Source organism: Fukomys damarensis, unplaced genomic scaffold, assembly GCF_012274545.1.
Source record: "Fukomys damarensis isolate Sample0158 unplaced genomic scaffold, DMR_v1.0_HiC HiC_scaffold_36, whole genome shotgun sequence".
Taxonomy (NCBI): domain Eukaryota; kingdom Metazoa; phylum Chordata; class Mammalia; order Rodentia; family Bathyergidae; genus Fukomys; species Fukomys damarensis.
The window spans coordinates 39,980,536-40,124,714 of NW_022900948.1; the positions used below are offsets into that span (position 1 = coordinate 39,980,536).

A 144,179-nucleotide genomic window follows, 5' to 3' on the forward strand; every position below is an offset into this window, starting at 1 on the left:
GCAGCATGGGAACAGCTGACCTTAACTCAAAAGCACCCGCTGTGTGTGGGGTCCACTAGGAACCACTCCTCTCCTTTGGTCAGTCTCAAGCCCTCTCCAGAATCCCAGGATAGGAGGAGTAGTCTTCCCTCACCCCCATGAGTAGCATTTGAGAGATGAGGACTAGAGCCCAAAGCCAAGGGGTGATGGGCTCAGTGTTCGAATCCGGGCAGTGGGACCCCTGAGCCTGGGCCTGCAGGCTCAGAGTGCAGAGTCCTAGGTGGCCTGTCCATTTGTCCTTTCCTTCAAAGTCCAGTCCCAGGTGGTCCCAGGCCATGAGACCCACCAGGAAGACAAGGGGTGTAGTCCTGCCATGGACTCCCTCCACCCTAGACAAACAAAGCCCAGGATCTCTGTCCTGAGCAGGGACTTCCCCAAAGTGCCAGGCTTATTTCCTGGAGGTAATAAAGGACAAATAAATCCAAGACCCAGAAACTGAAACTGAGGGGAGAGGAACAGAATTATTGGGCTGTACTAGGGGGACGGTGTAGAGAGACAGCCAGAAAGGAGAAGCTATAGAAAGACTGAATCAGAAAAAGAGAAAGAGAAGGAAGACGCATTGATAGCAAAACAGACCCACAGATGGGCAAGGAGGGGGCATGAGAGAGATTCAGCAGGACAGAGACACAGAGAGGAGCAGCAGAGAATAAGGAGAGGGGCAGGGGCTCTCGGAGCTGGAGGCAGGGTGGGGAGGTAGGGGGTGGATGCAGAGACCCTGCTCCCCATCCCGGGCAGTGGAGGGGAGGGCCTGCTGGCAGCAGCAGAGGCTGTTTCCGCTGCACCCCTTATCAGCCTGCTGCCAGATGTTCAGATCCGATGCCAATGTCAGAGAAGTCCATAGTGCTGGGTCAAGGCCGTGGCCGGTGGGAGCCTCAGCTGCAGTGTGGGGAGGGGGGCTGGAGGCTTGCACTAGACCTGCACACTCTTCCCCCTCTGCCTGTGGCTGTCCTGGTTGGACCACCTGGTGGGGGGGTGGGAGAGGCCAGGTGCCCCTGGGGGTCACTTCTCTAGACTGAGTAGGGACACTTGTGAAGGCAGAACGGGGCTCCTGGGAACATGTGGGCACATACATCTCTGGTGAAAGGACTAAGGGTGAGGCAGGGGAACCAGCAGGCGGGAGGGTACAGAGAGGTGCCGTGGTGAGCTGTCCCCCGTGTGGCATTGCGCACTCCTGTGTGCACGTGTCCATGTGCTTCCTCAGATGTGGGGGGCGGTGTGCAGAGCTGAGACTGCAGCCAGAGCTGGTGGCGCCCGAGAAGAGCCTCAAAAGGCAGGACTGGTGCCCCGAGACCTTCTAGACGAGGCCTGACCGAGGCCCCCCGAGTGAGGCAGGTGCTGGCAGCTGGGGGGTCTCCAGCCTTGGGCCCAGGCCTCTCCTAGCTCCTGGAGCAGGCAGAGCAGCTGGAAGCCCTTCCTGGGTAGCTTATCTCACGGTGCACACGCTTGGCCCTCAAGGGGTGACCCAGCCTTGCTCCCCACATTCCTCTTCAGCCATACAGCCGCTGGGCCCCCCACAGCCCTGAGACAGGCCTGCATTTGGGGAGTGGTCAGGAGCCACTGCTAAGAGTCCTCTCCCTGCTTTTTCAGCCCCCTTCTGCTGCAGCCATGGCTGGTGTCTCTGAATGCTCTCTCTGCTTTCTCTCTGGGCATCTAATTGTGCTTCTGCCATGATGGATCCGTCACTGTTTACTCCTGTATCTTTTGGATTGTCCCAATTGAATTCTCTGCTACTTTATTCCCCACCCCACACCCCCATCTTTCATGGGATGGAACCTGGGGAAATCTCTGCTCTTCTTTCTGGCTCATAGTGACCAGCTTCTGAGGATACAACTCAGGCCATGGTGAGGGACAAAGGGTCCAGGACAATGGAGCACTGGCATGGAAGAATTGGGGCAGCAGCAAAAGTTCAGGCCCCCTTTCACCCACCTGCCAGGAGTCAGCCTGGATAGGACAAGGATCAGGGTCTGGAGCTACGGGCTCCCCTATGTACTAGAGAAGACTAGGGGGGCAGGGGAGGAAGCTGGGGCTGGAGGTCTTGGCCTGAGGGCCTCCTTCCTGTTTGCAGGGAAGTGACTGCCTCAGAGAGCTGCTCAGGGGAGAGGAGGGAGGCCATGGTGACTTCCGGGAAGCTGGCCAAGGGCCTGAGGCCACCCTCCCTATGCCCACATGGGGCCCTTTGGCCCTGGCTTAAAATAGTGCAGCTCCTCCACTGCTGCTGGGCCCAGCCCAGGCCTCAAGGGCCACAGGCTACCACTGGTGCTGGCAGCAGAGATCTAAGGTAGAGCGGGGGTCCACCCAACTATCCAGCCCTCCCGACATGGCAGCTGCAGGCTGTCCTGGCCACAGTGGGGAGGGGGCAGATGCAGTCAGAAGTCCTGAACCCACATTTCTGCTCCAGCTCTGACCAGTTGTGAGACTGTGGTATGGTCCTTGCTACCTTCAAACCTCGTTTTTCATTCTCGGAAAATGGGGTGGGTGTCTGGCTATCTACCTAAACCTAGGCAGGCAGAAAGTGAACACTCAGAACACCGAGCTCCCCTTGCTGTTGCTGGGATGTGCCTTGAACTCCTCACCCTGTGCAACTGCTTCCCTAATGTGCCCCAGTGCCTACAACTGCTCCTAGGACCAGGCTGTGAACAGATGTTTGTGGAGATGGAGCTTGCTAGGAGGGCAAGGATGGGGCTGTGGTCTCCATGGTGAGACTTGTTGCCAAGGGAACAAGACTCCAAGAGCCCTGGGTCTGGCAGTTGGGCACTTTTGCCACAGGCTTGGAGAGGCTGCCGCCACCGTGGACACGAAACCCTGACGGGCAGCCAGGCCGAGGCCAAGCTGAGCCTGAGAGGTGGCTCCTGGCTCTGCTGAGTGTCTGTTGTTGAGGTGCAGGGGCAGTGGCTCCCCACACAGTTTCACTGAGCCCTCTGAGCCAGCCACAATCCTCTGGAAGCCCTTGCGCCATTGGGCATATTAGCTCTTCTTCCTGACAGGGAAAGTGAGGCTCAGAGGAGTCCCCTGAAACAAAGTGGCACCAAGTGGGAAGGGGAAAGATGGAATCAGTGTGAGACCTCGGGCAACATGCCTGGTCTCACAGGCTGCCTGGCCAGGTAGGACCCTGCGTGTAAGACCCAACCTCGGCCCAGCACCTTCTGCCATCCACTAGCTGCAGACCCTTTGGTGATAAAGATATAATCCGAGTTGTCCTAGATTGGCCTAAGGAGGCTCTTAGCACTCCTAGGAGTGTTAGGAATAGGTACTCCATGCCAGTTTTTGCTAGCTCCTGAGCTCTCACTAGTTCCATAACCTCAGGCAAATTACTTCCCCTCTCTGAGCCTTGATTTCCTCATCTGTAAAATGGGATCACCATAGTATCATTACTTATCATTTTGCTCTGGGCAAACAGTAATTTAACCCACAATAAAATGACCACAGAGCCTTACTCTACATTATTTCAGTGATGGGGACAGAACCCAGAGCCTTGTGTATATTAAGCACCCACTGAACTGCACCATTAGGCTGACTTTATAGTTCTTTATTTCTGGATTATTGCTGGGCACTCCCAAGAAGCCAAGAGCTGTGTTACTTAAGTAGCAATTTCTACATGGGCAGCAGTGTCCTAAATTTTATTCCATGGACTATCATCTCAATAGAATCTGAACACCAGGGGAAAATGTCCAGTGCTCAAATACTTTTGGTAGAACCTGGGCTAAACAAAGTGAGTTCTCAGGTAGGACTCTGCAGTCTTATATATGCCAAGAGCGGAGATCAGTGGGAGGACAATAGAGCGCAGCATTTCCTACATTTTTGGCAGCTGAACTTTTTTTTTTTTTTTTTTTTTTTGATGAAACATTGGATGCTACATTCTGAGAATTATAGACTTAGTATCTGGCATTCTACACGTTTGGGACAGAACTTCTCAGTTCAACTTGGCTGAGTCTGTTCATCTACTTTTTATATAGAATTAACTCTTTATTACTTTCATAGAGTTTTGTTTGAATATACAAGGTTCAACCAAAGGCCACTCTTGTGCTTTGTTACAAACTCCAGACATACATATTCACTACTGAACTGTAAGGCTGAACAGGGAGGAGGCTGTTGTAACTTTGGTATCAGATAGACCTGGATTCAAAAGCTAATTCTGCTCCTCTTTCGTGCATCCCAGCAAATGGCTTCATTGTCCCGAGCCTGTTTGCTTCATTGTAAACTGGAGCTGGGGTCTAAAGCCTGCGAGGTTGTTCTGAGGACTACGAGAGACACCACCAGGGGAGAGTGGGTGTGGGCGGTAACCAGCACATCCTTTTCCTCACCTCTGTGCGTGTTGTCCCTCTTGCAGGGTGGTGAAGACAGCCCGTCGCTCCTTCTGTAGCAGCTCCTTTATTCAAAACCACCTCTTTCAAGACTCAAGGGCTCTCTGGTGCTGTGTGCTGGGGGCTGAGGCGTGGTGAGGCAGCTGGGCACCCCCACCCCCGTCTCACAGTCATGCCCTCGTCAGCCTTTATCTTCCCGACGGCACAGCCACTGTGTCCTGCCAGTCTTCGTCCAGCCCTCAACCCAACTATACCACTTGAGTGTATGAGCAGTCATAGGACAGTGCGCTTTTAAGTTAGGCTGATCTGTGGCCAGGGATTCAGCTCAGTGGCGCTGCATCTACCTCCAAAGCAGGTCCCGAGTGTGACCCCCAGTACAAAAAACCCCAACAAAACAAAAAACAAAAACAGGTTGATCTGGAGTCAAGGTCCAATTCTGACACTGTGTGACTCTGGCCATGTCCCTCAATGCCACCATTTCATCAGCTCTAGAAGAGCTAGTCAGAGACATCATGTACTTTCTAGAAAGCAGGTGAGACCACAGACCACACAAGGCAGACCATGCCCCAGCACACCGTGGTCAGGGCGGTACAGCTCTCGTGAGTCCCAGCAAGAGCTCTCTGGGAGCTGCCACTCTCCAGCCCAATTTTTTTTTTTGTATCAGGGATTGAACTCGCACCTTGTGCTTGTGAGGCAGGTGGCAGAACCGAGCTAAATCACCGGCCCTTCCAGCTTCTACTCTTCCTACTCCCTACCATTCTTACAGTCCGGCCAGCACAGCCCTGCACTCTGAACATTCCTTACCTTTCTCATTCACTGAGAGGCCTCTGAACATGCTGTTGATCTTGCTACCTGGTCTGTCCTCCTCTTGGCCTGCAGACCTGCTTCCAAGGCTGCCTTTAATACCACTCTCCTGGGAAGCTCCTTCGGACTCCAGCACAAGCTGCTCTCTCCCTAGGCCTTTCTTCTGGCATGGCTAAGGTCCATGTGCCTCTCCGAACAGACTCAGCTCCTCAGGTGTACCACCTGGTGGCTGGCTGGTCTTGGATGAGTCGCTTTACCCTTTGCAGCCTTTGCTTATGAAAAAGAAGACATCATCCTCAAAGTTGAGGAAGACTCAGGTTCACAAAAAGACCCAACATTGTGCCTGGCTCAAAGAGCAAGGACTGCAGTCACTGCTGCCTCACTGGGTCACACAGTTCTGAGAACTGTTATCTTCTGCCAGGACCTTAGCCATGGAAATCAACATGGGCCTCAGCATGAGCAGGGGCACCTCAGCATATCCCACTTCCCACCGCAGAGCTCCAGAGAAGCTTCACAACCAGATGCGTGTGCAGGATTCACATTTATTGGTTCAAATACAGTACCTATTACTTGCTAAACATGCATTTCACACTAACTGGTCACATTTCCACAGGTAGTCAATTCACAGGACAGGGCCCATCCCTTGCCGGCAGGCAGGTGTGGGAGGTAGCAGAGGGCCTGAGTAGCCTGCAGAGCCCGCCAACTACCATTTGGTCATGCAGGGCAGATGGAGCCAGGCTGCAGGCAGCCCTTGGCCGGCCCTTTGGGAACAAGGGCTCAGAGACATCCTGTTCACCCGATTCCTCCCCAGGACTGTGGGTGAAGATGGACCCAGGTGGGCAGCCCAGGGCAGGTTCACAATGCAGGCGCCATCAGAGACCCCAAGGATGGTGCTGTAGGAGGTGGTGTTCCCCATGCCTGGAGCTCAGGAGGGAGATGGAGGCCTCTTCAAGGGGGCGACTTGTCCCTCGCTGGGCAGGTGGGAAGGACTCCCGAGACACAGCCAGACATTACAATGCAGCCACAAGCCCCTATCGCAGGCCTGGGATGGCAACACAGACAAAAACACCAACACCCCAGGGCAGGCAGGGTTTCTTTCCCGACAGAAACATGTAAACAGCGCGGGAGCTGCAGTATTCTTTTCCCACAGGATTCCTCTGAGAGGAATCGACCAGGATGTTACTCGAGAGGTAGTTTTTTTTGTTTTTCTTGTTTTTTTTTCATGGAAATTTGAGTCAACAACATTATCACCTATAAGAAGATATTTCAGCAAAGAAAACAACAGTCACCAACAGGCAAAGAGGATCCTTTGGCTGGCAGGCCTGGCTCCAGGATTTGGAAGACTAGCCTCTGCCAGGATCTCAGCATTTTTCTTGGGCTTGGAGCAGGCTCTGGCCTTCCTCCCAGCTTCCTTTCAAGCCTTCAGCTGATTCCTGAGCAAGCCCTGGCCCACTTAGAGCTGCAGGCCCAGAAGAGGGAGGTCAGATGGAGAACAAACTGGGCAGAGGGGCCAGGATTATGAGCTGGCAGAGGCAGGGCCACCAAGGCTCGTGTTGCAAGACAGTCAGATGTCTTCAAGTCTCAAGGTGGCCCAGGAAGGCCAAGGAGAAAGGCAGCAGGCTCTCTGGGTCTCCTGCCTCTGAAGGAAAACAATCTGGGTCTGGCTCCCAAGCCCAGAAAAGGAGATGTTGCTTATAGCAGCCAAGAGAGGGGTTTCTGGGGACCCTGTAGTTAAATACACATCCCTGAGCTGTGGCCCTAGAAACCCTCACCTCAAGGCTAGCCAGTTTCCAGCACCTGGAGGGATGATTGCCATTTTTCATCCTGAGACACAGATGAAACATCATTTCACAGATACTGGACAGTGATGCTTCCAGCTGAGGAAAAAGGGAGGACGATCAACCACAGAGGCAAAAGGGAGTGGTGGGGGCCTCTCATGGATCAAGGTATGGGGAGAAAGAGGAGTGGGGGTCTTGTTTAGGTTTTCTTGTTGTTGTTATTTTTTTAACCATCAATAAAGAAAAATTTAATAAAAAGGACTAGTCTGAAGACTAAAATTTCTTAAAAGCAAAAATTTAAAAAGCAACAAGGAAAAACACATAGATCAGGCACCCAAAGCTAAGAATTTGGAACCACTGCTCAAATTTCTGCCCCGCTGGGAAGCTAGGGTCTCTTTATTCTGGCCAGCCTTAGTCATGGCTTAGATGTTGCCTACACTAATTTGTCTGTCTCTCTCCATTCCATTCCCCAGAAAACTAAGAACTAGCAAATGTAGGGAGGGAATGGGTAGCAGAGCAGGGCAGCTAGCCCAGAGGGGCCAGGGTTTTAAAGATCTGATGACATTGACATGGCAGATCACTTCCCTGAGAAGTGGGGCAGGGCAGAGGCAGGCTGGTGTGAAGTGGGGTGGCTTTCAGTGTAGCCATAAAGATTTCTAGGCTTCCCCTGTGCCTGCTTTGGTTCTGGGATCAGGACAGGAAAGTTCCTGCCTATTTCCTTCTACCCCTGGAGGCTGAACCACCTCTCTTACAGGCTAGGCACAGAGTGGATGTCCTGTGAGCTAGGTGAAGCACTTTAGACAGGTTCTGGGCAATTTCTCCAGAAAGGGCAAGAGCACCACACCTTGCAAAGGACTCCACAGTGTACAAAGGGAGCCAGAGAGAATGAATTAGCGATGAAGCTCCAGGAATCCAAACTATCGTCTTGGGTTAAGAAAGTGTCCAAGAGTAAAGGAAGGGAAAAGCTTGCATGTTTCAATGTAGTGCAAGGAGGTGGGGAATCTCCTTTTCCACACAGCTTTCAGGGTCATATTTTTATGGTGGAAAACTCACTCAAAGTGAGTGCTTTTGGTGGCTAGGATCAGAGAGAGGACAGAGGAATTTGAGACAACACATACAACTTTTTTCTTCTTCCACCAGCAAAAAGGCTGCCTGTTAACCAAACACTATGGCAAAAAACAAACAAGCCAAACCTTCCCCTCCAACCTTTCTCTGTGTCCTTCAAACCAAATTCACAAATACATCTAGTGGCTGACCTAATGTCTCCACACTGCTAGCTACACTCCTACCTTCTCCTCATAATACCTGAGTTTGCAATGCAACACATTCACTTTACCCTGTTTAAAAGAAGCCCACGTCATAAAAGGGCTGGGTGCAGAAGACATTAAAGGAGGTCCAACAGGTCAGGCTCCGGCTTGGAACACACAGCCACTTGGCTCAGATATTCTGCAGGGCTCTCGGCAATGAATGGGATCTTTGTTCTGTGGAATCTGCTGCAAACATTCGTAAAAATGGATCTGTACAATGGCAACTTGCAGAACCTTTCTCCACTCTACAAATTAACAACTTGCTCTGTTTAATACTGTATGATCGGAATATTGCTTCATCGGAGAGCTTAACGTTCTCTTAATGTTCTTGCTTAATCAGAGAGCAATTTCCTTTGACACCCAACACAATGGGTAAAATGCTTAATTTGAAACGTAATTTCAAAAAGTAAAAATTTCATAAGTAGAGGTTAAGCAAGGAAAGATGCTGCACACAGGCGCTGTCTTAGAGAAGGGGTCTCTAATATATGTGTTTTCCCCTATTTAAGGAAAGCAGCTCGGAAACTGACCTGTAGCCACAGAATATGATCTAATTGGTTAAATAAAAAATTCAGAAAAACAAGAAAGATACTATGAACTTACAAATAAACAGACACATATGAACACATAAATCTTCCCACTGCCATATGAAAAATGTGCTAGTTGGAGCTTTTCCTGAAGAACATATCTCTTCTTTCTTTCTTATAACAGTTGGGGAAATGGCATTGAAGAGTAACATTTTGAGTTCTAGATCCAGCAAAGGACAAACATCACTCCTTTGCTGGTTGGTACCCGTAACATTTCACTAAAAAGAAAAATTATAAACAGAAGTAGACTACCCAGTATGCTCACACTGTGGTGGTCACCTGGATAGGTTAACAAGGCTGAATCAGAGCCAGGGGAGAGCAAACAGTCTTTGACCAAACAGCCACAGGAAGTACCGTGGGCCCCTAAAGCCCTCCCAAGGACACACCCACTGCATGGTCTAGATGGAGCACTGGCTGCCAGAGGTGCCTGAGTGTGGGCGGGAACAAACGCTGCATTAAGGCAGAGAAGGGAAAAGCACCTGAAAGAACTCCGATACAGCATGGTATGGCCCTTGCCAAAGTCCAGAGGGGCAGGAACACTTCCCAGGATGAGGTGGGGCAGGCAGTGAAAGAAAAGGGGTGTAGGCTGAACATGTAGAGGTAGCAGACAGGCCCTTAGGAATATGAGGTAGTTTTAGAATCCCCCTTCCCTTCCAGGTGCTTTAGGCCCCAGCCCTCCAGGCCTTGGTTGGCCAGGCACTGATTCACAAAAGTAGCTGGGCTACTCTAGGCTTTCTGTTCAGGGGCCCTGAGAAAACCTAGTCCTATTCTGGAGAGATTAGGAGAACCTGGAGTAGGATTTAGGAGCAACATTTCTGGGCCAGAAGCAGGACTAGTCCTTTCCATTATTTACAAAAGAGACCAGTTTTTAGATTGAGTCCTCTTGGTGGGGTGGTGGTAAGTGGGGCAAGTTATTCTTTCAGCAGCTTGGCCTTCATCTTACTAGACTTTGAAGCAAAGAAGTGAGAGACTAAATGAGTGGCATCAGGATTCAGAACATAGCATTTTGCTCAGTTTTTCAAAGGGTTGAGAGGAAGTCAAACTTATAAAGGAGAGGGAAGGAGTCTGAGAAGGGCAGGTCTTAGAAGATCAGATAGGAAACTAGGTAGCTGTGAGCCCCCAAGGGAGCTGGTAGGCAAGTCATTTGGATTGACTTATTGCCAGGTTCTTGCTGGATGAACAGTTGACAGTGGCAGAAATGGATAGGGGTGGCAAAGGGAGAGGAGGGCAGCAGGGTGTGAGGACAGAAGGCTTTTTGCCCTTAGGACCGACCTGCTGAGAGGACACCTACTTTACATCTGGTCACTGTGCCCTGCTCTCAATTCTCATGCTTTCCACTGAGACGGCTCAACCCTCATCTCCTGTTCCACACATCTTGCTATCTCGCTTAGTGAATCTCCTGCCACCACTCCACTCCTTTCGTGTACTCTTACTTGACAAATACATGGCTAGAAAAAGGCAGTTTGCTCTCTGACAGACAAATACATAAGTCTGCTGAGAAAAAGTGGAAATTGTAGGGATGATCACACCCCCATTTCCATTGAGGTAGTCATCTTTGTCAACATGGAAATAGTCATCTCAGCCCATCCCACCCTCTCCCTCAAAATACAAAAGAACTATCTCTAAACAATGACAACACTGTAACATTAGACATTTTCACATTCTGTAAACTGCAAGGAAATGCATCTGCTGCATTCACACAAAAGCATGTGCATCATGTTGAAGGCCATACATTCAACTCTGTCGTGAAATAAATATATAGAAAAATGAGGTTAAAAAACAGACAAACAAACAAAAACTCTTCTCGTTATGGAGGCAACTGCTCCATGCCTCCATCTTGGTCTCTGGCTCTCTCCTCCTGAGCCTGTCCTGCCTACTCAAGGCTCTGTGGTGCAGGAACAGGTCACTCCTTGACCACACTTGTCTTGCAGGAATGCAGCACGACCTTAAAGAGGAGGGGCAGCTGCTCCAGGGGGACATTCACCATCTTTCCTGGGAAAAGGTAGAAGAGGAATTATCAGTGGCCACTAGCAGAAGGGTGAGCCTGCTTTCTCTTGACTGGTGAAAGAAGACGTCACCAGGCAGGAAGTGCCAGAGGACTGTAAAGGTCAGATGGGGCTGGTGTCTACTATCTAAGCATTGTGGAGTCCTCAGGAGCCTGTTATCATTCTGCTATCCATGAATGCTTGCTGTGCTAGGTGGTAAATGCATTACCTTTGAGTCTCGTAATTTTCCATGTGATAGATGCTCCTTTTTATCACACTTTATAGATAAGGAATCTGAGACTGAAAGGTAGTCCTACCTAACCCTCTTAAGAGCTAAAATACCAGAATTTTATTTTGTCTTTTTTTTTTCCTAGTAGAATCTCTAGCATTGAAAACAAAACAGTATAACAGAAATTTGTGAAATTCAGGGTTAAAGCAGTCTTATAGGTTTCTTTATTGAAGGGCTTCTCTGATCATTTAGTGTGCTAATATATTTTGTAAATGGCTAAGACTGTGCTGCTTCTCCTTGGGAGTAACTTAGAATCACCTGGGAAAACTTAAAAACCAGCGATGCCCAATTATACTCCTCAGACCAATTATGTCAGTGTGTGAAAGTGCAAAGTGAACATTAATTTTTTTTTAAAAAAGTTTCCAGGTGAGGGCCGGGGATTTAGCTCAGCGGTTCGGTGGCCTGCTTTGCAAGTGCAAGGACCGGAGTTCAATCCCCCCCACGCAAAAAAAAATAGTTTCCAGGTGAGTCAAAGTGCTGTCAGGACCAGTTTGTGCAAGACTGCTCTGTGGCCCAAGAGGTAGGCAAAAAAACTCCTGTCACATTCCAAGTTTTTCATGTGAAAATTATATTTATGAATTCTGCAGGAAGAATCCTGGTCTAGAGGTCACATTTTTAAGCTGCCTCTAGGTATACATTGGACAGCTAGAAACAAGAATCTTTACTAAATGAAGTAAAAAAACAACAACAAAAAGCTAAGATTATGCAGTAAAATGGACGTATTAAATGTCAAGCTCAGAAGGGGTCAAGACCACACACAAAGACACACCCAACACAAAAAATTCTTTTGCAAACACAGGATTTTAAAGATAGCACTTTCCATGATTCCTGAAAACTAAATCCTATTAGTTTTTTAAATTGAGATATAAAACGCATATAAAATTCACTATTTTATAAGGGAAAAGAAAAAATATGAAAAAAAGGAAAAATGGAAACAAAGTCTTTGTAAATAGGGAAGGGTGGAAGGGGTCAAGGGAGGGCAGGAGAATGGGGAAAAAGTAAGAACCAAGATACATCACGTAAAAGTACAAGATCCCAATGATGAACATAACTGTATTGTTTACCTTAAATGTATCAATAAACTTAATGGAAAAATAAATAAATAAAATTCACTATTTTAAAGTACACAATTCATGGGCTGCAGATGGAGTGTAGTGGTAGAATGCTAGCCTAGTGCTGGGTCTCATCTCCAGCACCACAAACACACAAAAGTATGCATTTCAGTACATGAAGTTAATTTGAGATTCTCTGTCTTCCCATCCACAGGATGTTAGTATCACCAAGCATCAGTCTTGCAGAGACTGTTCTGAGACTGCATAAGGCCACAAAGTACCATAGGAGTTTAGGAATTGTGTATTTCTCTTCTCTACAAAGAAAATACAAACTTCCATTATGATGGAAATTGTCTGAGGGCGAGGGCAGTACATTTTTATGCAGGTGGCGATGGGCATGGAATTAGCCTCCTGAAAACACTGTTTCACAAGCTAAGAGAAGGAAAGGATGGAAGACCAGGACACAGAATGTTACCTGCAATGTATCGAATCTCAGGTAAGCACATCATGAGATCAGGAAAGCGGTTGGGCTGATGTGTGTATTTATATTCAGTGAAATCCTGGCAAATGTACCAGTATCGCTTGTTCAACTGTTCCAGCTGTGAGGCACTGGTCAGACCCCTGATATCTGTGAAGAAAATCACACAAGAGAATGGGAGGGGCTTCCTAAGGTAGAAACACACATTACTGAGTACCTGTGTCTTCCAATTAAAAACAGTCACAATAGGGGATTTGGCTCAGTGGTTCTGCTGCCTGCCTCGCAAGCACAAGGGCCAGAGTTTGATTCCCAGTACCAAAAAGAAAAAAAAAAAATCAAGTAAAAACAGTCACAATAGGGATCGTTTATATTTTTGATATGGAGGACCTAAATTCTGGATAAAAGATGAGAAATAAGAGAAAAATATATGTTTAAGGACAGTTACTAGACTTTAAGGCTAGGTAGGGTGTGTCTTTTTCAACTTCACACTCAGTTCCCAGCACAGGGCACAGAACAAAACAGGCAACAGTGAAGGAGTAACATGTGAATGATTAACCTATCTTTTCAAATTTATCTTTCACAGTATCTTTGATTTTGCCTAATGCTGGAGCCAACTAGAATTCTTGCTGATACCAACATGTTCATGCATGTAAAATACATACATAACACCCACCCAAAAGACACACACACACACCACACACAAATACAGACATGATCATTACACTTCTCTGTTCTTACATTCTCTGTGGGCTGTCCCTCTATTTTCCTATATAAATCTTTCTCCATCTATCTATCTATACACATGCATTTTATATGTAAAATATGAAATAAAACATCCTCTATATAAATTTTACCCAGGTTTTGAAGCCCAGCTCAAATTTCTCCTCCCCTGAAGAGGAGCAATGAATGTGTCAAGTGCTATCAGTGAGTGTACTGCTCAAGGGACCTGGGGTCTAATTCCTTTTACTGTTGCTAGTGCTCGGCATAGGGGTTGGTCCTCGGGGAGCCATGTAGACACCAAATAGACACATAAATAGTGCAGAGGCTGGGGGAGGTGGTCTGGCCAGCATGGAGGGGAACGCAGAAGAGGAAGGGAACAAGTCTTTGGACTGGTAAACTGAGCACAGGAAAAAAACACTTTTAGGGCCACAGACACCCACAGTGCCCAGTTCCACTCCAGGAGCAGAGCACTCACATGTCACTATAGAAAAAGAATACAAATTCTTCTTCATCTGCTGGTTACCAGCAGCTACCAAGTGCCACTTTGCAGGTAACACTCCACATAAATTACATCTGGCACTCTTCTAATTAAAAGCCATGCTTGATGCGCGTGTGAGTTTTTGTGTACTGCGATTCTTCCCAAAGGGGTGTCAGAACCACTGCCAGCCTGTCACAGAGGCCTTATCTCCAACAGCTTCATCAGTCACTCTGCTCTTCTTCAATGACTGGCAAACTTGGTACATATTTTAAATGACGCATGTACTGTCCTTGGTGTCTGTGTTTAAATTCATGAAAAGTGACTAAACAAAGTAAATCCTCTTCCTTTGTCTATGAGTTATAGAGATTGTGGCATTTAGGTTTCGAGAAAATATCGAAAGCATTCCTGCCCTGGGCAGGTGATGACAAGGGGGGGTAGGTTCAGGCCTTCTAAGACTGATAGTCATATGGTGTGACTGTGTGTGTGTGGGTATGAAACAGGAGGGGAAATGCTCATTGGTTTAAAAAAAAAAAATATATATATATAACCCTATATATATATCCCTTTCCCCAGCCCCACCCCAGATACTCACCTTGATTTAGGAAGTTAATAGCTTTCATGCACGCATACTCCTCATTGCTGACCTTTAGCTGGTGGAACTTGTGATACAGATAGATGAGCCGCTCGATTACCTCCATCCCTTCATCACTAAATCTGGGGAACAGACACAATTTCAACTGGGGCTCTGATATCAGTGCAGCTCAGGAAGGGCAGACACAGGGCTCCTATAGCTTGCTTCTAAAGGCGACTACAACAGGAAAGAGGCTGACCGTGAGGAAACAGAATCCATAGGCAGATCCATGGTTAGTTTATGGCCAGTACAGCTCTTGCAGGCTGATTGTCTCGAGGTCAGGCAGAGTCAGATTTGGGCTCAATTCTAGCTCCATCCCAAACAGCTGTGAGACCCTGTGAAGGTCATTTGACCTCTCCAAGCTTTGAGGTGCTCCTTGCAAAATAACATAATGCCTGCTTGGGCTAACAAGAACCAAACAAGTGTTGGAATGTCAATGTGGAGACATACTTTTTTGGGGTGCTATTGGGAATGAACCAAGGGCCTTTTGTAATGATCTACATCCCCAGCTCTTTTTTAAAATTTTGAGACAGGGTCTTGCTTAGTTGCCCAGGCTGGGCTTGAACTTAAATTCTGCTTTCCTCAGCCTCCCAGAGTGCTAGGATTATAGGCATGTGCCACAATGCCCACTTTAGGATACAGCTTTTGCTGAAATGTAACTGCCATGGTGATTCTATGTGAGCCTCTGCCACAACACTGAAAAAGGCTACCAGTCATTTTTGTTTTGGTTCACTGTTTCCAGCAGGGCAAAAGTTAATACACAATGAAAAATTTTCCTGACATCCCTGACTTTGGCCAAGGAGGTAAGGAAACACTAAGTCTCCATGCTGTGTTAGCCTCTGGTGGTACTAATGTGCACTATCTCATTTAATTCTCTCAATCCTGCAAGCTGGGTGAGGTAATCACTACCATGGTAAAGATGAGAGGGCTGGGGATGTATCTCAGTGGCAAAGCCCTGAGTTCGATTCTTGGTACCAAAAAAAAAAAGGTAAAGATGAGAAACTCAAATAGAAAGAAGGCAGGGGACCAGCAGAATTAGAACTCGGAACCTGGTCTAACTCCTTAAGGGCTTGGCTTTTCCAACATCTGAGGCTGTGTCCTTGCCTGTCCTGGCAGAGAGGGCTCAAAACTGATGATGTCTGTTTCTTTGGGTAGAAGGCAGCTCCTTAAGACAAGAAGTTTTAGACAGAGGAGCACCAGGCCACTAGGCCCCCCAAGGCCTAATGCTTTGGGTACGCTTTACAGCAGAGATGGAGACAACACCAAACCAAGAAGGTAAGTGCTTAATGGGAAAGCAGTTTATAAACGCTGGGCTCAGGACCCGCCTGAAATGCAGGAGTGAGTTCTACACAGGCCTTAGATGTCAGCTTAGTCACGGGGAAAGGAAGCTTCACAGCTGCTTCCAGGTGACATGTTCAGAGCTGGACACTGCAGCTTTATACCAGGCCAAGTGAGCCCGTCTGGGCAGGGCTCAAAACACCTGAGAATGCCCTCCACTCCACTGGACTCCACTGTTTTCTATGTTAACTCTGCAGTTTGACTTCCTGGGCAAACAGGATACAATATTTTCTCTTCCCTGTGGAAAGCTTTGCTCTGTCTAGGGCCAGAGATGCCTGTATTTCTCAAGCACCAGCAGGGCCACAGTAGCAGGTACCTGTGACCCAGAACACTGAGCCCACCACATGGCATGGAGCCCAATTTGAGCTGGGCTTCTCTCAGTTACTGACTTGAGCTATGATGGCTGACTCAGTTTCTCTCTGTACCTGGCCCAATGGCTTTAACCCCTTTACTGACACTTTCCCAGAATGGCTTACAGATAAATTCATGTTGAATTATGTGCTGAGAGTTTGTAACCTGCTGGGAACTTTATTCTACATACATTATATCTCATTGGATAGTCTCAATAAATAAAAAAGTACATTAATCACAATTTTTTTTGTTCACATGTGGAAACGAAGACTCAGAGAGGCTATTTATTTTGCCCCTATACATTCATTACTTAGGCCCCTTTTTCATGCATTCTTACAATTTACCTTCCTGATAACTAACAACGCAGTGATGAAACCTTTACATTCGGGATGAGGATACAGATAAATAGGTGACTTCTCTAAAGTCACACAATACATAAGTGCTGGAGAGCCCAGGTTCAAACCTAGGCTTCCTAATCCCAACCTGCAGATTTCCCCTGTGCCACATTATCCATGTCTGATCCTGCCATGCTCTGAACTGCCCACTGGGACAGGCTTCTGCATGCCACCACGGGTGGCAACCTCAGGAGCTCTGTGTTCCACACCCAGGGCCCTGCATGGGTGTTGGGTGTCTCCATGATGCTGAGATCTGCAGAAGGCATCAAGAGGGGAGTACAGGTCACGCCAATGTTGTACTTGGCTGGCTCTGTCTACGCTCTTGTGAAGAAAAACAGGGCTTTAGCCCCAATTCTTTTTAGTATCTATGTGGAAGAGTGGAATGGGGCCGAGATGAAGTGGGGCAAGAGGGGAAGCAGTGTCAGCATCTGCCTGGTTGCTGGGTGCACACCAAGCAAAGAAAATGCTGTCCCTCATTCAGCAACCTCTTGCACCAAGAGCACATCCTGGCACTGCAGAGCCTGCAGGTGTGTGGCTGTCAGCCAGATCCCTACCAGCAGTGCCAAACCTGTTCCTGGCTATGTCTTGACCTGGGGGACATAAAGGAACTCTCAAGTGGCTGGCCTATACATCTGTGCCAGTTCTGCTCTTTCTTTTCGGGACAGAAAATCTGTCTTTTCCAAATTTCCTTTAACAGGCAGCTATCCTAGACCCCTGGCATTGGAGGGGGGCTGGCAGCCAGCCAACCAGCCCCCACTCAGTCTCCACAGTTTGACTGCAGAGCTTTCCTCCACACCCACATCCCACCCTTTGATAAACAAAGTTGTTCTCTGTTCCATGGGCCGGCTTTCTGCTGCAGCCGTGCCTCCTCCACATCTGCCCACTCCACAGTTCTGATGCCACTGTAGTCCCTGTCTGTAAGTTATCAGCATTCAAAGCCATAAAGCTGGACAAACACACCCATTCTTCTTCTAGGTTCCTATCACACAAGCATGCTGGGGAAAGGAAAACATTCCTGCCAGGATCCCCCAGACCACTGGACCATTCAGTCAGCAATTGAAGCTGACACTATGTAAGTTATATCCCACGAAGGGGCGAAGAGGTCCAGTTGTCTCTTTTCCATTCATCTAAATGCATCTTGTCTGCAGCAGTCAGCTACAGCCTTAAAGAAACTGCCATCTTGGCACCCACACAGACTCGGACTATAGCTCCGGGACCAACTCCACAAAGTAAAACCTTCTAGGAAGGCTCTGGTGGAGCAAAAGTTCAGTGTAGGGTAACAGTAAAGAGCCTGCACTCTGGAGCACAATAGACCCAGGTGATGGTCTGAACTCCATCTCTTTCTAGCTTTGCAGATTCTCATTTTTGCAACAGGAATAGTATTAACGCCAGCCTCACAGGATAGCAATGAGGACTCAACAAATAAGCTATGCAAAGCACTTACAATGGAATTAGGTGCAATAAATCCTGTATCACTGTTAGTCATTATCAATAGAATTAGTGTCGTTATTACTGCAGCAAAAGAAGACAGTATTTACAGGTTTAGGGTGTAGCTGTTTAGGGTCCATGCTGGGAAGCTGGGAGGCAAATTTCCAGGGCCCTGGCTAAAATGTAGCTGGTGCTCCTAAGTGTAGAAGTGCCCATTAAAGTCTACCTAGCTCAAGGTATCTCCTCCTGGGAGTGAAGGAGTGTTGATTAGGACCAGGAGCAGTCACTGGCTGGTGCTACAATCTGCTTTAAATCAAATTCATCCAACTCAGTGTTTGATAACAGTCTGATTAAGGAATATGGGCACCATAAATTTGACTGAATATTGGAGAAGAGAAAAGGAGGTGGTCATGCATCATCTGGGAAAAGGCTTCCCCGACAGCAGGCACTCACACTCAGGAGTTGTGCACAAGTAAAGGGCACCTGGGGGAGTGTAACACAGGCGCAAGTGGAGCAGGAAAGAGCTATGGTTAATTACTGGCTCCACACCCCAGGTTTCTAGCAGAGGAGAGACTTTCCAGTTACTTAACCTCCCTCCAGAGGCTCCACATCTCCCTAGGCTGTCATTTCCCAGTTCCACAGGCACCTCAGGCTTCCCAGACACCCAAATCAAACTCAGAGCAGCTCATCGCCCACTGTGCTCTCCCCAGGCTCCTTGATCTTGGCTGAATGAATCTGTGCCCATCCTCTGGACTAGTGGGAAGACCCAGCAGTCACCCCCAACTTTTCCCACTCACTGATGGCCAACAACCTCCTTGCCAACGCTTAGCCCTGTGCTGCCCTCTCTATTCCCACATCACTGCTGCCTGGTCCAGGCCTTGTTTTCTTTTAGTTGCCTGTGAACCTCCAACTCAGCTACAGTGCCCTAGTATTGTCCATGCCAATCTACCCTGAACTTTACAGTCATAGAAGTCTTTCTAATTATGGAATTCTTCCACACGAAAACTTCCAAAACATAAAATAACACTATTTATATCATCTAAGTTCTTCAGACTGGCACTTGGAGTCCCTTTCTGAACAGTCTTGACTGTACCGTTCCCTCCTACACATGATATCTTTATACCTTAATCTCTAGGGTTGCTTTTGGATCTCTGCACATATCATTCAGCTAGGACTAACTCCTAAGACATTTGTGCTACTCTCCTGCCTTCCTTCTCTTCCCTACAATGTACCCGGAGACTTCCTACTTCTAGGTGCACCTCCAATGTGTGTTCCTTTATGAAGTCTTCCCTCATTATACTTCCTAGTCTGATTGCATGGTCCTTCACATACCCCTCAATCTCCAGTAACAGGGCACTGCACTGTAGGACTGGATCTACTTCTATTTGCCTCTCAACTTTTTCAACCAAGAATATAGGCTCTCAGAGTCAGAGACCATTATTTACAACATCTGCAATCCCAGCCCCTCCCCACCATGCGCGGATGATCAGTAAACAGCCATGGATCAGAACACACTGAAGTTCGATTCTTTTTTCCATTGATGGGTTCTACAGTAGAGAATCCTAACACCAAATCCCTTTCTAAAAATTCTCAGAACCTACTTGGAGTTCAGCAGAAGCATGTGTTCTAGAGTCAGCATCGTTAAAACTGGAAAAAAGTCTTCTATTTGCTCTATCCAGTATGGCAGCCATAAGCCATACATGGCTATGAGCACTGGAAATGTGGCTAATGCAAATGAGCAAATGGATTTTTAATTTTGAGACTAGTTGCTACTATAGGAACCTTTAAAGAGATTTTTTTTGGGAGGGGAGTGCCAGGGATTGAACTTGAGACCTTGTGCTTGCGAGGCAGGAGGGGAGGCAGCACCACTGAGCTAAATACCTGGCTAGTTCCTCCTTTGTAAGGAGATAGTCTAAGAAGTAAAGGTTTCTACTAGGCAGCCCCAGGCAAGCAGGAGAGCCTGCTGGCAAACTCTTGACAATATCAGAGCAGGAAGACTGCTATCCAAACACCCCCTTAGCCCAGAGTTATGGAGCTGGAGACAGGACTTTGATGGAAATAATGAATTAAGAGGCTCTGGACAAGGGGTTAGGTTATCTACAAAATTAGACAGCTCTGTTTACAGGACAAAGAGTCAACTGGGTTCAAAACTGTCACTTATAGATCATCCCGAAGCCAGTAAGCATCATTAATAAGGAAATATTAGAACAGCAGGGGAGAGGGTCAGCACCCAGACTCCTCCCTCCCTCAGCTGTGCAAAGGGCCTGGAAGGTCTCAGCGCTTTGCTTCTGGCTTGAGCCTTGGCCTTGTTTTTATGCCATGACTGGGGGAAAGGGGATGTACCCCTGTCCTGTGAAGAGAAGTACGAGAGGTGGTACTCCACCCTCTCCAGCTTTCAACCATGTGCATTTTTTCTTCCTCTCTTCTGGGTGCCTTGAAATCCCATGACTTCCATCTTTTTAAAGATGTCCAATAAAGGTGGTTTATCAAACTGTTTATTTAAGTGAGAATTAAGCTATATAAGACATTCTGCATGAATAATACAGTAAACCAGAAAAGCTGTCTTAACAAATCATCTGTCTTGATTTTGGGGGTCAGAAAATAGTCACCACGTTGCCCCAGGCTTTCATAGCAAGTGACTAAAAAGTACTGGGAGAGGCCATGGCTGCCGCAGGTAGGAAGTCAGCCTCTTACCTCTAGGGAGGAAAGTCACTGGGATGACTTTAGGACAAAAAATGGACAAAAGAACCACTCAGCCTCTTAGTTCCATGCTCTTGACATCTCGCCACATCTCAGATGCAATAAAGGAGCCTAAGCTTTGTAGTCAGGCAAATGCAAGCTTGAATCTAGGCTCTGGATTCAAATCCAAGACTGAAGCGGGACTCAATTCTAGTTTTCTTACCCATAAATAGGCATGAAGACCTATAATACTGGACACTATGAGAATGAAATAAGATGATAGAAAATATCTAAGCTAGCGCCTGACATGTAACAGTACCACAAAGACTCCTAGGTGTCTTTCTTGGATTATAAACTCTACTTCAGAGCCTGTCTCTTGTAGGCAGAGTTTAGATTTTTGTTTCTTCTGGATACACTGTCACATCTCACTAATCTAGATGTAATAAAAACAAGAGTTTAGCACTCTGCTAAGTTTGACTGCACAATATTTGTTCCTCACAACCACTTTTTGGGGAAGGTATTGTCATTATCCCATTTTAAAAATTCAGGACCTGAAGATGAGAGATCTGACCAACATCACAAAGCTGTTTAGTGGCATAGTGAGGATCCAAATTCAGGTGTACATGGTTTAATGTCCATCCTGTGGAGGGCAGGCCTGCAGGGTGACAGTGGTTTGGTTGTCTGGGACTCCTCCCCAGCCAACAGCCTCACCTGTGCAGTTCTTCATCAGAGGGTGAGTACTTGGCAGTGACGTCAGCCAGCTCCCCAAAGATCTGCTTGCTGTAAACCGTGAGGGATGACAGCAAGATTAACTCTTGCCATGTAGAGCTCAAGAGGCATGTGTAATCCTTGATTGAGAGCTCACAGAAGAAAGGCAGCTTCTTGATCCAGGCGATCTGCCTAAAAAGCAGCTCGTCGGCCAGGCGGCAAAGCAGGGCAAACAGCTCCGCTTGAGTCACAGCATATCTGGGGATGGGGAAAGTCATTCCCATCAACTGAAGGGTAAGGACAGAGACGCAAGAAGCCACCCCTAAGGACAAAAAGTGTTCCTGGCCATGAGACCCTTCCTCCTTGATCATGGATCTCCAGTTTCATTCAACTCAATTTTATTATATTTTTCAGTACTAGAGGTTGAACCCAGTACCGCACTGAGTTACATTCCCAGCCCATTTTGTTTTCTTTACTTTTTTTTTTTGCAGTGTTGAGAATCAAACCCAGGGCCCTGGCATGCTAGGCAAGCACTTCACCACTGAGCCATGGCCCCAGTCTGCCATTTTTCTCTATTGTTTATTTTGAGTCAGGGTCTCACTAAGTTGCCTAGGCTGGGTTTGAACTTGAGGTCCTTCTGCATCAGCCTCCCAAAGGGCTGGGGTTTTACAGATGCACCACCACTCTGAGCTTTAACTCAGTTTTCTTATAAGAGGGGAAGACTGAGCCCAGGAACAAGCTCATGGAGGCAGAGGTGGGTTTGGTAAGTAAAGGATGCTGAGGGAAAAGGAGACCTACAAATTTGTAGAATTATCAGGAAAAATAACTTTTAATATTGGTGTCCTCTAATGTTCCATGCCTTAGAGAAAATTCCAAGTCACTCCTACCCTAATTTTGGCCACGAGAACTCCAGTGGGGTCAATCTGGTGCCCACACAATACAGGGACCAGCACAAAAAACAAGCAGCAGTGGGCCAAAGAACAGAATGAGTTCAGCAGCTTTTCCTGTTCTCACTGCACCCCCTGGTGGTGAGTTTAGGAATCAGAGTTGCTCTGCCTTCCCCTAAACTTAGAGCTGGATAGAAGAAACACATTTCTCAACTCTGGCCTGAGAGGGGCCTTTGAGGTCACAGACTCAAGGCCCCAGCTGCTTCCTTCTAAGGTTCCTTGGCATCCTTCTTACACCCGTTTCAAGATATGTAAAGGCTCTGTGTGCTTTGTTTCTTTCTTTTTTTTGGTACCGGGGATCGAACTTGGGTCCTTGTGCTTGCAAGGCAGGTGGCAAAACCACTGAGCTAAATCCCCGGCCCATCTGTGTGCTTTCTTGTGGGTAGATATTTGAGTCTCCTCTTCTGAAACTGAAGATTGCTTAAGAAATCTCAGGATACCTTCTGGAAGGTCTAAGGTTGGTAACATTCAAACAGTTTACCCTCTGTGCTCTAGGCTCAAGGGTATGCAATTGGTGGGATTGCCAGCTGAACTATAACCTAGCTCTACCCACTCAGGCCTGCACCCAAGGGTCACATGCCACCAGGCTACCTATGAGGATGCTGGCTACAGCTGCAGACAGATGCATCAGTTAGGGTCCCGGATGCCTTGGTAAGGGGCCTAGATAGGTATACAATTATTTCCAGGACTATAGTTCATCTCTGGCATAGTTCTCAGACCCATCCCAGAGCCTGGGTTACTTAGGCTCAAGCAGAAACAAAAGCCCTTCAACCCCAATTCCAGAGGAAGGAAAGAAATCCCAGCTCGATGAGAAAAGATGATTAAGGGAAAAATGAGGGGACCACTTACTTCACAGATGCACACAGATCTGTCACATGATGCTTGCATCATCACCCATTATCGTCCGACTCATTCCAAAGCCTGGGGTAGATTAGCCGGGGATGGTGGTGGGTACAGGGTAGGGACATTTTGAGGCTGCAAGGAGCCAAGCAGGGCAGAGCTCACTCACCCATCTTCGATCAACATGGGTGTGCCTAGTGGCTCCAGGTCCTCGGCTGACATCAGCTGGTGAATCAGACTGTATGACTGGGGGTCCAGGCTGCGAGCTTGTGGAGGCAGAAGTGGTGAATGGCCGGAATAGCTAAAAAGGTGCGGTATGTACTGATAATGTGGAGGCACGGACATTCCCATGTACTGCTCCCTGAATGTCATGAATCCATTTAGTTCCACAGACCTACTGGAGAGAAAAATCCCATGTCAAGCAAAGGCGTGGCAAGCCTAGTGCCTACTCACAGGAAATGAGCCACTAGGTAGCGTAAGCATTCTTTGGCCAGAAAATCAGTGTCACATCAAGCCAGGGAACATAATCAGTGGCTGCATGCTCATGTCCCCTACTACACTCCCATTTGTGAGACAAGGACTCGTGTGGGTGGCACGAATGTGGGGCTCGCCATGGACACTCAGTGCCTGGCAGAGTAGGTGATGAATAAATATTGGTTGGGTGAGTTCTTTGTATGGAAATTATATCTGAAGGATTTCTGATGGACACTCATAAACTATGATGACAAAAGTGAGTGTCTGTATTATTTTACTGGTAGGAAAACAAAGATACAGACAAGCTAAGAGTCTTGCCAGATCACCTAAAAAATCTAGCACATAGGAATGAAAGTGACATAGAGGCATAATCCCCTAACTATTCAAAGGATCAAACAAACTAAGGAACACCTGAATTGAATAAAAGCAGAAGCAGATTTTTTCCTGTCTCCTGATTCTTGGAGAAATCTAACCACTCTGGTAATGAATTTTAAAAATCCTATAGCTTTTACCTAGATATATTCCTATAACAAAGTTTTACAAACTGCAAAATGCAGGCCAAGGTGAGCATTCAACTCAGGAAAGGTGAACCTTTTAGCGCTTTCAATGATATAAACAGCCCGCTGCAGCATGCGTGCCATACATTTGCCACCACTGCCATAGCCTGTTTTAGTAAATGAAGTTTTATTGAAGCATGGCCAAACTCACTGTTTCTTTTTTGTTGTTGTCCTTGTACTGGGGATCAAACTCAGGACCTTCCACTTGTGAGGCAGGCAGCAGAACCACTGAGCTAAATCCCCAGCCCTACACTTATTGGTCTGCATGTTGTTTGTGGCTATTTTTATTCTCTACCAATGGTAGAGCTGAATAGTTGAGAGCCAGAACATTAGGTCTGAAAAGTCTGAAGTATTTTACTGTATGGACTTTACAGAAAAAGGTTGTCAATCCTTGTCCTTGGAGAAGGTTTCTGGGGTGGAGCCCTTCTTTGGTAGTTAAGGGTTCCATTTTACACCTGACAGCTACCTTAAGATGTCATGTTTGTCACACACTTTCTCTTACATGAGAAACCCAAAGTATAAATAATTTTAAAAGCAAAAAAGCTGGGTATGGTGGCACATGCCTGTGATTCCAGCACTTGGGAGGCTAAGGCAGAAAGATCACATCACAAGTTCAAGGTCAACCTTGAACTCCATGGTGAGACAATGTCTCAAAAACAAACAAACAGACCCCCCCCAAAAAAAACCCCAAATAATGGATAGATAATAGGAAACAGGGAAAGAGATCTTCTGCAAATGGGAAGGTACCAAGAGATGGAGGGAGGGGCCAGGGATTTAGCACCATGCAAGCACAAGGTCCGGAGTTCAATCTGGTACCAAAACAACAACCCACTTTTATTCACTCTATAGGTATCTTAAGCTAAATCTAGGAAATTATACTGGGTTGCCTAATATTCAAAATTGAGTTAAATCTGAGATATCAATACTTTTCCACTTTTTCATTTAGTAGACTTGTAACCTTAACCAACATTAAGTGAATACAGTACAGAAAGATATTTAACTTTCAGAGAGAGAGAGAGACAGAGAGAGAGAGATGAAGGGAGGGAGGGATAAGGGAGGGTCAGGGAAAGGGATATAAAAAGAATTAAGATGTGGTTTTAAAAATGCCACACTGCTGCCTTGCAAGCTCAAGGACCCAAGTTCAATCGCCGGTACCCCCGGCAAAAAGCAATGTTTGTACCACGAATCTTTAAAATTTGTATACCCTTATGGAGCAGCAAATTTGACTGGCTTCAAAAACTTTCACTGTTTCTTAAAATTTTTAAATTGAAAAACTGATTTTTTTCAAGGCAGAGAAATTATAACAATTCAGCATTATTAGTGTGACTTTTATTTTGTTTTATAGTACTGGCATTGAACCCAGGGATGATCTATCACCGAGCTACATACATTACCAGTCCTTTTTATTTTTTATTTTCTGGTACTGGGAATAAAATTCAGGACCTTGGGCTTGCAAGGCAGGCACGCTGCCACTGAGCTAAATCCCCAGCCCAAGTCCTTTTTATTTTAAGACAGAGTATTGTAAATTGCCCAGGCAGCTTCCTGAATATCTGGGACTACAGGCACACACCCCTATGCCTTGCTGTGTGGTTTGTTCTATGGCAATGATAAAACAAATGAGAGATTCATTCCCCAGCACCAATAAATGATGAAAGAAAGAAAAATGCTATATTTTAAACATTCTATTTGATAAAAGCTGTATGTTCATGCATAGTAACTATCATACTTCAACAGTCTGCTGAAGAGACTGTTGATATTTTGAGGTCTCAGCATAAAACAAGCTGAGAAATGTGGCTTTGTGTCACCCTGGCTGCATCCCATCAGGCTGAGGAAGTAAGAGCACAATGGCTGGCACAGCCTGGCAGGAACTCAGCCAGAGGTTTCTTGTGGGTCTGTCTTTGAAGAAACTGGGTTTGCCTTAAAGCTCACCTGGAGGACAATGTGGAGCCTGGTGAGGGCTGGTTGCTCTCTGAAGCCCTGTTCCCAGGGGAACTATGGTCACTGTCGCCATGGTTGCTCCAGTGATTGGCTTCTTCCTCAAACTCCTGCCCAGACATGATCCTCTCGATCTCTTCCTCCGATATCTTTGGCAAGGAATTAATACATGTTAGACTGGGTCAAGAAACCCTCTGATCCTTCTCCGATCTCACAGGATTCCCAGCACTCTCTAGAAAGAGCCTCAGATGCTCTCCTATACCCCTATACTCCAGGTTTCTTCCTAATCTTAGGAGAGTTTGGCTGCTACTCTGCCAGCACCATGGTCATGGCTTTCAGCTTTTACCCCATCCACTCTCATGCCGCAAGGTCTGTACAGCCCTCAATACTCCTATTTGTCCTTAAGTCTACTCTTTCTTAGCCCTGAAATACCATTCCTCAATTATAATCTTCTATATGCCCTTTAAGACCCAATTCAAGCATCATCTTTATGAAACGTTCAGATGGGTGTGGAGGTGCAGGTCTGTTATCCTAGTACTTGGAAGGCTGAGGCAGGAGGATCACCACAAATTCCAGGCCAGCCTGGGCTACATAGCGAATAGAGAATTCAAGGCCAGTTTGAATTACATAGCAAGAGCTTATCTCAAAAAAAAAAAAAAAAAAAAAAAAAAAAAAAAAAAAAAAAAAAAAAAAAAAAAAAAAAAAAAAAAAAAAAAAAAGAAAGAAAGAAAGAAAAAAAACTTTCCACTGCTACTTAAAATTTTAGGCCTTTCTTCTATTCACTCATAATTCTTTGCATTCTGAGACAGGCAGAACTGTGTAGTGGGTGAGTGTATAAATTCTGGAGCCTGACTAAATTTGTTCAAATCCATTTCTAGTTGTATAATACTGGGCAGGTCATTGAACTACTGAACCTAAATTCTTTCCTATGTATGGCAGATAAATTAAGTCTCCATCTCACAGGAAACTTGAGAGGATGATGCAATTAGTTAATATACATCAAATACTTAGAAAAGGACCTGATACATAGAAACAAATATGGAAGGGCTGGTCATACATTCTGTTTGTTTCACTTTGTTTGTGTTTTGAGACAGGGTCTCTATGCTGCATAGGCATATCTTGAACTCCTGGGTTCATCAGATTCCCCCACCTCAGCCTCCCAGGTTGCTGGGACTACAGGTATGTGCCACCATACTGGGTATTGTTACTTTAATGGATTTTTGACAAGGTATCATAAAAATATTTTCTACTAAATTGAAAGCCATGATAGACTCTAGAAAAGAAGAATTACTTAGTAAATGAACACTGAGTAAACAAATTTTTATTAATCACCAGCCATGTACCTTCACATGACTTTTTTTTTAAAGTAAGAAGGACATTCTAAGCTCATGTAAAAGAACTAGCTTGAACAAGGCACTCTGTGTGTCTATGTCTGGGCAAGGGTTCGAGGAAGGAGCTAAAGTATACAAGGTCTCAATCCAGTTATCGAGCTAATACCATTCAGAGAGTGAATAAACTTCAATAGAGTCTCTAACTAGAATTGAGACCTAAATGCCTACCCCCAACAGGAGAGGGACTGCTGAGAAGGAGGGTCCAGATGAATTTTTATTGGGTTTTTGGGGGGACTGCGAATTGAACTAGGGACCTTGCAGTTGTGAGGCAGGCAGCGGCACCCCTGAGCTAAATCCCCAGCCCAAATTTTTATGTATTGCTCCTGCAAAATGTCTGACTCAAAGCTGCATAGTTCATTGCTCCAGCAGCCTCTGAGGGAACCTGGAATGTCTAAGTCATAGATACAGAACATTCAGAACTGGAAGCCAGTCAACACATAGGACTTGGGAGGCTAACAGTGTACTTAAACGGTGTAAAAACTGAGTAGTTGGTTTTAAATGGCTTAGATTACATATTAAATTGGAAGGACTGTTTTTCAGTCATGTGTACCTTCAAAAAAAAGCAACAGCAAAACAAAACACCGACTTTTAGCAGTCCTCAGAATTCTGAAATAATTGTTTGCAGCCTCAGTGATGGTGGTGAGAGCTGGATCAGAGATCGGAAGGCACAATGGTTTAAGGCTGGACGATGGGGCCAGTTCAGCTGACTCCTGCTGGGAGCGGCACTTGTCTTTTCCCCACAAGTCCCCTGGGACACTGGGAAATTGTCAATGAATTGAATAGGGGAACAAAATATGTTGCAAGTGCTTAAACCTGGGTTCAAGTTTCCTTTGTCAAGTCCTAGCTGGGGGCTTTATTGAATGTGTCACTTAAGCTCTCTAAGCCTCAGCATCCTCATCTGTAAAATGGGAAATAATATCACCTTCCTTCTTAGTACTCAGGAGGCCAAGGCAGGAGGATGCTGTGACTTCAAGGCCAGCCTGGGCTACATAGTGAATTCTAAATAAATAAACAAACAAACAAATAAATAAAAATTTAAAATACACATGCCCTGACTGAGTGTATACTGTGGATCAAACTCATGTGATAGGACATCTCCCATATGTCATCAGTGTTTATCTCTGGATTCCTGTCTTTCCTTCATTGCTCATGTTTAACTAGAGAAATCCTATCATTTAGCCTAATTATTTACCATCTTTTGCATCTATTCCCACCTCTCAATCTGCACTGGCACTGCCCTACTTCAAACTATTACCTATACCTCCTGGACTGAACTTCTGCAAACTCTTTTATCTGGTTTTCCCCCTCTCCATTTCACTCTTCACAAACCATTTCCACTGCTAGAATGATTTTTATGAAATGCAAATATGAGCATGGCCCTCTCCCTACCTAAACTTTTTTTTTTTTCAGTACCAAGGATTGAACTCAGGACTTTGTGCTTGTGAGGCACTGAGCTAAATCCCTGGCTCTCTACCTAAAAGTCTTTTAATGGTTGACTCTTGGTACACAACCAAAAACTTTTAAGGCACTTGCTTGTTCCCTAGTGTGCTGAAGGATTCAACTGATGGGCCATAAAATAGATGCCATTCTCAATCATCACAAAGTCCTGCTGGCAGACAAGAACAAGTGGTGTAGGCTGGCCCCACAGAGGCTTGACTTAGCCAGGCACTGTAGTGCCTGCCTGTGATCCCAGCTACTCGAGAAGATGAGACAGGTAAATATAAAATTCAAGACCAGAATGGCATCTTAGAAAGACCGTCTCACAAAACAAAACAAAATAAAACAAAGCAAAACAGCTAGGAATGTATCTCAGTGGTATAGATAGCACTTGCCTAGCATGCACAAGGCCCTGGATTCAATCCCCAGCATTGGGCGGTAGAGCTTTATATAGGGGCTAGAGTCAAAGATATAAAGGTCATTCTTTAGAACACTGATTCCAAATTCAAGGACTCTGTTTCGTCTGCCACTCCACGTACTGAATGTTCCAGACTTAATCTCCTCACTCCTGTCATCCCTTAAAGATTCATTTACAGGCCTCTACACAGTCTGCTCTGTCTAGCATGAATAAAAGGTGTATAGCTTCACATCCCTTCCCAGAACAGCTAATTCTTTCTCCTTCCTCAATACTCAGTTTAAACACTGCCTTCTGAAGGAAACCTCACTGAATGTCTCCAGTTCTCAACTCAGGCTCTAACCCGAAAGAAATAGAAGCCCCTTGCTCTGTCCTCCCGGGGCAACCTCTGTTACTCTCACTTTACTACGATACCTATTTACATGTATCTATCTCTCCCACTGGACAAAGGTCACAGTACAGAACCTGGAAGGGTAGGAGCTAAGTAAATATTTGTGAGATTGAGTCAAGTATTATTATTCCTACTCTACAAGTAAAATAATGAAACTTCTATTGATAAATCTTTAGAAGAAATGAACAACAAAATAGTCTAGTTGATTTCTGCCAGATGAAGTTATGTACAATTTTAAGTAAAGGACAAAAAACCCCAAAATCTTCTGGTTCAGAGCCAGAATTTGGCTCACTGCCTATGAAATACTTAGGGAGCTGAGGGATCACAAGAAAAGCTTTAATAATTAGCTTCCACATTTGAGATTGTAAGAACATTTTCATATCTGGGCTCTAAAAGCAGTTTTCCAGCCGGGGATTTAGCTCAGTGGTTCGGTGGCCTGCCTTGCAAGCGCAAGGACCCAAGATCAATCCCTGGTACCAAAAAAAAAAAAAAAAAAAAAAAAAAAACAAACAAACATATATATGTAAAATAAAATAAAAGCAGTTTTCCAGGAAGGAGAACAAAGGTGGCTTCCCCAGCAAGAGATGAAAGGGTCAAGTGAACAGGCACAGGAATGGGGCCCTGGGCTTCCAGTATGGACAGAGAACTCACCTGGACTGGCCCGATGCTCTTATTCCGGCCACCAGGCATGCCATCTTCTCTGATAGCTGGAAGAAACATAAGACAGTCAGAGGCAAATTCACAAGTCTAAGCACAAAAAGAGAATTTATTTAGCTCAAAGTCTCTGGTAGTAACTGGGGAAGTTGAGATTAGAACACGAGTCTTTCTGGACCCTCAGCACATAACTCTTTCTATTACTACAGGCTTCTCACTGGCAGCAGGTACTCTGGGCCTTGGGCCCCAGGTACATATAACATATACAGAACCCATGTAATATGCTCAACAAAGCCAAGAGTAACCTTGCAAGTCTTTGTACCCTCATGTGCAAAATGAGGAACACAGTCTACTTTACTAGCCTGCTGTGAATTTGTACTGAGAAGCATACATAGCTTATATTAAGCTAGACGTATACTGGCTATTACCTGGTAGCACTCTTTTAACCTAATCTCAAGTTTAAAATATCCTTAAAAATCCCTTCCCTGCTGTTTTGGGATTAGTAAGAATCTTTAGATATTTCCTATCCCAATATTGACATCTCATATGTCTTTGCTCCCAGCTCTCAAGTACAAAACAAAGACCTATCAAAGGCAGATACGACACTAAACATATTTCAGCTGACACCTTTCACTATTCTGGAGGTGAGGAAGAAACTCGACCTGCTTTACTTTTTCTTTTTTTGGGATACTGGGGATCGAACTCGGGACCCTGCGCTCGCGAGGTACGTGGGGGCACCACTGAGTTAAATCCCCGGCCCTTTACTTTTTCTTTTAAGAATCAAAAACCTTTGCCAGGCATGGTGGCATATCCCTGTAATCCCAGTACTCAGGAGGCTGAGGCAGAAGGACTGCTATGAGTTCAAAGCTAACCTAGGCTACACAGTGAGTTCAAGACCAGCCTGGGATACATAGCAAGACCTGGTCTAAACAAAACAAACTAACCACAAAACAATCCCCCAAAACCAAACAAATAAACAGCAACAAAAACCTCAAACAATAAAAAAAAAAAAAACTTGAAGATTTACATCTTATCAGCTTGTTTTGAAACTTAAAAGCTCATGTTGTTTCAACCCCAAAACTAGCATATGGGCCTGGGGATTTAGCTCAGTGGTTCTGCCACCTGCCTTGCAAGTCCAAGGACCAGAGCTCAGTCCCTAGTACCAAAAAAGAAAAAGGAAAAGAAAACTGGCATATGATGGACATGTGCAACGTGCTAGGTATTACTATCCTGGGTAAAAACTCACGACAAAAGTATTAATATCACTCCCATTGAAGAGCTGAACCTAAAGTTCAGGCAAAAAAAGTATTTCACTTAAGGAGACAAAAAACAAACACAAGAATCAGGGTTGGACCTCAGATTATACAACTAAGACCAGCTTTCCTTCCCTCACCCATATTTCCCATACTGTGAATGAGTCTTAGTGGAGAAATGTTTAATATATGTTAATGAATAGATAAACTCTTAATTCTATATTTATTTTAATGTGTATTACAAATACTGATTTTTGGTATGAAGGATCCAACTCTGGACCTTGTGACTGCCAGGCAGGCAAGGTGCCAATGAGCTAAATCTCTGACCTAATACTGATTTTTTTAATCCACTAAGATGATAATTTCCCTTTGAAAATTAACTTGTATTTTGTTTTTTTAAAGTTGATTTAAAGGGGCCAGGGATCTTGCTCAATGGTGCTGCGACCTGCCTCCCAAGAGCAAGGTCCTGAGTTCAATCCCCGCTACAAAAAAAAAAAAAAAAAAAAAAGTTGATTGAAAGAAAATAAGGCAAGTAATAGTACTGATTTAATCAGAGATACAAAAATCTGTCAGGATAGCATGAAATTGCCTGAAGAGTGGAGAAAAACTACACTGTGTCACAGTGCTTCCATCAAAACAAACACCTGCATCATATTTTAAAGCTTATGATGTACTTGCACACAAGTTATTTCATGTGATCTTTTTACAACCTCAAAAGGTATACACTGTTACTACCCTAAGAGATGCGGAGATGGAGCTCAGTGAGGGATAGTTAAGGAGGAACAGACTGTGCTGAGATTTAAACCTAGCTGTGCCAAGCATCTTTCTGGCAATGATTTGATTAACACAAGCAAGTGGTTTCTGGGTGCAGCATTCCAGGAGTGGTTCCGCCACATCTTATCCAAGCTAAGAAAATGGCACCTGCTATGGCTCTTCAATCTGCTCAAAAGCAGCCAAATACTTTTTCTGCTCTGCAATTCATGTGCCTACTGTCTCCACCTGCTTGGTCCTGGGCAGACAGCCACACAGAGAAACCAAAAGCATGAGTAAGATGCAAAGGTGACTACATCAGAGCCCTGCTAAAAACTGTTCTGTCCAGCACTTGAGAGACAGGCAGGATGGCCATAAGTTTGAGTCTAGCCTGGGCTACGTAGTGGGTTCAAGCCCAGTTTGAACTGCATAGCAAGACTATCTCCAAAAAACAAACAAACAAAAAAAACCTGCTCTCTAAAACATGCATCACCACATTCAGCTTTTTAATCCAGATTTATTAGTACATGTTTGCAGTATATAATGATGACATTCCTTGTCAGGAGTTGGTACACGTTCATAACACATCTTAATTCTTTCTTATCCCTTTCTCCTCCCCTCTCACATCTCCTCCCTCTCACATCTCTTGGTCCCCTTCCCTTTTACAAAAGTTCTATCTCTTCTTATAATGATAAGTCTTTTATAAGGAAGAATTATTTTGTTGTCCAAGTTGTTCCAGCTTTGGGCACTGAAAATTCTTCCAGGCTGAGTTCTGTACCCTTTCAATATGCTTCCTTCTAAAATTAATTAATTAGTTATTTAATGAGCAGCATAGGGGATTGAATTCAGGGCTTTGTGCATGCTAAGTAAGCCCTCTACCTCTGTGCACAAACAACCCCTACCTTCTTTATTCTATTTTGAGACAGGGTCTTACTAAATTGCCCAGCCTAATCTTGAACTTGTGTTCCTCCCGCCTTAGAATCCTGAGAAGCTGGGATTACAGGTGTGCATCACCATGCTGGCTTCCAGGCTCATTTATTTTCTCTATCCCAGTCCTAGAATCCATCAGTTCTCCAAGGAGTCCTGACTTCTTTAATTGCTATTTAGAAGCCAAGATATTGGCGCTCGGTGTGTTCACTGCTGCTGGGCATGATCACTTCTCACCCCTCGTAATGGCTGGAGCTTGGAAATATATATAAATGTATCAACTCACGTATCACACACACGTACCTAAACATGAGCCCATACTGACACCACTGATTCCAGTTCAGCACCTAAGGTTTCATTCTAGCCTTCCCCTTTCCTAATTTATAACTTCTTTCTCTGATGTATAAAACCTGACTCTCATTATTTCGTATGCATTTAAAGTAGGGACAGAATTTCCAACATATTACACCCTAAGAGACACAAATTTTATTAACTAGAGTGCTTTGTTTATGTGCAATTCTTTTTGTTTTCACCCTTATGATATACAATCAAAACACTGCTTCCCAAGGTTAGCTCCTTTCTTCCCTGTCCCCTTCAGTGTGGTAAGGTGACTCGCTGTAACACCAGTTACAGTCAATTGTCATAGCATGCATTCCATCTCTCCGTCCCCTGCCATCCTCCTACCACATTCTGGTTGATTAAAACAGGATTTTACATCCAGTAAAATTCATTTTCATTGTGGTGTACAGTTCTATGGATTTTGGGAAATGCCCACATTTATGTATTGGCCACTACAGTTCCATACAGAATATTTCTCATCGCCTAAATATTCCCATGGCAACTGTAATTTTAATCATGCTTTTCCAGCACCAACCAGGAGGTGGCAGTTTCTCTCTGAAGGCAGCCTTTACCAGGCACTCAGCCTGCCTTCTCTGATGCAGACAAACCTTTGCCCCTCAGACCCCATGTGTCATCTTATGGTTATGGTTGCAGGAGTTAGAAGGTTAAGTTTCTTCTTCCCTAAAACAAATGAGTTTGGCTGGAAGTCTCAAAATCTCACACTCCAACTGAAAAAGCAGGCAGATTCCTCAGAGAAAGCAGTCAAGCTGGGGGTTTAGCTCAGTGGTTCCGCCACATGCCTCACAAGAACAAGGTCCAGAGTTCAATCCCCAGTACCAGGGGGAAAAAAAAAAGAAAAAAAAAAGTGATAAAACAGTCAAGAAGGCATCTCACAACTATGTTTTGAACAAAATACTCAGTGAGGGCAACAATGAGAGGACAATAGTGGGGGACAAGATGAAAACAAGGTGAGGGTAGAAAGACAACCAAACTCTCTTTTCAAGGCAGTGCTGGTTTCATAATGGAGGCTAGGAAAGATTTCTGTGGGAGGAAAGTGATAGTGGGGAAGGGAAAGGACTCCGAGTAGAGTGAGGGACCTGAGCACAGACAGAATGGCTAATGCAGCCTCCAGGCTGTGTTCTGGCAAAAGAAAGGTGGAAAAGAGCAGGGGACAAACTTGGCAACACCTCAAATGCTAAGCCATTTTTTAGCATCCAGTAAACACAGGGCACTCTGACATGCAAACAGCTGTGCCACAGGGCAGACATGTGAAGCAGTACAAGTTCTGGTTGACTACTAACAAATTATAATTTTAAAAATATTGTCATCGCAACTACCCTTAAACTAACTACCAGTAAGTGATCTGACCTTCCCAAGCTGCATTTATAAGCTGAGAATAATAGTCAACAGCAGGTTTATTGTGCGTATTCGATGATATGATGTATGGAAAGCACATAAGAGTTTCTGTTACATGTAAGTGCTCAATAAATATAAGTATTATAAAAAATTACAAACCACTTGCATTCATCTAAAAAATGCCCTCCATACCTCTTATCTTTCTCATAACAGGCAAATTTTTCTTTTCTTTTTTTTTTTTTAAATAACAGGCAAGTTTTAAAAAGATCCTTTTCATCCCTCACACAGTAAAATTGGCCTAAAGTACTCTGCAAATCTACATTCATTAATGCAACAAAACCAGTTTGAATAGTTCACAAATCTAACTCCCCAGCCTTGTGTGCTGCTGCTGTGAACCCAAAATACTTTGCTCTATATTTTATGCACTTTATCATTTCACCCCTTAGAAAACTCTGAAAAGTAAGTAATATCATGCTGTTTTTAAAGGTAAGGTCACTGAGTGTCAGGGACATAAAACAAACTTCCCAAGGCCACAGAGCAGTCTCCCTGACTAGATCCTCTATTCTTTCTACCAAATGATACTGCCTACTCCCCTCTCTCCAAGGAACACAGCTCATTCTTCTGTATCCAAGCTTTCTGTGGGGGTGATTCTACCCCCATGCCAGCAGCTTCACAAACTTCAATTTGCAGGCAGGACTCTTCACCCCAGTTCCAATTCTATACATTTAACTTCCTGCTGGCAATCTGTCTGGAGGTTCCTCAACTCAGCACTGCCAATGTCAAGGGTGCACTGTGTGCTGCTCTTTAGCCTTTTCCCCCTGCTTGTCATTACTCTTAACTCAAACCCTCAACTCCAACTTCTGGCACTATCCAAAACTCAGTATGGCTCCAATCTCATCAGGTGAGCTTCTTCCATACCTCTTGCCCATGCCATTTTCCTTCTCCTCCTCCAGATCCTCCACACCTTCCTTCTGGGTTCTTCTAAAACTTTCAAGGTAAGCCAGGCATGGTGGTGCATGACTATAATCCCAGCACTGGGGAAGCTGAGGCAGGAGGATCACCTTGAGTTCGACGAGCCCAGCCTAGGCTACATAGTGAGTTCAAGGCCAGCTTGAACTACAAAGCGAGACTCTGTCTCAAAGAAACAAAAAACAAAACAAAACAAAAAAACCCAAACCAAACAAAACAAACTTCCAGGTGGCTTTTCTGCTTCCCCTAATCCAATCCACCCTTCAAAGCTGCCTTCCATATTCGTCTTATTACAACAATTATCTCAGAAAGTTCCCCCAAAACTATACACCCATGTTTACTTGCAACATAATTCACAACAGCCAAGATGTAGAACAAGCTTAGATTCCCACCATCAGATGAATGGATAAAGAATATGTGGTATAAATACACAAGGGAGAATTATTCAGCTGTAAAGAATAAAGTTACATCATTTGCAGGAAAATGGATGGGACTGGAGATCATTATGTTAAGTGAAATAAGACTCAGGAAGACCAGTACTGCATGTTTTCCCTAACATGCAGAACCCCCACCCTCAAAGGCATGAAAGTAGAAGGGAGACTATTATTAGAGAACAGGAAGGCAGTGGTGGTATAAGGGAGGGTAACAGAGGAGTGGATATAATAAAAATGTTATATGCATGCATGACAATACTATTTTTTTTTTTAGTTTCCAAACAAACCCCAAACTCTTTGTGAACTTGGACACATTTCTGAACGTACCTATCTAAACTCAGAGTACACCATACTTCTAGTGAACAAAATGGTATTGTTCAGAGAATTTCCTGCCTTTCCATCTAAAATTTCTAATTCCTGCTATCATCCCTTAAAAAACTGGTGGTGTACATTAATCCTGGTCAGGACCTGATTTTTTCTTTTCGGTCCCGGGGATTGAACTTGGGTCCTTGCGCTTGCAAGGCAGGCCACCGAACCACTGAGCTAAATCCCCGGCCTGATTTTTTTCTTTTTCTGGTAACAGGAATCAAACTCAGGACCCTGTGCTGCATTGTGAGCTACATTCCCAGCCCTTAGGACCTGACTGTTAACTGACGTCTCACCACATGGGGCCTATGCATTCACTCCCATAGAATCCTTAACATCCTACCAGTCTCTCTCTCCACCTAAATTGGGTTGTGAACACACAGTACAAGGCCTGTAGCACAGTGCCAGCCTGGGAACTGAGTAACTCCAAAGCATAGCAGCTCATGCTAAAGGCAGTGATGGGTGAAGGGTGGGCAGTAAGAGCCTTGAGCACCACTCACCCTTCCGGTTCATCCCCATCTGGAGGCATTTGAGTAAGCGGCAGTACTGGCATCTGTTCCTCTGCTTCCGAGACATGACACAGTTCTTGTCACGACTACACCGATATACCCGTTTGTTGCAAATGCTCCGCTTGAAAAACCCTTTACAGCCCTCACAGGAGATGATTCCATAGTGCAAGCCTGTGGCACGGTCCCCACAAATGAGACAGGTTCGTTGTTCAGCCCGATCATCTGGAACAGAAACTGAACATGTTCAAGTTAGAGCACAGTGGAATAAAATAAGCAACCTTGCTCTGGGATAAGCAGGAATACCACCATCTTCAGCTAACTGGCCGGGGGAGTCAGAGGTATCTCTGGAAACTGTGGCCCAGGAACAGACCCCTGTTATTGACCTGCAGATACCATAAATGTTATTTATCTTTAAAATTAAATAAGCAAACAAACACACACCCTCCCCTGGGTTTCATCGTTACTTGAAGCAGTATCTAAGTCAGAAACTTAGGAAAAATTTGACTCCTCCCTCTCCCTTACTTTTCACATCCACAGCACATAAAGCTACCCTGTAGGAAGGTGGTAAGGATTGCTAAGAACATATAATCATTCAGCACATGGTATACATAGTCTACATCCAATAAATTATAGCTGGAATTATTAACATGTGAAGAAGTTTAAATCATGCTCAGCTAAGCTTGCCAGTAAGCTAGATGACATATTTATTAAGAAAGTATTTCATTCTGGGCACTCTTTTAAGGCATAAATATAGCTGTGAAGAGAAGTGTGTCGCAGGGCTGGGAATGAAGAACAATGGTAGAACACTTGCCTAGTCTGCTTGAGGCCTTAGCCTATATCCTCAGCACTTCAGAGGGAGGGAGGTCAGACCGGCAGGCTAGGGGTCCACCCCTGGTACATTTTACACTCTAGTACAACATCACCAAAATCACCAGTACAAAAATTTACAGGAAAGGTTTTTTTTTGTTTGTTTGTTTTTGGTACCAGGGATCAAACTCGGGTTACAGGAAAGGTTTTGATCAGAGGGTAAGGGAAAGGTGTAATGGTGGAAAATTAATTATCCTAACAGGTCCACACTTAATTTGATAATGACATTCTGGAGAAGAAAAGTATTTAAAGGTAAAGTTAAAGGAGGGCCACAGTGACATAGGTAAGGGGGATGCAGGAAAGGAAGGAAGCTTGCATTTATTTTATTTCTTTCTTTATTTTTTTAGTTTCAGGGATCAAACTCGGGACCTTGCGGATACTGGGTCCTAATCACTAGAAACTGTAAATGCTATGTGATAAACAAAAACAGTCTTTTGAGTTGAGGAGGTTATGCTGGATTATATGAGTGGGATTAAATGCAATAACAAGTGTCTTTATAAAAAATAGGGAGATTTGATAATGATAGTGAAGACATACAGCCACATAGAGGAGAAGATGATATGAAGACAGGGGCAGGAGCTCAAGGAATGCCAACAGCCACCAAAAGTTGGAAAAGGCAAGGAAGAGATTCTCTCTAGAGCTTCTAAAGGAGGTAACATTCTGTCAATATATTCATTTCAGAAATACTGATTTTTTACTTTCCTGCTTCCAGAGCTACAAGAAAATGTATTTCTGTTGCTTTAAGGCACTCAGTTTGTGGGAGTTTATTATAGCTACACAGTTAACAATCACTTTTTGCAAACAGGCAAACATACACGTTAAGACTTGTCCAAAATGGGCATGGTAGCACGCACCTATAATCCCAGCACTCTGGGAGGCTGAGGCAGCAGGATCCCAGCTTGAGCCCAGCTTGGGCACCTCAGCAACTTAGTGAAGCCCTGTTTCTTTCTTTTTCTTTTCTCCCCCCTGCCTCCCAGTAACAGGGATCAAACTCAGGATGTTGTGCTTGCAAGGCAGGCATGGTGCCACTGAGCTAAATCCCTGGCCCTGAGACTCTGTTTCTAAATGAAATAAAATAAAATAAAAAAGGGCTGGGAGTGTGGCTCAGTGTGAAGGCCCTGGGTTTGGTCCCCAGTACAGGGGCACACAATGAAACACTTGTCCCAAGACACACTACAATATATGAGACTATATATGAGACAATATATGAGATATATACAACTCTAAGACTATACAAAAAAGGGAAACAGAGTGACAGATGGGGGAAGAAGGACTGCTTTGGTACTTGACGACTCTACAGTTCCTTGTCACAGACCTTGCTAAGGCACTTCTTAACTGTGAGCAATTAGCAAATTAGTAAGTTGTGACAAGCTGAAATTTCCAAGTTCTTGTAGTACACGCCTTGTTTCTTTCTTAGTAATTTAGATAAGTTTGTTATTTGCTACTAAAAAAAAAAACCCCTATTTTTAAAAACGAAAAGAGAAATAATTTATAAAAATAATCCTGGTATAATAAATATTCCATACTTTTGAAAACACAAAGAAAGCTCAAGGTAAACATTAGAGCAAAACAACAACAATACAATTTTAAAATTAAATCAAGAGAAGTCAAACAGGAAAAATGAATGGCATAAAAACAGGATGCTCTATGTTTAGGATGAGATTTCCTGTAATGCTGGGCTCTGGCTGCTTAAAAGGCTTGGAAATAGCATGGTATAGTGTTAGGAAATCATGATTGGCTACAGAAGAGTTTCAATTTTCTAATTTTAAATTAAAACCAATATTTTAGGTTGTGAGGATGGTTCAGTGGTAGAGCATTTGCTTAGCTTGCAAGAAAGGAGGCCCTGGATGCAAACCCAAGTAACCACAAACAAAACCAAACCCGCTCAATGTTCTATTACATATAGAAAACAAACCAGGACCTGACTAGAACAAACGTGAAATAGTTATAAGGAACCAGTATCTATATGAAGCACACCTTCCTTTCTTCACAATCAGACAGGCTTTACCTCACTGACTCATGTAATCCTCAAAACTCAATGAGTGAGTACAATTGTTATCACCATTTCCTCAGTGATAAGAGGCTCAAAAACAACTTACCCAGCTTACCCACCTAGACATGCTGATACTGGTCACTACATCTCCTCACCCACTTTTGAGACAAGGTCTTGCTAAATTAAAAATTGCTTAGGCTGAGTTTGAACTTGTGATCTTTCTGCTTCAGTATCCCAGAGTTACAGGTGTGTGTCCTGATGCCTGGCACATGTTTTTGTTTTTTTAAACAACACTGGCCTATGCCATAGACCATGGACAAATTCATACCCGTAACTTCTCAAAGTTTTGAAAGAAAGGCTCACTGAAGCATTTGGAAAATTTCTCTTACATCACGTAGAAAAATAGTAATAACAGGGTCAGCTATTGTTAACTGAGTACTTAGGTGCCAGGCTCTGGCCAAATGCTTAATATTATGCTGAATCGCTACAAAAAAATGTCTCATTAGGTGTTATCATTCCCTAATAATCCCTGCTAGTAAGGGAGGGAGCTAGGGTTGGAGCTCCAAAGTCTACATTTTCTTTTCTTTTTTCTTTGTACCGGGGATTGAACTCGGGTCCTTGCACTTGCAAGGCAGGCGGCAGAACCGCTGAGCTAAATCCCCAGCCCTCAAAGTCTACATTATTAACTGATACATTCTTTGGCCACAGCAAGGCAAATCTATCTATTCTATCTCTATGAAGGTGAGTCAGGCTTTCCCTCTCAACTATTCAACTACTCACCCACTTACCCCAAAAAGCCAAGGTCTCCCTTTGCAAATGAACAAACTGATAAAGGAAAATGCCCCCAACAGTACCTGGTCAGATAAAAGAGGTAGATTTCCGGACCTCCTATTCTTGCAAAGGACTTGAAGGGTATTTAAAGCATGTTTACATTCATTATCTCATTTGTACCAGGTCAAGGTAAGGATTATTTTTATCGTATAGATAAGGCAGTGAGCACTGACTGTGTACTATGCAGTGTGCATGAAGTTTTCACATGAACCATTTCTTCTCACAGTAACTGTTAGAGTTATTATTTCTCCCATATTACTGAATCTGGAATCTTAAAAGTTAAAAAGGACCTTTGAGATTACTTTGAACACCCTTCTCTGCAGGCAGGAATTCCAGCTACAATATTCCAAGTCAAGGATTTCCCCTACACTCTTACTTGTACATCTCTACTGGCTCATAAGGCACCCCAGACCCGTTCACCTAGTTTTAGACAGGTCAGGGCCGGGGATTTAGCTCAATGGCACCATGCCTGCCTTGCAAGCATAAAGTCCTGAGTTCCATCCCCAGTACCAAAAGCAACAACATCAATAACAAAAACTCCAGAAGCATAGTTTTAGACAGGTCTAATGGTTCAAAGCTTTCCTTTAAATTTATACTAAGCCAAACTTGAAATTGCCCTGAGTAAAATGTTCATGGCCATAAACAAACACACACACAAACAAACAATAACCAAAACCACACTCTAACAGTTCATATAAAAACCACTCAGAGATTTAAAGATATTAATGAGGTTTCTAATTGTGATTATTTTCTTCTCCCATTTAAAAATTTTTAATCATGTAGTATCAAATCTCTTCAAAGTATCCAAAACTGAATAGCTTGTTTTTTGTTTTTCTTAATATACGACCAAATTAATTCTTATTTTTTGTAGTACTAGCAACAGAAAGCACATAAATTTTATCATTACTGAAAACCTGGGACATGGTACCTGTTTTGTAAAGGGAAAACTGAAGCTCAAAAAAAGAAAACAATTTAATCTTTATTACACAGCCAGTCAGGGTTGAATACAGACTAGAATTCAAGATCTTCCAATTCTGAGATGGTTCTATTTGTATACCACCCTCACATTAATTCACATCTGGTTCACAGACATCTAAAACCTGAAGTCCTTATCACATGTGCCATCTGCCCTTGTCTTTCTTATTCTATTCTTGGGAAGCAGGTAAAGGGTGAACCCAAGGGAGGGATTAAAATTTGTCCTTGATTAATTTTATCTTTACAAATAAATTCTGTATGTTATTCTAGTCCACTGAAATCCTTGGGGGTCTAGTTTCTGCTACCTTGCATATTAGTTATTAGTTATTTCATATTATTTGCATATTAGTTATTTCTTTCTTTTTCTGTTATGTATGGTCAGTGTTACAGAATTTTCATTTCCATCTTTAAATAATACTAAGCTGGGTGTGGTGATGCATGACTGTGACCCCAGCACTCTGGAAGGCTAAGGATCAAAAGTGTAAGCCCAGCCTGGTTAACAAAAGGAGCTCGTCTCAAAAGAAGAAATTTAAGGAGGTAGAGGGTGCTGAGGATGCAGCTCAGTGAGAAGGCCCTGGGTTCACCCCCAGTACCAAAATAACAATGACAACAACAATAAAAAGATGTGACTTTTGGGCAAACCTTTGAAGCTCCTCCAATCTGATTTAATCATCAGTATTTTAGGGATAATTATTTAACTAGATTTGTCTCTTCATTAGGCCAGACACTGTGGTCTGGCCTGTACTTCTATCTTATGCATAAACTTATCATGAAAGACTGTGTTAATGTTTCACTGAAATTCCAGATCTGTGACAACTACTGCATTCCCTGGCTAGTGAGCCTATCTCAAAAGAAATGTTCACAATCATTTCTTTCTTTTTTTTGGTGGTACTGGGGATCGAACTCAGGCCATTGTGTTTGCAAGGCAAGCAGCGGAACCAGTGAGCCAAATCCCCATCCTCACAATCATTTCTAATTCAGTGCTCAGGGTTCTTAATCTATAACAGCTTCCCTTATATGTAATGGGAAAAAAACTGGACAAATAAGCATTCAAAGTAGAGACCAAGGTTCATAGTAACTGCAGATGATCAAGGCCTAGGAATGAATTTATTTATTTATTTATTGGTACTAGGAATTTATTGATTGATTGGTACTAGGAATTTATTTATTTGTTTGTTTGTTTATTGGTACCAGGGATCAAACTCGGGTCCTTGCACTTGCAAGGCAGGTGGCGGAACCACTGAGCTAGACCCCTTGCCCCAAGGCCTAGGAATTTAAACAGCACAGAATTTGAAACTGTAGATGAGGCTATATTTACTAGCTACAAAAACACCAATGGTAAAAAATAATGTAGATAGAATATACCAATCTATCAGTGAAGCAATGTTTGCCTTCATGGGCTCAGGCTGTGAACTTTAAATACCAATTCCTATTAGTAGGGTCTGGAACTCCTTAGCAAAATGGGTGATTCCAAGCGTGAGGAAGAATATAATAAACAAGGTTAGCTTTGTTGTGCTGTCCAAACAAATAACGAGGTCACGTCAAAAGGATACAGGAGGCAACATAAAAAGTATCCTACAAGATGAAGATGGGGCAATCTATACATTAAAAGAATACCAGCAGCAATGGGTTAAGACATTTCAAATACAAAAATCAACAAGTTCATAATATTACATAAGAAAAACCTTACTAGACCTTATTAAAAGTTCATTACCCTAGAAAGTGATGAAATAAAGGAGAGAGAGAGAGAAAAAAAATTAAAAGTAGAAACTACTGGGATTGTCATCTCCTGTTTCTCTCCCTAAAAGTACTAGAAAGAGGTAGGCATGGTGGGGCACACCTTTAATTCCCACAGTTGGGAGGCTGAGGCAGGAGAATCACTGGGAGTTTGAGGTCAGCCTGTGCTACATAATGAGTTCAAGGCCAGCTTGAACTACATAGCAAGACCCTGTTTTAAAAAACCACCACCACCAACAACAAGAATGTACTAGAAGAGACGAAGGTGGAAACCAAGATAATTTCTAAGAAACTTTATTAAACTTTAACCTTAATTGAGGTTTGGATTAGGTGAACAAATACACACAGCAGTCAGGGGAGTAATACTGACTTCAGAGCCCACAGCAAGGTAAACCTTGAGGTAGAGAAAGAGTGGAAAGACTGCTCAAGAGACAGAATTTGGGCTCTGGAATCAGACTTCTTGGGTTCAAATGCAGGCTCTGTCTCTTCCTAGCCAGGTCCCTGTCAAAGTTTCTTAACCTGGAAGTATCTGAGTTTCTACTCTATAAAATGTGGACAATACTACTTTTCTCCAAAAACACTTGTGAGAAATCAGTGAAATTACCTATAAATCACACAATGCTATAGCTTCCTCGTAGTCTGTATTAGAATGAAAGAACTTTGCAAAGTAGTGCTAGACACTATAGTTGACAAAGTATCTGCTCTTTTTTTTTTTTTAACATAAAAAGCTTTTTAAAACTAAACAAGCAATGAGGAGTACTCAGACTGGTGGCAGATTAAGACAATGACAGATTTTTTGCAGAAGGTGAGTTCTAAAGCACAATGGTATAGGACAGCACATAGACAAGTGAAAGCAGGGAGAGGGAATATATAGAAGAAATAATTGGCATATCAGTGTCTTACATTTGGTGCTGGAAATCCCTTTCCAGCTGGGTGTGCTATGAGAAAAGCTGTCAATCCTTCCTGAAAGAGCCAATACAGTTCACTAAGCTTCAGCAAAACTATCAAGAAAAGTTACACAGAGCTGGGCATGGTAGCATATTCCTATAATCCCAGCACCTTGGGAGGCTGAAGCAGGAGGATCAAACATTCAAGCCCAGCCAGGGTAATTAAGGGACTTAGCAAAAACCTGTCTCAAAATAAAAAACATTTTTTTAAAGGTTGGGGATGCAGCTCCTAAGTTTAAGCTCCAGTACCATACATGCAATCATAATAATAAACAAAACTAAATGAGCATTATTAGAATATGCTTATTATAATCTTCCAAACTTGCAGTGCAAACTTAAGAATTTTAAAATTAGAAATTGTTCTACTGTGGGTAATAAGAACTATTATTTTAAATTTCATTTCTCCAAAATTCAAACGCTTGCTGAGACAGATAAAAACAGATCCAGTTCAGTTACAGCCTCTATGGACATATTCATTTTCAGAGGCAAAAATGGCAAATTCAAAGGAAATAATGAAAGCAATGACTAGAGCAGATGATGAGGTTGGCATAGAGATCAACAACAAACTGAGCCACATACAGAGCCCTGGCAACACGTTTTCAGAGCACCATTGGCAGGGTCCACTCAGATGTCTCCATCTCTCCATGTCTGGTGGGAACAAAAAGCAAATGAGAAGAGGTTTATCAAATAATTGGTCATTTATCTGACCAGAATTTTATAGAACATAGGTTTTGTTTAATAAAAGTGGCAGGATCCTTCAGTTATACCTTAGCAAGATTATCTGGAAGATTAGTTTCAATTGTTTTTGTCTTCATATGGAGTTTCACTATGTGGCCCAGGCAGGCCTTGCACTCCTGAGCTCAAGGAATCCTCCCACTTCAGTCTCCAAGTTCTGGGACTACTGACAGGTGGCGCTGAGCCTGGCAAGTTTCAGCTGGAGATGTTAACAGTAACATCAGGGAGGGCACAGACAAGGGGAAAAAAATGAGAACCAAGACCTGTCATGTAAAGGTACACGATCCCTATAATGAACGTAATTGTACTGTATACCTTAAATGTATCAATAAACTCAATAAAAGGAAAAAAAAACAGTAACATCAGACACTATGCTTGCTACAGACAAGACAAATGGGGATAAATAAAAATGAAGGAATAATGCTAGGGCTGAGTAAAGTATTTTCCAAATCAGAAGTCATAAGTCACAGTACCAGGACTAACTTTGTGAAAAAAAGATGAAATGAAAAAATACCAAAGAGCGTCAAATGTAGTAAGGGTAAAATCTTGTCAAACTTGTTTCAACAAAGTATACATGTTTGTGTGTGGATATAAAGTGGGGGTCCTAGATCACAGTCACTGAGGTTTGACATACACTGGGCTAGTATTAAGTTACACTGAGCATACTTTCAGCTCTGCCACATCCTAGCTTTGTAACTCAGAGCAAATGACTCACTTCTTTAAGCCTCACCATTAACTGTAAAATCTCTACTGCAACTAGATGATTTTTATAATGTTGGGTCAAAGAAGTCAGAAAGAAAGGAATATATAGTATAGATTTCCATTTGTATTAAGTTTTAAAAAACTGACAAAGAATAGCTAGATATAGCGTGGACAGACACATTTGAATCTTGGCAGTGCTCTATTTCTTGACCTGGATGGTTCTTGCTGTAGCCACTGAGCTACACATTTATATTTTATGTACTTTGCTCTGATGGTTAATATGTCACGACAAAAAAAAAGTTAAAAAACAAAAGATAGGACATTCCAGGAAAGGGAAATGATATCAACAAATCAAGAAATGTTTGAGCCATATGCAGAGGACTCTTTCACAGGAGTGGTGGGAGCTATGGTCTGCATAGATATTTTCTCAGTGAAAGAATATATCCGAATCAAAGCCATGTTTTAGGGATATTAATCTCATAATTTTATGCACTGTGTGGAGAGGCGGAAAGATGGATGGTATGGGTGCATAGTTCAGAGGAGTGTTCAAAGATTGCTGAGCCAAAGTGAAAAGTTTAGGGAGAGAGTTTGTTGACTGCCAGTTAAGTTACACAGGAGAGATGAGGGAAGGAGATGACAGGAAAAGATGAGCTTTAAACCAAGGTGGCTGTGAGAAATGTGATGTCATTAACAGAAGAGTAGAAAGCAAAAACTGATTAAGGGGCAAAATCAATGGCATTAGTTTCAAAGACAATGGGGTGAATCTAGTAGACGTATTTTATTCATTTATTTATTTTGGGGGGTACCGGGGATTGAACTCAGGTCCTTGTGCTTGCAAGGCAGGTGGTGGAACCACTGAGCAAAATCCCCAGCCCAGAAATATTTTATTTATTTTTTTGGTACTGGGGATCGAACTTGGGTCCTTGTACTTGCAAGGCAGGCAGCGGTGCCACTGAGCTAAATCCTTGGCCCTAGTAGATATATTTTAAAGGCAACTAGGGCAGTGATGGCAAACTTGTAGAGCTTTTTTCAGTTATACAGACTACTGCAGCACATGTGCCATATGTTCACCAGCACTCCTTTAGGGATAAAGGTTAGGGCCAGAATGACAGATTTGGGATTCATCAACACATGAAGAGCTAAAGCTGTGGCAACAGATCAGCATCAAGCGGGAAGGGATGTGTGGAGAAGCAGCAGCAGGATAAAACAGACAAGGAGAGGTGAAGGCCACATGGCCCCCAAAGAAGAAAAAGGTGGAATATAAACCCATGATTACCCAAAGTTTAAAAGGGATAAAAGAGCTTCACAAAAAAGGCGGCATCATCAAATGCAACAGATCAAAAAGTGTGAAGAATAAGCAAAGGCTCAATCAAAGGTCACTACAGGGAACCATTTCAGCAATCCGTTAAGTCAAAAAGTATACAGCATTAAAAACAGGTACATAAAAATAATCAGTTATAGGTCACACTCATTCAAAGAGTGATACAGAAATAACATTATGTTGGACACAGCAAGAGATTCACACAGATGCTTATTTTGTCTTAACAAAGAGACTGACAGGCACTTAAAGAAGACAAACATAGAAACAAAGGCTTTTAAGAGAATGAAATGTAACCCAGGCATATTTTCAGAATAAAAAACTTAAGTGAAAAGCAAAACATCTTAAACACTTAAATCTCAAGCCCCTCGCCTTTTTCTACCACAGTAGAAATTGGGACCCAGAGCCTTTGCACTGGGCTACACCACCTATCCCTTTTTATTTTTCTATTACGAGACAGGGTCTTGCTAAGCCATTAAATTGCCCAGGCTGGGCTCAATTCACAATTCTCCTCCTGCCTCAGCCCCCCAAAGTGCTAGGATTACAGGTATATGCCACCACCCCCAGTTTCTCATGTATTTCTATTAAGAAAAAAATAAAAACATATGTGCACCCACACTTATAGCAGCACAGTTTGTAATAGCTAAAACTTGGAAACAGCCCAAGTGCCCATCAAATGGAGACTCTATAAAATGGAGTACTACTCAGCCATAAAGAATGAAAAACTAGAGTCATTTATAGCTAAATGGATGCATATCGAGGCCATACTCTTCAAGTGAAATAATTAGGACACAAGTGTAAATACCAAATAGTTTCTCTAGTGTGAAAAACTAAAAGTGTAAATAAGGTTCAAAATGTGTAACTGATGTGAAATAGGAAGAAAAGGGCTAAAGGAGTAAGTGGGAAGGGTAGGTGAAAGGAAGGGAAAAGAAAAACTATGAGAAAATGAAAAATGGAAAAAAAGACTTTGTAAATAGGGAAGAGGGCAGGGGTATGGGGGGGAAAAAAAGAACCAAGACATATCATGTAAAGGTACAAGATCCCAATGATGAATGTAACTGTATTGTATACCTAAAAAGCACCAATAAACTCAATGAAAGAAAAAAAGAAAATGACTTGCCCAGGGTCAGAAAAATGAACTACCCAAGGCCATGTAGTAAATCTGTGATGGATTTGAGTTTCAACCTTACTACATTCATGAAGGCAAACTTTCCAGTGAGGGTGGGAGAAGAGAAGGATGGGAGATATTGTAGGTGGTAGGCATCCCCAGACTGAGCCTCAATCCTGCTGCTAGCAATTTTTTTTTTTTTTTTTTTTGGTACTGGAGATGAAACTCAGAACCTTGTGCTTGTGAGGCAGGCTCAGCGCCACTGAGCTAAATCTCTAGCCCGAGATTTTATTTTTAAAGAAACAGGAAATTATAAGACTCAGAAAAATCTTGGGAAAAAGAACTAAATGAATATATTCTTGCTGTCCTGTGAGCAAGCACTATATACCCCCACATTAGCAATCAGCTCTACTTGAATTTGGTTAAATACTGGCCTAAACCTGTTACCAAGAGACCCTTCTCGCCTCCATTCCACTCTGCTGGTGTGAGAGACCTCACCCACCCCAAGGAGGAGGCTCCAGGGCTCAGGTTACGCAAATTACATTTTGGAAACTGATTTTATCAAAACCTGCTTTTCAGACTGTGATGAAGGCCAGATTTAGGAAATGGAAAGTATAGCTGTTCACTTGACTAAAATTATACTGACAACTAAGGCAATCTGGAACTTGCCTGGCTAAAGGGTATTTACAACAAAGGGGATCTGTTTCACCTGGATTGCTCGTTTCAGCTCCCTGACCAGCTGCACGTCCTAAATACTGACTCCACTTAGACTCACAGGTTGCCACCAATGAAATGAAGGCTTTAGGTAGTGTGACAAAATTGAAATTGGAAATAGATACTCTCAAAATTTCATTTGCAATCATAGTATTTAAACAGATATAAGTAAAAATCATAGGCTCTTTCCTCCACATGCATTTCATCTCAACTCTACTGCATACACTACTATAAAAACCCATTTCCAGAGGCCACATGTGGATTTCTTCAGAGGACATTAGTTGAAGGAAAACAAGTGAGCAATTCACAAGACTGGTATGGAATAAGAGAAATAAGCACAAATAAGAGAAATATAGCTCAGTAAGGTGACTATTAATTTACAACAATTTACTATATATTTCATAAACAACTAAAAAGAGTTATTAAACATTCCCAACAAAAAGAAATCATAAATATTTAAAGATGGAAATGCTAATTACCTTGATTTCATCATTACACATTATATTCTTGTATCAGATTATATTCTACTTCATAAATACATACAATTTAAAATTTTAATGAAAAGATTGATATGCACTAAGTTTAGAAGGTATCTTCACTGACCACTAAATGCAAAATGAAAAAAAAATTAAATTACTGATGCCTTTAACTGCTTTGACCTAGAAACAAAGGTGAAATGGTTCACAAACTACAGTTAGCTAAAGCCATGGGAAATGAAGCCAGAGAAAAGGTTATTCCTTCACTCAACATCCCAAATGAAGGTGGGGCAAAAAAATAAAAATTCAGAACACAGTCCCTAGTTCCTTCCTGTGTTCCACATGCAGAGATCTTTGAATTAGGAACCAAGTCCCTGTGAGTGACGCAAACAGTTCTCATATTTATTGCAAACATAGGTTTTCCAGTTGGAGAAAAGAACTTGCAAATCTGTGGTGTGTCCCGTTCAGATCGGAACTGGGAACTCTTAAGGATTTCTTGTTAAAATTTAAAAATAAAATTGGCTGAATCTGAGGAAAAAAATAAATTTTTTTCTCTTAAAAAGGTATATATACAGACATTTTATTAACAGACAGCTTGGGCCTATGCACTACATACATCTAAGCAAGTATTAGTGAAGTTGGAAGTATAGAGACTGACTCACTGTTTAGTATTTAGTTCATGCTTCTGATCATCTTGACATTTATTCACTGAATAAATATAAATATTGGAGCGTTTCCCTGTGTTCTTTAGGTGTCTCACAGCAGTAGAGGTGACAGGACAGCAAACCTGTGTAACTCCAATACAAAAACACACTGAACTAGAAAGAAAAGATGCAGTGGGCCCTGAGAGGTGAGGGTGGGATTATGGAGCTAGATGGGAAGGCAGAAAGAAGATTATCCAGCAGAGGTTATCACCAGAACACAGCCTTAGCACAGTCCAAGGGAATTTCAGCCACAGGGAACAAACAGCACCAGCAAAGGCTTGCAGGCTGGAGATGCTGGGCTGTTTTAGGAGTGTAGGATCAAAGGCCAAAGGAGGTGAGGAGGGCTACTACGCACACTGTCACAGTGGTTCTGGAGTTAAACTGGACAGGCTGTAGAATGGGTGAGATCATCAGAGGTGTTTATGGAGGGAGAACAGCATCTACAGCAGATGCTTTTTGGGCTATTTGTTCAGCTCACACTGGTTTTACCCACAGATTATTTTGTTGACTGGGGAAAGATACTGGCCACTACTGCTTGGACTGGGAAAAGACCCATGCTCAAGCTCATTTACTGGCATTCTCTGTTCCCCAGACTTTGTGATGAGGACAGATTTGCCAGTTTCTGACAGAAATGGACTGCAAATGTGACCAGAGAGACGTGCTGTCCTAGAACACCACTCTTGCCTGTGTGGAGGAGGTGGTAACAAGGGCTGGCGATGAAGTGAACAGAGCTGCTCTAGTACTTGGCTTCAAAGGGACTGAAAGCTGCCATGGCTCCTGAATCCCAGCTCTGGGATGTCTGTACACATCCTATGCTCCATCCTCGTTTCTTTCCAGGAACTTCCACTCTGGGCTTGAATGATGAGTTTGGTGAGAGTTTTTCTGATAGTCAAAATAGGTTTAACTAGAGCAGGCATTAAGGAAAGCATATCTACTTTGAGAGGTCAGGAAGAGCAAGAGGAAAACAAAACAAAAAAACCCCAGTGTTCAGGAGCAAAAGAAAACCTAGATATATGATGCCAGGGAAGCAACAGAAACAGAAACAAAATGAGGGCAGTCAATAATACAGAAAAACCGAGGTTGTGAATGGAGATAAATATAGTGGGCAGAAAGTTACAAGATGAAAGGTTTCAAGCCAATAAAGAAGAACTTAGTAAAAACTTTTATAGTTGTGAAGTAATAAGTACCTCACTTATGAAACTGTGTTAGCATTCATTCCTTAGGGTGGAGTAGATGACCTCTCAATACCTCTTTCAGGGCCTCTGTACAAAATTTAAACAGGTTCCAAAACATTCAGTAATCAATATAAATAAAACTTCAATGTTAATATTTTTAAAACTCAGAACTGGAAGTATCACTCAGTGATAGAGGACTTGCCTAAGTGAGGCCATTAGCACTAAAAAAACAAACCATACCTAAATAAAACTAACTAAAAAATACTTAAGTCAGCTCAAAAACAAAGTAAAAAATGTTAAACAAAGCCAAGTGGGCTGGAAATACAGGTCACTGGTACAGCACATACCTCACATGCATGAGCACCGGGTTTGATCCCCCCACAGAAGTAGGGTGAGGACTGATATCGTAAGAGTTTTCCTTTTGTCTTAGTCTCCAAAAATGCTTGTTTGTTTGCTCGCTTTTTCCAGTGAAATTTCAGCTGTTTTGGGTGCATAAATGTCTTTGACAGCAAATTGTGAAAGTCAACATGCTGAATGTTGGACTCTAACTTATGTAAGTTCTTTTTCTTCCTCATGACTTTTAATTACACTGCCTTTGCCATTCAGAATTACTTTCTCAGAACTGATTTTGGGATGAAATTAATTTTGGTGAATTTCTGACTTGCATATATAGCCATCTTAAATTAGACACATTTTACTGATCACAATTTGTCATCTAACACACTTCATGTTTGTTTGTTTTGGTACCGGGGATAGAATACAGGACCTTGTGATTGAGAGGCAGGCGGCAGCACCACTGAGCTAAATCCCCAGCCCTACACTTCATGTTTTAAGTGGGGGACAGTCAGTTTAGTATCAAATCAAGTGTCTATAGAGTATGTGATTCCAAAAGTCTTATGTGGATAAGGCTGTGATGCTATAAGGCAGCCCCACATCACTTCTGGAATCACAAAAAGGTACACGAATTCAAACACATTCCATGAAGTTACTAATTTGATTTGAAAGGAAAATCCACTAAACAATAGTTTTAATATGGAAATTCCATCATATAGTTAACATTTGCTGAAATAGGAATTTTACATTTTTAATGAATAATTTATAATGAAAATCTTAATACTATCTAGACTTTTTCAACAGTTTAAAGGTTTCTTTTGGTTTTCTATAGTAAGCTGTGTGTTTTGCTCAATCATCATCGTATTTTTACTTGCACTTTGTGAGACAGCTGAAGAGCTAGGGACCTACACACTATATAATGTTTTGGATAGGCAGTTTTAGGTTCTTTACTTTTAAATTTCATTTTATAGTTAAAATACAGCAACACTGCAAATTTTGGGCAGAGGAATATAGTCTATAAACATAGGTTTGTGTAAGCACCACCACAGTCAAGATATGGACGTTTCTTTACCCCAAAACCCTCCTTCCTGCTGTCACTTTGGAGTCACACTGTCATTTTACCTTCTAGAGAATATCATGCGAATGAAGTGACAAAGCATGTAACTTCTGAGCCAAGCATGGTGGCACACACCTGTAATCCCAACACTCTGGAACACTTTGAGCCCAGCCTGGACAACTTAGGGACTCAGTGAAACCCTCTCTCAAAAACAAAAACAAAAACAAAAACAGGGCCGGAGACAGTTCAGTACAAAGGGTTCACTCCCTAGTACTAGTGTACACACACACACACGTGCGCGCACGCATGTGCATGCTTCCAATAGTAGCTTCTTTCACTCAGTATGCCTTTCAGATTTATCCAAATTATTACTTGTATCAACTTTTTTTTTTTTTTAACTGCTGAGCAGTATTTCATTACATGTTTATGGAGCCATTCACCTCTTAAAGGACAATGTATTATTTCCATTTTGGGGTAATTAAGAACAAAGGTGCTATAAACATTTGTGTATAAGTCTGTGTATGAACCTAAATTTTCATTCTTCTATGGTTAAATACCTAGGAGCAGAACTGTTGGGTCATGTAATAAGTATATAGTTAACTTTACAAGAACCTGTCAGACTTTTCTGCAGTGATTGTATTATTTTTAGTAAAGACACAAAGACATATACATTTACTTTTCTGGGGGGTTACCGGGGATTGAACCCAAGGTTTTTGCACCAAGCTATATCCCCAGCCCTTTTAAAATTTTGAGACAGAGTTGCACTAAATTGCCTGGGCTGGGCTCAAACTTGTGATCCTCCTGCCTCAGCCTCCCAAAGTGCTGGATTAAAGGTGTGTACCACTATATCCAGCTCTTAAAGTTTTCTTTTTGTATATGGAAAACAGATACAATTTCTAGTTATTGAAGTAGTGTGCTTGTATTTCCAGATAATTCTAAAATCATTCTTTGTCTTTTACCTTTTACTACTCTCAGCCCTCTACTGATGCTCAAGCTGTGTGCTTTATGACACAAAGTGTGTGTGTGTGTGTGTGTGTGTGTGTGTGTGTCTCACAATTCTACAGTACTTTGTGGGATTGAGAAATGCTAAGCAAATGAATCAACATATTATGATCTAGTCTTCTGTAATCCCTGGAAATGAGGGAATCTCTAAATATAAATTGCTTTTAGTGACAAGGAGAAAGTATTATTTCCAGTGGCGGTGGGAGGGAGAGTTAAATGAGCCCAGGAAAACGGGCTACAGCCTTACTGTACAGGGCTATCCACAGGTCATGGATTTCATTGCATGTACAAAAGGTTGTGTGACTAGAATGTTCTGAGCCTAAGAATTTTTTTTCTTTTATTGAGTTTATTGGTACATTTTAGGTATACAGTACAATTACATTCATTATTGGGATCTAGTACGTTTACATGACAGGTCTTGGTTCTCATTTTTTTCCCCTTGTCCGTGCCCTCCCTTCACCCCCTCTCCTACCCACAGCCTAAGAATTTTTAAAGGTCCCTTTACACTACAGAACAGATTGAAAAATGAAGTATAAGGAGCTCATGAGAAGTTAAGAAACTACTTAGTGATGAATAGTCAGTCATCCAGAAGACGATAGTGGCTTAAACTGGGCTGGTAGTAATGGAGAAAGAGTAGAGTTGAGGTCTACAGCAATTTTGGTGAGAGAACTGGTAAGTTTGATGATAGTTCAAATGATGGAATATAAAAGAAAGTAAAGGAATTAAGGAAGGACTCTCAGATTCTAGTCTTAAAGAACTAGAGCTTTGGTTTTGTTTACTAAGATGAGAGAGATTACCCAAGAAATGTGCTGATATGAGAGGTAGGAGTAGAGTCTAGAGTTCTGTTTGACTTTGATAAGTATGAGATGCCTGTTAGAAAGCCAAGTGGAAATGTTAAATAGGTAATTTAGATATAGTAGTCTGAAGCTCAAGAAGATTCTGGTTAATTATACACTTTTGGAAGTTATCCCAACAGAGAAAGAAGGCTGAAGACACCAAAGGAAAGAATACTGATATAAAAGAAGTTAAGAGACTAATTTCTGGAGAAATGCCAACGCTTACTTACAAGTCCCAAAGGAAATTCAATGAAAAAGTCTCAGAAACTGTTAGTCCAAGAAAGAAGAGGAGGAGGAAGCTGATGTCTTGCAAGCCAGGTGAGGTGAGGGGGGTCCAGAAGGGAGAGAAGCAGATGTTGAGCAGTTTCTTTTGTACATCAGGATGCATTCCAAGTGCTTTCACTGTGTAAAAATTCCATGGGCAGAGACCCAGCAGTGATCAACACAGTTACAGTGCCGGTCCATGCAAAGTTTATGCATATATTTTAAAGATTTCTGTGTGAAGCTATGTAAGGATTCTGAGGACACATCTATATTTAGTTCCAGTCTTTAAATTTCAAAGGCTCCGATAACATGAATGATTGTCAAGATTTCACAACTTCTGCAAAAAGCCATCAATTTACTGTAATGGATTTGGTATGTAAATTCATGTGGTCCAGAACAGCAACCATCAAATGTTACAGATACAAAGGTAATTTAAATGCATAATGAAATACATAGGTAGGTGGTAGAGGTCTTACAAGGGCTAACATGCACAAATTACTTCCTTTCTCTGGCCTCATCTTCATCTGTAAAGTGAGGAAGAGGAGGAGGAACTAGTTTATTTTTAAAGCTCCCTCTGGTTCTGAAATTTAATACCTCAGAGATCCAAAAAACAGTTATCAGTGCAGTCACAAATATCCAAGATATGTGAAAAATCCATCAACCCTCAATAATCGGTAAAACTTTTTTCAGTGAGAAATCTCTTTTCAATGATTTAGGCAAATCAACCTTTAATTCAGCAATTGATAATGGAAGCCCAGGATTTTGGCTGCTGGAAGCCCTTACGATGAAAGGTCCTGGAGTCTCTTTGGAATAAATTTTTTTATCATTTAGGACATATTTTTCTTTAGAAATTATTTTTTAAAATTTTTTTATTGGCACACGTGTGCACTACATAATGATTACATTTGTCAGAGAGCTGGGGCATGTACATAATATATCTTAAATTCTTTTTTACTTCTTCCTTTCCTAAAGAACATTTTGATAACTCTAGTTAATGGGTTTGATATAATTGTACCATGTATATTTTTAACTTTAATAAAGGCTTGTAAATTAAGCTCAAATTTATGGAAGATATTTCTAAAAAGAACTATAGACCCTGGTGGAGGAATCATAATCACTGCAAAGTACAGCTAAATTTTTTGATTCACACCTAGCTCTCTGCCAGTCTTTTATCTGTAACTCTTAATTCTCACAATAGTCTTATAAAGTAAGTATTCTATCTTTAAAGATAAGGAATTTGATGCTCTGATACATCAAGTCACACAACTAACATAGTGACTAACTGGAATACAAAGCTGGCATTGCTTTTGCTTCGGATATTACAGTTACAGTATATTCTTGGTTCTCTAACCCATACAGTTATCTCCAAAGTACAGGTAGATGTGAACAGGAGCAGTCAGGCTACTGAGGGGAAGTTGCTAGTATGTACCTGCCTGGTGGACAAATACAGTAGGGCTACAGGTGTGCAAGAGTTGGTCAGTCACTCAGGTTAACTGTGCCCCTTCCTCAAAGGCACTGTGAACTTCAGCATTTATGAGGCACTGTCTCACACATTCCTGTTTAGTCCTCACAGGAACTCTTCAAGAGGAATCACTGTCCTCATTTTACTAATTGGTATCCTGAAACAAAATGGTAATGATACGAACAAAGTTCATATTTATTGAACATGTATGTCAAGAACTTTACATGTATTAACTCTGTTCCTCACAATAAACTTGCAATCCAAGTACTACTGTTATTTCCATTTTACAGACAAGGGAACTGAGGCAAAGAGACACTAAGCCATATTGTCCACTAAGTAGTATAGCATTCAGGAAATGTCAGTGCTGGATCTCAATTCCTAGCTCATGCTCTCCATCACTATTCTATACTATTTTTTATATCTATATCTGTATCTATCTATATATATATATATAGAGAGAGAGAGACATCTATCCTAAAATTACAGGCCCAGCTTACTTTGTTGTGTAAAGGCTGGAAGCTTAAATGTGTAATGTAGGCTGTGAGCTTCTACAGGTATTCATGTCCCAAAGTTAGATGGGAAAGCCCTCATCTCAGGAGATAGGAACATCAGGTGACTCAAAGAAGAAGATAAAACAAAATCTGTGTATAGTGCAGACTAAGCTTATCACCACTCCAGGATGTAAATGAGCCCGTTTACCACTAAACCATTAAAAAAACAGGTTGAATTACTGTATACTCACTAATCACAAACATTAATTCATTGGGTTTTCTTGTTTTCTGTTTTCTGAGACAAGGTTTTGCTATGTAGCCTGGGCTAGCCTCAAACTCACAGAAATCTTCCTGCCTCAACCTCCCTAAGTGCCAGGATTACAGGTGTGTGCTGCCACACTCTGGTACTAATTCATTGTTTTTTATACAGTTGTAATTGTGTGCTTTTAGAAGTACAGTATGAACACTGTTACATTCACTGAAAATATAGAATCTGGTCAGACATGGGTGGCACACACCTATAACCCCAGGACTTTGACAGGCTGAGACAGGAACATCACATATTTGAGCCCAGCCTGGATAATGTAGTAAGAACATACCCAGCTAGGATGTAAAAAAAATTTTTTTGGTACTGGGATTAAACTCAGGACCTTTTGCTTGCAAAGCAGGTGGTGGCACCACTGAGCTAAATCCCTGGCCCTAAACTAAAATTCTTGATGGAAAGAGGAAGGGAGCAGATTTGTTCAGCCTGAGCAGCAACTATATTAACCACTGCAGTTTACCCCGAGCACCATTCTGGCAGCATATTTGTTTACCTACTGATTTCCTTGAGCATCACTTGGGCTGATGTTGTTTCAAATAGTTGATTCTTGTCTGCATAAGATGTACTTGTATGTCTGTTTTATATCGGCTATTTTTTTTTCATTAAGTTTATTGGTACATTTTAGGTATACAACACAGTTACATTCATCATTGGGATCTTGTACCTTTACATGATATATATTGGTTCTTATTTTTTTCTCCATTCCCCTGCCCTCCCTTCACCACCTCCACCCTTCCCTATTTACAAAGACTTTGTTCTGTTTTTTCCTTTTCTCATGTTTTCTTTTCCTTTCCCTTCTTTCCTTTCCCCTACCCCTCCCATTTCCTCTACTCCTGTAGACCTTTCCTTCCTATTTGAATTATCAATTATACATTTCAATCCTTATTTATACTTTTGGCTTTTCACACCAGAGAAACTATTTGGTATTTACATATGTGTGTCCTACTTATTTAAGAGTATGGCCTCAATATGCATCCATTTAGCTATAAATGTCTCAAGTTTATCCTTTATGGTTGAGTAGTACTCCATTGTACAGACAAAATACATCTTCTTTATCCACTCTCCAGTTGATGGGCACTTGGGCTGTTTCCAAGTTTTAGCTATTACAAACTATACCACTATAAACATGGGCATGCACATATCGCTGTGGTATGGTGCTTTTAATTCTTTTGGGAAGACACCCAGCAAAGGAATAGCTGTTTATTTGTGAAAAATAACCCATAATTTGTGCTATAATCTATACAAACTCTTTTGGAAGTACATTAAATATAATTTTTATACTTCTCCAGAACTCAGTGATAGTCCTCTACAACACAAAACAGACATGTTTGGGACACTGAGACTGAATAGGAAGGAAGTGCCAAAAGATCTGCAAAAGAGAAAACTGAAAAAGGGAGAGATGCTGGCATATAAAAGGGGAAAAGCCTGTGTTATTAAATGGAAAAACAAGAAAGATGTCTCCTTATTGTCAATATTATTCATAATACAGAAATGATAGAACTTGAAAGAAGAAACAAAACTAAAGAAAATTCCAGTAGTGGTTAATGATGATAATAATTCTATGGGTGGTGTTGACATAGTTGACTGACATCTAACAAGACATCCTGTAATCAAAAAGTGACCAGAAGGGGCCGGGGATTTAGCGCAGTGGTTCTGCTCCCTGCCTTGCAAGCACAAGGACCTGAGTTTGATCCCCAGGGCCAAAAAAAAAAAAAGTGACCAGAAAAACATTATAAAATATTTATGCACCCTCTGGGCCAAATAGTATGGAACTTGTTTGTTATTTATTCAAAACAAGGGTGTTCAAAAGGTCATCTACAATTTAGATTAGGCCTAACAGACCAAATAATTGAAAAATACAAAACAGCGCAATGTGAACCAGGACATCTTCATTAATGTCTTTGTCATTACATTTAGCGAATAGACATTTTATTGAAATTGTAACACCCACAGAAACAAAGGAAAGACCAATATGACAATGTGTGTTGTTCAAAGAAAGATAGTAATGCAAAAAGAATTTGGAAAAAGACTAGATTGTGATGTATATTAACTATTTTAAGATATACCATACACAGAAAATTTTCTGAATAAATCTGATAAGCTGTCATTTTTACATTTCCTGTTATATTATCTTATTTTATATTTCCTATTGTAAATTAATAAAAATGCGAAATTTGGTCATCCTGTATTTAAGTAATTTGACTGGTGTTAAGACTAGTCTTTTTTTTTTTTTTTTTTTTTTTGAGACAGGGTCTTGCTGATCTTAACTCACTATGTACTCCTTGAACTGGCGGCGAACTTCCTGCTTCAACCTCTCAAGTTCAGAGATTAAGGCATGTGCTACCATGCCCGGTTGGTTGGTTTCTTGATAAAAGCCATTCTTTCTGGAATGAGAGGGAATCTCAGCATTGTTTTAATTTGTACCTCTTGAATGACCAGTGATGTTGAACATTTTTTCATATACTTATTTGCTATTTGTACTTTTTCATCTGAGAAGTATTCATCTCAGATGCTTGTTTTTTGATTGGGTCTTTAAATTTGGAGGGGGTGATATTTTTCAATTCTTTATATACTGTAGATATCAGTCTTTTGTCTGAGGAACAACTGACAAAAATTTTTTCCCACTCTGTTGGTTGTCTCTTTACTCTGTTGATTTCTGCTACTGTGCAAAAGCTTTTTTTTAATAAGATGAGATGCCAGCTGTTGATTCCTTGCAGTATTTCCTGTGCTTCTGAGGTTTTGTTCATTAGACTTTGCCTAAACCTATGTCTTCCAGAGTTCTACCTATTCTCTCTTCCAGTAGGTTTAGTATTTCTGTTTTAATATTTAGATCTCTGATCCATTTTAATTTTAGTTTAGTGTATGGTGAGAGACATGGGTCTAGCTTTAGTCTGTGGCATGTGGAATACCAGTTTTTCCAGCACCATTTATTAAAGAGACTATCTTTCTTTCAGTGAATGTGTCTGGCTCCTTTGTCAAAGATAAAGTGGCTGAGTATGTTTGGAGTTCTTTCTGTATCTTCGTTATCTGTCCCATTGAACAGACTGGGTCTGTTTTTTTAACAGTACCACAGTAGCTCTACAGTATAATTTCAAGTCAGGGATTGTGATGTCTTGCCATAAAGGAGAAACTTGAGACATTTATAGCTAAATGGATGGACCTAGAGACCATATTCTTTAAGTGAGATATATTTATAGTGTATTGTTTTCTAGTGTGAGAAGTGTAAATAAGGACTAAAATGTATAATAGATATTGTGAAATAGGAAGGAAATGTTCAAATGGGAAGGGCACAAAAAGGGGGGAATGGGAAAGGAAGGTAGAGAAAAGAAAAAAAGCGAGAAAAGAAACAAAGCTTTTATTTTTGTTTTTGTTTTGTTTTGTTTTTTTTGTGTGTGTGGTACTGGGGATCGAACTTGGGTCCTTGCGCTTGCGAGGCAGGCCACCAAACCACTGAGCTAAATCCCCGGCCAAGCTTTTGTAAATAAGAAGGGGAAGTGGGTTAGAAGGGAGGGGAATGGGGAAAAATAAGAGTCAAGATATATCATGTACAGGTATAAATTCCATATAATGAATGTGATCATTACGTGTATCTAAATTCTACCAACAAACTTAATTCACAATTTAAAAAATGACTAGTATGTTTTTATTTTAGAGTTGTATTTTAGCTTCAAATAAGGAAGTGAGCAATTCATCGCTGGAGGTGTTTAAGCCTGCCTTGGAACTTTACTTCAAAATTACATTTAATGGAAACATGAGATAAAGAAGTTAAACATCAACTCTTCTATGGCTCCAGTGATGTCATGATTAAGACTGAATTTTTTCTTTCTGTATTCTTTCTGCCGCTTTCTGCTTTCTTGTTCTAATCTAACAAGTTTGATATCTGGAAAACAGCTGAAGCTCTGAAATCAGTTTTATAATTCATAATATGACAAATGTATAGGTACCATCTATCCATTCACACATCCACCCACTCAACAGTATTTTTCAGCTTTGCTCAGTGTTGGGATACAAGAGTATACAAAACATAGACCAAATGTATGTAATATTTATATTCCTGTTAGAGGGAATTAACATTCATTTTTAGTCACTTAGCAACATAAAGAAATATTCCAATGTCAATACGTATTTGCATACTGGTATACTTAACACAACAGTAGCACATACTTGTGCTAAGGAGGTAACAGAATTAAAATGTCTTATCTGTCCTCTGTCCCCTTCATTCTCACTTCTCACTCCAATAATCACTGTTAAAAGTTTTTTCAGCATGACTGAAATATACAGTGAATATCTAATTTTTTAAAAAAATTACAGCGTAAAAGACATATTGCCACTAATCCCCCTCAACACTCCCCCCACCTATCCCCAGCCCTCTTGCCATTTGCTGAAGCAGTTCAGGAAGTCCTCTTTGTGGGATGAGATAAAAAAAATACAGTGAATGCTGCTTCTGAGTGCCATTCAACATAAAAGCAGGCTCATAAAAAACAGTCCTGTGTGGGCCAGGGATTTAGCTCAGCTGTTCGGTGGCCTACCTTGCAAGCGCAAGGACCCGAGTTCAATCCCCGGTATCAAACAAACAAACAAACAAACAAACAAAAAAACCCAGTACTCTGTGTGTGTGTGTCCTCATCCATCTTATTTGCTGGGTGTGGTACCATGCAACTTGAAGCAGCCACAACAGTGCAACTAAAGACAGTCATGGAGAAGTTTAAAAAATGTTTCAGAAAGTGGCAAAAACATCAGGGTAAGTGAATTTGAAGTAAGGGGGAATATCTTGAGGGGGGATTAATGACAATGTGCAATTAAACATTTCCTGTATTTACATCATACTCTGTATATTTGTAGTATTCATATATGTTATAGTTTTTAAAAAACAAAATGCAGCTTTCTCAACCATGGTATTTGAGTGTTTCTCCACTTTCTCTTGGCTTTCTGACAGTATATGCAGATGCATCTCACCCTTTTCAACTAGTTGCTTATTTCATTCCATTTTTTATTACATTAGTTTATTTAACCAATCTCCTGCACACACATTAGTATTTATTATTCTCAATTTTCACTAACTGTATTGTCCTTCCTTTTCTGATTTTGTGTTAACCTCTCTGCTATCTTAGAGCCCATCCCATCTCCTTCTTATCCTACACAACACAAACTGTAAATTTTTGTAGAGAAAAAGGTCACAAATTTTGCAAGAACCTACTCTTGAATTGTTTCCACTACCACAGGACTAGCATATTAGTAGAGAGGTTAGGTCTAGGAGATGTTCAGCAGCTCACCTCACTAGTTGTACAGCATTTTCAAGGCTACATTTCCAAGGCCCCATCTCTTGTTAAGGCCTACTGAATGTAGGTATGCATACCCTGGGGACTTTTCTACTGGAGTATAAATAGCACGGTCAGAAACTCACCCAACATTCTCTCCTTCCTAATCTTCCTAAATCTTCTACTCTTTGAAACTAATTTCCATCTCCAGCCATATTAAGCATATTCTGGCACTCTGACAGAGGATCTTATTTAATTCCTGTAGCAATTATGAGATAGGTATTATTAATTATGCTCTATTGTGTGTACAAGGATATTGTGACTTATATAGGTCAAGTGACTTGGCCAAGTGACACAAGCTGATGAGGTTCTTTCCCCAATACCGGGAAGCCTGTAGCAAAGGAATAGATGTAGCCCAGTTTTTACAAACCATCTAGGCAACAGGGGATAAGTCTGTACCATACAGACCAAGGGATCCACTCAGAAGCAGCAGTGGTTTTGGTTTTTGTTTTAATGGTTCAAAAATCCATCAGGAATTCTGATTGGCCCTACTGACAAGACATCCAGGCCCACCAGCTGGGTGACTCTTGACTCTCCATGCTTCTCACCATAATTAATGCAAGGTCCTTGGCTCACAGTGTGAGCATCAAGACCCTGTTAGAGTTAGCAATGACCTTTACATTTCTCAGGCTTTTCAAAATATGTAAAACAGCTGGGTGTTAGGAACACCCCTCAAACTCTCAACCCTGAAATATGGGTAGATGCAATTTTCCCTAACTGTGGTGGTTTCACCAAGTTTTGAGGAAATGACTTTTTATATGACTAAAACACACTGTATTGAGATATGGGGTTTTTTTCAGTTGCCCAAGCAAATTAAAGAGGCACACAAAAAGAAAATGCTTGCTAAAGGATTTGCTTGACTTAAAAAGAAATCTCAGTAGCAGGAGAACAGAAGAAGAAAGAATGATCTCAAAACATCAGGAGGGGGGAAGGGAGACTGTTTGGCTTTCATACTTGTGCCTCTGATATCCTTTTGTTCTCCCACCTCATTGTATTAAGGATGCTAAATCAAACATGATTGCAGTGTGATGTTTGTGTGTGAAAATGACAAAAGCAACAGGCCAAAATCCCAACCTCATCTTGAACCCTGAAGACTTTTATGGCTTTTCCTTCACTAGGCCCTCCCCCTAAAACACATTAAAGACCACATTGTTCAAAAGGGTCATGGTGGGTTTCATACACCATTTTAATACAATGTAAATGGTAACTAAACATCCAAGTTTTGTTAGCAATATTTGTATGTGTCTGGAAAATGGCTGGGATACTATGGAGATAATTAAATTAATAAACTACTTTTTTGTTTAAACATTAATGTAATTATAATGTATCAGAGAAGCAAAAACAATAGCATCAAGGCACTACTTACTTGTGATTATGTCAGATTTTCTTTATAACATTATTTTCTTCAGAAAAGGGGTAGGGTTGGAGATGGGTTAAAAACATCCAGATGACTTGTGAGGTGCTTAAGTATTTGCCCCAGCCTCAAGCTCATCCAGAAGGTGGGAGTCTCAACCCAAGAAGCCTAAACTAAATAAAACTTGCTGCTCATTTAAAATACAGGTTTTCCCTACCCCTTATTGTACTTGTTAGGTTGTTAGGTCTGCAAATAACACTATGAACACTAAATTGGTTTATGTATTTATTCTTGGAAAATTTCAAATTGGAAAGGAATCAGAAGCTATTTGTGCTTCCATTTTTCTCATATCTTATCACCGGCTGTCACCAATACTTTGGAGGTTTTGTGGAAGAAAGGTGACAGTAACTCCATTCGTCTTTCCAACTACCATAAATAATCTGCACCATAAAAGTACCTACTGAATTACTGCCTTAGCCCTCTGGAAAAGGATACAGTAAAACAGGAAGGTTACAGTTGGGCTTGGTAAAGGGAATTGTGAAAAATTAAACTTTTGACTGGATTACAAGAACAACAGCAAACATGGGATAGGTACTTTTAAAATTATAATTTTGCCAGGCACAATGGCACATGCTTATAATTTCAGCTACTCTAGTGGCTGAGGCAAGAGGATAGCAAGTTTGAGGTTAGCCTAGATAATAAAGATCCTGTCTCAAAATGAACATTTTTAAATTTTCCTCTTCCACTGGTATCTCAGTATCAGAACCTTATTTCAACCTCTCATTAAAAACAAACACACACCACAATTACACTGGCAGCACTATTCACTTTCTCCAAATCAGGCATTTTTTATTAATGCCTGTATAACAGGTATAAAGATGTGGCATGCTATCATAACCCAGTGCCTTTTTGATAAGGCTTAAGATTTTTGCAATTTCTTATACTACAAGTGCAATTTAAAAGATCTGAAAATAATACACTAAGAGCATCTGTTTAACTCAGTTGAAGTTTCAAGAGCCAATACCAGCCGTTGAGGGACTGATTTCACACATGTTACTCAAATCCTAACCAAATCTTGGTTTTTTGTTTTTTGTTTTTCATTCCCTTAGTGATGCCTCCAAAGCCAACAGGGTAAAGAATAAAAAAAAGAAAAAGAATGGGAAAAAAGATTACTCAGTGCTTTGATCCATGTGACCAAGACCAAAATGATCACCCTCTCCAATTCAATACAGTATTAGCATGAGAACAAAAGGAATTTAAAAATCAATTTGGAATTATTTCTACCAGGGGTTGTCTAATCTTTGGAAGCTGAAGAATGAGAATATTCCCAAACGTTGAAATGGCACTCAAATCATTTTTTTCTCCTTTAAGAAGAAATCTAATTTTCACAGGGAAATTCATTTGGTAGCATTGTTTTGGTTTTAGGTATCTGTCCTATCAGGCAGGGGCTGTGCACAGGGCTGCATCTATCTTGAATGTGCACAATGGCTTCTCTCTTGCTGCTCTTCTCAGTTATTGATCCTCACAGATGCTCCAAGGCCCTTCCCCCACTTTCTCCAAATCCCAACCCCCCATTCTGAAAGATAGCTTAAGAAATAAGACTTCCTGCCTAGCGACTGGCAGGGCTGAAAGACCAGATTGTATGACTCCACAGATCAGGTCTGCCACAGTGAAAGCTTGAATAGAGTTAACCCTCTGTGAACTAAAACAAAACATTTGTATGCCCAGCTGTGACAAAGGTTAATTTAAATGGACAAGGGCCCAATATCTAAAACCATGCAAGCTTTTTTTTTTTTTTTACAGTAGCATTTCACTGACCTCTTTTGTAAGGAGTTGTTTTGCCTTTTTAACTTTCCAAAGACCTCATTCAGCTGTGATCATTTATTTTGACTTATTAGAATTTTGTATGGAAGAATCAGACACAAACTTTAAAATTCACTTCCTTGTTTTATGAAAGTTCTTGTTTTACTAGTGTAAGTTATTTTCTGCCACTGAATGACTCAGAAAAACTAAAGTCTTAATACTTAATGAAATACACTAGAGGAAAAGTTTCTTTTTTCCACAACTGGTGGACTACATTATATATCACTGAGAGATTCAAAGTGGTTGAAAAAATTCTAAATCCTCCAGAATTATCCCCACCCACCAAACTCATAGCCATTGCACTGGTACCTCTGCCCTCCCTTAAACTCCTGTTCAATGGCTCCAAATAAAATATTTTCTTAAGCTACACCTTTCTTAAAAATCTAGTTACATAGAGAGGCAAGGAGAAGAGGCTGCTCAAGATAAAAGTCTCAGAACTGCATGAAATCGACAATTCCTGCTAACTCTTCTTTTCACTAATTTACAGTGAAAAAAAATGAAGTACCGGTAGAATATGAGGACGGGGGGGGGTAACACATAAGGAAGAGGGGTGACAGCAGTTCTACAAAGAATACTATAACAAGAGGGAGCCCCACTTTCCTGATTTGTGCATCCCCAGAGTGAGCATGAAACAGTGAGGTTGCCTATGGCAGATGTTAGCCATGCTGCAAGGGGCTGGGAGGCTTTCCCAGGATCATTTTGTAGGGTTAATGTCACTGCCAGAAATTCATCAACTGCTTCAAAGAGTCAGGAATTCTCCTGGCTATAGCTCAGCAGCACTTGCCTATAAGAAATCAAACTCTGCAAATTCTTAGGCTCTACTTTATAACTGCAGTGAATTTTTAATGTTAAAACTCATCTTTAAGCTGTTTCTATAATATTTACTAGTCATTATTAACTATATACACACAAAGAAAATTTGCCTTTAAAAAATAATTTCTTTTAAAAAGAAATTAGCAATGATTTAGTCTTATACCCCAAACGCTAATGTATCTAAGTCCCCCTAAAGAGGATGAGGCTGCCTTATCAGTGGCCTCCTGACCCCAATTCTATCTATAATTAACAGTACTAAATAAGGCTTTGGCAGATGACAAACTAAATTAAACATTTAAAATATAAACAAATTATGTCAAGAGGTGAACAGTTTTTAAATGTAAATTTTACTCTGCACTGGAATGTGAAGTTTAAAGTTTTTTTAATTACCATAAAATTTAAATCTGCTGCTCCCCTTTTTCTCCTGTTCTTTCGGTTAAAACACCACCACCATTACTTCACTACAGCTCTCCTTGCTTCTCTCCTGTATCCAAAACATTCAGAGCCCACTGCTGTGCACATGAAAACTTGTTGGCTGAATTCTGCCAAGATACAAGAAACAGTTGCCTGTGGACTTGCTTCCCTTCTCCCCCTCAAGGCTACTATTTGATCTAAACCTTCAAAGAAAAAAGTCTAAAGCTTAGAATTGGGTCCCAGACTTTAACAATCGGCCCCCTTACCTTCCCATGTCTCCATTTCATGCTTCTCGGAGTCTGCTGAGAAGTTCTATTGCAGCCATGAAGAAAGAGAGATTACAAGACAAGTCCAGCTTGATGACCACCCTTCCGACACTTGGTCAATTTCTTTCTCTAAGGCGGACTACGACAGTCATCCTCACAGGTCAGTTTACAAGCCGGTCATGTGATTACAAAGTTCAGCCTCTAAGGTCACGGTATGTATGGAGTTCGTTTATTACCAAAGGTTATCTAAGTGGAACTGATGGACTTTTTTCTCTAGTTAACAATACTGCCTAGCACATTTCTCTGAAAACCTATATTGGAACATTTAAGGGAAATACTCCACTATTCTTAAATTGAGATTCCAAAATTAAAAGGCAGCATTTTAGAAAGACAAAATTTAAGAGTTTTAGTATGTGGAAGTTTTTCTTCTTTTTTCAAAAGCTATTCTATTCTATATCCTTCTATATTCTGCATTAGAAAATTTAGGACTAAAACCTTTGACCCAAAGAAAAAAACTACACTTTAAGCATCTGTTTTGTTTCTGAGAGGTAGGAGTAGGATTCCTGCTTTTTGTCATTATAATAAACAATGACAAGGAAAATTCTGAAAAAATTAAAACATGGTGCTATAGGTTGTTTGCAGGGCTTTCTTTAACTTTAGCCCTTGGTTTCCATGCTCTGGTTGTCCACACTAGTTTCAAAGACTGTACAAAAAGGAAACTATGTCTGTAAAATTCTTTTAGAAAGCAAAGGTTAGAAATTTCATCCCCCACCCCCAGCCAAAAGGTTACATCTTTAAAGTAAGCTTTAGGGTTCATTCCTCTAAAGCTTCTAAGGTTTTAAGCAATCATCATGCTATAGCCTCTGCTCTGATTCATGGGCTGTGTCAGCAGCAAAGTTCAGTGTGTAAGACGGACAACACATGTACTCACACCTTACCACAGAACTGCAGAGGTCGGCAAATTTGAGCCATATGCTAATGACACATGATGTCAAACATCCAGCTATCCATTGAGATATCAGAACACACAAAAAAGGGCAAGTTCCCATGCAGGAGGCCCTAAGATTAATCTCCAGTGACACAAAAAAGGCAGGGGGAGTTCTGCTGAGAAGGTGAAATAGCCCACAGAGACACTGATTCCTAAAGATAAGTGCTTTTTTAACTGTGTTTTTTTAAGCTGTTGCATTCTATGAAATCTCCTCTCTTCTCTTAGCTTTAGGAATTCTTAAAGGCCAGGTACAATTTACAGCACTGCTCCAGAAAAGAGGAGAACCCTTCTTGGGGTTGTTACTTGACAGTCATATAAATGAATGACAGATAATGCTTTCAACATTACTAGAGACTTTCCTAACCAACAGTGAACATTAGGATCATACAAAAAAGTAGAGGCTGGACAGAAAGTGATCACTGGTTTAGAAAAGGAGAAAAGGCTATAATTTGTTTTAAAATAAATGTTTTGTGGAAGCCGGGCGTAGTGGCACACGCCTGTAATCCCAGCATGCGGGAGGCTGAGGCAGGAGGATCGCTGTGAGTTCGAGACCAGCCTGAGCTACTTAGTGAGTTCCAGGTCAGTCTCAACTATATAGGGAGACACTGTCTCAAAAAACAAAAAACAAAAAACAAACAAACAAACAAAAAAAAATCTTTTGTCACTGCCACCACATACCCTGCCCCAATCCGCCAAAATTGACTAGTCTTTCCTCTCCATCTAAACAAGAGCTTAAGATTTTCTTCTCAGTCCCTGTAGAACTTCATGCAGCTCTTGAATAATTTTAACAAAGTGACTATAAATACAAGGGGAAGGCCCATTAACAAAAAGCCATTTAATTGGAAACACTTTTTTTTTAAATGGTAGCAAAGTTTTATTAAAGGCAGGAAAAGAAACAGGCTCTGCAGAGTGAGTTTGGGCCAAGTAAAAGTAGGAAAAGAAGTACACCCTACAGCATGAGAGCGGCCTCTGTGCGAGAGGAACACAGTGGCCTGAAACACTTACTTTGAAAGAGCACTTCTCTGTCTCCCTAACAGATACAGGCTTATCTGGACTTGGTACCTGCATACTAGTCTCTGTGTGCGAGCGTACCAACTTTAGAAGGAAAAAGTGAAATTGAGAGCTGCTGACCTGGCCCCTAGGCATTAAGACTGAAACAGATCTTGATAATGATGATTACTGGCAGTACCCAAGACCTTCATTCTGAGATACATCCCCAGCCCTTTAAAATTTTTTTATTTTGAACAAGGTCTCACTAAGTCATTAAACTGCCCAAACTAAGCTAGAATTTGCTATCTTCTTGCCTCAGCCTCCCAAAGTGCTGGGATTACAGATGTATGCCATCACACCTGGCTTAAGGGTAGGTCTTCCAGATAAATTTCTGAAGCACCTATAAGCCTAAAAACAAAATTCTAATATAATTTAAGAAGACAAGCTGGGGCGTGGTGGCGCATGCCTGTAATCCCAGCACTCGGGAGGCTGACGCAGAAGGACCGCTGTGAGATGAGACCAGCCTGGGCTACATAGTGAGTTCTAGGTCAGTCTCAACTACATAGTGAGACCCTGTCTCAAACCCCACCCCCCAAAAAAAGAGGACAACAAGTAAAACTCAGTTTTGGATATAGAGCCATATTTTTTTTACCATCCTCAGGTTTTAGGGGGAATTTGTTTGCTTGTCTTATTGTTTGAGACAGGGTCTTACTACATAATTCAGGCTGGCCTTGAAATACTATGTAGCCCAGGCTGGCCTCAAACTGGCAGTGATCCTGCTGTCTCAGCCTCCTGGGTGCTAGGATTATAGGCATGTGACACCATGCCCAGCTCCAAGGGGTTTTTTTGGGGAAGATCCTTTATAGGAGCTACTCTGAAGAGTGGGGAAGAGAAGATGAATATTCTCCTTGTTGCTCATGTGTTGACTCAGGCTCCCAGGAAAATTGCTAAAGATTGCAGAGCGAAAAAAAATCATTTAAGAAGACAAAAGGAATCCTGGAACATATGAATGGGAAGGGAGAAAGAAAATCAGCAGTATTTTCTATTTGCCAATATCAGGTTTGTAGAGAAAAGAGTACATGAACAAAATTCTACATCAGCATTGCATCTGTGTATCTACAAGTCCAAATTATGAGTGATGGAACCTTAGATAAACAGCAAGACTATGGTTCCATTTTCATTTTAAAGACACAAAATATGGGGCCTAGAGAAAGGAAGAGGCAAAGGTCACTAAACCAACTGAGAAGAAAAGCAAATATCCTAGCCATATTTCTTCCATCATACCATATACCTTGAAGGACAAAAAAAGGTAAAGCCTCTTTTTAGATGCTCTATTTAACAGTATCTCCCGTTTGTTTTTTTACTCAAATGGTAGCCTTCAAGAGGACTGCAAATTCTGAAGCTGAAGAGGGTATTATCAATATGTAAGTTTAGGCCTTCAATGTAAAACACAAGATGCAAAATCAAAAGACCACAGAAATCATTTCAGCCTTACTTGTTCTTAAGAAGCTTTTGATGAAAGTCTGATATACAGTGAAATCCATGTGATCATATTCATGGAGGGAACTCTATCCATTTCAGAAAATCAGAAATATGCAAAAAATGTTCTAAATTTCTTTTTAAATTTGCAAAGGTTAAAACAAAAACAAAAAATAGCTCAAAGTCACTGGTTCTCATGGGTCAGTTCATTGATACAGACATTCCCTTTGGCAAGGAAAAGTTTAATTCAACAAAACAGGAATAATGAAATCACAGTCAAATGAAGTCCACATTATCTGGGACTAAAAAGTAAGCCTCCTAAGCACAGAAAAGGAATAGAATAACAAAGAAACACTTCGGTATTATTTCCACAGATAATAAGTCTTCTACTCATAGAGTTGGAAAAGAGAATTCATAGTTTTAAAAAACCTCAGTGTTGAAGAGCCCAGCATGGTGGAGTACTCCGGAGGCTGAGGCAGGAGGATCTCTGCAAGTTTGAGGCCAGCCTGGGCCACATAGTGAGTTCAAGGACAGCCTGAACCACATAGCAAAGACCCTGTCTCCAAAAACCAAAACCAAAAACAAACAAACAAAACAAAAAGCCTTAGCATTGAAAACCAAAATAAACTATTCCAGAAACTGGGGCTTTTCATCAAATTCTATGAACAATCATTGAGTGTCTCCTTAGAAATATTATGCTACCTGCAGTTACATAAAGAAGTATCATGTGATTCTTAATCTAGAGAGACTCATCATCTGCTGACCTCTTCAGGCTCATTTCCCACCACTATGTATTAACCCATTTGTGAGGCAAATACACCCAAAACATAAGCAACAGTATGATGGTTCAGTATGAGTGCTCAGAATCAAGGAAGGGAAGTAGTAAGGAAACACAGATGAAGGAACAATTTACCAGACTGAAGTGGGCTGCCAGAGTGAGAGAACATTACATTTGAGCTGAAACTTGCAGTTCCTTAAGTAGAAGATTAAGAAAGGTATTTCAGGACCTGAAGAAACTGGTAGAATGGGGAAGATCAGAAAAAGACTTTGTAATGTCAATGTCAAGTCAGGACTTAAATCTTTATGCAGAAAAGTAATATGATAGGCTGTGGAAGAAAAGACTATACGCTTGAAGAATAGACATAAAGGGCCAGGGATTTAGCTCAGTGGTTCCATCGCGTGCCTTGAAAGCCCAAGGTCCCAAGTTCAATCCCCAATACCAAAAAAAAAAAAAAGAATAGACATAAGAACCACATATCCATGTATGTACCTTGTTTAGGTCCTGATTTGAACAAATCAGCTATTAAAAACACTTGAGATCATCAAGAAAATTTAAATAAGGGCACAGTATTTAATTATGTAAGTTTTCTATACCCAAATGAGGAATTTGGAAAAGATAAGCCTTCCTTCAAGTTAAAACAAAACAAAAAACCCAACAACACACAATTCCCCAGTCAAGGCTTTGACCTTAAAGTTTTAAAGCATCACAATCAAGAACAGATTATAGTATGAATAAATTAGTCTCTTTCGAATGAAAAGAAAAGAAAGAAACCAGATGCACAGCATACAGACACAAATGCTGCCAACTACTGCACCTCCCGAGAGGCCCGAGCAGGTTGAGACACATTCATCCCGATGGTACCCAGCCTGTTAACCTTCTTCACAGTAAGATGTAAAGTGGCACAGAGATTAATCCAAGTAAGTACTGTGGCTGCGGCTATAACAACACTTCAAACTGCTGTTAAGCAGCATGTGCAACTAAAGTAAAAAAGATCAAAGTAGTAAAATCCAAGAAGGGAAGAGAAAATACAAGAAAAGGAAAAAAATGGAAACATCATCTTTGTAAACAGGGAAGTGTGGAGGGGGTGAAGGGAGGGTAGGGGTGTAGGGGAAAAAATAAGAACCAGGATAAGTCATGTAAAGGTACAAGATCCCAATGACAAATGTAACTGTACTGTGTATCTAAAAAGTACCAATAAGCAATAAAAAAATAAAATAAAATGCAAGTCCCAAATATGGGGACAGGAAAATCTGATGTCTTTTTCCTTTGTTACTCCTGGAAAAGGAAGACCACTTAAAGTCTTGTAGTCTTATCCGCCCACTTGTGAGACCTAGGGACAGTCGGATGATGGATTTTATAGGGAAGTGTTTCTGCCCACAAGGAATTCAACTCTGCATGATAGCACTGGGAAAAAGCATAGAAGGTATCATTCCCACCCTCTACTTCAATCCCCAGTAACTGTGGCCTGAGTGCAGTACAGCAGATATGTCCGTACTTCAGAGGACCCTACCAATCCAGCTCTTGTTGATCTTTCTAGGTTCAATCCCCACTGATCCTCAAAAATATCCATCATTCTGCCACCCAAACCCATTACAGAATAAATACGCCAAGTTATCCCATCTGCCTAGAGGAGCCCTTCTCACTCCTTCCTTATAGTTTCCACTGCCACTGAGCCATCTTTTTGGACTCAATTTAATTATTGCCTCCCCTGTGAAATATTTTTAGACAAATCACCCCCTCCCCTCCAATGCTGCCTAAAATATCACAACAGTACACATCACTTAGTATTTTTATTTAAAGTTCTTTAATCTTATTAATCTTGTCATATCCCCAAAGAGTCAAACTTTAGTAATCTAAGCATCCAGTGGGATTCAGCAGAGAGTTAGCATTCAGAAAAGGCTGAAGCAAGCAGAAGGTTCCTGATGTGTGTTGTGTGGGCAAGTCACAATTTTTTCATTAAACTTCTTCCTCTTTTTTGAGACAGTCTGACTATGTAGCAAGCAGCCTCAAGTGATCCTCCCGCCTTAGCCTCCCAAGTAGGCAGGGCCTATAGTAGACTGTTAGTTGATCTTTTTTTTTTTTTTTTTTAAATACTGGGGATTAAACCCAGAGCCTCACAAATGCTATATAAGCACTCTACCACTGAGGTATATTCACAACCCCTTGTTAAACTTCTTACCAGTACATTCACATAATACTTTCATTTTACATTTTTGCCTCATCGGAGGTTAACCCCTTTTTCCATTGTACAGGGGTCTCCTGTGTCGTGTTATATATTTTTTTCTACTTTTTTTTCCTTTTGCAGTACCAGGGATTGAGCCTATGGTCTTTGCACTCTCCAGACCTTTTCAAAAAATATCTGAGATAGGATCTTGCTAAGTGCTAAGCTGCCCTCAGCTCAAATTTGTGACCCTCCTGCCTCAGCTTCCCAGGGTGATTGGATTTCAGGAACGTACTACCACAGCTGGCTACATTCTAATTTTTCAGTGCACTTGGCACTAAATCTTCCAACGATGAAAGCCTAGCCCTGGTACTAAAAGATTTCCTGACCAATATGTCCTGTTTGCTGGATTCCTGTATTCGTGTAGAATCCTTCGTTTCTGGTGATATTTTGATTAACATATGCAGCATGTGTATCTCCTACTAGATTCCAAGCTTTTTGAGGACAGGACTGTGTACTTAGCTTTGCTGATCATTACTACCCTAGTGTCTGACCAAAAAAGCAGATGTTCAACGAATATAATATCCCAAAGGAGGGAAGAAAGGAAAGGATTTGCTTTAGGAATACAAATAATCACCAAAAAATTTGCCCTTAGGCCATTCCAGTAAGCTAAAACCAGTTCTCCCGGCCCCAATACCAACTTTTGTATATCCTGCCCATACACAGAGCTCTTTCTTAATTCCTGAGAAACAACAGGTCTAGCTGCAAACTGGTCAAGTGGCAATCCTTCCTGTGACTCACTATCCTTCCTCTTCACTAGGGATTGAACCTGACTCTAAGGAGAGGAACAGAAAGAGAAAAGGTGACGGGCTTAGCAGTGTTCTCTGGGATAGAACCTAGCTCCAGTGGCTAAAGGATCCATTTTTATCAAACAAGCTTTGTAACACACATAATTCCAAGCAGAGTCAATTAACTATGCAAAGCAACTGAGTTCTGTCCTGGTTCTTGCTTGGAATCACAGACTGCTCCTACGAACCTCACATTCTAACGATATCTATTTGCCTCTTGGGCATCTCTACCTAGATGTATTTATCTAAGTACCTCACGCATGTCCAGATATGTCTCTCTCTAAAAACCTTTTTCTTTTTCTGGGCACTCTGTTCAGTTAATAAAATCAACGAGCCACCTAAGCCAAAAACCTAGAAATCTTTTCCTTGTTTAGTTTTTCCCAATGGATCTCACCCACATTCAACCTGTCATAAATCCCATCTTTTCAACTCACCCAAAAGCTACTGAATCTGCCAGCCCGAAGAGGTATCACTAACCAAGATGGGACCATCTGAACATCCTTTAAAAATATATAATTTCAGCCAGATGTGGTGGTGTACACCAGTCCAGCCTCTGAGAGGCTGAGGCAGTAGGATAAGAAAAAAAAAAAAAAAAAAGTTAAAAGCCTAATCTGGGCAATTTAGTGATTTAGCAAGCTCCTGTCTCAAAATAAAAAAATAAAAGGGCTGGGGATGTAGCTCACTATGAAAGGTCAATTCCCAGTACTGTGCAAATAAATAAATGAACAACCATGAAATGAAATACAAATGTTTGAATCTATGAGTTAGGGCTAGATGTGTAGCTAGTTTCAGAGCAATAAGGTTCAATCCCTAGCATTGCAAGAAATAAATAAATCCATGAATAATAAGGATACTAACAAAATTAATTTATCATCACCGAAGGATGCTAAGTAACCAACATTATTTTTAAAATTATTAAGGGGAAGAAGCACTTACTTTTTGCCTTTTCTAGATGAATTATACCACCAGGTAATGAACAATTATGGAATACTTTCTCTTCATAACTAGGATGGAAGTATTACAGCTGATAAATGAAAGTCAGAATATTTAAAAATTATTTTTACATTTATAAGTACATGCCTATAGTACATAATGATTAAATTTATCAGGAGGAGTTGATACATGTACATGACACACCTTAAATCTTTTTACATTCCCTTTCCTTAATCACTTGGCCCCTTGTCCCATTACAAAAGATCGAGTTAGAATATTATTATGAAATAATTGTCATAGATGTTAATGATCAATAGTTGCTAATGTTACAAAAAAGAGAAAAAGATAAATAATGAGGTGCTGGGCCTTGTGCACACTAGGCAAGTGCTCTACCACTGAGCCTGATAATACTGTGTATATTATTTAATGAAGGAACTCAATACCCTCATGAAGTAGTCTTGCAAAAAGTCGAATATAAAGTTAATCAAGCCCCTAGATCTATCTAGTAGAATAAAAGGACTATAAAGATAAGAAAAACATATTCATCTACAAGGATGCAATCAGCAAAATCTGCCGTGGCAAATTCATAAGAAATCTAGTATGTCTCCTACATTAGAAGGAGAAGAAAGATGGAGTATAAATACAGATTTTAAAAAACCCTCCTTTTGCTCTATAGATACAGACTAGAAAACTAATGGATGAACTCTAGTATCTCAGATTTGTCTCAAAATAACATGTAAGGGGAGGAAGTGGATAGAGGTATGGGCCTAACAGGACTTATCCACTGGATGATGGTTACTGAAGCTACTACATGGGTTTATTACACTGCTTTCTACATTTATGTGTTTAATCTTCTCAAACCCATCTATTTGTTCCCATTTCCTCATAGCCTTGGCCACTACCATCTCCGATCTGGCTTATTTCAAAAGCTTTCTTACAGGTAGGTCTCATTAGTTACTACTTTTTTCCACTTCTCTTTCCTCCACAGCACATTCCCAATGGCTACTTTCTGAAACAGTTAAAATAAGGCAACGCCCCTCCTACTTAAAATCTTTCCCTGACTTCAGAATAAACCACCTGTCATGCTCCCAAAGGTCTGACTGCATCCCTTGCCAACCTCTCTTTTCATATTCCCAGTGCTCTCAACAAACACTGCTATTTACATTTTCTAAACTCTCTCTGGCATGTACTATTCCTTCTGCTTAACTAGTTTCCATGAATTATTTAATTTTCACCTAATTTAGTCCTCACATCTCCAAGAAATCTTCCTCAGTTCTTCACTGCCCTAAAGGTTATGATCCTATGATTCTTCAGTTTCATCCCTTTGTGTGCCTATCCACCCACTGGGCTGTGTGCTCCCAGGAAAGGGATTAGATTATTCCTAGCACCTACCACAGAACCAAGTACAAAGAGGCATTTGGTTCCTGTTCAATAAATTTAAAAAAGAGTTAAAGAACTGGCCTAGGCAACTAGGAAATTGTAATTCTACAGAAATAGTTAAAATAAGAGGTAGCCTAGAATACATGTTTTGGATTTAGGCAAACTTGGTATCAAATACCAGTTACACAGTGTACACTAGTTTTGTAAACTTACACAAGGTACTTTCATTCTCTGAGCTCAGCTCACATCGTGTCACATTCACATACTGTACCAATTACCCAAGCAACCTCACTTCTAGGGATGTATCCCACACAGATACTTGCATAGAGTGAAAAGATATTCACTGCAATGCTATCTATAGAAGATACATAAATTTTTAACTCTCAAAGAAAATTTTGCAATCAATAGGGGGCTGGCTAATAAAATCTCTTCTGTTGCTTTTTTGTTTTTTGAGACAGGGTCTCACTATGTAGTTGAGATTGACCTGGAATTTACTGTGTAGCCCAGGCTGGTCTTGAACTCACAGCGATCCTCCTGCTTCCACTTCCTGAGTGCTGGGATTACAGGCGTGTGCCACCACGCCTGGCATAAATCTTTATAATATACCATTGTTACAAAGAATGAGCTAAGTCTTTAATGTACTCACATGTGAAGGAGCCCATGATATATTGTTAATATAGAAAATAAAGATCAGTTCAATCTCTTTTATGCAAACATAAGTTTATTTTTAAGTACATAAAAATATGTAAACGGTCTTCAGCACCTCTAGCCAAAATGGAATTAGGAGTCCAGGCATGGTGGCGCATGCCTGTAATCACAGTACACTTACAGGCAGAGGTGGGGATGATCACATTTTCAAGCCTAGCCAGGGCAACTTAGTGAGATCCTGTTTCAAGATTTTTTTAAAAAAATTTTTTTTAAAGATGGAATTATGAAGGACTAGATTTGGCCTGACTAGGGACTAGACAGAATATATTTTTAAAATGATTTCCAGGTATTGGACTTTAGGAGGCAAAGGACAGTGAGTCCTGTGAATGCTGCCTCTAACTGCCTAGAGGGTTTCCAGGCTGGAGCACAGGAAGGAAGAGCCCAGGCAGGGCCCAACATCTTTGTGGAGTTGAGGATTTGGAGGTGGGAGTCCAGGAGGTCAGGGCACTTGGAATTCAAAGGGCAGCAGGCTACAGGGGGAGAATACAACCAGGATCTGTACGGGGTCCTTCAAGTCTTCAGCTGAGGACTGATCTGTGCATGTATAAGAGAAAACTACCCATTCCTAGGAAAAGAACCACCCAAAGGAAGGAAAAGGAACAATCTCTGGGACTTACTTAGCGTCAAAATCTATTCATGTTCCCATGAATGGAACCAAAATGGGAAACTTTCTAGTTGAGAGAATTTATTTCCCAAAGCCCTGATTATTGGCATATATTTCCCAACACCTGTCCCTCAGGCATTCCCCTAAAGGCACTGATTGGTTAATCAGATAAACTACTTGATATATTCAATCCACATGATAGAATCTAAGACAAGTGATGGTCAGTTTGTGGGATGAAAGACAGAGGCGCCAGCAAGGCAAGCCCAACAGGTTGAGAATGGATCCTAAAAATAATCTTTGCCTCAGGTTCATCCTGACAGAGATAAAAGCCACCACTCTAAGCAGAAATCCCCTTTGCAAATCAGTTTAGCACAAAAATGATTGTAGAGAAAATCACAACCCCTCCTCAATCAACTGGCCACCACATTAAAAATTTCCCTTTTTCCAATGATTTTAAGGCCTCTACAACTCTTCCCAGAGCAGACTTCCCCATTCACCATGCAAGAAACACTCAAATACATTAAGGAAATCCTGTGAGCTTACTCCTGAAAAACAGTTCTTTATAATTTTACTTGCCCTTTTAGTTTTAATGTAGTAACTATGAATTCAAAGACTGCTATTACCCCTTTAAAGCTGTTGGCTCAGTTCTGGTGAAACTTGGATTCCACTGAATATATCTAATCAGATCAAGTTAACACAAAGTTGGAGAGCCTGGATCCTTTATCACGTAACACTGAGACTTCTTAGGTGAATGGAGCATAAAAAGAAACTGCTAGATTTCCATGCTAATGTTATGTTCCATCATTATAATGCCTTTATTAAGAGAACATTAAAAAAAAAAGACAATGGATTTGTGTTTCTTATACTTAGTGGTTCATGACAAGAACGGCAGATGATTTTTGGGCTGGGGAATGTAGCTCTGCGGTAAAGCACATAAAACCCTTGATTTGATCCCCAGTACCACACTCATGCAAAGCAATGATTTGAAAATAAACACTTTGCAAAATGGTATGACTTGACAGACTGTTCACTAATAGGCAACTGGGGCAGGTATCTCTATAGATGGAATTCTGGAGTAGGAGTCAAATATAGAACTGGAGATGAAACCCTGGTTTTAAAGGGCTACAGAACAGTATTTAAACTCCTAAATGCAGCTGGGAATGGGGGCACATGCCTTTACTCACACCACTTTGGAAGGCTGAGGCACAAGGATCTTAGTTCAGCCCAACCTGGAAAACTTGGTGACTTAGATCTTGTTTCAAAATAAAGGGCTGAAGATACAGCTCAGTGCAAAAGCCCTGGATTCAATTCCTAGTATGGGGTGGGGTGGGAGGTCCTGAATGTGTATTAGTGAATTCTGTACTGTATAGTGACCAGACACTGGAAATCAAAGACTATTAAACCAGCAGCAATACAATACTTTCACTATTTAATAATTCTAATTATGTCACATTCCTAACTTCTCCCCCAAAGCACCAAACCCTCAGGAAGCATAATAAGGTTTTGAGGTTTTTTTGCCCCTCTCAGAGGGTGGGAGGTGTTGAGCCATAAGTCTTTTACAAAAAGATGGACAGAAGAGTGATTACAGAACATTCATATGTTCTTTAAAAGAGAAGCCACTAGAATTTCTGAAGCCAGAAAACTTCTGTCCTTTAATACTTTAAAGTCTTAATTAAATCTATTGCCAAGCTTTAAGAATATTCTCAGCAAAAAAATAGAATGCTGTGGAAACATTTTATAAATACAAGCGCTATAAAGTTATTACCGTCAAAAATAGTAGGGACTTTTAGAAAAGATAGTTTTTAAAAAGGGCAAATATAAATGGAGGGAGACAAAGAAGGCAGCCTGATTCCAAGTCTATAACCCAAAATAGTAACAACCAAGAGGGCATATTGTTTTGATTTTTAGTATCTTTCTCAATTAAGCACTTATTCTCTTTTCTTTTGCCAAAATATGTTGATAGCTCATATAACAGTAATTTCCTGAGATATAAAGTAATCAAATATATCCACACGAAAGTTGAGCTAGAAAAGTATTAAAAGAAAAAAATAGAATGTATGTATTTTACCAAGGGGGAAAAGGGGAAAATCTTTTTAAGTATAAGATGAAACCTATAAATCATTAACCAAAAATGACCAGACTTTCATCTTTCTTTCTTTTGGGGGAATGAAGGCTTTACTGGGGAGGTGGGGGTTGTACCCATGGAGCACTGAGCTACATCCTCAACTCTTTTCATTTTTTTTTACTTTGAGACAGTCTAAGTCGCCCAAGCTGGTCTAAAACTTGCAATCTTCCTGCCTTAGCCTTCCTCCAGGAGTATAGCTTCATACCTTGCTAAATGTCTAATTTCTAAAGAGCAAACACTTTCAAATATACATACACACTTATACACGCATATATTAATATTTTTCAGACAAAGAATTCCTACAAATCAGTAAGAAAAAGGTAAGCAAAATCACCCATGGACAAAGAATGTGACCAAGCAAAGATCTTCTAATGTGATTAATATGGATATAATGAAAAGGTTACTAATAAAAAACAATATAAAAAACCATTATAAACAATGTCTTATCAGTTGGCAAAAAATACAAAATATTCAAGATATTTCAGTGTTGAAGAAGGTTTAAGGAAATGGATATGTCCATGTAATGCTAGTGACTGATGTACAATGAGAAAAACTGCTTATAGTTTCTATCATAATTTAAACTGCACATATCCTTTGACCTAAGAATCCCACTTGTACTTTCTATAGTACAGAACTACTCACAAAGATAGGTACATAAATATGACCACTGGCACATTTGTAAGAATTTCATAAAACCAGAAGAAACCTAAATAGTCACTGAACGGGAACAGTTGAGATCAGAAATCAGTTTTTTACACTGTGCCTTGGTCACCTTGCAAGAGTCATTCTATATTTGAGTTATGCTGTCAACCATTCAGGTATTCTTCCTGTCCTCACTGTTTACTAACAATACAAAGGTGTTGTGGTCAGGGTTATCAAGGGAAAAGATTTAACACAGGACACATAATTTATAGAATTATTTTATAATAGTCACCCAAAAGGTCAAATGCAGAGGAGTTTAAGAGATCTAGACACACATTAGAGACCCAAAGAATCCAGCCAAGGGTCTTCTATGGCAATGTCCCACACAAGTCCAGGTGAAAGTCTATAGTCCAAGGCCATGTCCTCCATGAGTCCAGCCAATGGTCTAGAGCTCACAGCAACAACTCACGCTTGTCTGCATCAAGGATGTGCACCAGGAAGGCCCAAAGGCCAGTGGTGGAAGCCAGAAAACCTATGCCAGTGGGGTGAAAGATTTGTGCCACCAGGCTGAGGGATGTATAATGGAGCCAAGAAGTGAAGCTCACAGTGAAGATCAGAGCTCCCATGATGAGAGCAGTGAAGCTCGCATCAGGAAAACCATTTGCAGCAAGCTTCACCTAGAAAATCAACAGCCTAAGATCTTCCCCTTTAGTTATTTTTATGTCATTAGCAACAATCTTAAGGTGGGTCTTCTATGCATAGACCACCAATGATTTAGTTCAGCTGGGTGTTACAAGCTGACCATTAGTTAATTTACCACAAAAGGATACACCCCAGTTTTGACAACTCCTTTTGAAGACCAGAGATTAGCCCTCATTCTACATAGATATACCCTGTATGGCTCTAACTGGTATATTCTGCCTGGTTGTTATTTTGTGGTTAGTAGTCAATTTTAGCAGTTTTAAATCATTTTCTTTCATGGAAACACAATTAACTAGCGCTGGACACCTAGATATTATTCTTTTGCCATTACAGATAATGCCACAATGAAACTATGGATACTTGGTTATTTTCTAACACTGACAAATTACTTTGTAGGAAAAGGTCTTCACTGGATCATAAAGTTGGATATTGCAGCTTTAAGACTATAGCTTTGTCATTCCCACAGTGATCATATCCCCACAAACTGCTGTGCGTGTGCATTGGCCCACCAGTAGAGGGCAGCATTCCCCACACTAACAAGGCTTCAAGATGCAGACATCAAACCTGGCAATAGGAAGGAAAGGACAAAATCCACAAGGCATGCTAAGGTCAGTCTCAAGATTTGGGATCTAGGGCAGAGCTTAGCTCCTGCCAGGCAATAAGGATTATTTACAACTAGTAATATCCAGTACTGTGTCTCTGATGCCTTTGGAACCATGATGGAGCTCTACTCATGAAGACACTGAAACACATTAGGTTGCTGGCTTCACTTTGGCGGTTTCTACAGAAGGAAAGAATGGAAAGGGCAAGCACACTTATCCCACCACAGATAGTCAAGGTTTTGTTCTCTTTTCTCAGCTATATTTTATAAACACAGGTTAGGGAAAGACAGGACTACTATAGGGAACAATGAGATGAGCAGTAACTATAAATCCACAGAAGTCAGATTACAGGTCTGAAAAAGTGGAAATAGCTCCCAGTGAAATGTCCTAAACTGTGTTCATGCTAGGTCATCAACCAAGTGAGCTGTCCTAAACTGACCTTATCTAAAGTCTGTGCTACTCCATTGTTTCAATTTGAGATAGGCTAATATCTCTCTGCAACATTTAAATGATTGCTATCATAGTCCACTTTACAGGAATTGTAACACAGCAGTGGCAAGAGTGAAAAATTGGTTCTCTTACACCCTGACTGCAGAGGTCAGAGGACAGGAGAGTGGAGACAGGTATTTACCAGCATGTGTTGGGAGAGTTATCACCACCAGAATTCAAATGGCTAAGTTCTTAAACCTGGAAATTCTACTTCTAAGATTTTATATGATAAAAGTACTAACATAAGTAAGCAAACTATTATATGGAGATATTCACTGCAGCCCTATTCATGAAGAGAATAAAGACAACCTGATGTCACAAAAATGAATTAGACAAAGGGCATTTCCATTGATGCAGCCATCAAAAATAATAAATCCAAGGACTGGGAATTTAGCTCAGTGGTTCTGCCACCTGACTCACAAGCACAAGGTCCCAAGTTCGATCCCTAGTACCACAAAATAATACTAATACTAATACCAATATCCATAAATCCTATTATATAACAACCTAAGTCAAGAAAATAAAACAAGCTACAAAGTAAAATAAGTATATTTTAAATTTTCATTTGTAGAAAAAACGGTGGGCTGAAGATATAACTCAGTGGCAGAATGTTTGCCTAGCACACACAAGGCCCTGTTCAAGTCCTGGAGCACTGCAAAAAGAAAAAAAATGTTTTAAAAACTGCATATTTTGGAAAGCCTGAAAGAATAAATATCAGACTGCTCAGGTTCCAATTCCGGCTCTGCCACTCACTAGAAGTGTGACTTTACAACGTAATACTCAAATTTTAGTTCTGTCATCTGTAAAACGGAGAGGGGGCATCAAAGGATTATGATGAAAATTAGCTATTTCATGTATATAAGGAATAAATTAATTTTTAAAATATATGTATGTATGTAGATAGCAGCACAGTAACAAATGCCATATAACAAATGCACTAAACACTCAGGTAATACTTACGATTACTAACATCACCACCTCTGGGAAGAGGAATTAAGAGAGGCAACTTTAATTTACCAAATCTGATACTTCTGAATATAAAGACTTTTTTAGAACGAGGACGCAGTACTTTTATAATTAAAACATACCCAAGAAAAATGAAAACTTATGTCCAAAAACTTGCATGTGAACATTCACGGTAGCTTTATTCATAATAATCAACTACTGAATTGACAACAAGCAATTATCAGGGATCACTCAGGTCAGCTATACACTGATGGATAGGGCTTTTTCTTCCAAAGTCCACTGCTTTTTACCTTCAAAATAAATGTGCACTTAACAAATCCTACTTAAAAAATGCTTTTTTCCTCCATTACATAGTCTGTCTAAAAGTGAGATCATCGTGGATATATACAGATTCACAGAAGCAAGAAGAAATGTCCTCTTGCATAGCTTGTAAGATGGGCAGCACATACTGAGGATTTAATAAATGCTTCTCATTTCTGTGAGGAGTAACTGCAAATCTTTAAAAGCTTAATTTCAACGTATTCTAAGCATCTATCTTCCATTTCACTTTATACAGAACAACTGCAAAAAAAAAAAAAAGGCAAACATATACAAATTGTTTGTTCACAGAAGGAAAGCTGGCTAGTTTTTGGCTACCACTTTGCTAAGAAGTATTAAAGGGTACCTGCACCTGCCATCACCAGCAGCTTTCCCAGCACCAGGCAAGTAACTAAGGAACAATGAAAGCCTAGCACAAGAAGTAGTATTTCCCCAGAGCTTTTCTATTCTACACTGGCTAGGTTCAGAGACTACAACAGGAAAGAAATGGTTCTGTGAGTAAAATCCTATGTCTTTCGCAACAGGCTGAGTTGACAATGTGGGTGACGTCTCTTACTTCTATTTTTCGGAAGGGGAAACAGTTTCAGATGGGAAGAATAGCAAAGTTTCCTTGGTATTTTCTGTTGATCACTGCTGAAAAGATCAAGGTTCTTAAAATGTTAATTAAAAATCTGGATTAAACAGAAAAGCACTGGAAAAACCTAAGAAAAAAGCAGGAACCTCGACTCAACTCTGACTTTGGGCATGAGAGGACTTCTCATCGAGGAGGCACAATGTACCAGGGGGTTCAACTTTAAAATAGGGCCTGTGCATAGGTAAATGAAGCTTGGGAAACAATTCCATAAACTAATAATTGTTGAGACCCCTCTGGAGACTCAGAATGCAATCAGATTATAGAATTGTAAAAAGGGGGCTATGAATTCAGCATCAAGAAGAGAATACTGCCAAAGGTCCAGAAATATGTTTCCCTCGCCAGTATGCCAAATAGGAGATTTGTCTCTATGGGGGGAAGCAGGGTTCTCTTTGCTCCTCATATCAGCCCATCCTCTGCAGAGCGTGGACTATGAGAGCAGAAACACATCAAAATGAAGTGGGTTAAGGAAAAGTAGAGATGTGATGCAAAGTATTAATCCTGACACCTGGTGAGTTTTGACAGGTCGAGGATGAAAAAGGGTAAGATGGAGGGAGGAAAGAGGGCAGTCCAGGCAAGCCAAGAGCCAGAAAGAAAAGGTTATTTCCTTCCACAGGACTAAGAAATACCTTGGGGGTCCAATTATTTAGAATCATAATATTCGGTCTTCTTCCCTATCCCAAGTAATAAGTAAGCAAAGTCTGATTTATCCATTGTAGCCTTATCGCAGCTGCACTATAGTGTCTTGAAGGGAAACCATCTGTATCTGTTTAGATAAGAGAACTAAATAATGGATGTCTTAACTCCCTACTGGTGCCTACTGGGTAGACAACATAAAGTTACTCTCCTCTCCATACTTTGTCTTCTATCCTTACTGGGCCATTACCTCGTGTGTGGCACCAGCACTAAATACTTTGTATGTATCACCTCTCCACAATCTTATAAGTCTGGTAATTTACTATTCCTATTTTAGAGATAAACTGAGGCTCAGAGAGGTTAAGCAAGTTGTCCAAGGTCAAACAGCTAATACAGAGCAGAATTAGAAGGTGAACCCTAAGACATATATAGCAAATGTATGGGTAGTAAAGCACAAGCTATTAACTACCATGCTATAGTAGTGGCAGCAGTTAGCCAGACTTCTAGGCTATGGTAATGCACAGGGAGGAGAGTGGAACCACTCTTCTCTTACGAAGATTTCCTTCCAGGCAAATGAAAGAAGTTCTATGTTCTTGAGGGCTATGGCAGTTTCCTTGTAGTCAGAGGCAACAATGGGATCACAGTTAAAGGTCAGCTGGCTAGAAACTCAAAACATCCTGACCTCAGACAGATGACGTGTTACTATCTTTTGACCCTCTCCAGGTCATTTTCTAATACCAAGCTGAAGACTGATAAGGCTCCTTTACTGTTCTACTTTTTCTCGGTCTAAGTACTATTCAAACACTCCCATTAGTTTTACTTTAGGTACTGATTCTTCCAAAATCCCTGTCAACATCATGTACCTGTCCAGTGTAGATAGAATTCTGGGACAAGTGGTATCCTAGAACACAATGACTACATTCACGGGTCCATCCATGGGTTGTTTCCCAGAAGCTGAAAACAAGAAGATAGGTCCCTTAAAACAATTTGATTACAAAACACATGAAACTCAGCTATCAAAGATTATTCTGTCAAACCTGTGATATTAGCCTCACCATTGGCTGAGTCTCCACAGTTCACTCGGTGCCCTAGGTTTTGCTCCAGATCTGTCACATTGCATTAGCACCCTTCCTCCTCTCTGCCTACAGAAATAACAGCCTTGAACATGGCAGCACAATCCATTTGTCCTGCTCTAATTACTTTGTGACATTACTCTTTCTGTTGCTAACCTTTTTCTTTTCCTTTTTTTCAACCTCAGGGGATCATTAAAGTCATCTGAAAATAAAATCTTAAATTATGCCAATATGTATGTGGTCAACTTTCTATCATAAAATGGTTTTGAGGAGTGTAATGCTTATTACAAGAAGAAAGGCCACAAGACAAACTTTCCAGATCTACCCCAATGCCACAGACAGCATGGCGAAGGAGGAAATGCCTGGGTCTGAAGTAACAGGAAGGACCTGGCCAAACTGTAACTCTGCTGCTCAACTGCTGTGAGACCTCATGCCTGTCTCCCCATCAACATTTTAACTCCCTATTACTTCAGATGCAGTCACGTCTCTCCTTTGATAACCTCACAAAATCTGCTGTGAAGGTCAGTTAAGATCACATGTGAGAAAATACTGAAGAGCAAAAGCCATTTTACTATTATTAAGAGGCACAACAATAACAACAATATTGTTATAATCTCTAGAACTTGTGTTTTTCATTAAATCTATTGTGATAGTTAATTTTATGTGTGATTTGGCTGGACCACGAGGTTCCCAGACATTTGGTCAAATATTATTCTCGGCATGTCTTGGAAGATATTTTTGTATAAGATTAACTTTCTCTTTTAGGCATGGTGGTACTGCAAAGTCAAATGCAGGACCACTCTGCCACTGTGCTACATTCCTAGCCCTTCAAATGTATATCTGAACACATACACACATACAGGGTCTTACTAAATTGCCCCAGGTGGGATGCAAATTTGTAATCCTCCTGTCTCAGCCTCCCTCGGTGCTGAAATTATAGGCATGTTATCACCATACCTGACTAAGAGTGGGTAAGTCTCATCTGGTCTGATGAAGACCTGAAAAGAACAAACTAACAAACAAATTGGCCTCCTTTGTTCAGGAGAACACTGTTTAACAGACTGCCTTAGGACTCAAACTGCACCACCAGCGGTTCTGGGTGCCCAGCTTGCAAGCCCCAGACCTGCTCTCCAACCTGTTAATACTTCCTGCAGATTTTGGATTTGTCGGCCTCCATAATCATGTGAACCAATTCCTTTTAATAAATCTCTTATCTATTCATGCATCCATCCAACCAACCACATATGGTTCTGTTTCTCTGAACACCTTGACAAATAAATCTAGAATCTAGTTTTGTTTAGAATTCAGGGATCATCCTATGCACTGTTAAAGGGCAGAGATATCATAGATAAATAAAATCCACAGGTTTGTCTTTCAGAGTTCCTTTTGTTTCAGCATGACACATCCTGATTTACAAATCATATATATTACCAAAGTCACTTTCAGACCACCTACCTGGAACTTAAAATGCTTTTCCCAATAATACAATGAAGCTTTAAGAGAAAGGATTTTTGAGAAGCTATCCTTATAGGAGGTGATTAACACATACTTGCTGCATAAGAGCAGGAACTGATGTTGCTCTATTTAGAAAACGCTTTTGGAAGAAAAGAATACAAAAGTAAGCATTTCCCAAATACTAATGCATGGCCATGCATTGGATATTTTACATATATTGTTTCATTCAACACTCATCTCTGAAACAATGTTTACCATTTCTGAAATGATGAGATTAAGATATAATAGTCTAGTTTGCCCCATTAGAATGTGGTGGTGCTGGCATGAGATCCCAGATCTGACTCTAGTGAACCATCTCTGACTACAAGATAGTCACATCAAATAATCTCTACTCTTATTTAAAAAGGAAAAGGTGGGAACAATGAACTATGATGTACCATTTTCCCTTTTGCAGGATGGCAAAACGCATGAAAGGCAGAAAACAAGAATTGATCACAGCAGGCTTTGAAAATACACAGGCTAAAGGGCTTTCAGCAGGATGACAAAGTGAGCAGTCCCAGTCTAGCAAAAGTTTGGATTAATTAAAAGAACAGTATGTTTGAAAGAGAATGCAGATGATCTTTTTGTAAAGATAGTAATGGAAAATACTGTGGACTGAATGAATAAAATGTAAATTAGGGAAATATGGGGTATGTATAGGGGTGTTGGGCAGGGACACTGTTTGGCCTTTGTTTTGTTTTGTTGGTGCTGGGGATTGAACCCAGGGCCTATGGATGCTAGGGCAAGCCTTCTGCCAATAAGCTACATCTCTAGTCCTTGGCCATTTGCCACCACTACCACCACCTCTTCCCCACAGTACTAGGCATTGAACCCAGGGCCTTCACACTGAGTTACATTCTCAGCCCTTCTAAAAAAATTCCTAAATTGCCCAGGCTGAGATTAAACTCACAGTCCTTCTGCTTCAGCCTGCCAGAGTGCTAAGATTATAGGTATGTGCTACCAGTCCCAGACTAGCCACTGTTTTCAATGCCAACAAGCCAGTAACATCCTCTTTGTGCTGACCACCTCAGCTGCAACAAACAAGTCAAGCCAAAGCCAGGTGAAAGAAGTCCCTGTCTTTTGCATGCTTTCCTTCTCCCACTTCAGATGGCCTCTCAGGATCCATACTTAAATCACATTCTTCTTTCCACAATGAATTCAGTTAAAAAGCGAAGCTAATTCTGCATTTTCTTTTTTTGTTTTTTTGGTACTGGGTATTGAACTTGGGTCCTTGTGCTTGGGAGGCAGGCAGCAGAACTCTGAGCTAAATTCCTAGCCCTAATTCTGCATTTTCTACTGTTTTACACAGTCTACCAATCAAGGCCAGGAACTTGCAGAATGCTCAGTAATGAAACCAGAATTGTTGTTAGGCCAATTAAATCAACTTTAATTGCATTAGAATAGGCCAAATAGAAACCAACTGCATAAGGAGAAGATATTTTCTTAAAAACAAGGTGTGACGGCAGGTTATTTAAATATAATTACTGTTGGAATTACATCACTGGTAAAATGGTGTAATTCAAATAGTTTCAAAACATATTTCTTCATCTTGAGCATTTAAAAATAAATCCACTTAAGATGATGACTTCAGAATAACTGTGAGAAAGCATCATTAACCTTGTTTAACCCGTAAAGACAATGTGGCTCAGAAAATGAGAGTCCAGAGCTGGGCGTGGTGGCACAACTCTTGGGAGAGCGAGTCAGAAGGGTTGCCTGGCCCACACTACATAGAGAGTTCAAGGACAGGTTTAAATACATTGAAACCTTGTCTCAGAAAAGAAAAAAAAAGTCAAGTGTTCTTGAAGTGGGCATAGGGCCTGACTCCAAGTTTTGAGAGCTGCCCCCTTTTCTCACAGCCATTTTGCAAAGCTAACCAAAAGCCTCAAAGTCTTACCTCTAAGACCCAGCAATTTCTGGAAAATATCCTGCCTCTTCTAACTTTCTATGAGACTACAACAGTGTCTTCCTGCCACCTTAATTTAACACCTCATTCTGTGTATAATGCTGGATAAATGCTGCACTTGTAGCTTCTTTATCATTCCAATTTGAAGGACAAAAAAAACCATGCCCACCAATCACTTGCATGGGTTTCCTAAAACAGTCATTGACATATGGTAAGAACTAATCTCCAGTGACACTGATTATTTTTTCTCCAATTTTTAGGGCAACTCTGTCACATTTTTTTTCACTTTATTTTTTTGTTAAACTATAAATGCTTTGTGAACAAATAATCCAGAGTCTTTTCAAATCAGCACTTTGTCTTAAAGACTTTTTTTTTCATTCATGTTATCAAGAAACTAATGGAATGTTCAAATAACATTTGTGGACCAAAATGAGTATTTATGAACACACAGTTATATGTAAGTTCTATTGTATAATACAATAATAAGAATTAAACTCCTCAAACACTATATTTAGAAGTGGGTGCTATGGCACTCTCCTATAGTCCCAGCTAGGAAGGACTGAGAATTCAAAGCCAGCCTAGGTAACATAATGAGACTCTGTCTCAAAATAAGACACACACACACACACACACACACACACACACACACACACACACAAAAAACTACCACAGTACTGAGTTTCAGAACACACAGTGCTGCTTGCATTTTGATGAGAAAAAATGTTTCCGCACTCACCACTTGCATCAGTAGCTCACAAACAAGTGTAGGACCCTCACATAGTGCTCACCGTGGGTGCCTTGTGCAACACTTCTGTGCATTATAAGTGCTAATCACGGATGGTAAAAAGGTTAAGAGAGATGCCATGAAGCCTAAAAAGCTTAGATTAGCCCAGTAAAAGGTTAGTATTAGCCTAGTGAAATATATTATTCTTACAGGAAAAATGCATTCAGTACTCACTGGTTATGGCGCTCACTGCAAGTTCCAGAATGAATTAACAAGGAGTACTGAGGTGTGACTCTGCACATGTGCATGTGTGTGGAAGTAAATAATGACATCTTTCTAAACTTAACCACTCCAGTTCCTCCATTACTTTCTTAAAAGCAGTGGAAGGTGCCTCCTATAGGGAAAGAGATGGATTCTGAGGTCAGACAAATCTGGTTTCCTATTCTTGCTCTACTATTTCATATTTCTGAAGCCTAGGCAAGTTATTAAATTGTTACGTCTCACATTTTTCTCATATAAAAGAGATGCTGTCCTTACCATTCTTGGTTATTATGAAGCATAAAGTTAATAAACTAGTATTCAAGCAAGCTCAATTCCTGGGGCATATATTGTTTGATAAAAGCTCAATGGATGTTCGTTATGAGTCAGTTTTAAAGCCCTACATAGAATATGTCTATTTATTTCCCATAACCCAGACAGGAAATTGAAGATTAGTGATATGACATAAATAATTTAAAATGTATTTGTATTTCTAATGTTTCTGCATTTTAGCATTTGCTTCTCAATTTGTAAGATTATGGTCACAACTGAAAAGTGACATTAAGATGAAGTATTTGGACACAGTGAACTACATCAGTGACTAAATTAAAAAATTATTTTTCTTCTTAATCTCCAAACTGTGATAAAGAAAAAACATTTTCTACAAAGCAGTATTTCTACAATATAGCTTTAAAAGAGTGAAACCACTTTGTAATCCCATAGATTATATCTAAAAATAGATCAGTAGGCCAGCTGTCAGAGGCATACATTATAAGGAGAATGGGGCCAAGAATCTTTCTCAAAGACCACTGCAACTGTTCTGGCATCTACCACTGTGAAGATGAAAAACTCAAATCTATTCAATTCTAGAAGCTACTGCTTAATTTTTAAGCTAGGACAAGAATTTGGAATTCTGAAAATTTGCAAGACTTCTTCTGAAAGCTTCCTAAATCCCCCAAAATATTGTTCTTACCAGTTTGTTTGTTTATCTATTTACTTATTTATTTGCTGCAATATATATTATATATTTTTAAAATTCAAAGTGTCCTACTAGCTTATGATGGAAAAGTCATACATGATTTGAAATCTCTGTTTCAACACAACCCATTTTAGAAAGTTGTGCTTTTTCTAAACTCTCCCAGAGTTACTTAACATTCAAAAGTGGAGGGGGGACATAAAGATGTGATGTGTCAGGACCCATGTTCCAGTCCAAACTCTACCATCAGCATGATGAATAATAACTGTAGGCAAACTCTCCTTTCCTCTATGGGCCTTGGTTTTCCCATCTGCATAATGGGAAAGTGGTAGTACCAATATATATCCACATGAGACTATCTTTCAGTTACAATGCCCTATGATTCTCTAAGCCTTAAATTTTCAGACAGCCTGAAGACAGAAGCATCCCACTGCATGTAGCCCATATTTTGAGCTGCTTCTGTGTCAATTTCATAAGCAATATTTTTATTCATAAGCTAATTAGATTTAGCTCCCTTTAAAAAATGAGTGGAAGAAATTTCAATCCTTCTTCTGCTGACTTAGACATATAGGGCGAGTTACTATGGGTAAGGAAGTGCTGCTATAGAGAAGGGTGGAAGGTAGTATCTGTCCAAAACAGTGGGCACAAAGAAATATAGCTTTGTGCTAATGTAGGCCAGAAATGTATTCATTCATTTGCTTACTGAATACTTACAATTATGCAACTGGCATTTCTCTAAGAGGTAGGGACAGATTGGTGAGGTAGATAGATATATTAATGTCAAGAATTTAGCCACTATTTCCTGAGGGCCAGCACAGCTCTTGCCCAAGTACAAACCCTGACTCTCAACAAGTCAAAAGAAGAGAACATGAAAATATTCGGCCTCAATCTAGTACATCAATACGTGCTGGCTGATCCTGGAGAAGGGCCCTGCTTATTCCACTACCACTGTGAAGTTGGCAGTTTCAAAGAAAAACAATCACATGGGCTGGGGATTTAGCTCAGTGGCACCATGCCTGCCTCACAAGTGCAAGGTCCTGAGTTTGATCCCCAATACCAAAAAAAAAAAAAAAAAAAAAAAAAAAGAAAAAAATTCATACACTGAATCTGAGCAGTGAGCTGTTAGAGAAGATATCAGGAATCAAAATGATATATCAGCCATTTTTAGCATCTGTTCCTTTTTTTCTCCTCTCTCCTCCAGGCAAAAAGTGACACAATAGAAAATGTGAGGAGGGAAAGCATTATCAGAGTTGTCAACTCCGCACTCCCATTCATAATCTAATAGATAGACAAGCTTGGTCACCTATCAATGCCATTGTAATGACACTTGATCTGCCTTGGGATGTTTCCTCCCTAAGACTATAAGTTTATTCTTTAACAGCAGACCCACTGTGCATCGCTGAGACAACCTATCCTATGAGGGTAAGGATTTAATCATTAATTCAATAAGTATTTATAGGGTTCCTATAATTCCCATGCAGGAGATTAGTGGCAATAAAAATTGGCAATCTTACAGAAGGAACAAATGTTAAGCAATTACACAACAACACTTAATTGCCTGGCAAGGTGGCACACATCTGTAATCCCAGCACTAGAAAAACTGAAGCAGGAGGATCACTGTGAGTTCAAGGCTAGCCTGAACTACACAGCAAAACCCTGTCAAGAAAGAAAAGAGGGCTGAGGGTTTAGTTTAGTGGTGTCACTGCCTGCCTTGCAAGCACAAGGTCCTGAGTTCGATCTCCAGTACCAAAGAAAAAGGACTGATTTCATTTTAAGTATGATACCTGTGATAAGTATAGGAGGAATGTATAAAAAATAAAGAGCCATAATCTGGCACAGAAAGGGCAGAAAAACATTCAAGCAAAGAATTACAAGAATGGGCCAGGGATTTAGCTCAGTAGTTCCAGTGCCTGCCCCACAAGCTCAAGGGCCCAAGTTCAATCAAGAGTAAAACTCTTTGATTTCCTTCTAAAATAGAGCCCAGCCTTTTCTGCTCCCTAAGTCTCAGACACTTGTCTCTCTCTGGTGCTTATAGTACTTGTACCTCTTAGCATCACTGATGTGATTTCACGGCAACGTGATAACCAGTTTATGAATCTGTTTTCCCTATCAGACTGAAAGCTCTTACAGAACACGGCATGTATCCACTCTACTTTGCCTCTGGTGCCTAGCACTGAACTAGATACTGAGTAGGCCTCAGAAAATGGTGGTATCATCATTGTGACTGCTGTTTTCAGACTGGTCATTAGATAAATTATGTAAGTTTGTTGACTGAATGCTCCCAGTTGGTAGAAAAACACCAAATGAGTCTATGGAAAAAAAAAAAAAAACAACTACCATCAATCTCAACATGTGCCATTGCGCTCAGTTCCTTTGTTGTGAGTTCTACTTGTTTACATGGCTGACACAGAGTTGTCTTTTCACTGTGCTGTGGTTACTTCCAAAACAAGACAATCAGCCAAGAATAGAAATGCCTTAAAAGGCAGTGATAGAAGATCACAAGGTAGGGAAGGGGGCGGGTGGAGAGAATTAGGACACAGCTGTAGCGTTCTGTAGGCTAGAACATAGACTCAATGTGTCATAGAAAATTAAATCAGAGGCTGAATGTAATTTCTAGCCCCTTGAATAAACATAGGCAGAGCCTTTGGTACTGTCCCTGGCCACCCTGGAGCCATACTAGGTCCCCAATGACATCAAGTCCTACACCCCAAGATCATCCTAAATTGGGAGCAAGATCACTACTCTAGCAAGCTCTACAAAGCTCCAGACAGAAAAAAGAGGATGCCAGCTACTAAATCCATTCTGGTAGCTAAAGCAGGATTAAAGAAACTGCACATGTGGTGATGCCCAAATCTGAGCAATGAGATCAACTGCCAGAGACTACCCATACCTCAGAGCATTTTTTTTTAATTGAAGATTTTCAGCATTTAATTTCTCTACAGCTATATGTTGAGAAAATTTACTTTAGAATGGGCTACTAAAAGAACCAAAACATGTTTTACTTTGAATGGTTTTGCAATAAGGAGACAGCTTTTTGACTTAATACCTTGGAGTGATTTAAGTTCATCCTTCAGCAGATAATGTGGATTATATTTTTCTAGAGTTAGAGTAAGTTCTCATTGCAAATATAATACAATATTTTATCAACTAAAAGAAAACGTGTAGATGATTAATAAAGAAAGGTTCGCCTACAGGAATTACCAAAGCAGATTATAGTAATGGAGTTTAAACAATTTTCTTAAATGGCACATACACAGAAAAAAAGGTATAACATTAGTCCTCTTTGAATGATGGAATTATAAATAATTAAAATAAAACTTTTAAAGCTTTATTTTTCCATAATGAACATGTGTGACTTGGCTGCTTAAAAAGCCAATGTCCTGGGCTGGGGACTTAGCTCATAGTTAGATTATTTAACTAGCATGCACAAAGCCCTGTATTTGATACCCAGCACCACACAGACCCATGCACACTCCAGTTCTGTATGCCTGCAATTTTCAATTTTCTCTCTTATTTCTTCTTTCCCCACTTATCCATCAAAGATTTCCTTCATTAACTTCCTGGAGATTTTTCTGCACCCCTCCCAATTTAAGACTTCCTTTTCCCTTGCAATTTAAGGTTCACAGCAAAATTGAGCAAAAGGTGTATTTCTGCCACCTGCCTTGCAAGAACAAGGTCCTGAGGAGCTTGATCCCTGGTACCAAGAAAAGAAAAAAAAAAGGTATAGAAATGTCCCATACTCCCTTCCCCTCATATAGGCAGTCCTCCCCCATTATTAAAATCCCCCACCAGAGGAGTACATGCTACATCTGGTGAAACTTGTATCGGTAAAACATTATCACCAGAGCCCACAGTTTACACTAAGAGTTCACTCTTGGTATTGTACACTCAACAGTTTTTGGCAAATACATAACACCACAAAACCCTCATTATAATTGATTATCACAAGTAGTTTCACTGCCCTAAAAATCCTTTGTTCTTCCTACTCATTCCTCCTTTCCCACTATGCCCTGACCTTTTTACTATCTTCTTAGTTTTGCCTTATCCAGAACATTACACAGTTGAAATAATACACTATGTAGCCTTTTCAGGTTGTATTCTTTCACTTAGAAATATGCATTGAAGTTTTTTCTATTTGTCATTTCTTTTTATCCCTAAATAACATTGCACTATCTGGATATACTACAGTTTATTTATCCACTTTCCTACTGAAGGATATCTTGATTACATCTGTATTTTGGCAATAAAGTTGCTATAATCATCCATGTGTGCATTTTTGTTTGGAGATGTTTTCATTCATTTGGGTAAACACAAAGGAGTGCAACTGCTGGATTATGGTAAGAGTATGCTTAGAATTATAAGAATCTACTGATGTCTTCCAAATGGCTGAATTATTCTATATTTTATATTCTATATATTCTATATTCTTATATTCACCAGCAGTGAATCAAAGATCCTATTGCTCTGCCTCCTCACCAGCACTTGGTCAGCATTCTGTAATGTGGCTACACTAAGGGAGTGGGGTGGTTTCTCATCAATTCAGTGTGCATTTCCCTGATAACATATGATATAGAGTATCCTTGCATGTGCTTATGGGGCACCTGTATTATCTCCTTTGATAAAATGTCTGTTAAGGTCTTTGACCTTCTTAAAAATAGACTATGTCTCACTGGTGAGTTTTTAAAGTTCTGTGTATATTTAAATTAACAGTCATTCAATAGGTATGTTATTTAGAAATATTTTTCCCCAGTATGTGTGTTGTGTTTTCAGTCTCTTCACTTTTTTTTTAAGAAGAAGAATAGGAGGGGGAGAAAATTTTAATAAAGTCCCTCAATTCTTTCTTTCCTGTATCTTAACTTTGGTACTGCAATCTAAATGCTCACACTGCCAAGCCCAAGACCCTCTAGGTTAGTGTTGGGAGTTGTCTTAGTTACTTTTCTCACTGCTGAGAAAAAATATCTAACCCAAAGCTAAAGGAAGAAAGGTTTGTTTTGGCTCCCAATTTGCAGAGGTTTCAGTCCATAATCAGATGGCTCCGAGGCAGGGTGGAATGGCGGAGCAGGCAGGCAGAAGGCAGCAGGCAGCAAGCAACAAGCATCACGCAACAACCCTCTTTCTGACTCATATTTTATCCAGACTACCCACTCTTAGGGCAGGTAGCACTCACACTCTTAATCCTAGCATCGCACCTGAATCAATCCCAGTATCATATCCTTGATCCCATTATCACACACCCTAAATCCAGCCACTTCTGAAAAGTCCATAAGGCTGTGCGGGGACATCTAAATACAAACCATAATAGGAGTTGTATGGTCTTTCATTTTACATGTAGGTCTGCAATCCATTTTTAGGTAATTCTGAAAAGAGTACTGGTCTATGTCTAGATTCACCTTTATATATGGATAAGCAGTTGTTCTAGCATCATCTGGCGAAAAGCCTATCTTTTCTGCATTGTATTATCTTTGCTTCTTTGTCAGGTATCAATGAACTGTATTTATGATGATCTATGTCTGGACTCTATTCCATTCCACTGGTATGTCTTTTATTTTGTGTATACCACACTGTACTACTGTACCTAATATATTTAATACAAAGAGATCTGCTATCACATTTTCCATATCTAGAACTTAAAGTGAAAAGGATGCTATAAATCAGCTATGGCAATGTACTCTACTATCTCAGAATTACAAAGAAATACTAGACAGGACACTAGACGCTCTTCTCTAGGAATTTGTGGAGGGTCAGATCTGGAAATTTATTAAATTGCAGAGCAGTACATATACTAGAAGAAAATATGAACAAGGTGCTAACGGAAACCCACAGGCAGAAGTGATAAATCTATATGGGGTTATGATGAAAACTTCATTATCAAAAGTAGCATTTGAGCTCAACTTTTAGAGAGCAGACTTCCAACAGGCAGAGGAAAAGAATCGAAGAAATTTTGTTCCAGGCAGGTGCAATAGCAGGTACAAAGACATGGTAGCATAAAAGTATGTGTTGTTCTGAGAACACTAGTGATTTTAGGCAGCTGAAGTTTAAGTGCTTGACAGTGAGTAGCAGGAAAAGAAACGTAGGAATGTTGAAAACATCAGGAAAAGTCTTACATACTGGCACTAAACAGATGGAATTGTTATTAGAGGTAGGAATAAGATACACTTACTGGTGCTTCCATTTAATATATACCTATTATGTACTAAGCAAGGTATTTTACATATTGTATTGCATTTCATGTTAAAAGCTCTGCCATATGGGTATCTCCTCACTGTACAGCCAAGAAAAAGTGACCACAGAGAGGTTAGGTAATTTCTCAAACCAGTTTTGTTTGGCTTTAAAAACTATATAATATCCCACAAAAATGATTCCAGTTGTAAGTTTCCTGATTCAAACAACACAGCTGTAATGTTAGTTTCAGAACAAAGTAAACATGGCATACCCACACTGAATGGTGTAAAAATGTTCAAGAAGCCTCTGAAAGGCAAGGGATTTTTAGCTCAGTGGCACTGCGCGTGCCTCGCAAGTACAAGATCCTGTGTTCAATTCCAAAGGAGGGAGGCAACAGACACTGGCAACAGACAGAATGGCTCATCTACTTATTCTTTCTTAACACTCTCTGAAACACAAGGACACTAAAAAATCTAAGATCAACTTTGCAAATTCCTTGTTCTAATGATTTTCTCTCTCCTGATATTACTACAGCACTTTATATAAATAGCTATTTCAGAAGACAAGAAGACACAGGAGCCAATAAGAGCCAGATATATCAAAGCAAAGAACAGAACAGAACAGAACAGAACAGAACAGGCTGGGTGTGGTGGCTCATGCCTGTAATCCCAGCACTCGGGCAGATGAGACAGGAGGATCGCTATGAGTTTGAGACCAGCATGGACTACATAGTGAGTTCCAGGTCAGTCTCAACTACATAGTGAGACCCTGTCTCAAAAAACAAACAAACAAAAAAACAGAACAGGACAAGATTGTGCCTTACATACTACCAAATCTAATACCTAGCCATGAAAGTTCAAAAGCAAGTTAGCAGGGCTCTAAAAATGTATCCAGGCTCTGTAGTTCACTGGTTGGTAGAACTTGAATGTGCTAATTAACATTTCTGCACTTCAGGTTCCTTTATTTGAAATGGAGTAATACGCACCACTTTTCAGGATTGCAATAAAAGCTAAAATGAACCAAGTAATAGAAGAAAGAACCCAATACCTTAGGCAGTGATGGTGAACCCTTTAGAGCTTTCAGTGATAGAACCAGCCCACTGGCCTCCATTGGCCTGCAGCATAGTAGTCATCCAATCGTACCTGTCCTGCCCAGGCAGATAATTAACTATCACAGCATTTTGCTCATCTCACAAGGTTTGAGATTCAAATAAAGTGATATCTGTGGAAGTCCTTCATTAAGTGAAATATAACAATGCAAAACACTGAGACACAAGAATGAACATTTATTTTATATTCTTTTTCTTTAAGGGGCCAATCCTCTAAAAACAGAAACTACAAATATACAAGTGTCATACAGATAAGAAGAAGCAAGTGCTAGAACAGTAACAATAACATAAGTGAGCACTTACAACAGGCAAGACCAAGTATAGGTGTTTTACCTATACTATCTCAATCCTTAAGCAAATCCTATGGAACAATTACCACTATATTTACAGTTGTGGAAATTGAAGCACATGATGGCTAGATTATTTGCTTAAGTTTATGCAATTAGCAAAGGACAGAGCCAAGATTTAAATCCAAGAATTCTGACTCTTGAGAGCTCAGAACTATTAGAGATGTAGAAGTATAAATTAAAGAAGTGAAAAAAATACAGTATCAGTAACTGATTCACTAACATTCACTGAGCACTTAACAGTATGTCAGGCTCTGTCCTAAGCACTTTACATGTAAGTCTCACCAATGAGCAAAAATTCTCTGCGAGAAAAACACCATCCCAATTTTACATATAAGACAAAGGACTAAATGAGCCTGTGTCATTTTGCTCAAGGTCTCAGTTAGTTACCAGAAGATCCTAATATCATTCTTAGCCCTATCTGTGTGTAAAGCACATGAAGACTTTTCTGTACTCTGGTTTAGTAGCAGGCAGTAATACTCAGGCTGGATCCTAAAGACCAAGTAAAACATGAATAGTTGATCATGAGTTTAGTGAGATTCCCCACAAAAGACACAGCATGAACAAAGAACTACTACACAGGGAAAGTCTGGGGACTTAAAAAAAAACCCCACTGGTAATATTTACTGATATGTACATCCAGTCATTTTTATCCCCTATAACTAAATTTAAAAAGTGTCACTTTACTATGTGATTTCTAAGTCTTCAGCTTATCATTTTCCCTCCATTAAACATAACCTTTTTGGTGGGTGGCAGAGACCAGGGATCAAACTCAGGACTTTGAGTCCCGGGGGGCGGGGGGGAGGTAGACACAGACACACACAGACACACAACCTCTTAAATTACAACAGTAGTGTATGAATATTACAGAATATTATAACTAAGAATAAGAAAAAAAGTATGCTTTATCTCAGAAATTTGAAAAGACAAGAGTTTGTGGAAAATTAGTTGGCAAGGTAGGCCCAGGACTGACTGAAGTAACCTTGGCTTTGAATCCCTGGCTGGGAATCAAAACTATATTCTATACAGACTAGAAGATTGTGAGCAGAAAGGCAGCATAATTAGAGCAATGCCCTGCTTCAGACAGACTTACAGGAAGAAACAAGAGGTAAGGAGATTAGGTGGGAGCTCATGATAATAATCCAAGTAAAAGATATAGATCTGAGTTATGTGTAGGCTATCAATCATGACCACTATAAATTCAAGATCTGAGTAAGATAGTCCTAAGTCTAAACTTGACTCTGGTACTCACTAGGTGCATGGACCTGAGATACTTAATTCTTTTAAGACTCAGTTACTTACATCAGCTATAAAACAGAGGCAATAAAACCCACCTAAAGGGTTGATCTGAAAACTAAATAACATAAACATGTAACATAAATCAGGTGTCTTCTACAGTATTGACATTCTGGGCCAAATAATAATTACTTTTTACGTGGAGCTGTGTTGTACATAAAACTTAGCAACATTCCCTAGCTCTGCCTATCAGAAGCCAATATATAAAGTGATCATTACTAGGCTTTTTAAAATGACTGTGAAAGAGAAAGGAAGAGAGGGTGGTCGGTCATTTGGTGATGACGGCAGAAATATGAAAGTAAGATATCAACTGCAACAACCAAATTTGCTGGTTAACTGAGATGTGGAAATATGAGATAGGAAGGTAGAAGAAGTGACTGTGGTTTTAATTGTGTGTGCCTAGGCCAGTGATTTAGCTCAGTGGTGCTGCTGCCTGCCTTGTGTGTGCCTAAAAGAAGTAAGGAAGACAGGAAGCATGCAAGTTTGAGGGACCAGAGGTGCACATAGATGGAAATATTTGCAAAGCATTAAGATTTAGCTCAGTGACACCATGCCTGCCTCACAAGCACAAGGTCCTGAGTTTGAGCCTCAGTACACACACACACACACACACACACAATTTTGGCCTGTAGCTAAGGAAAAGGGTTGGTGTGGGTCCATGTATCAAATACTAAGACTACTCTTTATGTTTCTTAAGCTTCTTATGGTTTCAGTTTTATCTAGCAGTTTCAAAGAGAAAAAATCTTGCTATGATCTATGGTATGATAAAATTAGAGACCAGAAGAAAAAAATCACAGTAAAAATACGAGCTTCTAATACGTTACCAGGTTTAGCACTAAAATAGGCCTTTACTATCTAACTGAAGAAAGTATCCAAAATCCTTGGCTTTTCATAATCAAATGATTAACACTGGGCTGGTCTCATCTTCACAGAAAATAAAGCGTTGTCCTGGTAGCTAGAGAAAAGCTTTAGGGTCCAGCCAGCCCTTCAACCCTATCTTACCAACACGATTTAATCCTTTTCTATAGCAGACACTGGCACCTGGTCATTTTTGCCTTCCCTAGGAAACAATGAGGCTCAGAAGGTCCCTTTGAAGAGTCATTATAAGCTCAAAGAAATAGAAACTACAGTATATCCAAGTATGGCAAAGGAAAAAATAATTCCACAACTGGTTAATAACAAACACTACAGGAAGACTAAATCACTGTTTTGAATTGAAAATCCACTGCATGAAGATTAAAAACTAACCCCACACCCTGAATCTAGATTTATTAAAAGCAGTGGAGGTACTCATTTAAATCCCATATTGCATTCGAATAAGAAAGCAGCTCCATTTCCATCCACACTGCTAGGTCTTCCAGGCCTGCTAGTCCATCTTCTTATTCCCAAGGACTAGGAATGTCCCCTTCTAAGCTGTCTCATCAGTTTGTTAGACCAGTCTTGTTCTAAGGAGAAGGCTTGATCTTTCAAATTAAGGTATAGATTTTCTCCCTGAACCTCAGTACTGCCTGCCTAGTCATGTCACTGCTCGTGAATCATTTCCTGTTACTGAGCCTCAATAGTTCTTCTCTGCAAAATGAGGATAATAATTCCTCCTCACAGATTTGTGAAAATTTAATGAAAGCCTATGTTAAATGTGCCTAGTTGCGTACATGGCTTACAGAAGAGAGTAACGGATCCCTTCCCTTTGACATAGTCTTGTGCTTCACAGAGAAAAAAAGGGTACTCCTTCCTCCTTTCCATAAAACGAAAGCAGTACTATGACCATTTGAAAAATACCAAGGTGGATGTCTTTCCCACACCTGTGCACTGACTTCAAGTCATATTTCAATAGTTTGCTTTTAAGAGGCTACTCTCTCACTCAGGAGCTAGGTCTTACACCCAGCAATTATTTTAAGAAGGCAAGATTAGCTTAGACCCAGGCTGAGTAAGGAGATATAAGTACTTTGAGAATCTGTGGGTTCCCAGCATAACTAGTAAGTACAGTCAATTGTACCCGACCCAAGATATGGACAGATGATTCAACTGGCCAATAGTTCTTTGAAAAATGTTGAGGCAACAATCAGAGGAAGACTATTTCTGCCCATTCCTGTAGGATTTGTTTTGGGAAATTCACATTTTATGTAATCATTATCAAAGGTCATTTGTGCTTCTTCAGTTTTCATTACAAGTTAGGCTAGCCTTTCACTATGGAGGATGTTTAATGTAGTAAAACAAACAACAGCTTTAGAGACCAGTCTGGTTCAAGTCCCAACTCTATCACTTCCTTGCCATATGACACTGAACAAGACACCGAACCTCTCAGAGCCTTAGTGTTCTCAGTATTTTTCAAAGTTCAGGCTATCCCTTTAGCAGATGTGAAGCCAAATTAGTGGCCTACAAATAAAACACTTTAAAAAGAGATAAAAAGCAGAAAAAATATCAAAGGACATCACATATTTCACTACATGAGAATACCACATGGCACTGACCTATAAAATAGTACTGTAAGGTGCTATGGTACTTTCTGTACTTTTTAATTTGTGAGACTCTGAAAGAACAATGTCAGCCAAATGTTACTGATTTATCTTAGTAGTATCCAAATATTGAACACAATCTTATTTATGAGTAGTGAGACAGAGCCTCTTTGTCAATTTTGGCTTCCCAGGAGTATGCCTTAAACAAAATCATATCCAACGTCATGTCCTTTCAAATTACTGAATAAAAAGACAAGGTCTAATTAAAAACTGAATTTTATCCTAAATTAACCAGGTTACAAAACTCTACCCAGACAATGGTGATGTGTGAAAATGCCCAAAGTCATTGTTGGACAAGCCCACTCTACGCAAAATGGGCAACAAAAGCAGCATTAGTCTCAGTTCTGTTCTAAAAGAAGTATTATTCGCCAGGCATGGTGGTGCACGCCTGTAATCCCAGCACTCGGGAGGCTGAGGCAGGAGGATTGCTGTGAGTTTGAGACCAGCCTGGGCTGCATAGTGAGTTCCAGGTCAGTCTCAACTACATAGTGAGACCCTGTCTCAAAAAACCAAAAAAAGAAAAGAAAAAAAAAAAAAGAAGTATTATTCTACCAGGACCCTCAGGGCCACCTGCTGACTTGCTTAGGCAAGGTTCTTAGTTTGGGAAGGACCTCAGTTAAAGGTGATGTTAGGTGGCCGAAAAGGACCAAATATAGAAAAGAAGTGTACAGAAGGTCTTTTTTGGCCTGCAGTACAAGGTTCTTAAGCCTTTTTGCTTAAAACCCTACAATGTCCTACCACTTCAAAAAATACACTTGTGGTGGTAAAAATCCTATTTTGTTACTATTGCTTACAAAGCCTCTATATGCTAGGGCCTATCTCACATCGCAGCATCACCTCCTACCTGCTCTCACTCCTCTTTAGCCATACCAACCTTTCTGTTCCTCAGAAAAACCAAGCTCAACTTACCTTCTAGCTTTGGCATCTTGTTCCCACTGCCCAGACCATACTTCTATCAGCTTTATGGATGCTCTGTTTGTGCATCTCAGTTCCTTGGGGAGGCATTTCTGATACTTTCTCATCTCAGAGGTTTTCTGTCCCACTCCCTCACATCCCACCCCGTAGTCATTCTTCATCATTACATTACCCTATTTTGCTTTCTTCACAATATGGCTGCTTGTCTTCACAGTACTTCAGAAAAGTTAATTTTTTGGTCTTTCCATTAGAATGTAGGCTCCCTAAGAATCTTTAGTTTTGTTCTTAAGAGCTAAAACAGTGCCAGTTGCTTAAATGACTACATGCACACGCACACACACACGTGTGTGTGTGTGTGTGTGTGTGTGTGTGTGTAGCTGTCAAGAGGACAACAAATGAAGAACATGAACTATGGCCATACCACCCTGAACACATCCTGTCTTGTCTCATCTCAGAAGCCAAGTAGGGTCAGGCCTGGTTAGTACTTGGATGGGAAAAACACTGACACATGCATTCCAGGGCCAGGAAACATAACTTAGAATTTAACTACACTTTCAAAATAACATATGAAAGAGAATTTATATCACGAAGAATGTCTATGAACAGATTTCAGCAAGTACTTGTTCAGCTACAGTCTCTAGAAAAAGATCAAGTTATTAATGTGCCACACTTTAGTCTCACGTCCTTTCATTAACTTTATGCTATTTGAAAGCCACAGCTTCTACAACTCAATGAAGGAATATTTGGTTTGGAACCAGTACTTGGGCTAAATATCATGTTTTCAGACACGTTCACTTTCACTATGAAGTCAGCCTCTAGTATAATGGCTCTGAACTAAGAGAGACAAGGGTTCAAATCCCAATTATGCCTGTTACATGCTGTATGGATTTGGGTAAATTCTCTCATCTACTAAGTAAACCTAATAGTACTTATCAACTTATAGGGCTATTTTTAGAAGTAAGCTAAATGTATATAAAATACTGGCACAATTTCTGGCACCTAACAAAATTATTATTATTCATTCATTTACATTTTTCCAACAAACAGCCCATAGAACACACAGGAGGCACAAGACACAATTCAAGAGGAACTGGTCATAGATTCTGCTCTACAACAGCTCACAGTGTAATAGGAAAAATAAACCCATAAACAGTAAGTATAACAAAATTAACAGAAGTATAGTATGCACCATGTCTCATTATAGCAGGCTGAAAAAAATCTTCTCTTCTTCAGCAAACCTGATATAATAAGAGGGCCAAGGATTCAGCTCAGAGGTTCTGGTGCCTGCTTTGCAAGCCCAGGGACCGGAGTTCAATTCCTGGTACAAAAAAACAAAAACAAAAACAAAAAAACCCTGATATAAGGGACTCAGTGTTTAGAGTTAAAAGGCACATCAAATCCCTTCTAACTTATATAGTGGAAAGAGTTTCAGATAGGAGTAAAAGCAGAAGCCCTCCCATGATTTTAAGAGTGGTCAGGAATGACTGTCCTAGTAGCCAAAAAGTGGAACCAAGAGTCCACTGACAGAAGAATGGATAAAATGTGGTGTACGTTACTATACAATGTAGAATTTTGAAATTCTGACATCCACAACATGGAAGAAACATGAAGACATATACTAAGTGAAATAAGTCAATCACAAGTACATACTACATAATTCCATTTATATATGATACCTGAATAGTTAAATTCACAGAGACTGAAAATAAAATGGTGGTTGCTGGGGTTAAGGAGAGAAGAATGAGAAATTAGTGTTCAACAGGTACAGAGTTTCAAGTTCCAAAATTAGAAGAGTATGATGGTTGGTGGTGATGGCTACAATAACATAAATGTACTTAATGCCACAGAACTAAATGTTAAAATGGCAAATGTTATATTATGTGTATTTACTATAACTTCAAAGAAGAAAAGAATGATTGATGGGTGACTTAAAGAAAACAAGAATGTGTTCACATCCTCTCACTCTGAGCATCCTTACCTCTGGTAGCAAACCAGCCCAACTTCTCCCAGAGTAGGACAGGAGAAGAATTCTGAGGCAATCCTCATACAGAGACTACTGTGAAATGCAGTAAATACCTAAAACTTACAAGTATACAAACATCCATACCCAGAGTTTGCAACAGATAGATGCTATGTACTGCTTGAGAAATTATTTCAACAAGTGTGAGAGGGGGAGAAAATGAACTACGTCTAAATATTCATTTAGGACTAAACTAACTCCTAAAGAGACAAGAAAGTCTATGTTCCATGTAGAATGGATTTCATACATCAGAGTCAACATTTTATAATGCAATTTTTATTGTTTCAACTTAAAAAAATATGTCATCCTATATTAAACAAACAAAGCAACTGTCATGTACTAAACCAAAATGTCACAACTAACAGTCCTGTATAATGACATGGTTTCCCAGTGGCCCAGAAAGCAGGGAAATAAGCCCTGAGGACCCTAGGTCAGACAAGCTGAACAGAGCAAACCGTGGCTGCCTTGCATGATTAAAAGCTATGTCACAGCGCAGTGGGGTCTATGCTTTTGTACCCCCCTACCCCCCGCTCTAAGCAACCCTCTATGTGACTAAAGACTGGGATAAGAATGACAGCCTCACAAAGAGGATAATAATAGATAAAGCTTCTTCTCAGTACATTCAAAGACTCCAGAATCCAAAACTTTTCTCTGGAACACCCAATCCGATTTTCATTAAGAGCATTTTACATTATGCAGGAAAGGTTCAAAGTTAAACGTAACTTTTATTTTTACTTTATCAAACCCATAAAATCAGGACCAAGGGATGGCCTGGATATAAAGCTGGCTTAGGATCACAAAAATTTCTCAAATCAAATAACTGGTCTAACTTAAAGCCCAATTCATCAACAATAGGGTGACCTGGCAGTCAGGCAGTCAGCAGCTTTCTTGCATTTTAGATAGGCTAGTGTTTCTCCTGCCACTAGCATGTAGGTATAAGCAACCTTTGGATAGGTAATGCCACCACATAATAGCAACACCTTCAAAGTCTCTCTCAGTGACTAGAAGCAGCCAGACACTCAAACTGCCAGTCCTAAATTACGGCCTCTGAATGGTGAGAGCTTCACATTTCACTGATCAGGGCACAGCCCAATCAGAAGACAAACCCCTGCACTGCCAGGGACCAGCAAATCCGCTTTCTTCCAGTGTGCACATGACTGAAAGTGCTTCTGTCCATCATCTAGGTCATATATAGTTCAATGCGAGCTGAGCAGTCAGGGCTGCAAGGAAATCTAGCGCGGTTCAATAGCTCATCTAGCCTGGGTTCCAGTATCTAAATTTTTCATACTGACAAACTCATTTCTCTACTGGAACAGGATGCTGGGCTGGCTGGAAGTTCCATTTCTACAGCAAGAACCCAATCTGGAAGCACAGAAGTTGTCCTCTTGCCACAGCAGCTCGAACTTTTTGATTGTTGTTGCTGCTTTCTCCCATCACCCCCATCCCCTTTTGACAAAGATCCAACTGTAAAAAGTCTTACGTAACAGTTCAAGACTACTTCGGTTCTTTTACTGGGTAAGCACTTTCAATTTGTATTTTTTTTTTCTTTTTAACTAAAACAACATTTAAAAATTGAATCTGTTGAGAGGCTTGACTAAAATCTTTTTAAGTAATTTGTGTAGTGAAATACTGTCAGTGGATTTTTTAAGTCTCATTTCTGCACGTGCTCCTTTGTTCTCAGAATAGAAGCTTTATACACACCCCGTAACGCAGCTGGAGAAGAGTTATGAAGTCAGTTATTATAAGGAACACAAAGGTTGCTTTGGATTCTTTGCCTTTAGATAATTAATTTTATTATTTGTTTTGTTAAAATAGATATTTTTAGAAAGGAAGAAATTTACAAAAGAATAAACTGTTGGAGAATCTAGCAAAGTTTGAAGTTTTTGCTACCTTTTCTGCAGTTTTGCATGGCCAAAACACTTGTGCCGCCTGGGGCGGTGGGGATAGAGGCAAGCATAGACAGAGAGGAACTAAGCCAGACATGGACAAAGGCATGAGCCAAAACCAGACAGTCCTGGCCGCTCGATAGGGCAGCAGTGGGTGAGACAGGTCAGCCAGCTGCAGGGGCGGGAGGGGGAAGGGGCATGGATGCGTGAGGTGCTCATGCGTGCGATCGTGACTAGATTCTGAAACTGCCAGCCATTTTCCCAGCTATGCTTTGTACAATCTAAAGGAATGTCTCTCCTCTGAAGCAGTCTTGCCAGAGCCCAGTAAGAGAGCAGTATGATAAATACCACAACATATACAATCAGAAAATACTGGGAACTGGGGTGTGCAGAGGGAATGCAGAGGGTGTGGAAATTTTTTAGTGATCTGGAATGTGTTGAGTGACAGGAAGTGCTCCAAGTCTCCCCCCAACCAACTCTTCTCAGTCGCGCCTGCTTTTGTCTAACTCTTGTAATCTACACACTACTGCTTACAAAGCTGTCTGAGTTTAAGACAAAAAGAAACATAAAAGGCTCTCCATTTCATACTACCTGTGATATGGAAGGAATGTAAAAGCATGGCCTTTCAAGCCTGTGAAGATTTTTTTCAAGTATGTTTCAAGAGAAAGATAAAATAATTTTCCATAGATAAGAGGGAATTATGAATTAGTCCAGTTCTAATTCTGTTTTTTAAAAAGTCCCTATTCTGCTGTACTTACCAATGCTTAGGTTTGTTCCTAATTTGAAGGAGACCTGTTTTGTTTGGTGAATATACTGCATTTGAAGTTGTTTCTATGATTTCTTTGTACAAATTCTGACTTCTGAAGAAACGTGTAAAGTAATAAGTAGAGTACACTAAAAAGGAAAGGGGAATTTTTCCTTCTGTTAGTCGGAAAGTATTTTAAAGAACTGGTTTCTTAGAAATAGTAGCTTTCTACTACTTTTGGTTTGAATATTAGAAAGGTGACTTTATGCTATAATGAATGTTAGGGAGGAAACTTTTGAGAGAAAATAACAGTGGTAATAAGTGAACAAAAACCTTAGTATTTCCACAAATTTCTCTGTATTAGCAATAGAATACTAAAACTTGACAAAAAAGTTGCCAAATAATTAAACAGCCAACTCTACTTTTGGAAGTATGAAATAGAAAATTAGTATGAATAAAATGATACTCTAAAATGTTTCTACCTCCTACTACAAAGGATGTTAGTGGTCAGACTAGGAGTTAATCTTTTCTAGTGTGGCTCTGATCTGCGCCTTCATGTTGAGCAGACGTTATTCACATGACGATTCGAAAAGTCCATTCATATATCTCACTACCTGGATTTGAATAGAAACCAGACAGCAATTCTTTAGTTCCAGCCACCATTCGCGGCACTGGACAATAGCGATTTGTTAGCACAGAGTCACAGGGTGTGGGACACAAAGCTTGGAGCTGCAGAAAGATGGGGGATTCAGAGGACAGGAAATTACAGGCTCGATGCACTCCTGGCAGCTCTGAGAATACAAAAAAAAAGGCAACACAGAGATGCCATGTTTAAGAGCTACTTCTAGCTTTTTTAACCACCTCCAATGTCATAAAAGCTCTATTGTTGGAGTACATAAAGTCACAAGTTCCGTGTGCTCTTTTCTCACTACAGGGAGCTTCATTCAATTCCCTAGCACAGCCAGAAATATCAAAAGCATCCAAAGTTGATTGGTTCTATGCTCTGGTGGAAAGGGGAGGAACGTTTTATAAATAAAATGTCAGGAAAAAAATATACTTAGTAAAACAAGTGACAAATAACAAAATTAGTATTTTTAAAATATTTCATGAGACCAGATAATCAAAATTAAATCAAATATTGTATATGAAAACTGAAATGCCATTAATTTTTCTTCAAGATGTCATATACATTGTATTATTTATCTCCATCAAAAGTTTCTTTGGAAAACACACACCAAAACTAGTATTACACAGAAGACTTCTGAGTTCTAGGTTGTATTTACCAAAAGAAAAATTTAAAATCAAGGCCCAAATCACTTATTCAGGGTATTAGAAAGGAAAACTACATTTCTGTTGTTGTTGATAACAAAACATTGTAGAGCTCCTTAGCTAAATTTAGAAAATGCCTCTACTTCATTCTCTTGAAATGTAAAAACAAAAGTTAATGGATATTTTAACTGAGAGGGGAGAGATAAATCTCCTGTCTCAATCAATGAGCAGAGAAAAACAGTATACCGGTTCCTGTCTAGGCCTCCATACTTCCTGCAACCTGAACCCTACACTGCTGTCCATTTCAACAGAAGAAGGAGACCCTGTATAAAGAAGTTGTAACTGAATTTGTTCTTTCTCCCTTTCCTCTGACCCATTAGCAAAACCAAGCCATATGATATTATATCTGCAAGATTCACCAAGTGAGATCCTGAATGATTAAAAAGTTCCTTGGAAACATGAACTGCTCTACGCTGTTTTGTCCCATGATAATATGTTTTAAAGTTGAACATATCTAGATTTAATGTTGTTGGAAAATAAATGAGCAACCTTTAAATTACCAGTTGATAATGAAGGTGAAGGCACTGCCATCCCCAAACGCCCATCTCACACTTCTTGCTGATGCCCATAATATTATTTAGATCTTGAGATGCTATTGGAAGGGGGCACACATTCATTGCCTCCACACAGATGCTTAAAGAGCCACAGGCTCATGTGCTACCAAGGTGTATGTATACAACTTTTAAATCAACTTTACTATACTGGGTGTGGTGGCGCATGGGCTGTGGCAGGACTGCCAGGAGTGGGAGGCCAACGTGGATATATAGTGAGTTCAAGGCCAGCCTGGACTATATAGCAAGATTCTGTCTCAAAAAAACAACAACAAAAAATTAACTTTACTTGGGTTTAATTTACAAACAATAAAATGTACCCATTTTGCCTGTAAAAAAGAAATTACCGGGCTGGGGATTTAGCTCAGAGGTTCTACCTGCCTAACAAGCGCAAGGTTCAGAGTTTGATCCCCAGTACCAAAAAAATTAAAAAATAAAAAAATTATCCACTGATTTTCCTCAAATTATATCATTACTCATCAAACACAAACATCAGGCACTGCCTCAAACAGTGCTGTCCAATCTAGTAGCCACTTGTCACATTGTGGTTATTTTTACTTAATCAAAATTAAATAAGCTGGGCGTGGCGGCATACACCTATAATCCCAACACTGGGAAGCTGAGGCAGGAGGATCGCTGTGAGTTTGAGGCCAGCCTGAACTACACAGCAAGACAGTGTTTCAAATTAAAAAAAAAAAAGTCCTTCATTTACACTAGCCATATTTCAAGCACTCAAGAACTTCATGTATATTTCTACTGATGACCTGTTAATTTTAATTTTATGAGTTTATTGTATTAAACAATGTGTACTTAAGAAAATAAGATATCAATAAAATATTAAATTTTTAATTAAAAAAAAAACTCATGTGACTAGCACCTATTTTACTGGGAAGTCCAGATATATGGCATTTCCTTAACTTCAGAAAATCCTATTGGCAGTGCTGACCTGAACAACGCTCATAACCAGTACAAACTGTCTTCAGCTACAGATTCAACTGGACATAATAATAACCTGAATAAAAAGTACAATGATGAGTATGACAAAATAACTAGTGATATGATACTTAACAGAGACCTGGAAAAGCATTTGAGAGCAATAGTGAAAAAGGAAATCCAGAGCAGTTTCCTTTCTTGGTCTGCAATGAAGAGGTCATAAAGAATATTTAAGACAAGAGTGGCAGACAGGTAGTAGTGGCCAGAGTAAGGAAAATACTCCACAATAGTACTAATTTAGCATCTAAAAGTTTTTCCTTAACATATGAGGCAAACAATTCTATAGTCTCCCTTCTAGTATCACTGTTACAGATAACACAGAGTAACAGAGCAAGGGCCTTGAAGTCAGTCAAGCCAAGGTAAGTTTACTTAGCAATCACTTTACTAACTAGATAATACAAGGCAAATTACCACTGAGATTTAATAGCCTACTCTTTAAAATGAGGAAACAGCCACACTCCAGATGTAGGGAAGGATTCATAATAAAACATATAATGCATCTAGTATGCTGACCAGGCATACAGTAAAGATTCAAAAAAGGGTAGCTATTATTTATTATTACATTTTCTCCTTTAATCTTTAAATGTGACTACAGATACTATTTAAACCCAAGTCTTCATAAGTAACTACCCTCAATTATTAATGCTGGCCATGCCAGCAATTCAACTGAATAAAAAGGAAATACTTGGAGACTAGACACCTTTTCCCAGCCATTCTGTGACCAGCAGCCCTTGTGCTGTGCATTCCTTGGCCTTGCCAAAAAATTCTCATGTCATATTGTCAAATAACCAGCATTTGCCAGGCGTGGTGGCACATGCCTGTTACCCCAGCATTCAGGAGGCTGAGGCAGGAAGACTGTGCGAGTTTGAGGCCAGCCTAGACTACACAGTTGAGTTCAAGGCCAGTCTGAACTACATCTTAAGACCCTGTCTCAGGGGGGAAAAAAATGCCAGTATCATTACAATGGTTCAGAGACTTGTATTTATGTATCTGGGTGTAGGTGTTAGGAAGACAATATTTTATAGCCAAAAAATAAACTCTAATCTGTTAAGGAGTACATGAACATCGTTAAGTGCAAAACAATGGTATCAAAGTACTGGAAACCTGGTATCTATTTAGGAATGTGGTAAAGGGTTATTTCAGAAATGCAATGATCAGAAGAAGCCTTTTCTATCTTATGATAGACTATCTTTTGTATCTTATGAGATGGCTGAAGCAGACAGGACAACTGTAGATAGAAACCTGAAAAGAAATGTTGAAGCTTCTTTTCAAGGAACTTTGGGGTGGGGTGAGGTTTTGGGGGGTTGATTTGTTTTGTTTTGGTTTTCTGAGACAGGCTCTCTATGTAGTTCAGGCTGTCCTTGAACTCACTATGTAACCCAGGCAGACCTTGAACTCACAGCAATCCTCATGCCTCAGCCTCCTGAGAGCTGAGATTTCGGGCATGTGCCACCACACTCAGCTCAAGGAACATTTTAACAGTGTACATTATAGTAACAGTAGTAGTAAACTGGCAAAACTTGCAATGTCTACAGCCTTCGATTATCGTGAACCTGCTGTGTGGTGAAGACCAAATGTAATGAGTGGTACCTTCTCTCAAGGTTTTAGTGCTTTTAAAGGAGCAGGAGTTAATGGATTCTATCATGACTACTTGTTTCAACCTCCAAACCTACCAATGAATAAAATTAAGTAAACTTCTCGGATTCTAATGCCATTTTCAACCTATCCTATATCTGACTGGTGCAAGAAACACTGGTTTTAGAGGGTCAAGTGGACATGGGCTGGAATCTTAGCTCTGTCATTCACCTACTATGGGGTCACTATCTCTCCATGTCAGACTCTTCATCCATAAAACAATATGAATGCCTTCTTGTCAGGTTGTTTTAAGACTCAAGGATTACTAATATAAAATGCCTAGCACTGTTTCTGACACATGGAAAACACTCTGGAAATACCAATTTTAAGAAAACTCTACAAGTTTGAGTCTGTTTCATTGTCTCAGACCTTTCCTAGACACTGGAAATAGAAGGATTCAGGCTGATTTAAAGCATAGGCTGGCATCTGAATTTAAATTAAAATAAACAAAATGAATATAAAAACTGCTCATACTGCATAAAAAGTTTAAAATGTTAGAAACAAATATGAACAAATCGACTGAATATAAGAAAATTATTTAAAAAGTGAAGTAGGATAACAGATGTTAATAATGTGAGGTGGAATGTATTGCTGATACAAAGTTAGTGGTATTAAACATAAAAACAAGTATTTCTCTTAAATTAAGAAGATGTGGTGGCACATGCCTATAATACCAGAACTCCGGAAGCTGAGGCAGGAGGACCACCCTGAGTTTGTAGGCATGGCAAAGAAAATTCTTATCTTTGACAATCAAAGCTATAGAAAGAATTACTAAGATACTTTCCTCCTACATCTAATCCAGCACAAACAAGAAACAGTAAATTCTCTTTTTGGAAGTACTAGAGATTAAACCTAGGACCTTCATACCAAGCTACTTCCCCAGCCCATTTCCTATTTCTTATTTTGAGTCAGGGCCTCTCTCACTAAGTCACTCAAGATGGGTTTCTACTTGCAATTCTCCTGCCTCAGCCTCCGTAGATGCTTCTTAACAATGATGAATAACTGAGAAATGGACATGCCACATAACCTTTCAGACTATGTAAGGCTGTAGATTTTCTAAAGCAAATAGCAGAACTGTAAGAGAGATAATGTACTGAAGTAAGAAGTCTTAAAAATGCTTTTCTTCCAGAAATTGTCCAGTCTAGCTATGTTATATCTTAACTATGTCACTAAGCTAGTAACTTTTACTCAGTCACTTCTATGAGACTCTGTTACCAGTGTCCAAAGACCACATTCATATAAAGAACAGATAGCACCTAAAATTGAGGACTGGATTTGCCAGAGGATAATTCATACCCAGACTCCCCAATATCTAGCTGCCATAAAGTGCTTTATAGAAATGCTTAAGCAGATGGACACATATATGCATAAATAAATAAGTTTGATGGCAACAATTTCCATGAATGCCATCATCACTGATAAATAAAACATGAAAGATCTGTAGAGGAAAGGTTCTTGAAGATCCTCAGCAAGTGGTTCTGGGTCTTACTGAACACTAGTCAAGCAAAGACTGCTATTGCCAGTGATTTAATAAATATTAAGCTCCCAATATGTATCATGCATAGTGTTAGACCCAGGTTGAATGGTAAAAGGAGATTACCTGCCTTCATGGAGCATACAAGCTATAACTGAGGTAATCAAGAGCAAGAATCCCTATAGTTCAAAAAAGATGGTGAGGAGCTGAGTTCAGAAATTTTGAGACAAGACCCAATGATTCAGAGAAACTAGTATTATTCATAATACAGTGGGAAAATATATATACCCTGCTCTATCAAGTTCAAGCAAAGAGAAACACTAAATTATGGGGTATTAATAGATTCAGTGGAATCATCACGTCATTAAGGAAATGAAATACAACCAAACACATAGGCTGGTTTCACAATGACCACCAGCCTGTGGCAAACCACTATTCTCATACAAAATCAGGGTCTCCTGATGGACATTTGAAAACAAAATAATTACTAGAAGGGGGAAAAAAGGGGGAGCATGGGCAGGGAATGGTGGTGTAGGCGTGGACTGTGATATGCTGAGGGATTAAATGTGACACATAATTCCTCTGTCCCCCTCCCTAAGACTGTGTTCTCAGCATGTATTATTTCCTTTAATGACACATGCTATGATATCACGATTACACACCTGGCTAGTACTCAACCTATGACTAAGCTCTCACATGCAACCAAAAATATCTGAGACATGGATAATAACTAAGAGGGGGATGCTGAAGTCACAACTGGGTTTCTGTGGCAATTTATCTGACAAACTAGAACCACTGATGCCTACAAAGTATCTAAACATTAAGCCCTCTTCCAGCTGGAATTTACTCTACTGCCATAGGACTATCCAGTACAATGAATGTGCTGTTAGCAATGAAGTGAAATTTATTCTTGGCACAATATGATCTCTACAGAACTGACCTCCCAAGATCCAAAGGTTTCAATAGAGAAATTCCTACTCCAGTTATATTCTGCTTACAGAACTTGGGTTTCCACCTAGATTTTTTCACACTGGTAAAGACTCAATTATCATGTGCATTTTCACTAGATTAGAGTTAAGTGGAAAAGAGCTCTAGCAAATGTAAAAATGTAATTAGAGTAAATTAGTTACATCAAAAGAGGGCCTCAATCTGGCTATTTATTACTCTGACCTAGATTTCTGTGCAATTACCCCCATTTGGCATTACACTGTATCAGGCTCATCTCTCTGCATAATCCTGTATCAGTAAATGAGAACAATTACTTCTTCTTGACCATTAAATGGCCAGGTTTCTAGATATACAGTTCAGTCATTCAAAGGATACATATTGAGTCTTTACTTTATGCCAAGCCCTGTTCTAGGTACTGGAAATATAGCAGTAAACAAGCCAAAAAGGTTATCCATGGGCATTAGTAGTTTTTAAAAAAAGTGAATTTATTCTTAGAATGATCTGCCTGTGTGACAAATTCAGAGACAAATTTGCCTCTCTGAATCTCTGGCACCTTCTCTGAGGGAAAAGAATGGGAAAATACTACTTTATAGGGCTGATATAAAATTTATATAACACTCAGGTTTAGCATAGTGCCTTGAACACCACAGATTTCATCTTATAGTAATGTAGAAACTATAGTTTACAAATCCCAGATATTACTATTATCCATCATGCTTTTACATCCACATATGTATCAATCTAGTTTTTTAAAATAACTTTTAAAAGCATAAGTGCATATAAAATATCAGCTTTGGGTGTTAAGATGTAAGCAGAACAAGAGCTATTAATGGATACAATTCTACTTCTGGCTATTAAACAGCTTCTGGCTGTATATGCCAAACACAAAATAGCAAGAATATTTGAGAAAACTACTTTAAAGTTACAGTTTTACTGGTCAAAAGATCACTGCACTCAAAGAGATTTCAAAAATCAGGCACTTTTACTATTTCAGGCAATTCAACTGGAAATTGTATATAAGAAGCCTATCTTTAAAAATCTGCAGACTATTTTGTTCAGATGACTGCAGAACCTGGAAAAGCTGTTGCTGCTATCGATGTATAACATACTATTATTAGTCTTTATATATATATATAAAATTGAATTTTGGGAAACTTTAACAGTGCTGCCAATTTTGGAAAAAGGTCATCCCAATTTACTGTGTTGAGCTGGCATTGTAGAGAAATGGACAGCCATATTGGTCTAGAAATGCTAATTTATTTATTTTTCCATGTGTACAGGGGTAACACATCGTACTAAATATGTAAGGTCATATCTACGTGGGTTTGATTACAGAAACTAATAAAGTATTCTCTAAATAATGAAAGAAAAAAAATCTGCAGACTAGAATTCTACTTTAGCCATTGAGAAGAGTTAAGAACTTGTGTCTTTTCTTCTAAAGACTATTGTAAAAGTCTCAACAATTCTGTCTGCAGGCAAACTCTTAAAGCTTACTGCCAGTGATATATTTTATAACTTATTTTTCATATTATACTAACAATATGCTTACTGTAATCACCAAGCACAAAACTATGAAGACAGAGAGGTATTCATAATTGTAAAGAGGTTATTAAATAATCCCATTACCAAAAGAAAACCACTGCTAACATCTGGTAAATTTCCTTCTACTCTTATTTTTTAGTTAATCACTTTAACTTATTAATTACTTTTTAAATACTGGGGGCTTTTCTGTCATTACAAAACTGACACCTAATCTTTATAGAAAATTTAGATAATTTTTTAAAAACAAAAAAAGTTGTCATCTATAACTTCACTCACAGAAAATCTATTAATATTTTGATGTGGTTCATACAATGGAATCAATTCAACAGTTTTATATACTGATCTGTTCAATTTTAGTATTATGTGCTGCCGAATCAAGCACTATACTGATCTGATCATATGCAAGCATTTCCAAGTCATTAAAGTGATGTCTGTAGATATCTGGATGATTTCCAATTATTCTTTATTATAAATACTTACTGCATTTCTGATAATTTTATCGGTCTGACCAATCTGCCCCTAATATTGACAGGAACAGAGAGCATCTGTCTCACCCAAAGCTCACAAACATTGAAAATATGCTACACATAATTAGCAGGTACCCAAATATACCAAAATTTGTTTGCTCAATATTAAAAAAAAGAGCTTTACAGGAAAACTCAAAATAAAATAAGAACAAGAGATTAGAAAAGGCCTTCTTAGACGTACAAAATATATGTAGCTCTATAAATGCCAGGCAATGTTGAAAACCTAACAGAACACAAAGTGAGTTTAAATATAGGCTTCAGAAATCTCTGAAGCAAAACCAAATCAAACCAAACAAAACACTTTCTCGTAGAATTATTTTACTGCCTGAACCAATGAAATGAATTCAAAAATCTGTCCCACTACTGGAAGGGGAAAGAATGACATGGAAAACTGTTGATAAGTTAGGATGCATAAAAATCAATGTTTTCATGTCTAAATTATTTTCAAATTTTAGGAAGCAGCAAAGAGATATTTTCCATATAAAAATTCTAAAAATTTATTCAACAAATATTCCAGATATTTTCACTTGTGAAAGTTGAGTTCTTTTCCCAAAAAGCTTGCTTAGAGTGTCCTTTAGAATCCCTTTCAATCATGCAACACTTATCTTTCACAACTGTAGAAATAACACACCTCTGACTATGGGAAAAAAAAAGAAAGAAAGAAGGAAAGACATTTCAAGATACCATGCTGAATGATCACTTACAAATTTTAAAAATCAAAATTTCTAGAGAGGAAAATAAAAGTCAGTGCAATCCAATTAAACAGATTCCACTCACATGACTGCTGACCAGCACAGTCATGTTTTCACCCAAGTACCTATGTCAAGAGGAGTTTAAAAAAAAATAAAAAAGAGGAATTCAAGAAATGCAGAAAAAAAACTTTCTTTGAATAGAATAAAACTATCCTTTTTCACTTTTTATAATTTTCCCTGTAAATCCTACTTGAATACTATCGTAGTTCTTAAGAGAAAATAATGTTCCAGATTTCCTGTAGACGCTGCAGTATGCATACTATGTAAAAAAAGAAATTCTCAAGAGTAACTGAATGCATCAGAAATGGGAGCCAATCAGCTCAGCTCTGCATCTGTCAAAAGACTTACATTCCTTCATACACCTAAATGTTTCAGAAATTCAGTCTCCCTAAACAATAGCAAATACCATTTATCAAAGGCCCACTATATGTCAAGCACTATACAGTACTTTTCTTAACAATTACCAGAAGAATTAGGTATGGATATTAGCCCCTGTTTTATTTGATGAAGATATTGAAGCTTCAAAATAAACTGTCAAAGCTGTTAGGAAACAAGAGTACAGATTTAAATTCAGACATCTTGTTCTTGGGGCCCTGTTCATTTTACTGTTCCAGTTTGATTTTCTATGGTTTGATGGAATTTTTCTCCTTTCAATTTATTCCTGTCAAAGACAAAATAAATTTTTTTCTGCTCCTAACACAGAAAACAACTAGTTTTCAAGATCATAAAGTTCCATATAATGCAACTTTACTGTACAATGAAAACAGGGCTGGGGATTTGGCTCAATGGTTCTGCTGCCTTCCTTGCAAGCACAAGGGCCCAAGCTTGATCCCCAGTACCACGCACACACACACAAAAAAAAACAAAACAACAACAACAACTCCACAACTCAAACTATACAATGAAAACAGATTTCTAGATGTCAGCAAGTACACAATCTAAATTATGCATAGAATGTTTAAAAAGGGCTAGATATCATTTATTTATTAGGCTTCAAGTCTCCAGAAAAATTCAAAGAACCATATGGTCTCTTTAAAAATTTATGGAAGTATAAACAATACAGTCTCATTTGGAGAAATGCATTTGTCAATACTAAAATATCAACACTAGCTTCTATTGCACCAATGTTCTAATGTTATTTAAAGATTACATAATATCTTAAAAGAGTGGTATTTCTAAACTACCATGTGACGCTAAAAACCTTTTGTAACTGAGCTAAATCCCTGGCCCCTTAGAATTATTATTTTAGGGCCGGGGATTTAGCTCAGTGGTTCCACTGCCTGCATTGCAAGCACAAGGACCCGAGTTCGATCCCCAGTACCTGGTACCAAAAAAAAAAAAAAAAAAAAAAAAAAAAAGAATTATTATTTTAAGGTACACTTAAGACTTGCTCTGTCTTAAAATAGTTCTTAGAAATTTGTAGTTAGTTTTGAAAACAGACTACCAGAAATTAACCAAATAAGATTCTCCATTTTGGGCAGACAGCAACATGTGAATAAAAAAAGTCAATATGTACTTAAAGCTTCATTACTAAATTTCCAACTAAAAGTCTCTAAGCCTCAGCTGTAAATTGAGAATATATTAAGTTCCTTATACAGCTAAGTAAGAATCTTCAATAACAAAGTGTCTGCATCCAACACAGAATAGCATTCATTTATTGCTCATGCTCTTCCCCTTAGTGTTTTTTCATTGAGTTAAGACAGAATTCCAAGTTTGCTATTAAATATGGAAGAACAAGAACAGCATTATCCCAAAACTTGTGGCTAGAAAGCAACTGGTTCTTGTAGACTCCGGGTTGCTCTGTTGTTATTCATTTAGTCAGGTACTTATGTATCCATCATTCAATAACAGAATTCATCAAAATAATCACTGAACAGTTATTCTGTAGCAAGCTAAGCACAAAAATGTCTTAAACCTGCCCACAAGGAGCTCACAGTCTAGTAGAAAAGACAAGACTATAAACAGATGACAGGGCTATGCTTAACAAAAGCCCAAGATATTATGGAAGCACAAAGCTTAATCTTTGTGATTTACTTAATCTTCTACTTGGAAGATGACTTGGAGTAGGGATGAATGAGATGAAATCTTTAAAGATAAGTAGAATTTGAAGATAGGATAAAGCAGCTTTTCAGACACAAAAAATAAGCAAAAGCAAAAAGCATTGATATAAGTGGCTAAATCATATATTCAAGAAACCACATGTGCACTGTGGCTGAAACTCAGAGGGAACACAGAAAACTGACAAGGTACACAGGAGCTACCTTTGTCAGGTTCAAGACATGAAAGTCATTCCGACTCTAATGAAAAATTTGCTAAACTTATATAAAAAAGGTGCCTTTAGTTCCACTTGAGAGCCTAATGTGCTAGTTCTCTCAACCTAACAAACCTGCACAGGTCATGTGTGACCTTCCAACAGTCACTATGCATCTACAGCAGTGAGAAAACTGCATGAAAAACCAAAAAATTTCTGGATGGTTGCTGAAGTATGTACAGCTGCTCAGGATGTATAACCTGCTCTGGTAAACTTTTACTTTGTTGACTCAAAGTAATGAATATATATAGTACACTCTGATAAATATTTATTGCATTAAAATTATAGTGAGTGAAAGTATTAATGTCTTCTTTATTAAAGGACTCAGTAGAATATAGATTTTAAAATAATTTCCTCCATTTTCCCCCAGCTTTCCCTTCACATGCATTTGGTCAACATATTTCTTAAAATTCTCATTTGTTTTTAGTCCAAACTATTTTAAACTGTTAAGGTCTAAAAAGCCAGGAGGGGGCCAGAGATTTAGTGCAGTGTCATTGCGCGTGCCTCGCAAGCACAAGGTCCTGAGTTTGATTCCCAGTACCACACACACACACAAAATAATAATAATAATAATAATAATAATAATAATAATAATAACAACAACAACAACAACAACAACAAGCCAGAAAATGGGAAGCGCATGTTTTATAACTAAATTTTTACATTCTGATATTTAGGTATCTAGGTTATTTCCATGCAAAAGAAAAAGGTCCTGATTGATTCCCAGTACCACACACACACACAAAATAATAATAATAATAATAATAATAATAATAATAATAATAACAACAACAACAACAACAACAACAAGCCAGAAAATGGGAAGCGCATGTTTTATAACTAAATTTTTACATTCTGATATTTAGGTATCTAGGTTATTTCCATGCAAAAGAAGCTGACAAACACAGTTAGCTTCAAGTAAAAAGTCACAGTTCATTCATGATTCACTGTCAACAAATGCTGGCTGGGAATATGAAACAGGAAAGAAATTCAGAGTGGAAGAATCAAAGACTGTGTCTAATTTAAAGAGCAGTGATGAAGCAGTGTGGCTTAGAGGATGCATATTTGGGGCTCAACAACTGCATTTAGATTTTACCTAAGGGAGGTCTTGGTATCAGGCTGTTACGCAAAGTCAAACCTGCATTTAGCCACTAAGTGGAAAGCAGTAAGAAGTAGGCAAGACTAGAAACAAGGAGTCCACTTGGGCTGTTGATGTCATTCAGATGAAACGATGATGGCTTTAATCAAAGTGGTGCCTTAAAGATGCAAAAAGCTGTGACACACTGTAACTCTGAGGGCATTATGATAAAAGAATCACAAAAAGACAAATACTGTACGGTTCCACTTACATAACATAAAGTACTGAAATTCATAGACATAGAATGGCAATGGCTACCAGGATCTAAGAAGAGGGAGAAATGGGAACTGTTGCTTAGTAGGTACAGAATTTCAGTTTTGTAAGATGAGAAACCTCTGGGCATCTATCTGTTGCGCAAGAGTGTGAGCGCACTTAATGCATTAAGTATATTTTTAAAAGGTAGAGATAGCAAATTTTATGTGATGTGGTTTTTAACAACTAAAAAACGGTGCATAGAGGAGTGTGTGTATGTAGGTATATAGACAGCTAAGTGACATTTGCTCTAAGCAATCTCTGAAATGTATTTTGTTGTTTTCCTGAATTTTAAAATAAATGTGGCTAAAAGGGATGTGATTTGTAGGGCATCATAAAGTTTCACAAAGTCCCAAAATCTTGTCATTTTACTTAACAATTTTTCAATCAAAATAATTTGTTCTGTTAAATAAAGGGCATACTTAAATACTAATTTAAAAATAACTCAAAATGTAGTATTGGGCCAGGGATTTAGCTCAGTGGTGCCACTGCCTACTTCGCAAGTGCAAGGTCCCAAGTTTGATCCCTGGTACCAAAAAAAAAAAGTAGTAACTATTACATAGAATAAAAAATGATCTTTTGGATGGCTGTGTAGTTAATTGATAGAGTACATGCCTAGAAAGTGCAGCTCACTTTGTAACCCAGCCTGGCCTTGAACTTGCTCCAGGCCCGGCCTCCAGAGTGCTGGGATTATAGGCGTGTACCACCAAGTGCGCCTCTGTCCAGGTGTATTTGATTGTTTCTACTTTGGGAATCTTACACATAAGAACATTCTTATCTATGTCTTTCAGAGCACACTTCATGCACTTTTGTTGGGTACATGTGTAGAAGTGGAACTGTTTATGTTCATCTCTCACAGATGTTACTGAAGGGTTTGCATCAATTTATACTCCATTCCTGCCAGCAGTCTGGATGCTCCAGCTGTTCTCACCAACACTTTGAATATCCAGTCTTTTATTTTAATTTTTTAACCACTCTGGTAGATAGTAATGTATGATTTTTTTGAAATCTTTCATTTTTCTGATATCCAGTGAGGCTTAGTACTTTAGCCCGATTTTGATAAGTATTTGTGATGTAGACAGTAAATCTTAGTAATGAACCAGCTAAAGAGATAGAAGAGAAAATCCAGAATGACAGAAAAAGGAAGGACACTTGGGAGAAGTGAAGGAAAAGGAACACATAAAACATGAATTTCTGAAGCAATTAGATTTGCCCCTGGGAACGAATGACATGAGATTCAAGAGCAAACTGCAACCACTGAGATTTAAGGGAACATATGTAGGTTCCTACGTAAGAAATAAAATGGACAGCACCTTCAATACCAGCCATATGTTAGGTGGTTAAAAAAGAACCAAAACGATAATCCTAACCAGACACCATAAGTTAAAGTGTAGTTCTTCAAAAACACAGTACCACAGATACTTCCGATTGCCCCACTATAACTTCCAAGAATCCTACGAAGATATGAGAAAGAACTCTACAGAGAGTTAGTTATAAATCCTAGGAAATGGAGGTCAGTTAAATGCCAGGACTCCACAAAGACAGCACTTAGACAAGAATCTTCTGTTTTTAGACAAGAAGGCACCTGACACCTCTCAGGCTTCTCTATTGTGAGCATCTGAAGAAGTGAGGCAAGCAAGGGCAATGATTAATCAACAAATACAAGAGAGTTAAGGATAAGGAACAAAAGTCTGAGCCCTGAGACTCCCTCCGCTGGAATGTCCAGCTAATCGCTGTTTCCCAAGTGATATGTGGTAGTTAAGACTGGAGTCTGCAGTCACGCAAATCTGTCCCACCTTAGCTATATGACTCAGAGCAAGTGACCATCTCTAGTTTGTTTTCTTGTTTCCAAAACGAGAATAGTAATTATCCGCACAACTGTCAACATGAAGTAACAAGGAGAGCACTCAGTACAATGTCTGATAAATGTTAGTTGATATTACCATCTGTAAAATGGACACCACTTTACATACCCAGAAGACTGAAAAAAAGTAAAAGAATACGTATAATGCCTAGTTACACAGGAGGAACACCAATGAAAGATATTGTTACCCCCTACATTCAGGGGCAAGTTGAGTGTGAAATGAGCAGAGATTAAGAATAGTATGAACCTGAAATTTTTGTATTCCATTCCTAGCTCTTCCACTTATTATTTGTGTCATCTTGGGCCGGTTAGTTACCTTACTTTGCCTTCCAGTTTTCATCTGTAAAATGGAAAAAATAACAAGTACATATTGGGTAGTGAAAATTAGAAAAGCTCTCTTTTAAATATTTTACATATAAAGCCATGGAATATAAGTACTGTATCAATATTGCTACTGTTATTTTAAATAACAGTTGCACACATGTTTTGTCAGATTGTTTCTTATTAAAGAAAGGAGTTTTGATATAAGCAATTTAACATTCTTCTAATGATTAAAAGAGACCCAGTGGAATTTTCATAAACCCGTCTTCAAAAAATGGAAATAAAAAGGGCCAGGCACAGGTGGCACACACCCATAATCCCAGCATTCGGGAGGCTGAGGCAGGAGGACTGCTGCAAGTTTGAGGCCAACCAAGACCCTGTCCTCAAAATAAAAGGGAGGGTGAATAAAGAGTAAAAGAGGTTCCAGGGATTAGCTCAGTGGTTCTGCCACCTGCCTCACAAGCACAAGGACCAGAGTTTGATCCCCAGTACCAAAAAAAAAAAAAGAGAGAGAGACAGAGAAGTTAACAACAAAGGAAAAATTGCATTACCAAGTAAATGTGATTTCACCCATCCATAAACAGTTACAAAGAAAACATGCTTTCTGGATCTGCTTTAAGTATGTCACAATTCAGATAAAGGAGGACTACATTCCATGGAGAGAGGGAAATCATTTTACAAAAGCCTGATAACACAGCTAAAGGAACTTGTGCAATCTCACATATTTTTTCTTTGCAGTGCTAGGGATTAAACCCAAGACCTCACATCTGCTAGGCAAGCTGAGCAAAATTCCTAACCTTTGTGTTTTTTTCAAGTAAAGGACACACTGCTAAGAACAAAATAATCCCGGAAGCCTTCTTAGAAATGCCTTTCTGCATCACACTAATTTTTTCTTCCAACTCTCCACAAATTGCAAGCCAATGATGCTTACCCCTTACAAGACACTGGTAGGTGCCAGAAAGCCCATAATGGTTCGCTTATGTTGATGCCAAACAATTCTATTTGTAATTTAAACAGACCAGGTATGGCTAAGGAGCTGCAGCTGCAACAGCACCTGCTCGCATCTCAGACTTGCTCCCAACAGTAAAGCTGACCTCTTCAGCATGCCCGCTATTACTTTTCTCAAATGACAGAGAGCCAGTCTCATGGAGTTCCAGGGTGTAGCTGTCTTCTCAGTAAAGGCAAAATCCAAAATCTTTAGTCGTAAAAATATTAAAGCAAGAGCAGGTGCTGAGTAAGCCTGGTACACTTTCAAAGACAGTCTTCTCATCTAGAATTCTGTGTAGAGGGTGCCAGATTCATCCCAGAACATCTGGATGCGCTTCTCTGGTTTCAAGCTTTCTCTAAGAGAGGCCAGGAAGAAGTACATTTTTGCCAGTATGTGTATGTGCAACTGCATATTCAAATACTGTACCTTTGGATAAATATCCAAAACTCAGCACATGGATGGAATGTAGTACATGGAATTGCCTGAATAGACATCATGCAAAGGGAAGGGCTTCCTTGAAAACTGTAGTTCGGTAAAATTCATGAACTGCCCTCTGTGTCACAAATTTAGAGAACTTACCCAAGAAAGTAAGTATATGGGAATTAGGGAGGGAACAATGCTCAGAAGTAAAGTGAACAGTGAAATAGCACATTACCTTAGAAAGCAGCAAATCTACCAAACAATAACTTTATTTCCTCTACAAAACAAGATAAAGATATGTGACTATAATTTGGTACATACAGAAAAAAATAATGAGCTGTTGACTCTGGCAAACAGTGTTGCAATTAAATACTGTGAGCTTTGGCAGCTGCACTACATACACTTTGAAATTCTTACATCATTACTCTGGTAGGGCCCTGTACCAAGTTGGCAAGGGTTCTGATGTGGTCTGGAGAGAAAATTTTGTTGCCTTTTTTAAAAAGATGAACTACAAATAATTCCTTTTCATACCACAGGGAAATAAATATTTACTCTATCTTCCTTTTAAAAGACAAAACCACTTGCCAATTTATTAAGAAAGTATTACAATTGTGAAATTTCAAAGGTTCTTTAATGTCAGCTCTAACAAAGATATAAAACAGTATATATAAATGTCTCTGAAAGTAATGATTATCTACTGATGATATTAAAGAATCCATTACAAAGAATGACAGTACCTTTGTGTATGCATGCGCGCATGGGGTGTGTGTGTGTGTGTGTGTGTATTTTGTTTGTTTGTTTTTGGTACCAGGGATGGAACTCTGGTCCTTGCGCTTGCAAGGCAAGCAGCAAAACCACTGAGCTAAATCCCCGGCCCTTTTGGGGGTTTTTTTGTGGTTTTTTTTTGTATTTATATTCTGACTTTGGAAGCTTTGGCATCCTACAGACTATGAATGGGGCCTCCCTACTTTAGCAGTGAGTGCTTGAACAAATTCCTTGACCTCAGATTGTTGGTGAATTCAACCACAAGAATTAAATAAATGTTAAGTATTTATGAAAACACACATTTAAAATTAATGTTGTATTCGTGCTACCATATATTTAGTAGAACTAAATAATCTGACTGCTCTTCATTCAAATTCAAAATTAAACAGAATTTACATAGCTGGTTTTAAGATCAAGATCCAAGAAAAGCACAAAATTCCAAATCTGGAAACTGACAGGTAAACTTAGCTCTCATAACCTAGGTATAATCTGACATGTTTAGAATGGCAGGACTTTTTCCATTTTTATCACAAAATATTTCAAATTTTCATAAAAAACAGTGATAACTGTGAAACAGTTATTGATATTCAACAACTCTCAAGAGCTGTTTCTGATACAATTATTACTATTTTAATTTTTGAGGTACAGTTTATAATAAGGTGAACAAATTTTAAGTTTCAATTTAATGAATTTTTACACATGCATACATACACTTGTACATACAGAAACAACCACCCACATCAAACTATGACACAAATTTATACTAGCCCACAATTATTTCCCATGACTCTTCTCCCCAAAGACATATCTGCCATCTCATCTCAGCAGTACTGTTTTTCTATGGTTAGTTTTTCCTTTTATCACTATTAGATCCAGTCTTTTTACTTGCCTAGTTTAACTTCTCTAAGCACGTAGTTCAATCACACTTATTTTGGTTACACTGACTGTTGAATGGAAGGAATCTACATAAAACACTGAAGACTTTATGCATTTAAAAGCACATACACCTCCTAATATTTACATGTGTGCACTGGTGGGGAATGAAGCCAGGGTCCCAGGAATGCTAGGGCAAATACTCTACAACACAACAATATCCCCAGCTTTTCAAAAAATTTCCAAAGGGACATTAGACTAAAAGTGCTAGCATAACACCACCAAAGAAAAAACTGAGATTTGTTTTGATTTAAATAAACCCTAAAGAAAATGTATTAAACTGTTTTTTTAATAAGAAAGCCTATAATCAGCCTATATTTTACAATCATTTTAAGAGAATATTCACTACTTAAACCCTGCATGTCCATGCCTGAATAAACCTCATTCCAATTACAATTCCTTTAAAGTTCATAACCATTTTAAAGATCATGCTCCCAGGCCTAAAAGCTAATACTTCTCCCAAATGGGCCAGATCCCTACACAATCTCAGCCTCAGTATATAACAAAAATTAAAGAGCTTCTAATTAACCACTTACTTATGGCAAGTTCTTTTCATTCCTCCAGCCCCTTGGACTAATATGGGCTAACGTGTGATTTGAGAAATGCTTCCATATCTCCACCCTCTGGGACAGCATAAAGAGATTCTACTTCTTCGGGTCACATATTTAGTTCAGTTGGCACAGCACCTGCCTCTCAAGTACAAGGTCCTGAGTTTGATCCTGGTACCAAAAAAGGAAAAAAAAAGATTCTACTTCTAACAGTCAAACTTTCAGGGGCCGGGGATTTAGCTCAGCAGTTTGGTGGCCTGCCTTGTAAGCACAAGGACCTGAGTTCGATCCCCGGTATGGGGGGAGGGGCCTTTCACTAGCTCATTAATGTAATCAATATCCTTGAAAGTTAAAAAGAGAATTTTTGGATAAATTTCTTTAATAACTTTACATTCAGATAAGTGAATAAAGACTTCCTAAGGAAATAAAATATTGAGACAGTGTAAGAAAGCCCCAAAGGGAGAGGAGAGGATCCAGTTCTAACAATTTCCTAGAAGCAAATTAGATATGCATAGGACATTCTAGGAAGGAAAGGCACTAAATGTGTCTTATAAAGAGCCTACAGGTGTGATCGAAACATACAGTGAATGTTTAAATTTTTTAAAATTTATTACAGGAAAAGACAGCCATTAATCCCCCTCAAAATATTCCCCCTCACAGGTATTCCATCATTCTTGCGACTTTCTAAAGCAGTTCTGGAAGTCCTCTTTCATGAGTGTCTTTATGAGGTACAATCAAAAACATAAGTGAATGCTGCTAAGTGCCATCCAACTGAAAAGCAGACTCATAAAATATGTCCTCATCCAGATCATTCACTGGATCTAACACCATGCCACTTTTGGCTCTTCCCCCAAATCAAAAGGATAACAGAAGGTAAACATTTTGAATTGATTCGGGACATCAAAGCAGCCACAATAGCACAACTAAAGGCACGATAAAGAACTTCCAGAAGTGCTTCAGAAAGTGGCAAGAATAACGGGACATGTTTGGGGGGAATGTTCTGAGGGGGCTTCATGGCAATATATGTTTTACTGTAATAAATTTTACAAGTTTAAATACTCACTGTATTTTTCAATCATGCCCTGAACTACTTACTCTGACTCTTCTACAAGACCTCAAATTTCCACTGAAGACTCTTACCTACTTTTTTAAGGTTAGTCCCTTATAAGTTAATCTTTAAATAGTCATTTTATAAACACTATCTAAAAATCACAATTATCAGCAATTATTACCATAACTGGCTGCTTCTGATCAAGGTTTACTTTGGAGATGGGAATATTCACCTACAGTTACTAGTTTTACTGTGACTGGTAGCTTATGAAAGTTTTGCTCTTCAAATTGATTTATTAAGCTATAAAATGACTAATATTAAAAAGACTAGCAAGCTGGATTTTTACTTTCTTCAATCTCCCTTAATATAAAAAAGTGAGTATAGTATCAAGTCAATACCCAGCCACAGACACCCTTGTCATAGAACCATCTTTAAAGAGTCAGAGGGCACTATTTAAGCAACATTAGCAAACTTAGAGGAGTTATTTTTCAAACTCAGAAGTTGGAAATAAGGTATTTGACACCTACTGCCCCCAAATTGGATGCACACTGCAACTTCCAGAATAGACAAGACTATAGGGTGATTATTCACATATTAAAAGAAAATTCTTAGTTATATATTATACAGAATTATTCATACCTTAAATATGCTTATTTATATATGCATGTTTATCTATGTACATATAAGTCATGATGCCTAACACTGAAAGGATGCTCAAGAAAAGAAGCTATTTCTTATAAGTATAACATTTAGATCTTTATTGAATTCCCTTGAACTAAACTAATCCTGCAGAATCTATGCTAAACCCCAGGAAGATGTCAAAACAATGTAGTAGGGATTGCTATCCTCTCCCCATAACCTACTCCCAACTGTGAGTATTAACTCAGAAGGAGCTAGGGAAGTTTCCGCCATTTGCTTAGAATTTCCTAACATTTGGATTCCACACCAGTGGTTTTCAAAGTATGGCCCATGAATATCTCATGACCCTTCCATGAAATTTGCAAAACCAAAACTATTTCTGTACTAATTCTAATGTATTTTTGTCCTTTTCATTAAGTTGACATTTGCACCAATGATGCAAAGCCAATGCTGGATTACACTACTGACCTTATACCAATCAAGCAGTAGAACCAAAATATACCAATAGTCTATGTATTTGTCATTTCCACACACTCTGAAAGATCAAAAATTGTTTTAAGAATATCCTTGATAAAGCAGCAACATTTATTGACTTTACTTAATCTTGACCTTTAAGTATATTTAAATGTTTTGTGTGACAGAATGGGAAGTGTACATAAAGCAATTCTGCACACTGGTTGCCTCAAAATGATTTGCACAAGAATGATATATTTTTTGTTGTTGTTGTTACTGGGGATCGAACTCAGGACCTTGTACTTGCAAGGCAGATGGCAGTACCACTGAGCTAAATCCCCAGTCCTTCAAAAGAATTTGCAAACTGAAATGGTCATTTATTTTTCCCATGGGCTACCACTTTATTTAAAAGAACAATTTACTGAAAAACTATGGATATTTAGAATTACATTATTTGACAGATATTTTCTTGAATATGTGAGCGTGGTACTTCAACAACTGGAATTATTGTTGCCAACAATAAAATATATGCTTTTTAAGCAAAAATTATAATTTTGAAAATCTGGCCAGGTGTGGTGGTGCATGCCTGTAATCCCAGAACTCCGGAGGCTGAGGCAGGAGGATTGCTGTGAGTTTGAAACCAGCCTGGGCTACATAGTGAGCTCCAGGTCAGTCTCAACTACATAGTGAGACCCTGTCTCAAAAAAAAAAAAAAAAATCCTATCTGCTCATATGAACTCTGCTACTTCCTAATTGTTAAAAATGTTCCTGATAAAATAAACAGTAATATTAACAAAATTGATATTTTTATATAACTCAGTGAATGTGTGATTTAGAAATGATGGACGCAATGTGTTATAAAATCACACCTGAGTAAAGCATCCATCTATTATTCTAATAGGATATGAAAAAATCATTATTATGCTTCTAGATTTTACACAACTACACCTTTAAAAACTATCAGAAGATTTGGGCCAGGGATGTAGCTCAGTGGCGCCATGCCTGCCTGGCAAGCACAAGGTCCTGAGTTTGATCCCCATACCAAAAAAAAAAACAAAACCATCAAGGACTGAGATAGGGTACAACTGTGAAGAATAAGCTCAATTATCTACCAAGGCTATTAAAATTCTTTTTCTCTACATATTGACATGAGAGCAGAATTTCTTGATGTACTTCAACCAAAACAATACACTATAATAGACATAGATTTGAAACTTTAGCTATCTTTTATAGTTATACTTAAAAGAGATCTGCAAAAATATAAAATGGTATTCTTCGAACAAATTTTTTAAAAATTTATTGTCTTAGTTACTTTTCTCTCTTTGGAGACAAAATACCAGACACCCAAAGTTAAAAGGGAAAGGTTTACTCAGCTTACAGTTCATAGAGGTTTCACTCCTAGGCTGGGTGACAGAGGGGCAACAGTTCATGGCTGCAGAAGACAGCAAAAACAAGGGGGAGGGGGACCCTCAAGAGTCCTTCAGTCTTTTATATTATGCAGATTACTTAGGGTGGGTAGCACTCACACCCTCAATCCTAGTGCCCCTGAGCTGAGCACTGTACCATGAATCAATTCCGGAAGAAGCTTCACCTATGGCCTCACATGAGGCTTTAAGGGGACAAATAAACACAAGCCATAACATATATCCTTACAGTTTTGTTTTTTTTTTTAAATTACTTAGGGCTGATGGTATAGCTCAGTGGCAGAGCACTTCCCTAGCACGTGCTGTGGGTTCAACCACCCCACACACACACACACACACACACACACACACACACACACACACACACAGTTATTTTATTTTTTTTGTACCAGGTATCAAACTCGGGTCCTTGCGCTTGCAAGGCAGACGGTGGAACCACTGAGTTAAATCCCCTGCCCTAGAGTTATTTTATAGAGTTTTGTTTTGTTTTGTTTTGTTTTTCCAGTACCAGGGATTAAATTCTGGACCTCGTGCTTCAGACAAAGGCAGCGGAATTGCTCAGCTAAATACCTGTACCTTATTTTATTTATTTTTTTTTTTTTGGTACTAGGGATCAACTCCGGTCCTTGCGCTTGCAAGGCAGGAGGTGGAACCACTGAGTTAAATCCCTGGCCCCTTTTTAAAAAAAAACTAAAATATTTAAAATTGCAATTTCTACACACTAAAAATATATGGCTTTTGATAAAAGCACTTAAGAACCTTCATCATTTTTATGAATGTAAAAGGTCTTCAGTCCAACTGTTTAAAAAACCACTGCTCTACAGATGATTCTGTGTGGCAAGAGACCTTATAAGTACTGATTTTGTTTGGCTTTGGCTGGTATAATTTGTTTCACGATGAAAAGGTGTAATAATTTAAGTAACATGTAGCCTAGGTGCACTGACTTCAATTTAAATTCTTTTTACACAATTCCTCTGCTAAGACAATGTTTCACCCTTCTCAGTAAACAAGTTCGAACAAATAATTACAATAACAATAGTAACTGCAACGTGACAGTTATATGCCAGGTATATTTATATTCCTGATTTCATTTAATTTTCATAACAACTCTGTGATATAAGTAAAATTAATTACTACTTTCACTTTGCAGATAAGAAACTGAGGTTAAACTTAATACTTGCCAAGTCAGGCAAGATGGCACATACATTCCTGTAATCCCAGCTATTTGGGAGGCTATGGTAGGAGGATCACAAGTTGAGGGTCAGTATGAGCAACTTAGCAAAACTGTCTCAAAATAAAATTAACAAACAAACAAACAAAATACTTGTGAAAAGTCACACAGCTACAAAATGACAGCGCTGAGATTTGAAAATAACACTTTATTATCAACAAAAAAGCCTTCCATACGTATGGTCACCAGCATAGTGGCACTTATGGAAATAAAATACTTATGACCATGGCCCAGTATGCCTTCAGATACACACAGAACAAAACACTAGCCTAGAGTGCGGCCTTACAAATTCTGTTCCAGAGAGAACCACAAGGAAACAAGCAAACGGAGATAAACTAAGTATGCCAAGCTGCTTCTCTATCTCACCCATCCAGTACTTGCATTATCATCCTTTAAGGAGTGACAGGAGCCGGGGTGAAGGATTCATCACTGACAAAACCAGGACAGCAAAAACTCTTGGCATGTTTCCTCTAAGCTCCAAATCCCTTCCTATGCAAACGAGGCCCCAACCTGAGTCCTCCAGGCTTTATCACACTGAGCCTTGACAAAAATCATCATTAGTGTTCAAAATCCACTTTTTATAGGCCGATGGCTTGTGTCAGCCCTTGATTCCTGGTGCCACTCCTGCCTGCCAACTCAGGAAAGGCTTCTGTAATGCCTTTGGCTTTTCTGAAATAACTTCAAGTCACAAGTCAGAAGCTGACACCAACTAACTCCCTCCTGAGGATGGACACTTGGCCAGGAGTTCAAGCAGAAGAAGGTTTGGAATTACTTGATCTTTATTAAAATCATGCCTACCCTCTACCTGGCAATTAAAATAAATTCCTCCCCAGAGAGCAGCCAGAGGTTGTACAAACCTCTTCCAACCAGCAATAAATAGTCACCTTTGATTAGAGAAAAGCAGTAAAATGCAGCAATGGCTGACAAATGTCAAAGCCTAGAGCATCGTCATAGAGTTTTGATCACCTAACAGCTATTTCTCATTTCGTACCATGGATTTTTTTTTTTTTTTTTCCTTTTCCAGTACTGAGGATTGAACTCAGGTCCTTGAGCTTGCAAGACAGTAGGTGGAACCACTGAGCTAAATCCCCAGCCCTCAAGGATGGCTTTTAAATCAACCTACTCAGCATTATTTACTCAGTCAAATGCTTCAGGAAAGCATATCAAATCCACAATCAGCAGTCCATTTGCAAAAGTTCTGTGTGCATCCCTAAGGCTATGTTGGACTTGAAGGTAAGATACTTTGCAGGTGGTCATTAAGATATAAGGAAACTTCCGAAGAAGACATGCTTTATTCATTATGGACAGTGTCTAAAAAATAAAACCACATACATCTAGATTCGAGGATTTCAACTCTGACCCTGTTGTGTGATTTAGGATCTTCATTTCTCTCCTATGTTTGCTTCCTCATTCCGTTTATATTTTTAGACATCATGAAGTCCCAAAAGCCTATGAAATGACTGCTTCAGAATCACCTGGGGACCTCTGGAAAATATAAAACCTACTCCTAGAAAATTTGATTTACTAAGTCTGGGATGATGCCTAAGAATCTGCACTGCTAACAAGCTACATTTTTCTACCACTCACACTTTTAATTCCGATGCAGTCAGGTTTGGAATCCACTAGAATGAATGATCTTTAAGACTCATGTTACTTTTTTAAATTGTAAAACTGCGGATTGAAGCTTCATTTTCTATTCTTTCAACCCAGAATGTTTCCCCATCTATGACTAGCATTCCCAATCAAAAACCAGGGATTGTCCAACTTCAGGTTAGCAATGGAATGGTAAGTCTAAAACCAGTACATTTCAATTATTAATAGCTGGTTCAACCTAGTATTATAGTATATCTCATTTATGAAAGTATGAGGTAGATCTAAGTATAGATTTTTCTAGAGAATACATAATCAGAAATAAAGGTTTTAAGATATTATATGTTGTAAATATTCAACTATTTGTTGGAAATAGGAAAAGTAACATACAAAAAGCTATGTTCCTGAACGTTAAGGATAAGCAAAAATTGTTATGATAAACAAGCAACTCTACTTATCCATAACTTAAGATGCTTAAAACCAGCAATGATCTACCTAGAGCAATAATAAACTTTTAAAGAGTGTTTTTGAAGTATAAGGTGCCATATGATTAATTTAACCCAATAAACTATAATGGGTCAGAGAAAGAAATACCTAGTCTTACTGCTAATATATCAAAGTTTCATTATTGTAAAAAAAGGAAAGACTGAGTTAACTAGAAGTGCTGCTCACTGACTACAGATATCCTATGAACAAATTTACCATGGAAAAATGAAGTACTGCTTCTTACAAATCTGCAAAACCTAAAGTAGTAATATCTCGGACACATGAAGTCACATTAACTGTGGGGCGGAGAACTCAGGTAGCCCCCAGAGTGTTCTGGGAGGTTTTGAAGTATGTCTCATTTGAAAAAATACTGTGTTCAGCACTAGGACATTTTGACATCTCATTGACTTGGCTTACCCACTTCCTCTTACCTTGCAGAATCATCCCCAATATCTGAAGTAACCTACATCAAATGTAAAGTTTTCTAAGTTACTGCATATAATTTTCCATTCCTTCCCTTGGTTTGGTAAAACTTCAAGAAGACTAAATACAAGAGTAATCAATAATCCCCAGGTAGAATCACAATCTTTGGGGTTTAACCTTTTCTCCTTTCTGATATTCAGTAAACACTACATTTAGCATTGCCTTGAAATCCCACACTGTTTCAGGCTAACTTAAAACCAGAATCAGCAGTCACAAACCAAGTAGTTGCTGGGGAAGAGAAGGAAAATAAGAAATTGCAATGCAAGACAATCACATTCATTCAAATATTTGTGACTTCTCATTTGGAAATTTCATTTAGAAGCTATAATTGTACAAACACCAAGTTAGTAATTAATGGTTGTTATGTGCAATTATTACAGAACTTGGTGATGTCTAATTAGCTACATTTCCAGGAACCACTGCCATTTGGTTTCACCACACAGGTTGTGCTACAAGGAAGGGAGCGATAGGTGTGACCAGATGATAGCAACAGCAGCATCATGGCTGGCAGGTTACCCCTGCTAGCAAGGGAAAGATCAGGACTTTCAAAAGTACCAAGAGAATCTCATAGATCAAACCTCCTGGAGGCAATGGATGAGCTCTTAGATTCTATAACTGAATCTGCTTCAAAATTTGTGGTTAGGTGCATGTATTTAGAAAGAGAATCCATAGATTTTTTAAGATTTTTAAATTATATTATCTAACAATCCTCACAATCAATGAAGTTACTAATATTCTCATTTTACAGACTGAGAAAACTGAATATTATGCAAATGAAAACTTTACAAAGAAAGTGGTTAATTACAGTAATTTTAAAATGTTTTTAGCTAGTCAGAAATTCTTTTGACCATGAAAGAACTGGTACTTTAATTTATATCTGTGGACTAGAAACCAAATGATGGGCAAACATATAAATAATGGTATAAATGATTTTAATAATTTAAGCAATTTTGAAATAACAAAAATACACACAGCTTCTAACCTGTACCATGAGCTATTTTAAAAATTTGACATGGTGACTCATTTAACCCTCACCACTGTTCTATGAGGTTCAGGCTATCATCGTCTCCTTTTTTTTTTTTTTTGGTACCGGGGATCGAACTTGGGACCTTGCACTTGCGAAGCAGGCAGCGGCACCACTGAGCTAAATCCCCGACTCCATTTTATATATAAGGAAGCAGAGACAACAAAAAGGTAAAGTAATTTGCCCAAGGCCACAAAGCCAGTAAATTGCACAATCACAATTTTGGCCTCAAAAGCTATGTTCTTGGGTATGTGATAATAATGCTTTTATAAACACAATCTATAAAAATTTTAAATTATAGTAATTTTGTTTTATTTATTTATATATATATTTGGCATTTTATATATAAGGAAGCAGAGACAACAAAAAGGTAAAGTAATTTGCCCAAGGCCACAAAGCCAGTAAATTGCACAATCACAATTTTGGCCTCAAAAGCTATGTTCTTGGGTATGTGATAATAATGCTTTTATAAACACAATCTATAAAAATTTTAAATTATAGTAATTTTGTTTTATTTATTTATATATATATTTGGGGTTTTAAAGTGTGCGCCACCATGCTCAGCCTAAATTATAGTAATTTTAAAGGAAAAAAAAAGAAAGCCACATTATGCAGTTTGGAAGACTCTGTTACAATAAGGTACTTCATTTATTCTATTTCAGCACCTATGCAACAAAAGCAATGGGAGAAGAGAGAACTTAGCAATTACACTTGCACACTCATCCCTATATATAATCATTTAATTTCCAAAGCTGTGTGTGTTATAAGACCAAGTGCTACTGGACTCATGTCTTAAGAGACATTAACTGACACTGAGAGTAATCTCACTACTCACCATTACCTGAGCTTCCTACCTCTGGGATTTTCTTTGCATGGTTTTCACCTCTACTGGAATATCTTTCCTTCTGTCTAGTAAAAATTCAAGTAAACCTTTAAAGCCCAGATCAAATGTGACCTATTTTGATCTAACTTTCCCAGCAGGTCGAGGCAGAATTAACCCTTCCTTTCTCATTCTCCCTTGAGGTGGTTTGTAGAATATCTCACCAGCATGTGAATCACCCTCTTTGTCATCAGCTGTAGTGTGCTCAGTTCCCTGGGTAGCAACTGGGCTCTACAACAGCAAGGGCTAGTATAGAAAAGACCCCTAAGAGTCTCATGCTGAATAAGAAAAATGGAGCAGACAACTCAGAGCTGAAAAGGATACAGATTCATGCTGACATACTGCTGTCATTTTCATAATTTAAAAATTTATCCTCGGGGGCATGCTAGTGCATACCTATAATCCCAGCACTCTAGGGAACTGAGGCAGGAGGATCAAAAGTTTGAGTCCAACCTGGGTAACTTAATGACTTGGCAAGAACCTGTCTTAAAGGTTAAAAAAAAAAGTGGAGCTGTAGCTCAGAGCTAAGGCCCTGGGTTCAATTTCCACTACCACAAAACAGAACCTCAAGGCTAGCAGCCTGACCCCAAATCCCTCTAGAGGGGCTAACTGCACAGTGTTTGAGAAGTACCTCAGAAGACAGCCACCTCAGACAGTTACTGTTCTATTATTAATCACTCAAATATACTGTTTCATTGAGTTTGTACTTCTTATTTCTTCCAAGTATAGCAAGAGGCCCTGAAGGACTATGAAAACATTTACAGCTCCAAGTTGGAGAGATGTGGGTTTCCATATTTCATGGTATCTCTGGAAAAGAAAGGAGGTAAGTGAAATGATACAGGAATGGCATGGAGAGTTTGGACAAACCTGAGATCAGCTTATTAAATGTTCACCTTAAATCTTAGCTGGATTAACCCTTAACTTTTTTAATCCTTTAGATTTTATCCTGCATTGAGTACATAATCCTCTTAGCCAAATTCACTTAAAAGACCTAATCTGCCTTAAACCTGCTCAACAATAAAAACTGAAGTTAAGGGCCTAAAGAAAGAATAAAAATGATAAAGGCCTTTACGCTATGAAAGGTTTTGTTTTTGTTTGTTTGTTTTCAGACAGGGTCTTGTTATGTAATTCAGATTGGCCTTGAATTTACTATATAGTCCAGGCTGGCCTCAAACTCTCAGTGATCCTCCTGATTCAACTTGCAGAGTACTGGAATTACAGAATTTGTGCCCACCATGCCAGGCTCTATATGAAAGTTAACTATCTCAAACACAATAGGAAATGCTCTTATGTCATTCCAGAAACCTACCTTTCACTCTTCTGTTATTTCTCAAGGCTACAAAAAGCATTCTAGAATGCCAAGTTTAAGGAATGGTATTTTGCAAGCATTGAATGGCTTGATGCAGCACAAATCAGTGTTTTTTAAAAGTCTGAATATTTATACCCAATTGGTGTAGGCCTTGACACTTCTTCAAAGGATCATTTAATATAAATCCATTAAAGGGCCAAGGATTTAGCTCAGTGGTGCCACACCTGCCTTGCAAGTGCAAGGTCCTGAGTTCGATCCCTAGTACCAAATAAATAAATAATAAATCCATTAAAGAGTTTTAAAATAGTAAGTAGTAACAGTTGCTTAATTTTTTTTTTTTTTTTTTTTTGGTCTGCAATAAAATCCTATCGCTGAAAGCTCAACAAATTAGACTAATTGGAGAAATCTGAGGGAGAATAAAACTGATACAGAATGAAAACCATTTACATTTAAATCAAATTCTCAGTGGTTATTATTATTTCATTTCTTTCTCTCGCTCTCTCTTTTTTTTTTTTGGTTTTTTTTGGTTTTTTGAAACAGGGTCTTGCTATGTAGTTCAGGAAGCCTTGAACTTGCAGCAGTCTTCCTGCCTCAGCCTCCTGAGTCCTGGGATTACAAGTGTGCCATTATACCTGGGAATTTCTTAATGTATACCATTTGGCTTGTTTAAAAAAAAATGAATTTGACAGAAGTATGGCTCAGTGATAAAGCAGCTGCACCAAGCCCTGGGCTCAATCACTAGCATTACAAAATCATTATCATCATCATATTAAAAATGAATTTTAGAACCGTCAACCTTTTAATGTTTAAACCTAAAGCAAATGGTAATAACTATCCATTTTAAAATTAACCTCTATTTAGCCAGCAGTTCTGTAAGACCTTTTCCTACTGAGTAGTCTGGGACACCTCCCATTATAAACCCCATTTCTTTCTTTCTTTTTTTTTTTTGGTACCAGGGATCGAACTCAGGAACTTGTACTTGCAAGGCAGGCAATGGAACCACTGAACTAAGTCCCTGGCCCAATAAACCCCATTTCCTAAACAGGTCAATATTAATTCATTTTCCAGATTTTTCAAAACAGACATTCAACAAATAATCAAAAGTAACCACTATGCCCTATATGCATTGATACCCTTTTAACCAAACAAAGACACGACATTTTACTCAGTCCTTACTGATAAGAAATGTAGGCTTTCCATTAGATGGTGAATTTTTTGTTTACTTTTTACCTTTTCAAAATGGAAAATAAGTTGTTAGGTATTATTGCTACTTCTGTACTAATTTAGTGATCCAGGAATCTCACTAGGGAGATCACCAATTATGGAAGTTAATTGTCTTCCATCTTCCTATGAAACGTTTTGCCTGCAAACTTACCTGCTATTACTACAAACAAGAGGAGGAAATCTACATGTTTGATTTAGCTCTACAGTGAAGATTCTATCTCCAGATATCAATAAGTTTTATGATAAGGGGCGGGAATTTATCTCAATGGTATCACGGCCTTCCTTGCAAGCACAAGGTCCCAAGTTCAATCTCCAGTACCAAAAATAATAATAAGTTTTATGGTAGATAGGGAAGAGAGAGAGCATGGTCTGTGAGAAATGAAATAATTTAGTCTAGTGTTCAAGTTCTGGCTTGTAACCTTGGCTCCTGACTACATAACTTTGGGAAAATTGCTTCATCTTTCTAAGATTCAATTTTTTTCATCAGGAAAACATGGGGTGAGGAATTTAATGAGATAAAATATACAAATCCTAGTACACAGTAAGTCCCTAATACATGTTAATCTTTCCTACCCCTGCTCTCATAATTAAAATACTACTGTAAAATTGGGTATTTGACATTTTCAGAATTACAAAATAATATTCAAAGTCATTTTCTGACATCTATTTGAGTCTGTTTTATAAATTACTGCAATCTACAATCTCGCAGTTTATTACCTTGCTACTATATACAAATTGATTTCATAGTTTACTCTTAACTTGAAACCTGGAAAAATGTGTCTCCACCAGTAGAGCTCTCAAGGCTCACTGGCCTTGGGTCCCTGGTACAAGCTGAAGAAGGGCCTCAGGCCAGCCTTCAAAGGACTCCATGGAACATTCAACGCTGTCGGTGAGTTTGGGATTTAAAAAAACCACTGACCGTTGACTGTACCTTGGGGTCCTTACAGACAACACTACATTTCCTGAAGCAGAGGAGTAGGCTGTACCTCACATGTGACATGAGATCACCTGCCATGGTCTTGTGGCCTATCCACCAAAGGTGGTCCAGTGAATCTCTCTGCAGCTCCCAACTATTTGTACTGCCCATTGTTTTTGGTTTTCTGATGCATTTTGACAAGTCAGTGCTTCATTTTAACAAGGTAAAGGAAAGCCCTGTGCTAATATGTAATGAACTTAAATATCTCCTGTAAATACACAATTTTGGTGAGAAATAGAATATATCAAGAAAAATTTATTAAAGACATGTACTTCATTCTGGAATGAAACCCAGTCAAATATTTTATTTCTATTTCTCCCACATGCCTTCAAACGTTTTGCATTAAGAGGAAGGGAAGATTTAATCAGCAAAAATAGCACAAAGCAATGTCTACATTGGTTATTTAAATTCTTGTTATATTCAAGCACAAACTTAGTTCTGGAGCTAGACAAAACTGGGATGAATCTTGGCTCAACCCTCTAACTAGCTGTGTGACCCTGAGCAAGTGTCTGAGTCTGTCTCTCCCTACCTCATGGGGTTTTGAGATTCACTGAGATAACATATAAAGTGCGTTGAACCGCTCTTAGCACAGAGCAAAGGCTCAATATATGTAAGCTATTACTTAACTCCAAACAGAATTTCCACTAATTCACCTTGCAAAAGCACTCAAAGTTCTTGGTTTGAAACAGAGAAGAAGCAGGGTCCCTCAGCTCTGGTAAAGTCACCACCGCTCAAGCACTGCCTGTGTGGTCACAGAGCTACCTGTGAGGCTCTCCAGAAGCTCCTGTCTTCTCATTGTTTTTCCATCTTTAAGAACCTCCAAGCTCTAGCATCAATGGGATCTATTATTACATGTGTCCTCAACCACTCAGATGCCTGGTTATTAAGACACTAACAGACTTTAAAACACCAATGTGGAAAAGAAGAGCCAGAAGACAAGGAAGACCAAGGCTACTCCACCAACTGGAAACACTGATGGCTGCACTCAACATTCATTGCTGTCGGTGGGTTTGAATCTAAATTGACTCACTGATCAATGAATGCAAACTGCGGACCAAACAACCCAAGGAAGCCAAAGCACATACACACAGAGTCCGACAACTACTGCTCCTCCAGGTGCACTCCAATTTCCTAGCCAACATCTCTCTTACTATTTTTGGTTCTAATACAAAGGCAGTACTCCAAATCCCATTTTTTTCTTTTTTCTTTTTCAAAGTTTTAGACTTAAAGAAATCCTACTTTATCAGTATAATAAATGATACACCTTCACATCACGTATCTTCAAAACAACCTTTGTTTTTGATAGTACTAGAGATTAAACCATTAAACCCAGAGGCACTCTACCCTGAGCTACACCCTCAGTTCCTTTCATTTTTTGCAAAATTGCCCTATCTGGACTTGAGCTTGAGATTCTTTTTACACCTAAGCCTCACAGGTAGCTAAGATTACAGGCATGTTCCACTATGCTCAGCTTTTTTTTTTTTTGGTACCAGGGATCGAACTCAGGTCCTTGCATATACAATTTGCAAGGCAGGCGGTAGAACCTCTGAGCTAAATCCCTGGCCCCTCATAATTCTTAAATTAAAAAGAATCACATGCTCACTATTTAAAAGTTCAAATAAACAAAGTAAAAGTTAAAAATCTGTCCTCATTATCTCCAGTCCATTCCCTCAAGGAAACTACATATGAAATTATTTAACATTATTTAAGATAATAAAAATCATAATCTAAAATGTATATCATTGGAGACTTATCTACACACAGAGAAAACAGACACATATCTCTAATTTGGGGCATTTTTGGTGGTAGTTTAAACAAAAATCAGTTCATTTTATACTCATTGTTCTATAATTTGCCTTTTCATTCAGCTATATATTATAAATATCCATCCACAACAATCTTTTATATCATCCTTATATTTTTGAATAGCTATATGGTATGTCATGCTATAAATGCCCAGTTATTATAGCTCAAATGTACTTAAAAACTGTCTTTTGACCAAACCTATAAGACTCACTCTGACCTTTTTAAATCATATCCCTCAGATAGGAAAAATATTTGACACGGGAAATGCACATTTTTAACAAAAATTAGAATGTAAGTAATATCAATTCTCTACATCCTATAAGCCACTAAATATTTCATGTTAATGATAAGAAAATGTGGGCTTTAGTTATGACTAATTTATCATACACTTGAGTCTAAGATAATAAGAGTCTCACAGCAAAAGTCAAATATGGCAACAGTAGAAGAATCTTATCAATTTAGCCTTCTGGTTTTTTTCGCAAGGACAGGAAGGAATAGCACAAATGGATATGAAAAGAACAAGATAAATCAAAGCCAAATGAAAAAATGTAAAATAATTGTAAGAATTCAGGAAAAACAGGAGCATCAGGCCAGTGCTGCCCAAACCTTGTTGTATAACACAATCATCTAAAATTGCTTTTTAAAAATTCATTAATTTTATTGATACATTTTCGGTATTATTCCTTTTTTTTTTTTTTTTTTGGAACTGGGGATTGAACTCAGGTCCTTGCACTTGCAAGGCAGGTGGCAGAACCACTGAACTAAATCCCCGGCCCATAGGTATACAACATGATGACATTCACATTGGGAATTTGTACCTTTATATGATATATCTTGATTCTTATTTTTTTCCCCATTCCCCTAGCCTCTCGTCAACTGTTCCTAATTACAAAGACTTTGTTTCCATTTTTTTTTCTCATATTTTTTCCTTTTCCTTCTTTCCTTTCCCCTACCCCATTCCCTTTCCCTTTCCCTCTCCTTTGGACCTTTTCTTCCTATTTCACATTATCTATTATACACTTTTATCCTCATTTACACTTTTAGTTTCTCACACCAGAGAAACTATTCGGTATTTACACACGTGTCCTATTTATCTAAGAGTATGGCCTCAATGTACATACATTTAGCTATGTCTCTAGTTTCTCATTCTTTATGTCTGAGTAGTACTCCATTTATTTATTTATTAAAAACCCACATCTTTTTATTTTTTCGAACTGGGGATTGAACTTGGGACCCTGGACTTGCGAGGCAGGCAGTAGCACCACTGAGCTAAATCTCTGGCCTGTCCCCCACATCTTTTTATCTAGTCACCAGTTAATGGTAAGTTGGGCTGTTTTTTTTTTAAAAAAGCAAAGATTTCCTTTAGATGCAGGATCCACTTCCATTTGGCTGAAAAGCAGATGGAGAATCCACAGAGGAAAAAAGAAGGGAAGGTGAACTATTTTTAATGAAGGGGACCTGTGGAAAGCACAGCTGAAGGGATAACAGAAAATTATGGGCTTCAGGTCCATAGTGGAAATGGTCACTTCAGAGGGCAGAC

At 39.6% G+C, this 144,179-nt stretch overlaps 1 protein-coding gene and 1 long non-coding RNA gene across 3 annotated transcripts in view; one reads left to right on the forward strand and one right to left on the reverse strand.

Moving 5' to 3' along the window:
- Nucleotides 1–5,645: 5,645 nt before the first annotated feature.
- On the reverse strand, nucleotides 5,646–67,390 carry Nr6a1 (nuclear receptor subfamily 6 group A member 1). Of its 2 annotated transcripts, none has more exons than XM_019205967.1 (9): nucleotides 67,367–67,390; nucleotides 37,281–37,523; nucleotides 30,384–30,439; nucleotides 26,093–26,247; nucleotides 23,302–23,529; nucleotides 21,349–21,603; nucleotides 14,408–14,529; nucleotides 12,615–12,767; nucleotides 5,646–10,805 (listed from the first exon to the last, which is right to left on the reverse strand). In XM_019205967.1, the coding sequence occupies exons 1-9, from the start codon at nucleotides 67,380–67,382 to the stop codon at nucleotides 10,717–10,719; spliced, it is 1,317 nt and encodes a 438-aa protein (XP_019061512.1). In that variant the 5' UTR covers nucleotides 67,383–67,390; the 3' UTR covers nucleotides 5,646–10,716. The 2 variants fall into 2 exon arrangements, with proteins under 2 accessions (XP_019061512.1, XP_010611820.2); XM_010613518.2 differs by having other exon boundaries at nucleotides 10,717–10,805; nucleotides 23,302–23,526.
- A 66,505-nt stretch (nucleotides 67,391–133,895) lies between these two features.
- The window catches only part of LOC104854878, a 25,499-nt gene continuing 15,215 nt past the window's right edge, over nucleotides 133,896–144,179 (forward strand). Inside the window, exons 1-3 of the long non-coding RNA XR_778231.2 lie at nucleotides 133,896–134,094; nucleotides 136,548–136,614; nucleotides 138,054–138,147. This is a non-coding gene — a long non-coding RNA (uncharacterized LOC104854878). The remainder of the gene's footprint in view (nucleotides 134,095–136,547; nucleotides 136,615–138,053; nucleotides 138,148–144,179) is intronic.

What these genes read in the sequence shown, in the direction of transcription:
- Nr6a1 (XM_019205967.1), bottom strand. An exon ending in AGAGCATCGGGCCAGTCCAG is followed by an intron (nt 26,248 to 30,383) that starts GTGAGTTCTCTG and finishes TCCTTGCCAAAG; the next exon opens with ATATCGGAGGAAGAGATCGA. An exon ending in CCCATGTTGATCGAAGATGG is followed by an intron (nt 21,604 to 23,301) that starts GTGAGTGAGCTC and finishes CCCCATCCCCAG; the next exon opens with ATATGCTGTGACTCAAGCGG.